The following is a 127262-nucleotide window of genomic DNA, read 5'->3' on the forward strand; positions in this document are numbered from 1 at the left end:
ATTTTCCCGATGGAGCCGGCTTTGTGCACGAGGGGGCGAACGCAAACTCAAAGTCTGAAAAGCACTGTTCCTAAAACGCCCCCAATATCCCTCCCATGGAATCGAGGGGCACCAAACCGTAGAAAGTCGTACAAATCGATCGATTTTTATACCTTTCTACGAATATCCCAGCTTGCACTGCGTGGACGATGCTCCTGAATCTCGGCTTCTCCTCGGGGCGGCGCTTGGCCACGCCCATCTCCTGGTGAAGGTGCATGCCAGCCAATCCCGCACCTCGCTGGGCACCGACTCTGCCTGCAGGTCGCTGAGCTCGTCCTCGGTGTCCAAAAGACGCCTGCAGGACAGAAGGGGACACGGTCGCACAGCTGGGACAGGGACGGGTGGGGGGGGGGGGGGGGGGGGGGATTATGACACAGTGCCTCAGTGCATCGGTCCTACTTGGTCTCGTCGGTGTAAACGGTGTCCAGCATGGCCGCAGCGAGCTCCAGGTTCCTGCGGAGTTCCTGCAGGTCCACGACGCCCCGGTCCATCTGCTCCAGGACCCCCTTCAGCCTGACGACGCAAACACACACAGGTCGCACAGAGCGCACTCACGTGCTCGCGTGAGCATGCACAAGGTGGATTACTCGTCACTCATCAGTTACCGAGGCACCAACATGTCTCCGCCGTTAGCGGTGTGGATTCATCTTTTTGGCGATCTGTGGATTGTCTCGTTGGATCTGGTTAAGGTCATATGCACTCTGTTCTCCGTGCTAAGCAAGTGTTGAAGAGGTCTTTTGACAGCAGGAGGTTAGATAAACTACGGCGAGGAGATTGCAGCGCGTCACAGAGACGAATGGAGGCCGCGGCTGAGGCCCAAATACGGCTCGGTGACTCCCTACGCCACCTCGCTGGAAGGTTATTTGGAGTAGCTACCGTGGCTGGCCACGTTCCCGGCCCCTCGTTATGCATACGAGAGCTATTCAGATCTGTGCTGCTGTAAATCTCATCCAGCTGGAGACACCTCTGCCCAAATTGGACCAGCAGGACATAATACAGTTCCAGTTGTCGTTTTTTTTCACCTTAGTCGTGACACTACGGAGCCCAACTCGCCCACCCAAAATGTACAAATTCCTGCCCACTTCAACTTAAGGCAGGCGGATTCGGAGACACTGTCTGATAAATAATATCAACACTCTCAAAAGCCTGCCACTCCACGTCTGACCTTCTAAAGCAGGAATCCGAGTGGGCACACCTTCTGAAGGTCGACCGGCTTGCTGTGCTGTGCTTTTTCTGCGACGTTACAAACACCTCGGCACCAGGAGCCCTGTCTGCAGACTGCACACACCGACCATTCATTCCCACACAGCTGCTGTCCAGTCCTGTCAATCAGGAGTCTCCCTCCAGGAGATGTTGCTACACACGGAGGACTTACTCAATGCAGAAGTTTCGTTATACTTTTGTCTGCATCAAAGATTTAGAGGTTGTAATAAGATCCTCACTTATACATATTAAATGTATATATTATCTTTTATCGCTTGCGGTGGTGTAATGATAAATTCCAGTCCTGGTATATAAACATGTGGGATATTTTGGGTCGTTGTTTTGATTTTGCTTCAAATGTTCACAACGGAGGAAGCTGACGACGGGGAGACATAAAGACTCTGCTGCGGCCAGGCATTGTGCCGTCGTCATGGTTACTAAAACACCTTCCTGTAAACTGGATGAAATCTGTTTCAGTTGCCACGGTTACAGCAGGAGTCAGACCAGGAGATGGGAGCGAGGGAAAAATAAAAGTTCAAGACTGCAGATGTATTTCATTTGGCTTTGCCTCCTTTGGCAGCAGTGAATTATTATTATTGTTATTTTTATTATTATTATTATCATCAGCAGTAGCAGCACAAAAAGCACCGCTACTCTCGAGCGCTCAAGGTGAGCAGAGATGTCAGAATCCCGAACAACGTCTGGTGTCAAGACATTTGATTATTGATCACTATAAACTGAGCTGATCATCGCTTGTACCCGAAGGAGCAGATCGTCGCCAGCTTTGCAAACACGCAGCGGAGGAAGGTGGCACAGCAGCCGCCTTGGCCGTAAACATGAGGCCGGACCGAGGCCGGGCCCTGGTGACGCAGCTGAGGAGCCAGATAGCAGCGAGCCAATCAATATCATTTCAAAGGCTAAGTTAAATTAGAATTAACCCCCTGTGCTGATGTATGTCTGTTTTGTGAATCAGGCTGGAAACAAAGTTCTGATCCACATTTGTTTTCAGTTTATGGACCTTTTTCTTTATTTGTGTTTTTTTGTGAATAATTGTATAATTCTGGCCTCAAACTTTTGTTTAAATGAAACCAATGTCTCTTTGCCTTTTCAGCTCTTAATCCGCCTCTTCAGTGTGTGTGTGTGTGTGTGTGTGTGTGTGTGTGTGTGTGTCTCTTACCTCTGCGATGCACTTTTATATTTCTGCCTGTAAACAACAACAACAAAAAACAGAATAGTGACTCGATTAAACAAACACGTTTCCTCATCGTTTATGTAAAGTGATTAAAACTGACGAGGTGGTCAGAGACGTGGTTACAGTCACATGATGAACCCAAACGCAACCAAGCTAGCAGGCTAGCAGGCTAGCAGCAGTGCTGACGGAGCTAACAGTCAATTTAATGCCCCGTATTTCTATTCTCATTGAAATGTGAAAGCCTGAAGCTTCTCTACACGCTGACTCTATATAAGATCCAGAGGGAATGGTAATCCGAAGGAATGCATGCGACTATTATCTTAACTCTTACATGTAGAGCTGGGGGCTGAGAGACAAACAGTGAGAGAGTAAAGCCAGCGTCCACAAAGCCCAACCCCCCCCCCCAGGTGAGTAAATATGTAAACCAGGAGTTGATAAGCTCCATTTGGTCTTAAGCCCCTGAGGCCGTGTCTCGGCTCTGAGGTCATCGAGTGTTGCTTCACGCCGGGCCTGCGTGGGCCCCGGGTCAACGGCGGGCCGAGCGGCGCCGGGGGCCGCGGGGCCGCACTCTGTTCTTGTTTGGAAAAGGCAAAGCGCCGGCGGTGGCAGGTGAGAGCAGAGATGGTTCCTGAAGGAATGAGTCACCGCTGTGCAGGCTGACGCCCTCCAGTGAGAGAATTTGCTTTGTTGTTTTATTTTCCCTCCATGAAAACGCACTTTCCTCCCTGCGTCCGTGAGCGTTAATAGCACTGAGCGTGTACAGAATATTTCTTTATCCTCAGCACCGCGGGGTGCATTTCACGCTCTTTTCTTTTCTTTTTCTTTTTTTTTAGTGGCAATGTCTGCACCGCCTACATCAAGACCAGGCGCCCTGGCCCGAAAGAAAAAAAGCTGAGCAGCCATTAAAATGCAGCAGTCTGTTAGTAAACCGACTGCACAACACACACACACACACACACACACACACACATGCACACGCACCTAAATGTACCTACATGGTTTCAGAGTCAGACCCGTTGCTGTATTTGCATGAGAATAGAAGCGGATCGGCCCGTTAATCACTGAATGGGACGGACTGGTTTAGTCTCAATCGTTTCAATCAATCAATCAATCAGCGTATTTGAATAAAGGCCTATTTTCTGTTTATTACCATTGAAGTCGCTGACTCGTATCAGCTGGTTTTCGGTTCTATTTCACGCCTCACCACAGAGTCTGATGAACTACCCTGTGATCATTTTCACACTCGCGAGTTTAGTTTTTATCCAATTCCGCCTCATTGCTTCATCCAACTCTGTATTAAACACAAATAAATACAGAGAGCAATATCCTTTTAGCCTTTTTGTCCTCAGCAAACCGTTTGCTGAAACAAGATGCTTAGTTACCACGGCAACTGGGGATGGGGGGGGGGGGGGGGCGGACGAAAAAAAAACAACAAAAAACTAAAGAAACTAATCTGGACTCTGAATCGCTCTCCCTCCAAAAAGCAGAGACCTCTAACAGCGATACGATGTGCATCCAGGGTTCGTGTCTATCAGAAGGATGCTTGATGCGACCAGCCGGGGGGTTTCAATGAATAAAGACACAAGGGGGCACTTAGGGCCCGTTTGTCATTCTAATGCGTCTCGGAGCGGGTTTGATGAGTCGCTTTGGTGGAAATTAGGGGACTTTGTTGCCCGAAAATAGCATTCTGAAGGTCTCTGCCGGATTTAAAGCTCGTGAAAAGTTGTAGCCGCCTCTGCCTGCCCGACGCGGCGAGTCCCTTCTTCGCCCGCAGGACGCCGTCAAGTGTCAACTACTTAAAGTGTGATTATTCCCGTCTGTGCGTCACACGTTGCTGATCTAAATCTGGAAACGTACCTAACGGTGGACTGAGTTTTATTTCAGAAAACGCTCCCTCAGCCCTTTGAACACTGATTGGCCGACTGTGAAATGAAAAGAAAACCTTAACTCCCCATATACTCCAGGACCCCGATATCTCTGCACTGGCCTGGGGACGCCTCCTCGGGACCCCCAGTCAGAGCTGATAAATGTTGCCCCCGCGACCCGACCCCTTATAAGCGGTTGACAATGAGATGAGATAATAATAATAATAATAATCATTTGGATTTGTTATTATGTGGGATGTTCAATAGTTTCTTGGCTTTCACTTCACCATCAATCTGACGAGTGCAGGTGGCTCCTTCTTGACTTAATCTGAGAAATTAAGAATGCTTTTTTTAATGATTTTGAATTGAATTTGCTTTTGTAGATTAATGTTCACCTCTTTTTAAAAATCGCCCGCCCACGATTGGAAGCTGATTCAGGGCGTGAGCTGAGTGCAATTTGAATTCTGCGGTTTCATTTCTGTCTGATTGAAACGCGGCTGACAGATGACACATCCGCTCGCCGATGTTTATCGCTGGATTTGGTAAAATGAAAGACTTTTCTTGGCCTCAACTTCCAATTACATGATGCTGTTAGGGTCAGGCACACAAGGGGCCTGAATTGATTGGTGTGGGGGGGGGGGGGGCGAGGGGGGGGGGGGGCGAGGGGGGGGACTTATTAGGATGTAAATGCATGAAAATATGTGATATTTTGTAGTAGAATAATGTACAAGACCAGAGAGTTGAAACATGTATGTTTTCATTCATCTGGTATTCAGAACAGACACATGAGGGGCTTCTGCTCTGAAGAGTCTGTGGAGCGATGAGTCACGGTTCGGCTGAGAGGATGAGGGCTCTCGTGTGGTCGAGGGCTTCACATTCTCCAAAGCTGTACCAGAGCCCCCCCCCCGCCCCTACCCCATAAAAGGGCGAGTGTCACAAGTCAAGCGCATGTGAAATGAATGTTCTCCCTTAAATGTTAGATTCATGATGTAAAATGTGAAGATACACCACGTGGAGATCAGACGGACCCCACAACGCTTCTGATTCTCGATCCAAAAACACAACGGGTCTTTGGCGTGCTGCTCTCCACAGCCTCCACTCTGCTGGATCCAGATGTTCAACCTGCTGCAGGTTACCCTTGTATCTTAATAATAAGAGGACAGATAACCTGAAACTCAACACCCTCATTGCGCTGGAGCTGCCTTATGAAAAGAAATACACTTTGATGTTTAAAACATTGCAGGTTTAGCTGTGATGGAGACCTATCTCCTGCTCCGATTGGGATCCATTTAAGACATTCACGTGGTGTGTGTCTGTTAATGACGTATGATTGGAATGTAAAAGAAAATCCACAAGACATTCAAGCAAAACACGACGCTGCTCAGTTGGTCTTTGTCTCTCTCTCTCTCTCTCTCTCTCTCGCGTTCACCTTCCCTCTCTCCCTCTTTCTCCTAATCGGTCCATCTCTGCACGAGATGTCCTGCTGCATCGCAACGCTCAGCCGTAACCATGGCAACCGCAGGGACCGAAATAAGGCAAGCTGTTTTGCGTCTGCCGCCTTGGCCCCGGAATTCAGACCGATGCTGGGGACGCAGTCCCCGCCGCGATGACGGCCACCACTGGACGGACAGGAGGACGAGAAGATGTGACCTCATCAAAAGCTCTCTCTCTCTCTCTCTCTCTCTCTCTCTCTCTATTGTGTGCAGTGATGTCGCACGCCCACAGCTCTACACTCGTTTTCTCTCTCATTCGTCCTCCCTCCTCCCTCGGGCCGTGCCGACATCACCACGGCAACCCGCCAGCTTCCCCGCGGCTGTCAGTCTGATTCCTTCACAGACCGAGCACCGGTCATCAATCGAGCCGTCACAGCCCCATTGACGTGACATCAGCGGTCAGCTGACGTCTACTCACATCTCTCTCAGCCGGATCAGGACCTGGTCGTTGTGGTTCTGCTCCGGAGTGTAGTCAAAGTCCTGCGCCTCCTCGACCTGCACCTCTTCAATCCGCGGCGGCTCTTCCTCTGTCTGCTGCTCCTGCTCAGGCTGATGCTGCTGCTCCTCTGTCTGCTGCTGCTGCTCCTCCTCCTCTGTCTGCTGCAGCTCCTCAATCTGTTGCTCCTCCTCCATCTGCTCCGGTTCAGTCAGCTGCACCTCCTCTTGAAGTATAAATCCACTCCGCTGCACCTCCTCTTGAAGTATAAACCCACTCCGCTGCACCTCCTCTTGCTGAATAAACTCACTCTGCTGCACCTCCTCTTGCTGAATAAACTCACTCTGCTGCACCTCCTCTTGCTGAATAAACTCACTCTGCTGCACCTCCTCTTGCTGTATCAACTCACTCTGCTGCACCTCCTCCTGCTGTATCAATTCACTCTGCTGCACCTCCTCCTGCTGTATCAATTCACTCTGCTGCACCTCCTCCTGCTGTATCAATTCACTCTGCTGCACCTCCTCCTGCTGTATCAATTCACTCTGCTGCACCCCCTCCTGCTCCTGTTGCATCTCCACAGTCTGCTGTGGCTGCTCAGCGCACACCTCCTCCTGCTCTTGCTGCACCTCTTCCTCATGTTGCTCCTCCTCTTTCTGCCGCACCTCTTCAGACTCTACCTCCTCCCTTTCTTGGTCCTGTTGGGGCTTCTGCTCTCCTTGCCCTTCCTCGCGTTGCTGCACTTCCGCCTCCTGCTCCTCAGCCTCCAACACCTCCTCGTTCATCTCGGCGTGGTGACGGAGGAGAGGGAGATGGAGGTTTCAATCAGTACAGGTGACTTTTGGTCTCCGTGAAGCGTCCGGACGTCTTTTCGGAGGAGTGAAAACTATCCACACAAATCACAGCCGGACGAGTTTGGGTTCGGTGGAACTTCATCCAACTTCCTTCGACCCGACGGGCTGGACAATCCGAAACGATGCTCTCTGATCTCTGAAAAGTCTGAGGTCACGGGACGAAGTGTAAAGTTGACGAGTAGGCAGGGACTGACGTCATCATTTAGTCAATAAAATTTCCAAACAAGAAAAAAAAAAAAAGGTGACTTCCTTCGCAGCTTCACAGCGGAGCTCCGCGCTCCGGCACGGCGACGGATAAGTGATCCGGTTCGGCTGTCCCGGAGCATCGCCGTGGCGACGCAAGGAGGAGGTGGACCAGCATTAAATGCAGGATGGAGAGAGAGGGAGAGAGAGAGAGAGAGAGAGAGAGGGAGCGACGGAGGGGGACAAAGGAGAAGCAGCGCGTTCCCGTGGTTACCTCAACAACGGTTGCTAAGAGTGATGGAATCCTGCAGCTGACAGAACTGCCTCCGACTCCTCCGCTGCTCCCCCCCCCCCCCCCACGCCCCCTCCCACATTCAGGGAGCAAGGGGAACTTTACCCCGCGCGCGTCTGCGAGGGAGAATGCGTGTGTGCGTGCGCGCGTGTGCAGACTCTGAGCTGTGTGTGTGTGTGTGTGTGTGTGTGTGTGTGTGTGTGTGTGTGTGTGTGTGTGTGTGTGTGTGGGTGGTATTTAAACGATGATGATGCAATGGTCGCGAAAAGAGAGTCACAAAACCTCAAAACCACAAAAACCTCCAGTTCAAGAGGCATCACCACGCAATCGGTCTGCGGTTCTCCTGGCGCCCCCTAGAGGCTGCCGCGGTCATTACAGCTTGGCTTGGTGCCACTCAGAAGGGTCGTGTGGTCAGGTTTAAAGGGTTGATCCTCTGGGGGAGTGCATAGAAACAGAACTATGTGTGAGAAGGGTGGGGCAGTTGCGAGGGATTTCAGGGATGATGTTTCATACCCTCGCTGCCTTGTTTTAAACCTGCCTCAAGTTCGTCATGCAGGCTTTCTGTCACATTTGTGGTTTTCCAAGCATGACCCCAAATAACCCCGGTGACTCCACCGTGACATCATCAGTCACAGTGGACAACTCGGAGCTGTTACCACAAGAAGAGTGTAGGACTATACGTACGTTATCTGATTTTAAAGTCTTTCATACCATTTCTTGGGGTTTCTCGCAGCACAGTTTTTGTTGGTACCGAGCACACACCTCCTGATGCTGCACCCTGTGCCGATCGTCAGTAGACTCAGGGCCTTGATCGGCTGTGGAGGGTCCCCTGATGGAGGAGGAGGAGGAAAGAAAGCGCTTTGAAAACGGAAGGAGGCGTACGGCGTGAGCTCTTTGCGTGATGGCGACGGTTCCGCGGGGTAGCTGAGCATTGCAGCCCATTCATTTGTGTGGATTAAGGTTTTAAGTGTGTTACAGTCCGTGTGTGTGTGTCCGTGTTGTTTAACAGAGCCGCTCTGGAGGGTGTAAACAAACCCTTTGGGACAACAGTGGACTCCCTGATGGTCAGCTGGCTAATTGACTGTTGGTTCTTCATAACCATCAGCGACACTGAAGAGACAATCAAAGTGGACCATGTGAGCGGCTGGAGAAGTGTGAGTCTGTGTGAGCGTCTATTTCAGTATTGTATTCAGGTCTTTGTTTGTCAAAAGGCTGTTGAGGCAACAATTAAAACAAAGTGTGCAGCCTGAGAGATTTATTTTGGGGCCTCAATCAGCCCGTAAACTGCAAAACACACTATTTTGTTTGTTCATTTTAACCTTGTTAACTTCATCTTAAAGGTCATTTTTTACACTGATAACATATGGACATCATTGAAAAATCATTTAAATAATTTTACAGCCCAATGCATGCACATGGGATACATGAATGTGTGAGAATGATGAATTTATGATCACAAGCAGGAATCTAAAGAGGAGGAAAGTGACCGACTGACCTGTCACAGTGAGAACCGGTGACTCGTCACGTGGCATCAACGTTACCACCGCCATCCGACTGTTGAGAGCGGAGCAGAAGGAGCCCATGGTCCGCAGGAGGGGAGAAGAGACTCCCTCCTGCTTTCACCTCACCCGCATGCTGCTCCCCCACGGCTCTCTCTCCCCTCTCCGTGCCAAGAGGTCTCTCTCCTTTTTGAGCGAGAGGACCAGACACAGGAAAGGAGGGTCAGTGTGTGTGTGTGTGTGTGTGTGAGAGCTGCAGCGGCACGATTTTGCACCACTTGCACCGGGGCTCATGTGCAATTTATAGATGGTAGATTTGCCAGGTGACGTCCACGGGTATTCGTTCCAGGTGGAATCAAAGCAGACTTTTCATTTATTTCGTAGTAAAATGTTTTAACCAGCTGAAAAACACATTTTTTTTATGAATGATGAGGAGTGACAGTAATCACCAAACGACCAGTTACACCAAACGATTTTACTTCTGTCAGCTTTTATTCATTTTCATGTCTAGAAATAAATAAAGAATCTGCAGTTTGTGGTTGCCCACTGCTCTGAAACATGTGAGACGGTTCAAATGCAGAGAAAGAATTTTGATTTAATATTGACACTGAAATATTCCAAGGCAAGGTTTTTGGGAAAACACTTGAAAGTGTTGAGTAACACCATGACATCATCAAAACACGCAGAACAAAACCACACAATCAGGAAGATGCATTTAGTCTCGATACAAATAAAACCACATCTAACAGGTACAGATCATTAAATGGATGGGATCGGATGAATCAGTTTCCAACATGTGGTATTTCAGGCCAAATCCGTTTTAAAGAGTTCAGGTGCTGTGCAGTAATTTAAATTTTCATTGTCTGATGACGAAATACAACCAGATCCGTCTCTTTTCAGACACACAAAACCCCCAAATGTGATTCGTTACAAGTCTTGGAATCACATGAAATATTTCTCATTAAAGTCAAAACGCATTTCTTCTTAAAACCCGTGGAAGCGCCTCGGGCATCTTCCCTTCCTCCGTCAGCGTTTGCATCCGTTCATCATCGGTGGTTTGCAGCTCCTCAGCTGTTCCATGAAGCCGGGGTTGGGGGACGAGGCGGGCCGGGCCGATTTGACCAACGAGAGGGCGGCGTCGAAGGACTGGCCCTCGCACGCCATCAGGTAGCCGGTGACCACGGCCGGCGCACGTGACACACCGGCGTTGCAGTGGACCAACACCGCGCCTTTCTGACGGAGAAACAGAAAGGAATTATTGATTTTCTTTTTCAGCTGAATCAATTTTAACCGCCAGAAAAACCCAAACATTTGATCTTTTACTCAACTCAACAGAAGGTCTCTGTACAGAAGGTAAAACAAACAGTAAAGAGACTTAAAAACATACAGCAGTGCTTTGTATTGGATTCTGTATCTTACGGGTAACCGATGCAGTTTAAATAACACCGGAGTCATGTGATCTCTCTTCTTAGTACCTGTTAAAAGTCTGGCAGCTGAGTTCTGAACGGGCTGTAAACGGGAGAGAGGAACCTGACCCACACCCAGATACAACACATTACAATAACCCAGACGTGACGACACAAAGGCGTGAACAACCTTCTCCATATTATTAAAACAAAGGATAGATTTCAATTTAGATATTGATCTAAGATGGAAGAAACTATTCTTAACAACAGTATTGATTTGCCGGTCAAATTTAAGCTCCATTTCCAAATGATTTCCAAATAAAATCATCTCGGTCTTATCCTCATTTAGTTGGAGAAACATTTTCTAATAAAGTATTTATGGCAAACACCTCGTCCAGATGACCCATATTGACCAGATCCCCCAGCTGGAGCAGTGTTTGTGTCCACCTTAATGAATGATCCAAAACGCTCTTTCTTTTAGCTCCGTTTTTGGTCTCCACCATTTACGAGGGGAATAATGTGTCTCTTTAGCTGCTCGTTGATGAACTGCAGGGACGCCGTCTGAACATTAGATGGCTCTAAAGACCAGCAGAACACAGCTGACCTCATCCTGTTGGAGCTTCACACCATCACCCGACGTGCTGCTTAGTTGATGGACAGCTTGTGTGTTTGCGTCCACTATCCTCTCCATTAAAGCCTCTATTTTTCTCCTCATGAAGGGTTTTTTTCCCTCACAGCTGCGTCCCAGTTTTCTCATCGGGGTCTACACCGCAGCCGAAACAAAGCCGGACCATCAACCTTCTCATGTGACCACCGGGTGAACGGGAAATCGTGAGCTGTATGTAAAAACCCAAATACTTTGGCGGTATAACGCTCCCGAAAGCCCAATTCCTCGGCTTCAAAGAACGCAAATATTTAGAAACATACTCGGGAAACATTTCTGACAAACATTTTGGACAAAATCAGCGTCATAATGCTGCAGAAAAACCTTTTAGCATACTCAACCACTTTATGTATGTCGGTCACATGACGCTGCCATTATCCTGGCAGCAACCATATGTGAGGGTCATTACCAACCAAATGGCCTTCTGGGTAATGTGAACCTGCATTTCCATGTAAAAGCATCAATATGATTATCAGGGCTGGAATTACTACATGCACACACTCAACAATGCAATAATGAAGCCACACACACATTGAGTAATAATACACCCCTAATGACCTCCTAATGACTGTGTGAGTGTGTGTGTGTGTGTGCGTGTGCGTGTGGTGTCATGTTGAGGTGAGCCGCAGGCTTTGCTGCTAAAAGCTTGTATGACAGTGAGATCTGATCTGTGGGCCGTTTAATAAATCATGAACAAAACTAAACATCTATTATTCACAGCAGGAGAGAGGAGAGGGGAGAAGATGTCGAAACATGTGTCCCACTCAACCCTCATTTTTACACCCTTATACTCCCAATAATCTCCACGTAACACGCTATGGGCCGTTGGGTTCAAGGGATCGATCAAGCAATCGACACTGAGTGAAGAGATGTAACCCGGGTTTTACCTCGCTGCGAGCCTTCTGGATGAAGTCACAGCACTCCTGGATGTGCAGCAGCACGTCGGCGTCGGGGTGATCCAGGATGCTGACGGTCTTGTAGATGAACAGGTCAGGAAACACGTTCTCCACCCCGAAGGCCACGTTCAGGATGTGAGACACCTGACGCGGGAGAGGAGGAGGAGGGAGGGAGGGAGGGAGGGAGGGACGACATCATCGTAATGTACAACCCTCAAACTAACGCTTTCACTTTGTGTTTGTCACCGCTGGGCTGGTGAATAACATCAGCTCCGCCGTGGCGTTTAAACTGAGTCAAAGAGGAAGTGGGAGGCAACTTAAGGTTGTTTTTATACACTGAAATACCAAGGAAAGGTTTTTGGGAAAACACTGGAAAGTGTCGATTTTTGGGGGTAAAACCAGGATTCCCATCATATTTTGTGTGATCGCACCTTGTGTTTTTTCAGAGTGCCAAAGTCATGTGCAGCATCTTGAGAACCTACACACACACACACACACACACACGCACACACACAGACAGAGACATACATACAACAATAAAGATTTAGAGATTAGTTTTAGTTTATGGAGCGTCTTTGTTCGCTGTCCAGGGTGCTGAACCCAGTTAACCTGGAAAGGGTTTAGTCTCTCCGGCAGGTCAAAGGGTCATTTATGTTCCACCTCACTACCCCCCCCGCCCCCCACCCCCACCCACCTAGGCTCCGGTTACCCTCTAATGTGAGCCGGGGAGGTTATCAGAGTTGATAGACGGGGCGAGGAGGGGGGGGGGGGGGGCGTCTTGTCTTGTTGTCTTGTTGTATGTTGTTACGCTGCTTTACAGATACATCCAGCCCGTAGTTGGAAGTAGGCGAGTCGACCATGACTGAGCCGGGCTCCGAATTGCAAACATACATTTAACTCTGCAAATGTATTTATTCCATCATCAAGCGCCTTCGCTAACAAGAACACGGAAGACAGATGCCCATAAAATGAAAATGATCATCTGCAAATCTGCACGCGGAAAACTCTCTTCTGCCCCACGAAGCCATTCTCGGGCTTGTTTCACCCCGGGTCAGTTTGTGTCGGCTTCACTCACCCAGCAGCAGGTAGGGCCTCACGATGCCCACCTGCAGGTCCCAGGAGGTATCGGGGACGTATCCCAGCATCTTCTCTGGGGGTGCGGGGTCTTCGACCACGGTGATGGTGGAGCCCTTCCAGGTCTCGATGATGCGACGGCCGCTCAGTGACGTCACGCGTGTGCACTGCTTCCTCAGCCGGGTCCGAGAGAAGCTCTTGATCTCCTCGGTCAGGGACTGCATGACTGGACCGGACCGGATCAGAACGGACTAAACTCCACCGGAGTAAACCTGGAAGATGAATGAAAGGTAGTTGGATAATATGTATAATGGATGAATGTTAGATCAGGATAGGTTGTGTAGAAAATGACAGAACAATATATCGACACTGTGGTAGAAACATGCTGACAGACCATCAATCAAACTTCATTTAACACAGTACGGCTACGGATGATGTGAATGAAGGTTTTCACGTCTCACGTGTGTGCAACACTGAGCATTAGTTAGCTGATATTAGCATGCTAACATACTATAAGCAGATAAATTAGTCTACAAGTGTGGTATGTTGTGCCTTCTATACAAAAAAGAAAAACCTGATGTTTCAGATGCTCGACGTTGGTCCGGTTCGCTTCAGAAAAGCACTGATTCACCTCCAGGTCCAGTTTAAACGCCAGAAAACAGAGCACAGCGGTGATCCAGTTCACTTTCAACAAAAGAAACACAGTGGTTCCCTCATCATTTTCTGCTCGAGAGAAGAAGAAGAAGAAGAAAACGGTACCACGTTTTGGTTCAGTAAAACCTCCAGTTCCTCCGGGTTTCTGATGGAGACTAAACCTGGTCCCCAGCAGACCAGGTCCAGGACAAAGGTGGTTGTGGTCGTCCTGCAGTGCGTCTGTCCCGGCTGAGTTAAACTGTGAACTGCATAGACGCTTCTGGAGGTGAGACTGAACCGCTGCTGTGCAACATGAAACCTGCTGCCTGTCACCAGTGACAGTGACACACCTACCAGGTAACGCAGCCAATTCAAAAGTTGAAAAGTTTAAATGTGTTAAGGGGAAAAGCATGTTTATACTGGTCTTATTTTAGGGGGGGGATGCTTATAAAAACAACAAACAAAACTGAAAAGATCACATGAAGATTTTGAATAATATGATGGTCTTATACACGTACATCCGGCTGAAAAAGTGAGTGATGTTGTTTCCAGTGTTCTCCACAAGAGGGAGCCGCATCCTCGCTTTCATCAGCCATAAGCAGTAATTGGTGTAAAATGTTCTTTTGATTAATTAAGAAGATTTAAAAAATGATTTAATGAAGACATTCTAAGAGTGTGTGTATTTGCATGGCACTTGCAGTCCTCCTGTGATCTAAAGATCTAAAAACTCAACACTTTTTGGGGGGATTTTTGTAGTAGTACATATAAGATATTAGCGAGAAATCACATAGAATTCTGCATTCTCAATTACAGCACAAACCAGATGTTGATGTAACCTCTGCAACAGCACTCCGTTTTAACTAAAGTCTCGCTGCCTTAACAGCAGATTCACAAGGGGAAAATCCTGATGCTTTGTTCTGTTCATGAGTCCCACAGCACTGCAGCTCGCACCCCCCCTCGCTGCTAAAATGACACACCTGAATCTATCAGCAGTGGAGTTGCATTGTGGGTAACGGATGGATCCCGTTCTGACAAGAAGAATGTGTGAAATGACTGTCCTTATTGAGTCCTACAGTGTTTGCAGTAATGCACCAGTGACCTCCAACCTGCTAATGTTTTAACAACAATTTCTAAGAGTAACGTAATTTGTGTGTGTGGGTGTGTGTGCGTGTGTGTGTGTGTGTGTGTGTGTGTGTATGGACAGCTGCAGTGTTATTTGTGTTGGAAAAGATTCAGGTAGTTTCCAAGTATATTTCCACATACAGAGGTAGATAGAAACAGTTTTCTGGCTGAAGAACAGCCACAACACACATACACACTTACACACATACACACACACACGCACACACATGCACACACACACAGGGAGGGAGGGAGGGACTGAGGCCGGGTCTCTGCAAAAGTTTGTTTTCGATCTCAGAAAGCGGAAAAGAGAGGTGAGGAAAGGAAACAAGGAGAAAAGAGAAAAGGAAATAAGTTAAAAGGAGAAGGTTTTTCGGTTGCATTGGAGTGTGTGTGTGTGTGTGCGTGTGTGCGTGTGTGTGTGTGCCCCTGTTTACGTGCTGGTGCTCCGCTAATAAGAATTTTCCTGCCAAACGTGAGCAGCACAGATGAATTCACGGGAATCGAGAGAGTAAAAAAAGGAGAGAAGGAAAGAAGGATGGCAGGCAGGGAAAGTGCTGACTCAGATCTCTGCATGTTGATCCATAAGTCAGAAAACCCAGAGACCTAGTGTGTGTGTGTGTGTGTGTGCGTGTGTGTGTGTGTGTGTGTGTGTGTGTGTTGGCTGTAACTTGACCCTAACATGGGAAGCTCCTTCAACATCTGACATCCATTAGTGCTATCACACACACACACACACACACACACACACACACACACACACACTGCAGTTTGCTCCGTCATGTTCGCCTTTAATGGGCCAATAACCGAGCTGTTAATGCAACAAGCCTGCTGGGGGTCAAAGGTCAGCACCAGTTGGCAATCCAACAGCAGCAACATTCAGATTCAGACCAACGACCCAGTGAGACTGAGACTGAAAAACATGATGGTTATCACGAGGTAAAATGATCTCCGTTTTAACATCATGGGTCTGGTTTCGGTGGGGGGCTGAAGGTCCTTCTGCTTTTACCTGAAATAACCTTTTGATTATGAAATAAACCAAACAATTCAGAGGAGTGCAGTTAGTGACAGCGAGGGCTCCACGGTGACGTAGCTCTCACAGCTCGAAGGAGGAGGGGAAAGGGGCGTGGCCTAGCGAAGGCTCAACCTAACCGGCTTTAATTAACATGACTTGTGTGTTTACAGTAAAACTGTTGAGCCACTTTATATGGTGGAACTTCAACTCAAAAGACACGTGAAAGATTGCTAGAGGCCCCAACTAAACACAGATTTTTTGGGGGGAGGTGGGCTTACAAACCCAAAATAAGAAAGTGTTAACATGAAATGTACAGACACACACATCTCTGCGCATTTAAACGGATTTACTGGTGTTGACTTTTCATCAAAAAGGAATCTATTTCCCTTACGCGGAGGATAAGAGAAGAGGTGGAGGAGCCGAGGAGGGGTAAAGAAAGCAGAAGAGGGGAGTTGCGTGTGTGTGTGTGTGTGTGTGTGTGTGTAGGGGTGGTGGGGGGGGGGGGAAGAGGAGGAGGAGGTGAAACTCTGAATAAGCAGCTCCTCCCGCGTCCTCGGGCTGCAGACCGGACAGCGGCGGCAGAAAACGCACCAATCAGCAGCAAAAAAAACAAACATACCCCCCCCCCCACCACCACCACCACCACCACCTCTAGGTCCATATTGGGATTTAACTCCCCGCGCAGTGAGCTCCGCGAGGCGCCTCCGGTGAAACATGCTCTCCCCGGGACTCTGCGTGTCCCTGCTGGCCGCGTCCTGCGCCCTGTGGCCGGCGGCGGCGGTCCGGGCGGCGTCCTGCGAGTCGGTGCGGATCCCGCTGTGCGCGTCCATGCCGTGGAACATGACCAAGATGCCCAACCACCTCCACCACAGCACGCAGGACAACGCGGTGCTGGCCATCGAGCAGTACGAGGGGCTGCTGGGTGAGGATGGACCTTCCTTAAGGCGCTTTCACAACTTTGTTTCATTAATTTGGTTTCAGTCTCTCAACAATTGCAAGTCTTGTTTCAATTTGAACATGTCAAGTTATGTCAAATGCTGCATACTTTGCAATTCTCGAACCTAATATTTGAGCAAATAAATAATAAAAGTAAGAATGAAGAAGAGGCAGGACACAAAGAGACGTAGGAAAGAACAGCAGAGACAGATGTGGTTTTTAATAAACATCTATGGGAATATTAGAGAAAACATTTTAAGTTTAAGTTTCTCCAAAGGACCACGGTAGCAGTGACCCAGTGATGTCACCACGTCTTTACATCCCTATGAGATGAGTGAAAACCAGACCAGTTACTCTGCTGAACCGCTCATGTTATCTATTCCACCGAGCTGTGACGTCACGTGCATCAGTCATTTCCAAGAGTTCCCCTGTTCTTCTTCTCCTCTTTAACGTCTGCAGGGGGAATAAAACAGTTGGCAGAGATCTGGCCTTAACTCTTCTGACTCAGCGATAGGAAACTTTAAACCCTTCAGATCATGGAAACTTTTTATTTGGGGGGGGGGGGGGAAGCAACGTTTCGATTAAGAAGAAGAAGAGACAAAAAATGTGGCTCTCGTAGCGGCAGTCAAGGACAAAGCAGATGTGTGCTGATGTGTTCTATATTCCTTTCATAAAAGGAAAACTGCTTAGATGTCATTGATAGTAATATGTATGAACAAACATTATTTTAAAATCGTTCTCCAGCAGGCATCAAGTCAGTAAATGTAGTAGATAGAGCGAGAGGTGATGTCATCAAATGTCTTACCTACTAAAACCTGAAGATCACAATCACTACGATGATGAGACATGTAAACGCAGGAAATGATCACACCCCTTAGCTTTGTTTGAAAAATACTGAAGTGATTAATCCTGTCAATCTCCTGTTGATTTACTAATCAATCAATCAATCAATCAACCGCTCAGTGAAGCTCTAATGTGCATCGTTTTCACTTTTCACAACGTCAAATGCACGTTGTTCTTTAAGTTTAATTGCGGCAGTTTTTTGATGAAACCTGAGCTACTCAACACGTCTTCAAAAATACCCATTTTTCATTTGGGATAAAACACAATACGTGTGGTCAAATTGGGTTTTATTGTGTCCTGGAAAATAAGAACATGGTTCACTGGCAGCAGTTTACATTCCAGCTGTTTGTGGCGTCGTGGTTACATCACAAATGACGTCACAGAAGCACTGATGACCTCACGCACACCCCCTCCCCCCTCCTCCTTTCTCAGGTCCATTCAACAACTAACTCCAATAAATCCTTACTTATGTCGTTTCTCTCACTGCCAATTAAATACAGAGTTAATACAATTTTTCTGTTAGCTCTTAGCACGCTAATGTTAGCTAAAACGGTATCGGAAAAAAAAAAACGGTATCGAACGTTCTCCACGTTCCACAAAAACCTAAAACTCGTGCAACATGCTTGACGCACACGTGACGTTTGGCTCACTGAGCGTTCCTCCTGCTGAAGCCCCGCCCCCCGGTGGCCTCCCCCCTTTTTTACTTTTTTTTAAAATTGGTGGCTTATAGAAACTTGGCTCGCAATGTGCTTTTATTCTCGTGTTGAGATGAGGTGGTTTTTACCGTCCTATCGGTGAAGGTCACGGAGGGTTCGCTCTGTCCAGCTGTGCCTTCGTTTTAAGGTTTACTTCAGTGCGACAGATAATAAATATAACTCGACTCGGCAAGCCCCCCAACAATGATAGTGGCATCTTACCTCAGGTTGGCTTTGCTGCCACAGTGTTTGTGTACAATGAAATGTTGGTGGAAATGAGCATATGGATCATTAGAAATGGATGTTGAGCCCTTAGTCACATTTCAACCCTTCAACTTCGACTTGAACTTGTGACTCTTTCCTCCTCTGCACACCAGCTGATACCCGATGTCACGACTCGTGTTTGCTTTTGATAAGTTGTTGACTTGTGTTGATAGTGTTTCTCTGCAAACCTGCACGTTAAGTACACACACCGTATCCATCTGTAAAACTGTGTGTTATTTACCAAGATTATATTTTGACCGTCAACAGTTTTATCTGAAGTTTCCCTTTCTTCATCTGGATGTCTGTCTCTGTCGGTTGTGTGTACGAATCCCCAAAGTCAAAAATGTGTGCGTTTCATCCAGATACAGAGAGGTTAACTCACGGGTTTGATCCCCTGCTGAGTGCTGAGCTTCGGGCTCCGTGGCAGCGACGACTTCATCGCGTGCCGTCGCGCTTCACGGTCCGTGCACATCTGCCTTCAATAAGCGCACGCGTGCATTGGTGGAAGTTCGAAATTCAGCTGAGGTCGGAAGAGTGGGGAGAGAAAGTTGGGAAGGCAATCGGCTTTTTAACCAGAAAAATGTCCTAATGAAAGACCTGCAGGCCCGAAACCAGGGAGCCGTTTGGGGGTCACAAGTTGAAAGTATTTCTGTGACTCCGTGCTGCCGAACCGCAGTCCTGTAATAAAAAACACACTGTCCACACCTTAGAAATACTGGCACCAACTGGTACCAGACAGGCTTATCGGGCCTGTCATTATAGGAGAACCCCTTTTGGTAGAACTATTCACAAAGGTTCGTTGGGAGGGTTCTACCTAGAACACACCACAAAGGTTCCAGGAGAAGCCTCCTCACGCATCGCCGGTGGTGACACGCCTGTCCGCCCCCCCCCCCCCCCCCCCCCCCCTCTGCCTGCAGGAACCGCTTGCAGTCCGGACTTGCTCTTCTTCCTGTGTGCCATGTACGCCCCCATCTGCACCATCGACTTCCAGCACGAGCCCATCAAGCCCTGCAAGGCGGTGTGCGAGCGGGCGAAGCAGGGCTGCGAGCCGGTGATGAAGCGCTACAACCACAGCTGGCCGGACAGCCTGGCCTGCAGCGAGCTGCCGCTGTACGACCGCGGCGTCTGCATATCGCCCGAGGCCATCGTGAAGGCCGAGGGACCAGGTACCAGAGCGCCGCCGCCGTGGCCACGGTTCATTTATTCGCAGGGAGCGAGAATTCAGTTGAGCTTATAACTGGAAACATGGAACTTGTACATCAAAGGTAGACAGAATATTAGATATTAACTTTTTTTGTTTATTTTATCCTTCAAACAACAATTCATTTATAGGAAAAATACATTCCTTTTGAGATGTGCGTTTGTTTGTTACATTAAATGATTAATAACTATATTATTAGTGGTTTTTCTTTTACTTGAACATTTCATTATGTTCATTGTATTCAAGTGGAAGGGCAACAGTTCTCCCTTTTCGCTAAAACAACCCCAGGACTATCAGGAAGCGTTATCGGTGTTTTCCACCGTGCTGCTCCGCTGGGCGGGTTTTCTTTCCGGAGCAGACAGTGGGAGTCATTTCCCCAGCGGCTCGGCTCCCACAGATTTCCTCAAAGAGCTCCTTGATGCAGGCGGCTCCCCCTCGTTTTACACTCAGTAGAACCTCCTCCGTCCTCCGCTGCTTTAAACAGTCCCTTCGACCAACTCATCTTAAATCCCCCTTTGACCTCCACAACAGCTACGCCCACGCGTCTCCGAGCGGCTCAGGGCGCGCCCGGCCCCCCCCCCCCCCCCTCCCCTCGGTGTATTTTGTTGGTTTTCCGAGGGTTCCGAGGCCAGCGTGGACGGCTCCAGTTGTTTTCTGCGGTTTTCAGTGGCCGGTTTCCAGTCCAAAAGATGCCACTAACAAGCCGTTCTCGGGTTGGAACAGAAATCAGTGGCAGAGCCACGGTTTGCCTTTTTGTTTCCGTCTCGCCCGTTTGCAAATCCGAAGGCGCTTTGGACGCATCATGAGCATTATTACGGCCACGCTGCCACCAAATCAAGCCTCAAGCAATCTTTCAACAGGTGGTGAGCAAACGAGACTTTGAGTCGGGGTATTTTGGTCGATTGTATCTACAATCTCGTTTTTTCGGGCCATGTCCTACAAGTCACAACAACAAGGAACCATTTCCAATAGTGTGTTGAATTCACCACTGTTTCTCCTTATCTGTACATTATTTCTGTCTTTAGATCAATATCACCAGGACCCAGCCAGGTGTAACCCAGGTGAGAGTGACCCTTGACCTTGTTCAAACCGCTTCCCCAGACGCCGGCTTGTTTGTGTCAGCAGGTTGAGGATTGGACACAGTGACTCAAATAGTATCACGCCAACTCAGAAGCTCCACAGAAGACGCTTCAGCTTCTGGAAATAATTGACGCGCAAACGTTCAGCTGAACACAAATCTCCCAAAGAGCTGATCTTGGTTTGATCCTCCCACAGAATCCAGTCCAGACTTTCCCATGGACTCCAACAACCTACACTGCAGAGGACCAAGCGGAGGTGACGGTCCTGTTCACCCTGTCCTCACGGAGTCACGGACCCTTTGAGTTGCAGTGCAGAGCAACAAATTCTGTGTGTGAACACATTTGTTTTGTTTTTGTGTGTCTGTAGATCGCTGCAAGTGTAAGACAGTCAAGATGGGTTTCAAAAACTACCAGAAGAACAACTACAACTATGGTGAGTCATTTCAGACTTCAATATGGTGGTTTTTCTTTATAGAAAAGAACACAAAAGAATATCCTTTGTGGACTGCCAAACCTTGAGTTTGGTATTTTGGCCGTTGGTACCAATTAACGGAGGTGACGAAAGCATTAAAATTCTAATTGGGACCATACTTATCTACAAAAGACTAGAGTTTGAGACCACAAACTCATGTTCTCAAGTGAGAAGTAAAGCACTTCTCTCTTAGACCTCCATAGAGCCGCCCTGCTGGTGGTGCTGTTTTCTCCTTCACGTCTGCTTCTTCCACCTCTTCTAGTTCCTTTGTTTTTGATGGTGTCTCCATTCTTGTTTGCACCAAAGTGCTTTTACAAAGACATAAATGTATATAGATGTGCGTACTCGTACCGGCATTGAAACATTTATGTGGACAGAAATCAATCAACTAAGACTTAAAAACACAAGCGTCCAATCCCAGCAGACTTTGACCATCTTAACGCCGTCACTGTCCTTGGAACCTGCTGTCTTTTCAGCACCAAGGACAGCGGCCAGTCTTCAGGGGGACTGATTACTGACGTGAGGGTTCAGGTATCGGTTGAATGGAAACTACACCGGAAGAAAGTGCCATTCGTTTTATTCACTTGTTTTCCTTAATTTTCCGGAGTCCAGAGGTTTGGAACAAGGCCTGGGCAAATTTTAATATCACTCAAGGTTTCATTCTTTTAACCAATAAGAAAGCCCTACGAGCTTCCGTGTGAGACTCCCACCCTGCGGTGTCCATGTATGCTGACGACTCCCTCCTTCAGTGATCAGAGCCAGGGTGAGGGAGGTGAGGAACCGCGGCCTGGAGCCCACAGCGGTGGTGGAGGTGAAGGAGGTGCTCAAGTCCTCCCTGGTCAACATTCCCAGGGAGACGCAGACGCTCTACTACTCCTCCTCCTGCTTGTGTCCTCCGCTGTCCCCCGGGGAGGAGTACCTCATCATGGGCTACGAGAACGGCGAGACGTCCAGGTACGAGCGCCGAGTCGGGACGGCGCGGTACGGACAAATGTCCAATTCAACCACAGTATATTTAAACTTCATTTCGAGGCTCCTCCAACTCAGTTGCCAATGCTAATTGCTAACGTTAGCGCCCTGTATTAGCAGTGTGATACTTTCCTTTGACGTGAGTCAGGGTTTCACCTCCGACTGTAAAGTCCCGCGAGTTGCTCTACGGAATGATCTCTGTGACTTGTGCCCGCAGGTTGCTCCTGATCGACAGCTCCATTGTCCAAAAGTGGAACGATAAAATGAGCAGGAAGATCAAGGTGCGATTCCAACGCCTGTTGTTTTACACGTGAACCCCCTTTCAGCGAGCTAACTATCTTAACTAAGGTTTGATGGGAAATGTTGGACACCACCTGCTACTTGCCGAGGGGTTTGTTTGTTGTGGTTTATTTTAGTTGCACAGTGTGACACTGCCAGTTGCGCCGTTTTTTACATCTGGTAACAGCTTGAAACCAAAATGTGCAACCAACTCCCACCGCTAGCAGAAAGCGGCCCTTTCCCTAAAGGGCCCCATTGTTTTCCCCGGAGCGCAAAGTTTAATGCACGTTAACGAATCGGGTGCGGAGGACTAGCGAACTGTCAAGCGCAGCTAGCGGGAATTCTTCGGGGTCACCATGGCAACAGAACCTGACTGTCAACTGTGCACGGATTAACGCGTCGTTGATTTCCCTCCTGTCTCCGTCTGCACAGAGATGGAATCAGACCCTGCTGGGGAAAGGCCGAGCAGCTCAGCGCCGGAGTCGCCACTGAGATCTGGCTGCGTGTTTGTCTGTTCGTCCGTGTGTGTGTGTGTGTGTGTTTGTGTGTTTGTGTGTGTGTGTGTTTGTGTGTTTGTGTGTGAGACTGCGCGTGTGTATGCGTGTGTAGACATTGCACTATCACAGGCTGTTGTAGCTGAATGTAGTTCATTTTCTTTTTGCACAAACATTAATTAGCGTGCGTTTAGCGTGTGAGTGTGTATACGTAAAGCACTCAAAAAGACAGGGGAAGGGGCGGAGCTGCAGTACTAAACCCTACGCTAAGCCATACATTATCTACATGACACTTTTTGTGGCGGTGATGTGGACTCCACTGCCCCTCCTTGGTCACAGTGTTTAGATGTTGGGGCGTGTTGCCGTGGCGATGTGACGGAGGACATTAAAAGCCATTTGGACTTGGCCTTTTTGGACTATGATGGACCTGTAGCCATGACCTTAACGTTAGCCAAGTATAATATTCAAACTTTGTTCAGACATCAACAAGAGCGACAGGAACCACGGCAACAAGGACCAACGGCAACCACGGCAACCGGGAGCAAGCAACACGGGCAACTTGTGTCACAAAAAAAAAAAAAATGTCTGCGTTTAAAATGTTGTTGGAGAGGAAATCTACACTCAGTGATCACTTTATTAGTTACACCCACACAATATAATGTAACTAAATGCAACAACTTCACACAACATCACCACTAACTATGAACTCAAAGCCAACACATGATTTAATATCCACACGATAGTATTAACAATAACGGAGCGACATAATAAAAGTACCTTTGTTCTTCGTAAAGTGGTCACTGAGTGCATTTACTGTAGGAAGAGTGTGTTCATTTTTTAAAAAGCACGTGTTTCTGTAGCTGGTCACTTAAAGGTGGTGCAGCGGCGTAGTTTCACCAAAGTAAGACACTCAAAGTTGATGAAATCTGTAAATGCAAAATGCAAAAGCTAAGTCAACTTTAGCTGAGCTAAATTTGGAAATAACTGTAAGGTTTGTTGTGGTTTGTTTTACGTGGGGTTGTGTGCATAAATGGGTTTGTTTTTGGTGTCTCGTGACTGAATAAAGCGATATAATGGCTTCATTTCCTCTTTGGAAAGTTCTGTGTGGCACAATGCTTTAATTTCATTAAAGTGATTAATGAAAAAGGAGGGAAACAAAATGTCATGTTATCTGAAAAATGAAAAATACATTTTGTAATTCCAAAATAAAACTCACTAATTAAAATATTTAAATTCCTTTTTTTTAAATCTTTGTGTTGTGCTCCATTAGTGGTTTGTTAAGCTCATCAGACGGTTTAGTTATAATAATACTCCCTTTGGCTCGGTCCGGTACATTCGGTGATGCGGGGCCATGTCAAACCATCACGATGTGATGTCATTGCTGCGGGGGGGGGGGAGAAGCATCGTACCTCCCACCCGGTGAATAGTTGCTCGGAATCCAAACCCTTTGAAATGGAACCGCGTGGAGACTTCACTTCTGGGTGCCCAGAGTTCACCGTCTTTGTTTGTTCGACCATCCGAGTAAAAACAGTGACACGCTGTGTATTCTGCCACCACAACACACACTAAACATTAAATTAATCAAAAGACTGATGCGACCGTAGCTCAACACGAGGATATGTATTTTTTTTTTTTACTGGCCTCATTTTTTCAGTAAACTCGGCTGGTGGTAAGAAAGCAGAATTCATATTAAAACACGTAAAAGACATCTTTGACATCTCATGGTAGTTGAGTTCAGCACTTTCTGCTGCCTGAACACAGCGTCTGAACAGAGCCCTTCTTGTCCTCCCACAGTACATTAACCCACTAACATTAAAACACGTCTCTTTTATCAGGAAACTATTATGATGAGATCTGTTTGAGGGTTTTTATTATCACAACCAAGCATCTTGATGTAAAGGTATTCACTACGTATACAAACTTGCCTTGAACACCAAATCTTCTACAAAAAAATAATCATTATTTTTACCTCACGGTACCATCGTACAGGAGGGGGCGGGACTTCTTCTGGACATGGTTGTGCATTGAGTTCAACCGGGTTAGTTCCTAGAGAATGTAATATTTTGGACGGAGCATTCATGTGTATATAATGTGTCTAAAATTGTCCTGAAATAAACATTCATAATGCAGAGAGAGAGCATCCAACGGGAAGAGGAAAGGAGTTGACCCTTTAGACCTCAGAGTTTGTTTAACAAAACAGAGCAGCAGCGTTAAACACAGCCAGTGTGTGTATTTTGGTATGTGCGTGCGTGTGTGCGTGTGTGTGTGTGTGTGTGTGTAGGCGTGCTTCCAGTGGTTCCTGCCTACTAATTTCCAGCACTGTTTTCTCAGCTGCAGTTTCCATGAAGAGGGAAGAGAAAATGTTTTCACGGATTTGCTGCCACTACGCCTCCTGGTCCTCCTCCACTCGTCTCCTCTCTCCTCTCTCCTCGTCTCCTCACGTGTTGACTTTTGACTTGGGGGCTGAAAACACACCTGGCGGTAGCATAAGGTGCAGTCTGTTCCTGCGCTGTGAGGGTCGCTCTGTTCGCTCGCACAGAGGGGGGGGGAGGACCCGAGGGTTCGCTTCCCGACCGCTAGAGGGCCCGAGAGTCCACGAGGACAAACAGCTGGAGGCCTGCAAGGCGCTGAGGAAGCTCTCCGGGGAGGGGGGGGCGGCCAACGCGTCAACACAACACAGAGCAAGGAACAGAGGGTTTGGGCCACAGTGGATTTGGCTCGTTGGGTCCAATGTTCTCCGGTGGGCCTTGTTTGCTGCAGTAAATACGGCGGTTCTGTCCTGCTTTCGGCTTATTTTTCACTGCCGCTTCGACCTCTTTAGGGTTCAATGTCGTGGATGAAGCCGCTCGGCTTCAGTTCGGCCTTCTGTGCTTTCGGCGTTTTTGCCATCGGTCCAAAGTAACGGGTGACGTAGCCCCGTTTGTGTCTAAAAACCGAAGCCTCCAACACACATCTGCTCAGTCTGACGCTGTCATCCAACACACACTGTGAAACCATGGTGGGTTCACACGATACCTCAGTGTTTGTCCAACTTGCTGCTCCGTCTCCCATCATGAAACAATAGAAGGCGCACATGTTAAGTGGTTCCAGTGGTTTTCCGGGGAGGGAGGGTGAAGAATACAGAAATGTCCTAGTCTAATACTCAGAAATGGAAAGTACTATGGTAGAATAAACATGAGTTGTTCTGAAAAGCTTTCTTTAGTTCTTGTGGATTTAAATAATGGCTCTGTTGTCGTTTCTGGACCCATCTGGTCCACGTGTGTCACCATGGGATGAGTCGCCCAGCAGCAAGCGCATCAGATGAAAAACAGTTGAGAGTCGAAGCGTCGCTGAACACAAGTAAGAGAACAGTTTGGTCTTGGACTGCCTTTGCTTAACACACACACACACACACATGCACGCACACACACACACACACACACGTTTTCCTCATTAGGAATTCGGTTTGAAATCGGCGTGCTGGTGTTTTAGGATCGAACCCGCTGCAGGTTCAAACTCTTTCAAACCCATCGAAACCCGTTGAGAGTCACCAGGCGACGCGAGCTCTGTTTGCAGGATCGTTGCCGGGGCAACCACAAGAACATGCAGAACCTCAGCCCTGAACCGGCCTGCAGGCGGGCAGGTTCTTCCTGTAGAAGCATCCGAGGAGGAACAGTGTCATCTGCTGGTTCCACCGGTGACGCACAACCAACAGAAAGCTCTATTTATAATATATAATATAATCATATAATATAAACGCTTTTTATATAACGTAGAAAGTGTTTGTCTGTGATTGTCTTTACGTTTTTTTTCTCTCACTTAAAAACCTGCGTTATCTTTTTTAACATTAACAATCTACAGCCCGACTCTTATTAAACTATTGATTAATCTTGTTCAGTCTGCACGCTTAACATGTTCTGGGTCACAGGTTCCCAGCATGCACCACGGCCAAGTTGTCAATCAATCGCTCTACAAGGCTTCCTCAACCCACAAAAATATAAAGCCATTGTACATTTTTGCTTTTAGGGGTGTCACGATATATTGTTTATCTCTAAAAATGCAATAATCTGTATTGATGTCATGTTAATAGTATACATCGTATATCCTAGAAATATTCCAGCCCTTCTTAAATAATTTTATTTTTTTACAGTTATGGTTACAAATTGAGTGCGAGTAATTTGCCAAAAAAAAAAGAAACAAAACCGACAATGAACAAAGTTTAAGAGGAATTTGATGGATGATTTCCAATTTTGTCGTGAAAACGTAACGTGTCGTAAAGATGTGATACCGTGACAGCCCTTTCAATGGACTCTCTACTGAGAAATACTTTCATTTATTACACAGAGTAGAGAAGCTCTTAATGTTTAAATATTTTTAACTGGAACACACTGTTTTATTCTGAAGGTCCTTCAGGTCTTACATGAACAATTAAATAGAACACTGTGTCCACGTCAGGCTCCGTGTGTGTGTGTGTGTGTGTGTGTGCGCGTGTCAGTAACATGTTCATCATCATCCAGTGTCTCACAATTTTACTTCATAGAGTAAATACAAAACAATGGAGACAAAATAAAAACAAATAAAAACAAGGCAGAAGTACATTGATCACAGAGGGTAGAGCGTCTGTCTGTCTGTCTCCGTGTTGGACTTCTCAAGGAGTGTTGACGGGTTGGTCGGTGAGCTCGACCAATCAGATTGCTGTTCCCTCCCGCGGCGCCCGCTCAGATCTTCAGAGTTCATCCTGCCGGAAGATAAACAACAACAACAAAAAAAACAAAAAAAGAAGACGTCAGCCAGACGCTGATTCTGTCAGGTTACCTCCTAAAACTTGAACTCCAAGGACCGTTACCTTCCGTTTGTTTTGTAACCGCGGCGACAGCCGCTGTAGTCGCTGTGTGACCACGTCAGCGATCACATTCGAGTCCCGGCTATTGACGGGTTCACCGCTGTGTTCATACTGACTCACACACACACACACACACACACACACACGATATGATTGTATGATCGGGTCAAACACTTTGTAGAACATTAACAAATACAGACCGTGAATGCCGTACTACTTTCTTTCATTGTCGAACAAAAAAAATAAATAAATAAATAATTGATTGAAAAATGTGATTTTGGGACACAGCTGTGGTGCGAGAGGGTCACATGTCCACTGCTGATCCGGGCTTTTCTATTGAAAAGCTGCGGCTTCGGGGTTGGGGGGGGGGGGGGGGGGAGCGTTCCTCACCCGTCTGGTTCCCAGGTAGGGGTAGAACCTGACGGTCGGGTACGCGGTGATTCCAGCCGACTGGCAGGTCTGGTGATGGGCCTGGCAGTCCACCTTCCCCGCTCGGACCTTCCCTTTGAGGACCTGTCGACCACACAGACCACATCCGCACGAGAGCCTCAACCCCATTTTAAGTGCCCCTCGGTGCTTCCTGCCACCGACAAGGGAACAGGTTTAAAGAGTCTGGAATGATCTAGAACCATCGGTGTCTCACCCGAGCCAGGACCTCGAACTCTGGGGCAAAGTGTTGACAGGGTCCACACCAAGGGGCGTAGAAATCCAGAATCCAGTGATCCTGACCCGACAGAACCAGGGACTTGAAGGACTCTGGAGTCAGGTCCACCGACGCTTTGGGCAAAGAGCTGCGCGCACACACACACACACACACGTTAACACCATGGTAGAGCTCCACATCAACACAGTAACTGATTTTGGACCAATAAGGACGATCTCACCTCAGTGCCCATGATCTCAGTGAATGGGCGTCTCTGTGCCAACCATTATAGCTCCTGAGGAGACACGATCCATAAGCAATACACTCCCAAGTGAGCGAATTTGTATGTGGGTCCACACAGAACATGTTCTGTGCTGGATGTGCAAGGAAGGAACACTTTAACGTACGTGTAGCGATCCGGCTGCCGGCTGTTGCCGGGATACAGGCGGATTTCAGGGTACGACCTCACGCTCTGACCCTGACAGAACGACTGGAACCGCTGACAGTCTACCGAGCCGACCAGAATCTGACCCGAGAGCAGCTGGCCGGTGAGACGGGAAGAAAGAGACACGTTACACACACACACACACACACACCTAGATCCAACCTTACGTTCAAGTTTAAATTAACCGGTTTATTATCAGCTGAATGCAGTGTAAACTTCAGCTATTTAGAAACAGTCTTCATTACAGTCATCAACCAGAACAAAAATGACAAGTTGAGCAATAAAATGCCGTTTTGTCATTTCGATGAATCAAGTGCAGCCTCGTTAAAAAGTGAAAGGAACTACGAACGAAATACTGGAAAGGTGAGTTTATACGAGACACTGGTCTGTTTTCACCTGATGTCATCAGCACCGGCCCTCTGCAGGATGTTTAACTGTGTGTGTGTGTGTGTGTGTGTGTGTGTGTGTGTGTGTGTGTGTGGTTGTACCCTGGCCATGCGTCTCCACTCTGGAATCAGAGCCTGACAGGGTCCACACCACGGAGCGTAGAAATCCACCGCCCAGATCTGACCCTCAGCCCGACCTGCAACCACGCGAGCAGAGCGTCGGACCGACAGAACGCGTGATGGGAGGAGGCTCAAGGCGTCGCTTGCGCCCCGCGGATCAACATCCCGTTTAAAAAAAAAAAAAGAACCGAGCCTCAGAAGGTCAGAAGCAAACGGGTGACTCTCTGTTGTTTTTTTTACCTTTAACCTTTTCACTGAAGCTGGAAGGGTCCAGGACCACCACCGACGGATCGACCAGATCCTGCAGAGACAGAGCGATGGAATCCCTTTTTATTCTTTTTGGGGGAAGTCAGGCGGACGTTAGAATCAGTCCAAGGGACGGCGGCGGCGTCGCATGACGTCACCGCGCCATCGCCCGAAGAGAAGCCGTACCTGAATGAACTCCAGGATGCCGTCGGCAGAGTGCTGTCCCTCGTACTCATGAACGGAGGAGCCGTTAAAGATCACCGTGGTGGGATAAGCCTGAATGTTATACTGAGAGGAACACAGAGGAAGACAAACAACGATCAACCTTGCCTGCGGCGTGCAACCCCCCCCTCCCCGTTTCTAACCGGCACCACGCGGCGCGCCCCCGGTGGTGCACGTGCTCACCGTGGTGCAGAGGCTGTGGTGGATGGTGCAGTCCAGAGTGCCGAACTTCATCCGTCCGGCCAGCTGGATCGAAGCCTTTCTCAGCTCGGGCAGCAGGGCGCGACACGGGGGGCACCACTGCGCCGCAATCACACATCGGTCAGAGCTCAGCGCGCATCACGAGCGCCCCCCCCCCCCCCCCCCCTCACTACGGGCCCGCGCGGCGCATTCACCGCTCCGTTTACACAAGCAGCCGTGTTTGTGTTGTAGGCGCAGCACCGTCGCCGGGCCCTGAAGGTAAACAGGCTGGGGGGGGGAGCGGCAAAGTGGGAAGTACAAAACTAACACCCCCGGTAAATGCGGCCTATCAGTAATGAGGTGGTGTTTTAGTCTCTAAAGTCCCTTCTAAAGACCCGCCTCTTTTTCACTTGCCCTTGGCGAGTGTCTCCATTTACGCCCCCGTGTTTTGTTTTAAATGTTCCTTTTACTGCATTTTCTTAACTTTTGTGCCTACCTTATTACACTTTGTTGTGAAGCACTTTGGTGTCTGTAAATGCGCTTTATAAATAAAATTGACATTGACGTTGCTATGGACGACACGCCTGTGATGGAGTGTCTTCCCCCCCGGTTACACACCGGAGCGAAGAAGTCGACCAGCCAGGGCTCCTTCCTGTCCGAGGGGAAGTTGTCGGGTCTCAGAGTCGTCACGTGAGCACGAACGCTGTCCCTCGCAAAGCCCACGATGTTGTACAGCACGTCTTTCCCTGCAGACAGGAGCCACAGGTCACAGGTCAGAGGTCAGAGGTCAGACAGACGGACGATTAATCTGCAGCTGTGTAGCTAATCATTGGAACCATTGTGGCATGCTTTAATGTTAAAGTGTACTTTAAATACACTTCTGTCCGAGATGTTCACACACAAGTATAGCCCTTGGACCCGCAATGAGGGACTTTTAACCCCCCCCCCCCCCTCCAAAAAAACCCACTTAGTATTTCGGAAATATATGAATATATGCTGTTTTGTCTATGATGGTTAAGTAAATATCTCTTTGACTTAACAGGAGGAACAAGATATTTAAAGATGTCCTTTTGGGCTTTCGGAAATGGAAATCCGTTACTTTCATCCATGTGGCCTAAAAGATCCGGGGTACCGACCGTGGTGGATCTCAAAGTCATGGATCCCAAGTCCTTTGAAGACAGCCACGCAGGGAGTGTGGATGTAGAGGGACTGACACAACTTTGAGTCTGCTGAGCAGTCGACTCTGCCAACCTGCAGGGACGGACAGACACGCACTTAGAGGGACACGGGAGGCACAGAGAGACATGCTGGGGGACGGACGGACACTCAGTGGGACACGGGAGGCACAGAGAGACATGCTGGGGGACGGACGGACACTCAGTGGGACACGGGAGGCACAGAGAGACATGCTGGGGGACGGACAGGCAGGCACCTGGATGTTGTCATTTCGGAGGAAGGCTTGCAGCTTCTTGTACTCGTTGGACGCAGCGTTTCCGTCCCCAAACGTAAAACTCACCAACCAGCGGTGATGGGCGAGCTTCCCCTGGGGGACAAGGACACACAAGGGGGGGGGGGGGGGGGGGAACATTTCAGTTGGTACTTTGCGCGGTGGATGTGTACCTGTGAGCTGTGGAGTGTTTGTGAGCACCTTGAAGTTGTCGCCGGTCAGCCGTTCCAGATCCGGCAGGTGGTTGATGACCTGGTTGTAAACCTCTCTGCCTTCCAGCGTCTGCAGCCACTGGAAGGCGTCACATGGGGTCAGTGCTGCAGTGCTGCAGTGCTACAGGCAGAAATGCTACAGGCGGTGACGGGGTTTGTGTGTCCTACCAGGATGCTGCCGGGTTGATCCAGAGAACTTCCAGGTGGGAACAAAGCGGTCACTCCAGTGGTCACCTGGAAATGAGCAGAAGGATTGGACACACATACTACCGCTGAGACATTAAAAACAAAAAAACACACACACACATATAATAGAAGTAGTACTGCATGAGTGTTGGCTCGTACCTGGAAACTGTCACAGAGGTTTCCCTGTGAGGTGCAGTCCATCCATCCCACCTTAACCAGACCCTCCTACACACACACACATTATTTTACTGATAAGAGAAACTATTGAGATTCATGTAAAATAAGCAGAGACACATAAAAAATAAACGTATTCTGAAATATTCAGCTATTTCCTGGGAACACTGAGAGCCCGACACAGTCCACCTGTGGACAATCACACCACATTTTAACAGGTTTAAATATGTTCATTAACTGGCACCTTAAACTTAATAAAACTCTCTCGGCTGAGGAGGGTCAAAAGATGGAGCTTTTCTTTGCGGGGTCCCGACCCCACTGTGCATGTGTGCGTGTGTGTGTGTGTGTGTGTGTTTCTCACCAACATCCCGGCCACCTTCTTCCTCGTTCTCGACTCCAGGCAATCTGAAACAAACAGAGACGGGAACGGGCAAATGACTCCACCACCGCTCAGCCGCGACCCCCAAATCACACGCGACGTGCAAAGAGGGACGTGTGCCCCCCTCCCCTCGCCCCCCCCCCGCAGCAGCCTACGTGTCCGTACCTCCGGTGTCGCAGCAGAAGGTGATGAGCCAGCCGAGGCCGGAGGCGTACGCGCTCTCGATCTCGCTGAACACGTTCCCTGAGAAAACATCAACGACCACGCAGTGAGAGGACTGGGGGGGGTGGGGGGAGGGGGGGGTCGGAGGGTTCCGGATACACATCGCGGGGGGGGGGCGCATTGCACATCACTCACCTTGCCAGAGCTCGGTGACGGCCGTGGTGATGAACTTCATGGAGAAGCGCACCAGGCTGTCCTTGGAGCGCTCCTCGGTAAACTTCTCCGGTCGCTGTGGGGGGCGGACAGAACATGAGAGGAGAGGGGGGGGGGGGGGTGGTTTAAATCAGATGATGCAGAGCTGGCAGAATCCAGCCAGAGCGAGAGGCGGCTGCAAACAGACCTGTCCCGCTCTGAATATGAACAGACTCGGGTAGCTGTTGATGCCTTTGCTCCGGCAGAGGTGGTTGTTGTCTCCGCAGTTCACCGCCCCGATGCGGATGACTCCATCCATCTCTTTGGCAAACTCCCTCCACTGAGAGGTGGATGTACGGCAATTCATACGCAAGTGTACATTTATTGGATAAAAAAAAATAAAAATAACAGGGCTATTTATTGTTATGTTACCGTTGGAGCCAGCTCGTGACAGTGAGAACATCGTGGGAAATAGAAGTTAATGAACCAGATTTCTCCAGAGTTCACTGCAGACTCTGAAACACACAAAACCCATCATTGCCATGTCACCCTATCATTTGACGCAGTGAAACAACGCAATCAAACTGCCGATAAGCCTTTACCGAAGTCTCCGCTGTCCAAAGTGATGATCTCCAGATCATCATCGTAGATACCTGCACAGGAGAACAGAAATACACGTACAACTGGATAAGATTGCAGAACTACTCACCAGCTCAATGAGTGCACGTTTCTATCATGGTGTCACTAAACATACAATACAATTTTAACCTATGTAGCATCACCATGGTTACACGTGACAGGTCAATGGTTACAAAGACTTACCAAAGTCATATCGGTAGAAGTTCCAGCTCTCGTAGCGTCCTCCCTGCTGCTGCTGCTCGTCCAATCCCTTTTCCCCGTATTTATCGTATTTCTTCCGGAGGTCCTCGTCCTTCAGGACCTCGTAGGCTCGATTCACCTGCACAAACCTGTCGTGGGCCGTGGCGTCGCCCTACGACACGCCGCTTGGGTTAGGGTTTCGGGGGCTCCTTAGTGTACAGCTTTCATCAGGCGGTCTATCTTTTCATTGGGATGTAACGGGTTGTGGTTTTTGACGGGGTGTACGGCGGGGCGGGGGGGGGGGGGGGGTGGGTGTCTGAGGGTGCATGGAGGAGGATGCGGTTTAGAAGGCCTCTCACCGGGTTTTTGTCGGGGTGCATGGTGAGCGCCAGCTTCTTGAAGGCCTGTCGGATCTCTCTGGTCGTGGCCTCCCGGTTGACTTTCAGCAGACTGTAGTAGTCTTCGCTTTCGGCCCGGACCGCCGCCGACAGGGCGACGAGGAGCAGGCCCCCGAGGACAAGCCTCCGCCCCATCACCAGTGCCCTCAGTGCCACCACAGTCCCCGGCAGGGCGCGAGCAGCTGGAACACACAGGCGTGTAACGTAACGTATTGCAATATTAGTCCTTCAATGCTTCCAGGTTTACTTTTTTGCAATGAAGTCAAGGCGGTTTGTGAGCGTGATGTGCAAACAAACCCGTGATCACAAATGTCCCGCCTCCATACGTGGCGAGAATGGATTGGCTTGTACCATAAGAGGGAAGGTGGGGTATCTGCCGATTGCCTGCCCCCCCCCAGACCTTGAATCTAGACTGTGAATCTCCGTTCAATCAGTCATCAGTGTGAAGTCCATTCCAACCTCGGTATCCGTCTTTATTTTTTCCTATTTTTGAAATCTAATTTCTTGTGGTGGAATAATGTCAAACTTAAGATATGTTTAATATTAACTTTGGCCTGCAAAAATAAAACATCCCGTTACACCGGCTGTAATCATTCCTTTAGTCCGTTTGACGGTGAGGAGACACTTTTCTATCAAACTATTCTGTATCAAATACATTCTGTATTTCAAGGTTGATGGTTAATATGCAACCTTCAGAGTTAGACAAAGCTTTCCATTAACTCCGATGCACATGCAGCTTGCAAAGAGCAAATCAAGAACTTATCCTTCGAGACACCTTTTGTCATGAAGAAGTCAACTGGGCTGCAGCTTTCTGGACTGATTTAAGCACTCATGATATTTATGTGATAGGTATTTTCTATTTTCCCCATAGAACAATGGAATGCAACACATCAACCGAACAATAACTTGTCAAAACATCTAAATTACAACTTTACATGTCATTTTAGTAGATTTGTCTCTGGCACCCATAAAAAACACCTTCAAAATAAAAGGATAGCAGGTAAAACTCTGAAGAGGCAACAGCTCTCCTGTTACATGATCAAAGCTCACTAATAACAGAAGGAAATGAATGAGTACAAAGACAGATGTCAGCACTTGGATAAAAAAAACAGATCTGAGAGTTTTTTTTGAGAAAAACTGGTAACTTTAGTTTGTACGTTTCAAATAAGAAGCAATTAAACACATCGTACTGCAGATAACAACAACATTTAAAAAGCACTGCAACATGAATTTGGAAAAAAAAGAGTCTTACACAAAAGGCAGAGTTGAAGAGAGACGTCCGGAGGTTCAAATTAAAATGTTCAGATTTTTGTCTCGAGTCGGCAGAAAACCTTTTATGAGAAAAAGATCTGCTACGCTAGCTAGCTGTGCGTCCTCAACACTTGCAACTATTCTAACTTGCTAGCTGATTAACGTTAGCTTATGAGCTTCAGCAGCCAGACGTTGAGGTGTCTGCAGCGAGTTGGCGAAGCGTTGGCTGATCTTAATATGTGGCTGGTCGTTTGTAAAAGCTTCGATCTGGTTCAAACAGCAGCTGCGTTGCTTTAGAGGCGTCTCAACTTTTAAAAAGCCTTCAGCGCTGAAGATCCGCATCAGCGTCCGGTTTGAAAACCGGCATCAATTTTCTAACATCAACACACCTCGCTTCCGCTTAAGTCATTTCACAGTAAAGAATGCATTAGATTACTTTTTTACCACAGTTTTAATGTGCTCAGATAACGGCAGTTTTCTCTTTTGAGACGAATTAGAAGGTTATACAAATAACCTATATGTAAACATACCTAATTACTTTTCAAACTTGCTTGCGCTATTATTTTGACGGCTGATAAGTTTCCTTCACCGGTAGATTTTCTGCTGCCTTCGGTCACTTGATCAAACCCGGGGGCCACAGGCCGCATTCCGATGACACACATTCGTTACGTTCAAGGCCACACGTTATATTGCAATATATCTAGAACATTCCCAAATGATACTTTTACTGTTTTAATTCGTAATTTCCCACATACAATATTCCAGTATTCTTCATGTGTAACTGGGTGTCATCATTCATTGTGTTTTTTATAGACTGCTACTGTTTACTTATGTAATAAGTATTTTTTCATAATTTTCCCTGAACGCATCTTTACTGTGACTCTGTCTAAATGCGCCAGGAGTTACGCAGGTCGGCTTCTGTACCGTAATTCCCAGTAAGCATCCACCAGTAGCTCTGAGCAACACAAAGGAACTGCCGCGGACTGAGTGTCCGATTGCAAAACCACTCGGCTTCATCTATTTAGAAGCTACACTTTTTGTATTCAGGTTCACTCGAGTAGACTCTTTCAATAGCAGTTACAGTGACAAGTCAGTTAGCCTCGCTAGCCACGTGAGCTAGCCGGCCATTCCCTTTTTCCTGGCGTCACTTCCTACTTTTGAAAATCGCGGCCAGAAAGTAACGAAGCAGAGATGGAGCTACAAGGTAAAGACCATGTTTTGTTAGGTCATGTTCTTCTGTTATTCGCTTGTTATAATGTTCCGCTTTAACGCTGACCTATATGTTTACGTATTATGTATTTGCTGTGGCTGCCTGTTCGCTCAGCGTCAGCTCGGTTCTTTCCTGACTTAATAACCCAGTTAACTGCTATTTCTCGTGCTCATCTATTCATCTATTGCCTCACATACATTTACTGCATTTATTCTACGTATTAGTTAAATCATTTAGCAAATTCTGAGCACCTCTACCAAAAATAGCCCATTTTATTGAATGTCATTTAACACTATATTTTTACTTTGGTACTTTTAAATCTCTTGGTCATTTTTAATTTTATTAATGCAATGAGCACGTCGAAGAAGCTCTACGGCTAAGCTATTCATTGCGATCTGCGATGCTCATCCTCAAAGACTCTTATGATACTTGCTTAGTAGTAAAAGAGTGCTGCATCAGTATGCCTCCTCTGTCCAGCTACTCTTTTTTTGGGGGGGGGATAAGGACATTCAGTCATAACTTGTTTAAAGAACCTCGTCTGTGTCCCCCGTCTAACAGTGGGGACTGAACCGATGGCCCTGGGCTCCCCCACCTCTCCAAAGTCCACCCCTGGTGCTCAGTTTCTGCCCGGCTTCCTGATGGGGGACCTGCCAGCTCCAGCCAGCCCCCAGCCCCGTCCCTTCAGCCTGGGCACGCCGCTTATGGAGAGCACAGGTACTCCCCGAGGTCAGCAGCAAGACGCCCATCTGCACATCAGCGGATTGTTGTCTATTCTGTAAACGTATTAGTGTGACCTGTCCCGGCGTTTTAGGAGGAGGAGGAGGAGGAGGAGGGGGGTCGGCCCCGCAGCCCGTGGTCCCCACCCCCAAAGATAAGAGCGGAGCCCCACCTGTTCGGAGCATTCACGACGAGCTGGTTACCATGACGACGCCCCTCAGCTCACACAGACAGGTTAGTGCAGACGGAGGCGCTCAGCCGTCTGGATGATGAAATGTGATTGGGGAGAAAGAAAGTCTGAACATTTTTTTTTTTTTAATGTTTCTCTCCTTCTCTCAAGTCTTTTCCAGTGATGCAGTCTCCTCTGTCGGCACGGGGGGCATCAACTCCAGGTACCTACCTGTTCTACTGCTGATATTAGATGAGAGTAACACATCAGTTGACACATAAACTCCAGCTGCTATGTATACAGTTCATTACATCAGGGAATAAAGGAATAAAGTCAGTCTTTCCTCTACTGCTTTGGGGAGATAGCTGCTCAACTCTGGAAGTATTGTTATTGCACAGGTGGTGATGCTAAATTCAAGACGCAGTAACAGGCATTTAAAGGAGAATTTGTTGTTCAGCTTTCCCAAATATTTGTGATTCTTTTTTGGACAAAAAAAAACGCCCATCAGAAATCTCCCCCGCCTGTATTCACCTGTCGCTGTGTCTCCCAGGTGTGCAGCAGCTGTGCATGTCTCCGGCTCAGGTGGATCCTTTTTACAGTCAGGGAGAGTCTCTGTCGTCTGAGGATCAGCTGGACCAGACTTGGGTCACTGTGTTTGGGTATTTACACTGCTTAAACACACTACTAACACAGCGTAATACTCTGAGAATACAAATATAGGAACTGTGCGTGTGTTTTTTGTTTGGTAGTTTTCCTCCAGCCTCAGCCTCGTACATCCTGCTGCAGTTTGCACAGTATGGGAACATCCTCAAACACACGGTGAGTGCCACATACAAGAGTCCAGTCTGGTGGACTGTGATGTTAGAAACTGGGCTTCACATTTGAATAACAACAAACATTTAAGAACTGAAGTAATACACTACTCCTATATCATAATATCATATCTATAACATTTAGCAGGTTACTGTGGACATGCTGCCAATTGATTGGAGTGGATAAAGTTTTATTTTCATCCCCAGCTGTGCTCAACCATTCACTAAAACAATGAGAAATAGGGATGTTGGAAGGCAAGTCTGTGCCAGAAAGAGCTCCAAAATGTTGCTGTGTAAATATGACCCTAAATCGACCATATTTGGATGCATAATCTCAACATGGGGTGGTGTCCTTGTGTGAAGAATCACTGTGTCCCGAAGAGTGAGCTTCTTGTCCATTGACCCGGTAAAGATCGATTTAATGTTATTTAGGCATGTATTGGTTTGAATTGATGATTTATTGACAGATGGCGTCTCCTGGTAACTGGATGCACCTTCAGTATCAGTCCAGACTTCAGGCCAGGAAAGCTCTGTCTAAAGATGGGAAAGTGTTTGGTGATGCCATCATGGTGGGAGTCAAACCCTGCATAGACAAGGTCAGTATCCTTTTTTTTTTTTTTTTTTTTGGTACTGTTGTATTTTGTTTTCAGCTACCTGATTGGTCGTCCAGCGTCAGGTGACAACCGTATGAAGCCTTTTTTCCTCCTCTTTCTCAGAGTGTGATGGACGGCTGCATAGGCGTCTCGTCGCCCCTCCGCTCCTCCTTCTCCACCTCTGTCCTCCCCTCCACCCCTCGATCCGCCATCAGACCCCTCAGCGCCGCATACAGGAGCTCCTGCAGCGACTACCAGGTGACCTCTGACCCCAGGATTAAATTCCTAGAAAATCCAAGCTGCACATTTGGTTGACCGTAGAGATACACCTGTGTGTCTGTCTTTAGGTGGTGGCCGACAGGCAGACACCAAGGAAGGACGACAGTTTGGTTTCCAAAGCGATGGAGTACATGTTCGGCTGGTGACATTACACAATGCATCATGGGATACCTGCAGCCTCGAAGGAGAACGTGTAATCAATGGAGCGATGGATGAACTGATTCACTACCCTGAGTGTGTGAGAGAGAGTGTGAAAGTGTGTCTGCAGGGGTTGAGAATCTTTTTGTCTTTTCTTTTTATAATCGGTGTTTTAAAAATGTTTTGTCTGAATAAAGTTTTTCTCTGGTTTGAAGTAAAGCAGAAGTTTCATTCAACAGCCACAAGGTGGCGCTGTTCAATTTTTAAGTGCAACCCTCAGTTTCTCGGTTCTTCCACACAGAGCTGGAAAAAACATTTTATTACGGAGCTGTCTCCATCGACGGAGACGTTATGTTGAAAAAGGAAAGGGACAAATGCAAACTGGTGTTGGAGAGAATACTGTTCTAAATATAGCTACATGCTGCAGTGAGATTTCCCCTCCTGCCTTTTATGAGCTATTGGAAACTATTGGCCTTTGATTGCACGTGTTGGCCACCACCCTTTAAACATATAAAACAAAAGGGACAGTGAATCTAGCACCCAAAATCTTGTGTATAATTTTGTGCACAAGTGACTACAGCTGGACATATTTGACATCAATCATCTAATAATTATTATAGGATCATTCCCTGATGGAAGCAGGATGACCTGCTGGTAATGGCCCTGAACATACTATATAAATATAGTATGTGTATGTGTATATATATATAATGTATATATATACTTTATTCCTGTTTTTCATTGTGAATAATATAGTGTCCCTGAGATGGAAATCTGGTGAATCTGTAGAAACTATTGCTGTTATCAGTGATGCTTCATTTTGGAATAGTATGTAGGGAACAGGGCTGAAAAGACCAAATATATATTTTTCTGGTATTAAGCAAACTTACTATGTCCAGCAGACGGGGCCACATCCTTCCACACATACTTTGAAAAATGTCTCTAGTGTTTAGTACGCACTTCAAAGTCCCCAATTCATTTTTATATATTTTGGAAATATTTGATAACTAGATTCAAAAACCCCAAAGAGTTTGTGTTCCCAAAAAAGGAGAGAGGCACTGAACACACAATTAGCATATATTCAGTTTAAGAACTTGATAACCCTAACAAATACTTTAATCAAGTTGGGCAACATTTTTCAGGTCCATGGACGCACCCTGGTGCGTAGTGCCACTGAATGAATAATAACTCTGGTGAATCAAGTTGAAACCTGAAGCAGAAAAGTGGAAATGTAATCAATGAGGTTCCTGCCTGCTAAAGAGGCTCGAACAAGTCTTACAAACTATTATCTCAAAAGTATCTAGAGAGAGTTTCCTTTCGCCGGCCTTCTGTACAGTGCTACATGGACTCATCTCAGTGTTCGATGCGCGTCATTTTCAGAAAACCCACCAGTGGATCTCTCCCTAAGTAGCCTATTACCTCTTGTCTACCTTAAGCCAGCAGCATATGGTCAACTCAGCCCCCACTCTGCTGGCACTGCATAAAGTCAAGGGATAAATGTCTGAAACAGGCCTCACAGCCTGCACTTTGTGCAGAGCACAGGGCCCAGTGGTAGAAGAAAGAATAGGGTGAGGGGCTTGTGCTTTCAAGACACTGGGTTATGATACCCTCCTTTTGTAACCGATCAAGGGAAACATAGTTTATGTTAAACACTATAGATATACATGATCAACGCTTCTCATGGCAGCAGTTGCAAGAGACTCAGCTACACTCCTTCTCCATCTTTATGAATAGTATTGTTGTGTTTCTTTTGAGTTATACTATTATAATGTTTGTCGCCTTCATCTCATTGTCTTTTTGGAAGAGTATTTGAATTTCTCATATATCCAAATCCATGTGCTTTATATTTGTTTGCACTTTATGTGCTTTAGATTGTCATTTGTGTTACCTTTGTTTAATCTCTTTGAATATGACATATGTAAATTGTCTTGTAAAAAGAAAATGTGAATGTAATAAAATCAGGATTTTAAAGTGTCGTACTAGTTTTAGAATTTGATTTACATATCGCACCACAGCTTCGATGATTGGTTTCGTGTCCCTACAAATAGCAGCTTTTTCTACACCAATACGAGATGAGGAGAACTCTCGCGATATTTGGCAAGCCTGAGGTTACGGAGGCGATATCTCGCGCTACCTGAGTACTCGGTGTCTCATTCCAACACGGTCAAGCCTGCCGGCAGAGTTCCTGTTCTACAGCTTCACTTTAATCATTTAATTTGGAAACTTGAAACGGAATTTACATTTGTATCAAACGTCGTTATATTTATTTAAAGTAAACTCAATCGTCTAGCTCACTTCACAGGTAACCGTTGGTTCAAGGTCGTAATTTTTGTACAGAAAAGGAATTTCACGTAACAGCATAGCCGGTCGTGCTAACAAAGAAAATCCTTTCTCTTCAGAAATAATCCCCCATTACTCTCTTTAGTTATGAGTCATGTGGTCGTTGATAATCCACACGGTCTAGAGCAGCAGGTGAGTACTTTTTTATTTTCCAAGTGGTCATTTGTGTCTCTAAAATACTGTGGTTATTTTTGTAGTTACGCCGACGTAGTTTCGACAGAAAGCGTTAGCTTCGTTAGCAAAGTCACTAGCTTCGCGCTAAGCTAGCGATGCGGCTGCTAAAATGGAGGTGATGTCGCTCTAGAGAGGATTGTGATGGCGGAGCGCGGCCCTACGTGCTGCCCGCTAACTAATTTTAACAAACGTGTTAGGCCGGCGTTTCACGTCTCTTTCGAGAGGTTAACACCGCCCGCACCCTTTCAATGTGCGATATGTAATCCACGTTGTGTGAAAATGTATTTTAATTAATTTTAAAGTTATTCGTTTAGCCAACGGTTATCATCCTGCCGGTGTCCTACGAAGTTAGCCCGGCTAATGTCGGGCCTTCTCAACCTGAAACGTGGCGCAGGAAAAAAAATGTTGATAGCGTTTTTTTTAAGCCACCATTAATGTTTCTGTTTACCGAGTAAATCCATTGTTTGGTTAGTAGCGTTGACGATGTATTTATATTAAAACCATTTCAGTTGTTCCGAAAGATTATAATAATATACTAACTTCAGTCCGTTTTAATTTTGTAAGCCTTTCGTCTTATTGTCACATGCTATGTGGGCCATGGCGGTTGGCTACATCACGCCGGTTTTAATAAGTAACGTTAGCAAAGGGCTTTTTAGTAGCCCAGTTTGTTTTGGCCCAACTCCGACACTCTGTAACTGGCCAAAAATGTCGAGCTTGATTGTTTTTCAGGATACCAAATGGAACAAGTTATTAAAAATAATCATCATCGTGTTGCGTACGTCCTATAGTACCGTTTGCAGTCATAGTAACTGCGCATTTGGAGTCCAACCAAAATGGTATTCTCATTTTTTTTTATTTTTTTTTTACAGCTTTCTGCCCTAGACTTAAACTCTGCTGACGGACAAGGCGGAGGAACCGGCAGTAAGTATTGAAGCACATTGTATTGAAATATGTCAATGCAAGTTAGTAATTTGCTGTTGTGGATAAATGTTTTTAAATCTCCTGCCTCTATCTTGCTAACTGCATTATCTGATGGCAACCACTGGTTTACTTTAGTAATGAGCCTTTTTTTAAATGTTAATTCCTGATAATTGTATATAAATTCCCAATCGTGGAACCTTATGCCATCCCGTCTCAAAGGTAACCAACATTATAGACATTACACCCTCGTTTGTCTTTATCTTTGACTACAGTCAACTATAAAACATTTTTTAGAGTATTATACCATCGGTTGTACTATTCTAAACATTTTTTCAGTATAATTGATAACTTGTTTTTTTTTTTTTCTACCTCCACCCAGGGCGTTACATTCCACCTCACTTGAGGAACAGAGATGCACCTAAAAACGGTAAGTTTAATCAAACACTTACTGACCCAAAGTCAGACCCTGGTCTGTCTTGTGGTGCTTTTATATTGTTAAAAGCCCATCAGAGCAAGGTGCAATCACAATTGTCATCTTTACCAATGAAGACAACGCTGTTATGGCGCAGTGTTTTTTCTGCTTCAGAAAGCGCAACAGAAGCCACATGGACTTGGTTTCATAACGTATCTTGGCACAAATAATGTAGGCCATGTGGTCCTGTACAAATTCTGTAGCCTGGGTTGGTTGTAATGATGTCTTTGTGGCTAGGATGATGTGGTTTTGTACCCTTTCCTGTTCTCGTTGGGCCTCTTAACGGTTGTCGAGACACATTCTCTGCATCATCATTCGCCAGATTATTTGATTTGAGTAAAACAAATCTTTGCATTCGGGAACTGTCATTGCACATGTGACGTTTTTGTCGTTTTTTACTGTTTTCTCATTCCACAGCAGGAAATGCTTATTCCGCTGGTAGACAGTACGGTTATTCAGTGGCCCCGGTAAATCTCTGTAAGTCCCTTCTGTCTGCTTTTGCTGAGGGCAACCTGCATTTCCAAATGCATGAGACATTTTACACACCAGCTAGGCTGGTGTGGGACATTTTGAACAGTACACTTTACAGTAAAGATTAATGATTGATAATTAATTAATTGGCTTCTCTCCTCGGATGCTTGCATTCAAATGAGAAATGTGTTCTAATGCAGGGGCAATTTTACATGCGCATTTGCTTGCTCCACATATGCTTTTGTTTACTATATTGAGTGGTTCTATTGAAGCAAATTGGTCTGGTTTTTCATAGTATAAATTCAAGCCCATATTTCACCTGCAAATGTCCCCAAGTTTCTTGCCACTCCCCATGGCAGGTAGTGTGAGCTCAGAATCACTGTACAGCAGGAGGGGATGGCTGTAAAACTGGTAACTATTAATGTAAAGTCAAGCCCAACACTCGTACTGCATGAGTCAGTAGGTATGGGCGAGTCTTTTTATAGCCTGCTTCACTACCTTTGCTCAGGTTACCAAAACGGTGTTGAAGCTTGCAGATGAAGTTGCTTACGATGCATGTGGGTGGTGCCTACAAGAGTGCACTGCATCACTACTGGCTGTCTTACTAACAATGAGCCCATGTCAGCAGTGGCAGTAGAGCTGGGCGATAAGGCTTATGAATAACATCTACATTTTTAGGCTTTGCCACAATATTTCTTAATTGCATAATATATAGTTATTAAATTTATAAATTCCTCACTGCAATTCAACACACATGTCCATAACATGTCGCATGTCAACTTGCTTTGACATTACTAATTTGTTTTATCCAAATCAATACTTCCCTCCATGAACCAAAACACACAGCTAATAGGGCCACCCTCAATGGATCGAGTATTTAACGGTTCAGTTACGTTAATGGAGTTAATTGAAGAAAGGGAGTGAAGAAAATATCTTTAGACTTAATATCTTTAAACTTTAGTTTACTTTTTGGTTAGCCACAGAAAACGAATGGGGAAACAACGTTTAGCCTTCAGTACCCATAGTTACAGATTAATGTGCTTTCACTGAATAAAGCAACTATCATTTTGTTTGCCATATTTGTTTTGATTTACTTTGTTTTAATGCGTCACAACTTTGTCTTTTACTTCCATCATTACATAAATATGATTACTCAAAGTTCAGTGATCAAATTGTAACTTGTGTTGGTTGGTTGAACGGTGAAATCACCTGCATTCCTGTCTCAGAGTTGTGCTTTCACAATGCGGTAGTTTGCTTTGCAGTTTTTTTGCAGATTCCACTTTGATGTTTTTGTTTCGGACACGTCGCAGTGACCAAATTCCCACACTAATTATGCCGCAGTTCTCTTGAGGTGTAATTAAGCTAAAGCTTAACACTTGCACTAACAAATGGAAACTGTCTGAATGGCACATCTGGAGCTGTAGCACCTGGCTACTGTGATTGCAATGCATTTCTTGCAGATGCTACTGTGGTAACAAAAAGCTGGACGTCCTCCACTATTTGGCACAGGTGAAGCACTAGGACGCTTCAGTCTGATAGTTTATTCGAGTCAACTATAGAGTTGCTTGCTTCCCACCCGCCGGTAAACTAAGGGGAAGAAAGTAGGTCAGTCTCCTGGAAAAGGGACTTTTGGCTGATAAGGACTCTTGAGTAGAGACAAATGAGTATTTGCTTTCTGACACAAATGTGCAGCATCACGCTCTTCCTCTCAAGCCTTTACATTTTTTTTGTCTTTCCACAAAGATGCTCCTGGCTGGGACGGTGGACGAAGCAATGGATTTGTGAATGGTTACCACGACAATCGCACAAATGGGGGCGTTGGCGGGCGGGGACCCCCTCGCAATGATAGAGGTGGGCTTGGCGCCTACCGTGGTAACAGGGGTGGAGGCCCGTTTTATCAACCGTTGCAAAATGCAGGTGGGAAAACCCTGTCATGCCTTAAAATGTCAAACTATCCCTGGTTGGTAGAGAAAGACGGTGTAGTTTTAAGAAGCAGAACTTTGCCCCCACCCCTGTTACATAGTTGAGAAAATAGCAGGTTGCTTCTCTGCATCGTGGAGTCGCAGTTTCCTATACAAAATTAGCTGTGCACTTGAAGGAATGCTCTTTGCGCCGCTTTTGGTAAGAAAGTGGCACCATCTGATGACCGTATTCGAGAACGGGGCGTGTCGCTGAGGGACTCTGTTCATTACAGGGTTTGGCGGTGAAGGCGGCGGCGGCGGCGGAGGCGGCAACTGGGCAGGAGCCCCAAGGGATGCTGCCTACAACAGCTTTGGTGGGCGTAACGATAGGTCAAAGTCTACCTTCTTCAATGACCGTGGCTCCAGCTCAAGGGGAAGGTGTGTAGAGTTGTTACATTTAACATTCTAGGCCTATATTTTAGTTTACGTATGCTATTAGAATTCAATGGCTTGTTTCTACTCTAAATAGCTTTTTAAAGCTGAAGAAGCAAAGAAGTTGGTGCAAGACATCCTGTCAAATCCGACATGGGTTTCTTTTGGCTCACCTCACTAACACGTTGGCCATGTTTGCAGATATGAGCGTGGGGGCTTCTCTGGTGGAGGAAACAACCGGTGGGGAGACGAATCCAGAGATGAGGATTGGTCCAAGCCCACTGCTCCCAACGATCGCCAGGAACAGTAAGAAAAATGTTTCTTAGGAATAACAAATGACTGAAATCCTGTATTTGGATTTGATCTGAACGTTTGAAACAATGTTTTCTAGAGAGCTGTTTGCTGCAAGCAACACTGGGATAAACTTTGAGAAATATGATGATATTCCAGTGGAGGCCACTGGAAGCAACTGCCCACCCCACATTGACAGCGTAAGTGCTTGTATATTTATGTCATTGATCTACAACTTGATTATAATTATTTGATTAATAGGACATTTGACTTTTTCTGACGTATCTACATTTTTCTTTTCTATAGTTCCACGATGTGGACATGGGGGAGATCATCATGGGCAACATCAACCTGACTCGCTACACGTGTCCCACCCCGGTTCAGAAGCACGCCATCCCCATCATCAAGTCCAAGAGAGATCTCATGGCTTGTGCCCAGACTGGTTGGTATTTCTATGTATTCTCAAAGCCTTTTTTGTTATTACACAATCATTGCCTTTTGGTTGTATAATGTGGCTTACACATTTTGGCCCCATGTGTTTACATTTTGTCTCGGGTGGTTGAACAAAGTGTTCCTGTTTGTCCTAGGCTCCGGAAAGACGGCTGCTTTCCTTCTGCCCGTGCTGAGTCAAATTTACAGCGACGGGCCAGGAGAAGCTGCGCAGGCCGCCAAGAACAATGGACAGGTTTGAGGAATAAAAAGCACAATAAAAGTACATATCCTGCCAATCCATTTTATTGTGGCTAAACAGCATTGTTTCTCTCATACAGGACAGTGGAAGGTATGGCCGCCGCAAGCAGTACCCGCTCTCCCTGGTTCTGGCTCCCACCAGAGAGCTGGCCCTCCAGATCTACGACGAAGCGAGAAAGGTGATCCGACTTGATCCTACGCCACAGCGCAAGCGTTCCGCCCGAACTTTGAACATGCGTCTCAAAGCCGATTTCTTTTCTCCGTGTGCGTTGTAGTTTGCCTATCGCTCCCGCCTGCGTCCCTGCGTGGTGTACGGCGGTGCAGACATTGGCCAGCAGATCAGGGAGCTGGAAAGAGGCTGTCACCTGCTGGTGGCCACACCTGGACGCCTGGTTGATATGATGGAGAGGGGCAAGATCGGTCTGGACTATTGCAAGTCAGTGGAATGGAATTCTCGTTCACATAGATGTCTTTCTTTTGAAGGGGGAGGGGGTGGTGTTGAAATCTGTCTCCGGTAATTGTTTCTGAGTTGACGGTGGAATGTGTCTCTGCAGCTACTTGATCCTGGATGAGGCTGACCGCATGTTGGACATGGGTTTTGAGCCACAGATCAGACGCATTGTGGAGCAGGATACGATGCCCCCTAAAGGCGTCCGCCAGACCATGATGTTCAGTGCCACCTTCCCCAAGGAGATCCAGGTAGGTCGGGTGGTCAACCAGTATAACATCTTGCTTGATGTGCTGAATATCCGCATACTTATCTCTTCAATTTGTTTGCACAGATCCTCGCTCGTGACTTCCTGGAGGACTACATCTTCCTGGCGGTGGGCCGTGTTGGTTCTACTTCAGAAAACATCACCCAAAAGGTGGTGTGGGTCGAAGATGGAGACAAGAGGTCCTTCCTCCTTGATCTGCTCAATGCCACAGGTGAGAAGAGCAGAGGTGATCATGGAACGCTTTGGGTTTTACACTCATGAAGGTCACCTAGGGCACAAGTCAAGCTAATATTTACGTCAAGCTAATATTTACATCATTACAGCCCTGCTAAAAAAAAAATGTTGTTCATTATAGCAAGAGCTTCGTTCAGACGTGAACAGTCACTGTTGAACTTGCCGTCTTTAGCGGGTTTGCTTCTCCATATCAATCAAGTTGTTATATTTGTGTACTGAGAAGCCTTACGTTTACTGGCCGGTTTGGTTTTATCTTAGTTATTCCCAGTGATGTTCAGGAAAATGTGACAGAGGCACCAGAGAAACCCGGTAAGTGTGAACATATTATCTCACTCTGACCCACAAGCCAGAGACATCACATCCCACAGTTCACCCTGTCCCTCCTCTCCCCAGCCGTTTCTTTTTTTATTTAATATTCATTTTTTCCTCTCTCCAATAAGGACCTCTAAGACCAACAATAGCAATTTCCTTGCACTCTAGACTGTGACGTCACTGATTCTTCCCCCACCCCCCACTTTAGAGGAGTCCATCCCAGCTGTATAGTTTTCAGCCGGCTCAGCAAGGGCACCGTGGCTGTTTGTCAGAAACGTCTTGGTTGCTATGAGACAGATGGCGGTGACAGATTTAACGAAACCAGTGTGTCACTTCAGTATGTTTCTCAGGGTCTAGTTTAGAGCATTTAACTGCCATGAGGTCAAGTAGTGATATGAGAACATCGTTTTCTTTTGACATCTTTCTACACACTGGTGTTACCGGGAAATGTGTAACTGGTCTTTACTTACTTTGCGAAAGAAGCAAAACAAGTAGCTTTTGTTCTTTCTGTGGTGACCTGTGCAGCTGCTGCTAAGGAAGGCAAGCGAATAAGCTTTTGTCAATTGCACAGCTATTATTCTGATTCAAATTATCTGAATTGAAATACATCTTAAAGTTAAACTAAGGATGTATCTGCATCAGGCATCAATTCATTTTTTTTTTTTTTGGGGGTCATGTTTCCATTTTTAAGTTGTCTTTTTTTTTTTTTTTTTGTCATCGCTGGCCTTTCTTTTTTTGTTTGTGCGCCCATCTTTTAGTTATAAAAATCCACCCGTACCAAGTTATCAATGACTTACATTTGTTTTCCCCCGCTGCTTTCATGCTGTTTATCCGGCTCTTCCCGTTTGTCTTGTCCTCTTCGTCTCTGGCTACACAGGCAAAGAATCGCTTACCTTGGTGTTTGTGGAAACCAAGAAAGGCGCAGATGCCCTGGAAGACTTCCTCTACCACGAGGGCTACGCCTGCACCAGCATCCACGGAGATCGATCCCAGAGAGACCGAGAGGAAGCTCTGCATCAGTTCCGGTCTGGACGCTGCCCCATCTTGGTGGCCACAGCTGTAAGTGATCGTGATGGTTTCCTAACTGACTTACTGTTGATTACTACATCTCTACATACTGCTTCCCCCTGGGGTTGTGTCTGGAAGCTTGTATATTATATGATGTATTTTATATTTATCTAACTAGTTTTATTTCACCTGGATCTCAATCTATTTTTAATTTGACTTCTTTGTCCAGGTGGCTGCCAGAGGGCTGGACATCAGCAATGTGAAGCACGTCATCAACTTTGACTTGCCCAGTGACATTGAGGAATACGTTCACCGTATTGGCCGTACGGGACGTGTGGGCAACCTGGGTACACACCTTTTTTTACATCCTCTTCTTTTCCCCATATCTGTTAGTTTCACTTGTATTTTAACCACGGGATCTTGTGATGTCTTTTGCAGGTCTGGCCACGTCGTTCTTTAACGACAAAAACAGCAACATAACCAAAGATCTGCTGGACATTTTGGTGGAGGCCAAGCAGGAGGTTCCCTCCTGGCTTGAGAGCCTGGCCTATGAGCACCAGCACAAGAGCACGACCCGCGGACGCTCCGGGAAGAGGTGACTGTCCCGAGCAGCAACCCACCGCGCACAAATGCCATGTCATGCTGTCCTGGCTTTAACGCCGTATGATATTTGCAAAGTAGCTTTGTGAAAATCGGTTCTATAATATCTAACAAACGCGTTCTTTTGCAGGTTCTCCGGTGGTTTCGGGGCGAGAGATTACCGCCAGACGCCCGGCGGCGGCCCTGGGAACTTCACCAGCAGCCGCGGCAGCGGGCGCAGCGCTGGGGGCCACGGGGGGAGCCGGGGCTTCGGCGGCGGTAGCGGCGGCGGAGGAGGAGGAGGAGGTAGGACACCATTTTTGTCCTGGAACACGGAACAAGTCGCTTGTACACTTTAGATCTGGATCAACAAAAGTTTTGATTTGAATAATGTACTGACCGCCGTTCCCCACATTGTCCTCCACAGGTGGCTTTGGCGGCAACTTCTACAGCAATGACGGCTACGGAGGAAATTACAGCCACTCTGGTAGTGTGGATTGGTGGGGCAACTAGTCGCCATAGGAGCCGGTTGCCATGCCAACCCAAGGGAAACCACATGTTAACTTAAGCCAGACCATAACAACCCTCCCTGTGTAGTTCAATGACACACAGTACATTACCAACCCTGGTTCTCTGCCATTCGCTTCTCTCAAAAAGGAAGTGCAGCACCACGCAAAGGAAAAGTCACCAGCACGTGCAACGCACCGGAGAACGCAGAGATACGCACACCTCAGAGCGAGCATGGATGCTGACATGCATTGTCCGATAGCAACTTCGGGCTTTCATTGTTAAAAGTATTTTCTGTTCTTTTTGTGGAAAAACCCCCCGATACAATCGAAATAACCTGAGGATCATTTGTATGTTAATGTACTGTGCCTTTGGAATTTAGACAGGAAATCTATGTTTTCATTTCACCAGATGAACATGGCCAAGAGCTCTAAATTTGATTTTACTATTTTGTTTGGTGAAAAATCTTAAAGGTAAAATATGCTTGGACTTAATCAAACCTTGGCAAACACTGGGGTATTGTGGCGCTGAGTCATGATTCCATTTGAACTTCAAATTTATCGCAGGAACATCATGTAGCCTTTTCTATAGACAAACAGCTAATGGAGCCATTACGATGTCCAACACCAACTGGGCCACTCCGTGAGGCAACCGTATTTTAATCCTAAGGGACGAAGTTACATTTGTTTTTTTCGCTCACTCTATCCTGGACGGGCTCCTTTTTATGGATATGATAGACTTTGAAATAGCCATTCCTATTGTAATCTTAAGAAAACACACAAGTCATTAAGCTCGGTGCCAACGATCGCTGAGGTTCAAACAAGAATAATCACTGCTAGAACTCGTTACTCCACTTTTAAATTGACTCGACAGTGTTTACGGCAGCTGGTACGTTAGCAAGTGCCGGCGCCGTTAAGCGGGCGGTGTTTTTTGTTTTCTTTTTACGCGAGACATTTTTCGTGCAGGTGTGTGCAGAATCGAAAAACTGAGTCAGTTTTTTGATTTTTTTGTTTTTGTTTCGTTTTCTTTTTGGGGGGGAAATAGTTTCTCTACAAATGTGTATCAAAACAAAAAATGCCTGCCATCTTGAAAGTGAAGTTCAAAATGGCTGCAGAAAAGGACCACAGCAATCGGGAGGGCACAGCGTGGTGTTAGTGTTTTTACCGAGTCGGCCCGGCCCACCACGAGGCCCGGATGGTATTCCACGCTTTGCAAGTGTTTTGTTTTTTGGTCAAGGAGGAAAGACGCGAACTGAGTCGCAGGCTTAACTTAATTACAGGCGTTTTCTCTTTTTCAAGCTGCGTTGGAGGCATTGTTCATCTTAAGAGAGACGGGCACGCGAGTTTAGAGCAGCACTTCCACCGGGGGGGAGGGGGGGGTGGTGATCAGGGCAGCCGGGGGTAGACGAGTCTTTTCAGTGCACCGTACCATTGTGACTGTGGATTGGGGGCAGGGGGTGGGGGGGGGGTTAGGGCGGAGGCCCGCCTCCTTTATGGAACATTTAAGTACTGTCAGGTTTTCTGAGAGTTTCTGCTCAGGCGTATAAATAAATAAATAAATCTGTGGCTTTCGCGAAGCCAGAGCGGGCTTCTCCTCTCAGAGGAGCAGCCATCGGGGGGAGGAGAGAGGGGGCGTTTCACCTCAAAATGCTCCCAGTTTTCTCATCGGGTGTGTTGTGCCTTGAAACCTTTTTTTTTTCTTCCCGTTTTTGTTCTTTTTTTAAAGAAACAGAGATTTAAGCGGATGCACTGACAGTGTTGAGAACTTGAGATTGAATGGTGCTACTTGATTTAAGTGTGTAGGCCCTTGTTCGTCGTGCCCATCGAGTTTTACTAAAGTTCTTTTATTGCACATCTAGAGTTTTATATAGATGTCTTGGATACGTGTCCTTAAGCTTCCAAATATTGTGTGTGAGGAGATTGTGAGAAACGCAGCTTGTTTACAAAGGTTCTAAACGTTTAAACCAGGATTTATTTGGGACCAGGGGATTTAGCAGTCGGGGGGGAATTTAGCCATTTGCACAGATTTCTAGATTCTACTTTTGCTGCTAGTTTTGTGTAATTTATTAAGCATTTTTGACAAATATTTATTTTTGTAAGCCTCAAAGTGATTCTTTGAAAGTTTCAGTAACTTGACCAAAAGACAGTACAAAAAACACTGGCACTTGAATGTTGAATGTCACCTGTTTGCGTGAAATTTATATATTTCGGGGTAGTGTGAGCTTTTTAATGTTTAAGATACATTGGACTCAGTAAATAATATCCACAGCTGTTTCAGGGCCTCCTCGTGGCCCAGCATCTCTATTAGATTCTATTAATTGGTCAACAAAATTTGAAATGGAATTGAACAAACATGCCAAGGTTTGGAATAAAGCTGTCAGAGCAAAAACAAAACAAAATAGCTTAAAGCATATCAGTGCTGAAGTGTTCAGATTCTCCAATTGTGTGCGTTATTGATTCTTTACTCTAATTTGACCTGATTTATTTTTCTCCAGTGAATGTCTGGCACATGGCAATCCTTAAAGAAACAAACATGTGGTTTATTCTCATTGTTGTATTTGCATATATGGACCCTCCGGCGCCCCCTCTGGAGGCGGGACGCGTCTGCAGTGGGCTGAGTTCTGTGCAGGTTGTTGCAGGCAGAACCCGAGACGCGTCCCACCTTCTCCAAAGGGAACCCGGGGCTCTTTAGACGTAGACTTTGCTTTCTGTATTAGCTTCCAGGCTCCTGCACCGCATGGGAAACACTCGGCTGTGCAAATGTATGATTTTACCAAAATAAAAAGTTTGAATGCAAAAGGAAAAAGTATCTGGATGAGTCCAGCGTGTTTGAAGACTTGTTTACTGTGGCGCAGAGGAGACTTGTAGCAGCGGCCTGGTGCCTCGTGTGGATTCCTGGTGGACGGGTGGCAAACGTTTGGTGTCCATGGGATGGGCTTCATTTCTTTTGAAAACAATATAAAGATTTCATTTGTAAATTGACCTTTGTGGCGTGTGATCATTTCCTACACTGGTGTCACGGCAACGTGTTCAAACCCGTTTCTGTTGTGACTTTACAGCCGTGAACATTAGCTTCAGTTTACTTAAAGATAAGAATCAATGTTTCTAAACCGATAAACTCTAAATTCAGGAGGATGAATGGGCAAAAAAAATAATTTTTCTTAAAGTTCACAAACGGTAAAGCAGGCTTACATTGATCTTCGTGTCATTGTCCCTCACTTTAGGACATAACTGCTTTCTGACAGACTTGATGGTTTAGTTCTTATTTTAGTTGGACTCACTGGGTATTTGTTTGTATTTAACTTTGTCATTAAGGTCGTATTTCATCTCTTCACGTTTTGATACCTTTTTGGGCCTGACGGTGACCTTTGACCTACCGGTGCTTGGTTTTGAGTGACTCCTCTACATGCCAAAGGGCCTTTGTGCGCATTTAAAAAAAAAAAAATGTAATATCTGTAGAAAGTTTTGCAGGGATTCCGACCAGCTGAGCTGCATCGCCCTGACGACCAAACCCGGTGAGACGTCGCCGGTCTGTCCCCCCCCCCCCTCGAAAGGCCTCACAGCCTCTGATGTGCCGGATGACCTTTGTTAACCTCCCACCCAGTGACATAACTGCCATTAAAGAGGTTACCTTGGGTGTCTGTTGACGATGGTTACCATGGTGATCTCACCCGGCGCATCGCATCGATCGCCTCGTCTGGGCCACGCGTCGCTGATCCGTATCCAACATCTGCATCTCGCACGACTCTCTCTCTCTCGTGCTGCAAGTGTGCGTCGGCCTAATCCACCCCCCCCCCCCCCCACCCCCCAACCCCCCCCCGAGCCTGGTTTCACTCCTTTTAATCCCACCAACCGCCTGTCTCCCTCCATCACTCCATCCAGGGGATTTGGCTGCCATTAAGAGATGGCTTTTTGCTGTGTGTGTGTGTGTGTGTGTGTGTTGCATCACCACACACACACACAGTCAAGTGTGGGGGGGGGGGTGGGGTGGACACAAAGGCGTAAATTCCCGCAACCAACCGCACACACTTCTTTCCGGAGCGCGGCGTCGGTCTGAAGCCTCCGTCATGCCGCCGGTGGAGCCCCGAGCAGAGCGGTACGGGGCGGCCCGGACGGGTGGGGTCGTGACCTTCAACGCGAGCGGGTGGAGCTGCTGCCTGGAAAGATCTACAGGTACGTCGCTTGCATCCCTGCAGCCTGCAGGTGTGACGCTGTGTGTAGAATCCTCGTGCTGGTGGTGCTGGTGGTGGGGGGGGGGGGGGGGGTCGTCGTGTAGTTAAAGAGGGAACTTGGGTTGAAAGAATGTTCTCCAAGATCACCTGCAGGCTTCCAACGTGACATTTATGTAACTCATCGGTTCATCGTTAAGTGCTGCTGTGTTTGTGTTACAGACGTCCGTTAATCCCGGAATGTCCCAGATGACTCCAGCGATGACTGTCATCACTTTCACCGGTCAGTTCTCCATCCCGTCTCTCCTTTCTGCCCCCCCCCCCCCCCCAGCTTAAGAAAATGCTCTCACGTTCTGTTCTGGTCCCGAGAGAGAATCCTCCTCAGAGAGTAAGCAGCCATCGGTGCTGGTTTTTCTCACTGTGTCCCTTATCGTTTACCCGGCACCTCGTAGAGGGACCGTTTGGGCCCCCGAGGCCCAAATCAAATTCACTGATGCTGATTTCACTTGGAGATTTTCTTTTGCAAAAAAAAAAAGATTTTTGCTGTGAGAACATCTGTCTGCATGTGGAGGAATACGTGTATTTGCATTGATGCAATGAGCAGGGGGGAGGAAATGTGGTTTTGAATGGGAGGTACAGCGCGAGGCTAACGGTTTCCACCCGCTTCCAGTCTTTGTGCTAAGCTAAGCTCGGCTTCAATGTGTAACTTATATATATAATTGCAACATTAGTCGGTGAATCAATTAAGCGCCATCGTTGTTGCATCATTACACCCCCCCCCCCCTTCTCTTCCAGTCTCCGTGCTCTGCCTGCTGCCCGCGGCGGCGCTCTCCCGCTGGGCGTGCGAGCGCGCGTGCCCGGCCTCGTGCGCGTGCACGGCGGAGAGGAGCTGCGGCGTGCTGTGCGACCGCTCCGGCTTGGCCGAGCTGCCCAAGGAGTTCCCCTGCGAGGCGTCCGCCATCAACCTGGACAAGAACAGCCTCCGCTTCCTGTCGGAGAGGGCGTTCGGCACGCTGCCCGCCCTCAGGTCGCTCTCCCTGGACCACAACAACATCTCCTTCATCACGCCCGGGGCCTTCAAGGTCGGCCGCGGCTAAACAGTGAAAACAGTGATTGTGGATTACTTGTGTTTTTATGGTTTTATTTTATTTGAGACCCGGCTTTTCGCTTGCTGAGAAATTTGCCGCTAAGAATGAGATTAAAATGATGGACGGCTCAAACCATCACAAAATTACTATTTTGTTCAGAGCTTTAAGCTGTAAATATGCAACCTTTCACCTTCAAACCTGAAAAAAACCAAACCGAGCTGCACGAAAATCCCCCCCCAAAAGAGATCTGCGTATTTGACTCTCTTTCCCCCCCCCCCCCCCCCCTCCCCGCAGGGCCTCGGCAACCTGGTGGAGCTGAAAATTGCGAACAACGACTACATCAGTTACCTCCACACGCGGACCTTCACGGGGCTGAAGAAGCTGGCGCGCCTCGACGTGTCCAACTGCAACCTCTTCAACATCCCCGACCGCGTCTTCCTGGAGCAGACGGCGCTGAAGGAGGTGCGCTGCTTCGAGAACAACTTCCGCCGGATCCCCGGGGCCTTCAGAGGGATGGAGAACCTGACCCACCTCTACCTGGAGAGGAACAAGATCGAGGCGGTGGCCTACAACTCGCTGCTCGGCCTCCGCGGCCTCAGGTACTCGTCGACGATTGGTCAAAACGTTCGTATCGCTCGGCCTGCTCTCCTCACAAAACGTCTCGCCCCCCCCCCCCCCCCCCTCCCCCGCGCCAGGTACCTGAACCTCCAGGAGAACCGCGTCAACGTGATCCACGACGGATCCTTCCAAGACCTCGTGCGGCTGGAGAACTTCTACCTCAACGACAACCTGCTGAGCGACCTGCCGCGCCACGCCTTCCGAGGCCTCGCCCGCCTCAGGATGCTCAACCTCGGCGGGAACCAGCTGACCAACGTGTCCCGCACGTGGTTCGGCGACCTGGTGGAGCTGGAGGTCCTGTACCTGGACAGGAACCAGCTGCTGACCATCGAGGAGGGCACGTTCCAGAACCTCAGCAGCCTGATCACGCTCCACCTGAACAGCAACAACCTCACCGCGCTCCCCTTCCCCGTCTTCCGGCCCGTCTACTTCCTGGCGCGCCTCTTCCTCTTCAGGAACCCGTGGGCGTGCGACTGCTCCCTGCAGTGGCTGAAGGACTGGATGGAGAGCTACAAGCTGGTGCGGGACGTCCCCTGCGCCTCGCCCTCCTCCGTGGCGGGCCTGGACCTCGGCCAGGTGGCCTTCGCCAAGGCGAACGGCACGTGCGAGGACCCCGGCGAGCTGGACCCGACGGCGGCCCCGGCACCGGCGGCCCCCGCCACCGAGGACCGCTTCCACAGCCTCGTCTCCAAGCTGCTGCAGCAGGAGGTCCGGGGGGAGCCGGGCAACGGCACGGAGGGCCTCCGCAACGGGACGCTGCCGCGGGCCGAGGACGGGCCGCTGGCCTCCTCCTCCTCCTCCGCCGAGGCGGGGGGGGTCGGAGGTCAGCGGGCCCCGGCCGCCCTGTGCGTCATGGCGGCGTGGCTCATCCGCGACGGGACTTACTGCCTCGCTTGCACATGAGCACAAGAAGGATTCTTAGAAGCTTCCTTCGGAGGGAGGCCTGCCGCATCGATGATGAAATATGCGACGCATCACCGGGGGGGGGGGTGTGCATTTGTGTGCGTTTGTGTGCGTGTAACGCTCGATTTGAACGAATGTTCCATAATGTTCGTTAACACACGTCCTTTCGTTCAGCTCCTCCATCTCTCCAACATGTTCATGTTCTCTGTGGCTAAAAACCTGTTATTTGAAGTCAAAATGCTCATTTGATGAATAAAATGTTGCTTCTGACCCGTCTCTGAACGAAGGATTAACCTCCATGCGGCGTCGGTTTCAGACTTTTCTCAAATGCATTAATTCAAAATAAATGTTCTGAGAAAGTTGCTGTGTTCATTTATACCTCGTAGAGGTTTGGAAGAACTGATAATCGTGTTTTCTTTCTGTGTTGTTAAATTCTGCATCTTTTCATTTCACCTGGTTTGCTTTTAATGATCCAGAATCAGTGGAAAAGAACAACAATCACTCCCAAGGTTCATTTTTCCAACACAAAAGGAAATGTATTTTAAAAAAACTGTTCGTACTGAACTTTTATCATCGCAGAGTCATATTCACGTGGACACTTTCTTTGCAGTTGTACAGTTGCAGAATAAAAATCAATGTATTTACTCGTCTAAACATTAATACTCTTGGACATCACATTTGCAAATGAAGAATTCATTTAAATCTTTCCTTTTTTGTACGACAAATCAAGACATCTTTTTTTTTTACAAACATCTCACTACATGGTCGATCTTTATTTTATAAATCTGCTTTAGAAACGTCACCTGAAATGCAAGGGATGTGCAGAGGTGTCACGCTGTGCTCGTGTCCCTTGGGTTCAGACTTCCAAACAGCTGGAATGTTTTGTTTTTATTTAATGTATTTACACACATATATTTGTCTTGTTTTGGTTCTTGAGGGACACTGACTGACAGCGTGGAAGCTTGCAAATGTCCACATGCATCATGAACCACATTTATTTAGAAGAGACAGTACCTGAAAGGTGATTATGGAACTGTACCAAAAGCAGAAATAGAATCATGACGATGCAAAAGGAGACAGAATAAATAAGGACGGATGCCGGTCCACAGCGGAGGGGACGTGTTTACTTCATTCTTTCTACAGATGGTTCAGGACTACGGGACACAGAAATGTCGCCTCCTAGCTAGTACAGACACGACGATATTCACTTTAGTTTAAACTCTGTTTTTATACATCGCTATGACGACGCAGGCCCTTTGTGCGTCCAGGAGGGTTTCCTGGTTCCATCCGTTACATTTTTCTGTTAAAAGTTCATTATTTATTCTTTCTTCAAGAGGGGGAACGGTGGGAGTTTGGGCGGGGAGGAGGAGGAGGTGTCCATTGGGGGGGGCAGGTCAGTAGACCCAGGACACGGGAACCCACTGGCTGGTGGTGCACACCAGATCGATGGCCTCCTCCAGGTGCCCGATGGTCTCGTCGATCTCGTTGTTGATGATGGTCTGGTCGAAGCAGTGGGCGTAGGTCTTCTGCAGGATCTCGGACTCCTTCTGCAGCCGCTGCAGCGACTCGTCCTGCAGGAGGAACGCAGTCAGACGCCGACGGGGGGAGGAGCACGCGTTGGACTGCTGAGGCCCTTACGCGCTGTGACGGAGCTACTCCACCCCCACCTCGGTCAAATCTTTGGTCCACAACACACACTCCATGAAATCACCACATTAGTCTCTTTTTCCCCCCCAGATGTGGCTGCTGCAGCACGGTGCGGAAGGGCCTCCCTCAGCAGAGGAGGAGGAGGAGAACCGGAGCACAAGGAAACAACCACACGTACTAGAAACTAGCACCGTCCCATCGGGCTTTACTTACTGGCAGCGTTCGACACCACCGCGGCATCTGAGCGGAGCGCCAAGAGGGACAAACGCATGCAGCATGCAGCATGCAGCATGCAGGGGTAGAAAGGTGCAGAGGGGACTGAGAAGGAGCTTCACGCAGGTTAAGACGTTAAGATTAGAGGGGAAATCGTGTGAAGCGAGAAGTCTAAAACAAACAATTTGCATAATCCACTCTTTTCAGAACGAAGGAGAAACTTCTCCTGGGATCGTGTGCACAACAATAATAACAACAACTGGTGCTGACTGAGAAGAAGACTTTCTCATGGACTCTTTGGGTCTCTCTCCTGCGCCCTACCTCGTTGATGCCCGGCGCGATCGTCGGTGCGGCGATGAAGACGACGTACGGGGCGAACTCTGCCGTGCGCAGGACCTTCAGGGCCTGATGGAGAACAGGTGTCAGTGGTCAACGTGTCCTAGCGTCTGAATGCACGCGCACACACACACACACACACACACACACACCTGGGGCTCCACGTCCAGTATAGCGATGTGCCCGTGCTGGTGGATCATCCGGATGGTCTCCAGCCGCGTCCCGTACATGGCGTCCTCGTGGCTGCCGTACTCCAGGTAGTCGTTGTTGCTGATGTCCTGCATCATCTGGTCGTGGGAGACAAAGTAGTAGTTCTTCCCGTCCTCCTCGTCCTTCTTTGGGGGTCTGGTTGTGTCTGCGGGACACCGGGGGGGGGGGGGGGGGGACACGGCAGAGACGTTTACAACCCACTCACAGAGCGTCCTGTGCAGGAGCTCAGAGGGCCGCCTTACGTGGGATGGGGTAGGCGAACCGGTCGGGGTGTTTGGTGATGAGTGTGTTCTTGATGTGTCTTCTGCCGACTCCATGGGCCCCTGAAACACACACACACACACACACACTCAGTGAGGTGAGACCTGGAGACAGGCGCCCCCCCGCTTCCCTCGGACAGGCAGAACTTACCCAACAGAACTAATGTTTTCCTCTTGAAAGCCGGCAGCTTGACGACCTCTTCGTACGTGACGAGGTCTAGTTGGTCGAACACTGGAGGCGAGAGAGGCACGGAGTGAGAGGGGGACAAGAAGCGCTAAAAAGGGGTCTGAAACACATGGGGACACTAGGTGGGGACGAGAGGAGGAAGTTGGGTGACTTAATGAAACGAAGCAGAACTGAGATGTTCAGTGAGGTGACGATGACTCCTCTAAAAAAAACTAGGAACGCTGCTCTGACAGGAGATGAATGACCGGGATGAGTTCAGATGGTGTGAGAAGAACATGACACCATAATCAAAGTGTTGCGCAATAGCTTCTCATCTTCAAGGGCACAAAATAGCTCCAATTCTGTCTCCTTACGTGATTATGTCACGGCTCATATATGCTGTAATATGCTTTAAACACAGGAGGGGCGGGTACCGGATGACGTCTGCAACCAGCACACAATATCGGACCAACTAAGCTGCGTGGTGTCAGCGTCTAAACTCAAAAGTGAAAGGCTGGCAGTGACAGCTGGAAGGTGGGGGGGGGGGGGGGGGGGGGGGGTGAGAGTTGGTTGCCGTCACTGGTTGTTACTTACGTGCAGCGAGGCCGTTCAGTAGGAGAGAGCGAGAGAGATGGAGAGCAGTCACAACGCGGCAGAACAACAAGAAACGTCACACAAAAAACAGCAGGAAGGAGGAGCCGCTCGCCGCAATGAAGGTTTATTCTCTGAGTCCAGATGTTACATGGCTCACAGAGAGAGATCACTGCAGATGTTTGCCATTTAAAATGTCCTAGGCCGCTGCCATGTCAAACCTGAACACTATAAAAATAGTGTGAGTATTGTTATAGTGTTGTAACAATGTTAGTTTGGCGAATATAAAGACAAAAATATATTCATTTATTCTTTGCCACAGTGCAGAATCAGCATGTGAAAGGTTTCTCATTTGTTGGGGTCGGTTGGGAGAACGCGTCTCTGTCCTCACAATAGTTTTCTTTATGTAAACACACACAAACAAAAACATGCAAAACAATGCACGGTTCCCGCTGCTGCTGCTGCTTCTCCAAGCAGAAAGACACAAAGACACTGTGATAAAATGCCCACCAGACCTTTAAAGAGGTCACTGGGCCATGGATCCGTGACAATGAAAAGGTTTACGAAAAAAAGTCAAAAGTCCATGCTTTCATCAACTGTTATGTTACGAGCGTCATGCCATGGAACCGTGTCCACGGGATCTTCTCATCCAACAAACCACAGGCACAGAGTGAGTGACAAGTGACCGGATGGGAAACCACTACAGAAAATCCACTCAACTGGTTCTACTTCTCACCGGCCGAGAGCACGCATGCACGGGGAGGCGTGCACATGCACGTGACTGTGTGTGTGTGTGTGTGTGTGTGCGTGGCTTACCCGCGTTGTGCTTTGCCAAATACTTGTCTTTGTACTGCTTCTTCTTCTTGCCAAACCAGGTGCAGCTGGCCTGCTGCTCCTGCTTGGTCTTCTCCATGGCGATGCACGCCACCCGCCTAACGCCAACGCACAGACGCAGCGTCAGCAGATGCATCCCTGTGTGTGTGTGTGTGTGTGTGTGTGTGGTTCCCCTCTCACCACTCCTGCAGCTCGGGCGACGGGATGAGGCCCGCCGTGCCGTTCTTGGTGTTCTCCAGCTTGCCCTGCCACCAGTTGTGGTCGTCCTTGGAGATGATCTGGATGATGTCGCCCACCTGGAAGCGGATGCCGGCCTCCTTGCAGGGGATGAGCTCGTCTTTGGAGGGGTCGTACTCAAACTGGGCCCTCACGTAGATCTGTGGCCAAGGAGAGAGCGAGCAGGCGTTAGAAGGGTGAGCTACCTGAGGGGCGAGGGTGGAGGCGGGGGGGCCGGGGGGTCAAGAAAGAAAGGGGAAAAAGTTGAAAGGAATATAAAAGAGGCGAGATGGCTTGTTTTTGCACATGGTGGATGGGCGGCGGCGGGGGGGGAGGGGGGGGGTGTTGTTGTTGCCGGGTTGGAAACTGGTTCCCGAGGAGATGAAGCCAGACACTGAAGGGCTAATGAGCCTCTCAACGCGCAGGTAGTCACGGCACAGGCATCGCTCACCTGCAAAACAACAGCCTCCCACTCGGGGCTCTGTTGTCCACACGGTGCGTGAAAGGGAGCTTCCGGAAGGGTCTGAGACTAAAGTCTACAGGTGTTCTCTCTGCTTTTTTGGAGATGGAGGGTGGAGTGTGGGGAAGGGGGGGGGGGGGGGGGGGGTGGGAGGGGGGGTAGCAGAGGCCGTCTCTTACCTTAACAGACATTTTGTCCTTGATTGGAGGTCTGGATACAATCTAGGGTTTGAAAGCATCACACACGTCATGCAGAAAAACGTCTGTGCAATGTCGTAACAGCAGAATGGAGGCCGAGGCTGATGGAGGGGAGGGATGGGGGGGGGGGGGGGGGGGGGGGGCCCTTCACATTGTAGGCAACAAGGACTTGTGGTGGACTCTGCTGCCCTCTGCTGCCGCTAGAACCACAAGGTCCACAATGAAAGTAGGGACTGATCCACACACACACACACACACACACACCCAAGGATGCCGACACTTTTGGTTGCCTCGTGGTGGGCTGTTGTCTGACTGGGGGCGGGGGGTCAGTGCTTAGCGGGGCTCTCTGGGCTCTGCAGGGTTTAACAATGCCTGTGCCAATACTACCACAAACAGGAAATGAACGATCAACTATTTAAATAATCAAAGCATACTGTCTTAAGCTTCTTAAATGAGAGTTGCTGCTTTTCTCTGTTTTAAATCATCGCTAATTAAATATCTTCAAGTTGATATTGTGAGGCAGACATGACCTCAGAATTCTGCACTATTATCTCATATTTTTGTAAACCAAACTTGAAATGAGCCCGTTTTGGCTCATGTGAACTGGTTCTGTGGCTTTTAACAAAGTACTGTCTGCTCCTATGTCAACAGCTGCAGCTCATATTTTTACATTGTAGAGCAGGCTCAGAATCCCATGTTTCTTCATTCAGAGGTCCGACTTGGACCGTGTGCGTGATGACTGACTGCGTGCACAGCGCAGGGGGGCTACACGGAGGAGGCGTTTGGGTTTGCGGGTGAAGTGAGACTCGCACGCAGGGAAAGGGATGCAAGCGTCGTGTACAGAGCGAGCGAGTGAGTGAGTGAGTGAGTGAGCGAGTGAGTGAGTGAGTGAGTGGCTTCTATTCACCTGTCGACCTTTGGGCTGGATGGTGGACGGCAGGTCCTGCGGGAGGAGGCCGCCGATGACACAGAGAGAGAGAGAGAGAGACGTGGTTAGGAGCAACACACACACTGCCTTTAGAAACCGCGCATGCGTGAGACCAGAGAGACCGAGCCAGCGCAGAGCAAGCCAAGCAGCGCCCATCTGCACAGCCGGGTTTGGACCTGTGGCGCAGCACACTTCACGAGGCACACCAATTTGTTAACTGAGATATCGGACACAAGTGGGGTGGGGGGGGGGGGGGGGGGGGTGGGGGTGGGCGCCCCGATGACCACAAGGTTGCATGACTCCTGCTAATTCTGCTACAGATATAAACTCGCACAAAACGGATTGAGACGCCTAGAAATACCACGACACGACAACGTGACAGGCATGACAGGCACCTGGGGAGGGGGGGGCTGTGGGTCTATAGGTGGGGGTTGGAATCCTTACCAAGATAGAACTGTTAATGCTGGAGTGGCCATTGGCAGGGGACTGCCTGGAGGTGTTGGGGGACTCTTTCTGAAATAAGACACACAGGTCAGCACACTAGCACACACACACACACACACACACACACACACACACACACACAAACTCACACTTACACTCACACACTAACACACACGGGATGGGAGGGTGAATTAGAGCACACAATGAGGCGTTGGAGACGCCATCGCCGGCCTGCAGGTCCTCACGTCCCCACAGGGGGGCGCCACACATTAGATTCTCACTTCAGGGACCATTAGGTCATTTATTAAATAAATATGTGCGGGCCGGAGGAGCAAAGGAGCTGAAATTAGAACTAAATAAATGTTTAATGATTGAGAATGATTTAAGAGGTAATCTCATTCATGAAGACTATTCTTTCTACAGTTTGAATGTGAACTGGAACAGTTCTGCATGAAATTAGAGACGCACTTTTCAATTGAAATCAAACTGAGATTAATGAGTAAAGGGAGTTTCCAAACAAATACAATAATTAACATTCTGGTATGGATTAATATTTCATTATGATCCCATGGAGTTGTGCTTGGATGTCCTTTCTCCGTCGTCAGCAGAAAGAGAGCCGCGGTTTGCCTGTGTAACCTTCCAAAATAAAGGTTTTGTTGTGGCAGAGCCGTCACCGAGTTTGAGCCTAAATAAAGAAAAACCACAAAATAACTTTAAACTGGTTTTCCAGATGCCGTTTGAAAAAACCCAACTAATTACACACGAGGCCCGACGGGGTTTGGTTCCAGATGACATCAGTGAATTTCCCCTCTGTCCTGAGACGCCCCGCGGGGCCTCCTACCTGCAGCGGAGTCACAAGCTACTGTTATTCTGCCCAAAGTGTAGGACTGTACAGGACTGTACGGAGAGATGTGGCTCATCCTGGGAGAGGGGGGGGGGGGGGTCGGGGGGGGGGGGGGGTGGGTTCCGGTATCTTGGTTGGGAAATTGGTGTGCTGGTTAATGCGAAACACAGCAACACACACACACACACACACACACCCCTGGCACGCTACATGTGTGTGACACGCTCAGTAACCAGGCGAGCAGTTAGTAACCAGATCAGCAGAAGGGAGGGGCGCGAGAGGAAGAGGAAGAGGAAGAGGAGATGATACCTCACACGAGGAGCCCTGCGTCCGGTAACTTGGCACTATTTTGAAGGTGATGCTGCCTCGCATCTCCCTCTGTGAACACACACACACACACACACAGCGTTTATTCTTATCTTGTGTTGCTTTTTGCTGATTGTTAACAGTAAGACACTGAAGCCGTGAGCACACGCACACACTCACCAGCATCTTCTGCAGCTGCTCGACCGTCTGGTTGGCCACGCTGATGCTGTTGATCTCGCGGATCTCGTCCCCTATGTGCAGCGTTCCTGAAAGGACAGAAAGGGGAGTCAAACGTATGTCTTTGGCCTCCCGTTGCTCTTCCTCTCGCACGCCAGCAGGCAGCAGAATCCTTCGCAAGAGAAGTGGGCTTCAACCAGGGATTCATTATCAGAACGCCTTCCAAGACGAGAGGCAAGCCAGCTGTTGAGATGTGTGCGTGTGCACGCTGTTTGGTTATAAGAACCGTTACTCAAGTACTGAATCTTCCGTCAGGCTGCATGAAGCATTTTAGAAAAACGTACCTTGTCTGTGGATCATTCCCCCGTGCATTATCCTGGCAACGATGCAGTGGTTCAACTCGTTCATCTTCAGCGTGATGCCCTGCACAGACGAACACACACACACACACACACACGTGGGTCCAGCGGAGCAGATGACGGAAAGCGCCGGCGCGAGTGCAGGGGTTAGGGTTAGAGCGCGTACCATGGGCTCGTCCGTGTTCTTCTGGAACTGCACTAGGCGGACCCGGGTGACGTTCTCCAGGTCCATGTCGCCGTTGGTGCTCTCCGGGGACTCGCCGTTCAGGTAGGGCGAGGTGGGTGGGGGGGTGACCCTCAGAGCATCGTCACTGTACACCTCGTGGGCCACGACGTCGTGGGCCTGCAGCAGAGCCTGCACACACACACACACACACACACCGGGCTTCAGAAAAGACAACAGAGAACCAGGCAGCGTGTCACGGAGACAGTGATCCAATCAGAGGTTCTTATGGACGCCAACGTCTCCAGAGTGGAGTGTTTATTCTGTTGAAGCCTCCGGCTGCAAAATGAATCACATTTTTCCACCACAATCAAATGAACGCGATCAACTACAACATTGTCATTTAAAATGTGAGTGCCGCTCAGAGGAATCTCTGCTGAATATTAAATGGAGAAGCCTGCCACCGGGGGGCGATGGAGGGGACCTGGCTCCACTTTCATGCCTCTTCAAGGGGATCCCTGCAGAAAGCTTCCTAAAGGTCGGCCTCAGCAAGTTAAAAGGAATGCAGCTCAACTATTGAGAGCAGTGCTTTGTTTATTCACATGTAAAAGTGCAATATTTTTTTTTTTAAATCATTGAATAATTTTGCAAATAAAGTAACAAAATAATGTTTTCCTCTAGACGAGTGTTGATGTATGTTTTTAGAGTGAAATTAAAACTCACCTGGAAGAAAACAACGTCATACAGAAATAAAAATGTCCCACTTGTAAACCAAGGGGAGAATTATTTTAAAAAAGGACTTTGTTTCACTCACTTGCCTCTCAGACACTCTCCCACATGTCTAGAATCACTACAGACATTCAGATTAACTGACCCGCTTCGTCAAATGTTACTCGATTATCTATGATTTAAACCCATCTACCGGCCATTCCCTCAATGGTGTATTTGGTTCTGAAGAGCGACGGCTGCGCTGCTGATCCTCTCACTGGGTGGGCGGAGTCCGTCTGAGACGTCCTCTCTCAGCGCGATGCTTCAGATGCATTTAAACGTCACACCGACGGCGTGTTGGAACAAGCCTCCCGCCTGAGCTCCGTGTGACTCGGAGTGCCAGGAGATCCCCACCAAGGCACCGCGGCAGGGAGGGAGGGACTCACACCAGCACCTCGGTCTGACTCCCCCCCCCCCCCCCTCCCCCTGCTGTGCCGCCTCTGAGTGGCACTTTCTCAAACTGGTCTGAACTTCAGAAGACAGCAAGCCATCACCATCGCAGAGGCAGAGACGTGAAGGCAGTGGCAGCGTGTCCAAACTCCATCACGTACACACAAAGGAACGTTGTGTTCCGAGGCACAGGAAGTTCAGCTTGTGTGTCTGTGCGTGTGACTTCGCCCTAATGAGGACGGGGTTATGGGGTCAACACGTCGACCCCCGCGCTGTGCGAGTGTGTGCATGAGCGAGTGTGAGAAAGCGAGAGATCTCTAGAGAGAAGAAAATAACGCAGATTTCAACATTCCTCTTGACGTCGGAAAGTTAACGAGATGACGTCAATCACAAAATCACGTGTGTTAAGAGGTCCCAAAAGTTGTTGTACAGTAGAAAAGTGATAGATTGACTTTTCACTGCAAGGGTTAGATGAGAAGATTGAAGCTGCACGTTTAGCAGGAGATTAGCTTAGCTTAGCTTAGCATTACAACTGGAAGAAGAGGGAAACATATCGGCAAAGATCCACCTCCAAGTGCTTCTGAATCCTGAAACTGTTTTCTTGGGCAAACTGACGGGGCTCAGTGACATCCCTGACTCTCGTTGTCACGGCGACCTTTCTGGGAAACCGGCGCCTGATGTAACTCACAGTAAGTAACTGGTCTCAATAACACAAATGATTATTTCTCAGGTAGACAAAAGGGATGTATGCTGCTCATTTGTGAGCTCCAGAGGTGCTGGAGGTGCACATCTCATTTCATCTCAGAAGGTAAGCTAATAATTGCATTTCCCAAAATGTTGAACTAGTGAAAACTTGAATGGGGGGCGGGGGGGGGGTTATAACCCAAATCTCCTCACAAGGCTCGTGTGCACTTCGCTCTCACTTGAACTCGTTGGAATGTCCAGCTCCCGTCCTCCCTCCCTCCCTCTGTCAGCGGACGCTTTCACAGCGCTGCGGGGGAGCCGGGCCTCCGACCCGACACAGCACATCGCATCAGGCTACACCTTATTGACCCCCCCACCCCCACCTCCTCTCGCAGCCCGGACCCCCTTCTTCCTTTTTTCTTCACAACGGATCTTTTTCCGCACACCTTATCGCTTCATTTTGATACATTTTTGGTTCCATGACCCCCCCCCCCTCCCTCTCTCTCCCCCTCCCTCCCCGGGTCTGTCGGTCCGATATGAAGCAGACCCCTGATCAGAGGCATTAATGTGATGGGATTAGCCGGGGCGGATGAGGGCAGCTCTGCAGCGGCCCTCCTGGATTAACCCTTGATGCTCAGACAAAGACTCCAGCTCTGGGCTCTTTGAAGTGAGAAACACACATAGATTCATATTCATTTGGGTTAAGCTGCAACTACTCTGTGTCTCCGGTTATCGCCTTTTAAGCTTACGAGTGACGAGGCAAAATACACCCTGCAGGAAGTGAGTGGAGCCTCCTGAACGCGTCCGGGAGGTGTGATGGAGCGCGTTCTTCTTTCGGACTCACCATGAAGTGAGGCTGCGTCAGGATCCGTCTCAGTTCCTTGGCTTCGTGGTTCTCTGGGTAGCAGGAGATCTCTTCCAGCACCTGAGGTTGTACAAAGAAGGCAAAGCATCACAACAGCGCAGAAGTTCCGTCTGGCTCCAAACCGTACTCACTCATACCTGCCGCACCTCACACGGACGCACGGAGAGCAACCCGACAAACCCCCCCCTCTCCCTACCGCCCCGAAAAAAATAAATAAAAAAAAAACCTGGCCCCGAGACCGCCTCCGACATGTGACTCCAACTCTGGACGGCGCTCAGGGAGCCAGGGAAGCTGGTCAAGGCGGCGCCCCTCCTCCTGCCCTTCAGACGGGACCTGACGTCCGCTCCAGTTATGTTGCGCCTGACTGGTGAATGTGGCTTTGTGGAGGTGAGGCCTCCCAGGGGGTGTGTGTGTGTGTGTGTGTGTGTACCACTGAAACCTGCATTGACTTACACGCTCTTCCTTTACTATGCCTGTCAATCAGTGCCTCTAAACTATAATACGGATATTTACTGGTTCACACACCCTCATAATATGTGGACAGAAGTCACACTTTTGATCTTTAGCTTGTGTGTCCAATGGTCCTCTAATGAGGTGACAATTAGTCAACACAGCTGTATCTTTTGGGGTCACTCGTTAGTATTGTTGGTCCGTGTTGCTTGTTAATGTTCATCGTCAACGCTCTTCGTTGCTCAACACCAGGACGACCTTCGCGGACGTCGCACACCCGCTGCTCTACTCGTTAGTACCGCGGCGGTGTGTCGAGGGCTTACATCTTCCAGGTGTCTCAAAGCGCCACTTGCTTCGTCTTGGGAGGAACTCTTTGGTGGAGGGAGACACAGGGATACGGTTACACAGGCTGCGGATGGTCTAGAGGGAGCTCACCCGTGACGACAGAGGTCAGGGGAAAGAGAGACTCCACCCTTGCCTTTAATCAAAGACAGACAGTTCTTGAGCGGGCTGGGAATTTGTGAGATTAGTATCTACAGCCAAAGCAGTTGACTTCACTCCCGGGAAAAGATTAGCTCTCACGCTTAAGCGAACGCATTGAGCTGACAAGTTCGACGGCAGAGGGGAGCATTAGTGCAGTCGGAAGAAGAAGAAGATGAAGAAGAAGGCTTTGTTGAAGTTTGAGGCACCTTATTGCTGCTCTGCCGGGTCGCGAACCCACAACGGTCCACGGGAAGCCGCAGTGTGATTGGTTCAGTGTCAGTGCCAGAATGAATCAACAGAGACAGGAGTAAAGCAGAGGAGGAGGAGGAGGAGGAGGTCGTCGCCGCTGAAGGCACAACCAAGGTTAGATGATGAGTTGATCTGAGGTGAAACGGTGTGGAAGCAGTCCTGGGCAAGCAGCAGCAAGTGAGCATACTGAGAGGAACCGTCGTAGTTCGCTGCAGGTGGTGCAGGTGGTGCAGGTGGTCCATTGTCACATGTGATTAAACAACGGGGTTCACTACATCCATCATCTATCCCCGGTCTCTGTACCTGAGAGACATAGTGTTACGTGAGCTGTATGACACCAACAAAAGGTTCAGATAGAGCTCCTTATATCAGGGGTGGTCCTCGATCAGGTTGATTTCATGATCTATGACATTTATTCCCGCGCTCCATACGGGGCAACAAGAGATCCAGAAGTCACCGTGTTCTGTGCCAAAACGTATCCAAACATTCACCTGACGTTCATGTCCACCTTGAGTTACAGACTTTTCAGTTCTTTCCTGTTTCCATGTTGAGCGGAAGATAAGTAGTGAGTTTTTTAACATTAACGTCAGATAAGCGTGTCCACTGGAACAGGAGAGTGGATTTCATTGCTGCAGTATTTCCTTTTGGCCACTAAAGCAGAAACTGGAAAACTGGGTTGACTCGAGAGGTGAAGACAAACTTGAGTTCTCCTAAATCCTGGAGCCGATATTATTACATTCCTTTTTTATTGCGTCTACTCTCAAATGCTTGAGAGCCGCAGTGAGTGCGGTTTATGAGCCGAGTTCGGTGCGTTTGTAGTGCCCCGAAGTGCCTTGTAGAGAAATCACAACAACCTAATAAAAGATTTTATTCAAAGTCACAAGATTACCAAAGAGTCTGTCACTCCATCACCCCCACAAAAAAACGGCGCCGAGTCCGCTGCGGCTCCGCCCACAAACCTCCACCCACCTCGGCTGATTCAAGCAGGAAAACGTGCACTGTGTGTGCAGACGTTTAATTAGCCAGGTCTCTTTGACATGAGCCGCGGCCACGTGAGGCCCAGCTTTGCTCCCCTAACACAGTGGATGGGCGTGGGCGTGCGTCACATGCAGCAGCATCTCTGGTGAGGGAGGCGGGTCATGAACAAATAAACCTCAGGAGGTCACCGAGCACCAGGTAACGCAACGTAAATAATTCAGTAACTCAATCTCGCGCCCGTTTTTGAGTCAACATAATTAAAGCCGAGCTGGAAATCAAAGCGCAGAAAGGACGGGAAAGTTCGCGTTGACTTTGACTTCAATGGAAAACTAAAACTCTCTGGCTATAAGATCAATATTTTATATTTAGGTATTATATATATCTATATATTTCAGAGTGAGGAGTGTGCACGCTGTCCTACAGGCTGTCAGGGAGCGCTGCAGCTTAATACAGGCCGGGATTCTGTTACATTCAAATATCAGGCAAAAGGCTTCCACAGATTTAGATTGTTCCAATCCTTTCCAGACGTATTTAAATAAAGATAACCTCTTAAGCCCCCCCCTCCCCCCGAGAGCAGCTTCTTGCCATGAACAGAGCAGGTGAGCAGTGGTGAGGAGTTAGAACTTAAGTGAGGGATTAGTGCACATGTGTGAGCTTAGAGGGGAAAGCCGGCGAGTAGCGAGTCCATCATCTGTACAGCTGTGCGAGCGTCGGCTCACCTCTTTGGCCCTCTGCACCGCATCGCTGGGGGGGTTCCTGATCTGCGGGGACGACTTGGTGTTGATCTTATCGTAGAGCTGGAACAAAAGATAAGAGGCGGTCGGGTGAGTCGGCGAAGTCAACGTGATCAATGGCGTCTCGTTTAACAGCTGGCTGGCCCGACGGATCGGTGATATCGAGGTGATCGATGGTGTCGAGCTTCTGTGAAATCTACAATTATGTGTCAGAACAGCAAATGGCCTCAATAAACAATCTGATCCCAGAACATCAGCGTACTTTCTCAAGCAGATGTGTCATACAGATGTGAAGTAATGTAAGGCGATGCTGAAGCAACACAGAGATAATAAACTCTTTTTTTTTTCAGGTCAAAACTTTGCAGCTCTATCCGGCATGAAGAGTAGAAAATATTGACTTCCCAATCCGGTGAAAGCAGAGAGCCTTCAAAGCCTAATCTAAATGAAAAGTGAAACATAAAAATAGTCTGCTCTCTTTGGGTGGGGAGTAAAAAACTTTGTATTGTTAAATAATTTGCTTTCTTACTTCAGACATTCCTTAATGAGCAGCTCAGTTGCGTCTTCTGTCTGTTTCCTTTGGTCAGAGGAAGTTTAGAGGAAGTGGTTGTTTACGATAAACAGCGTGTTATGTGGACGGAACCACAGCTATCTGGGGGCCTGGAGATGTCATTTGATTAAAAGTTACTTATATTTCAAGTGAAATTGGTTAAAAACAAAGCATTCATTTGATTTATTCATCCCATTTATCCTCAGCTATGTCTCTCTATTTGGTTTAGTTTGAATTCAGAGAGTTTTTGTTCCTTTTTGTTCTCGACATCCAACTGTTAACAAGCAGGCCCTGTTTTCTCATCTCTGAGGGAAGGACGACACACACAAGCACGTCGTTTCTAAAGCTAATAAACCGCACTGAGCAGAGCGGAGTGAGAAGCAGCGTGGGTTTATTTAGGAGATGTTCATGTTTGTACACTAAATGGACAAAAACTGTTGGCTGTCTGCACCAATCAAAGCGGGGTGGCGGGGGACGGGGGCGTCATTTCAATCTGCTGCGAAACGCACACACAAGCAAGGCTTTTGTACCCGACAGTTCTTCTGTTCCTCCTCTCACAACCGCAGCTGCAGCACTGGACACGCGACCACTGCAGAGATAAACCAACTGCATCCAGCCACACGGTGCTGTCACGATGTGCAGTGTGTGCAGTGCGTGCAGTGCAGGCAGTGTGTGCAGTGTGTGCAGTGCGTGCAGTGTGTGTGCTGCAATCAACAGCCGGGCTCAAACACTCGGTCGTGACAGTAACTGGTTACACAAAGCCCGACATCATACGCGGCGGCGCACACTTTCCAGGACTGGCAACCATTTTGCTTCTCTGTGAAATGGTTTTTGACATGAAAAATATTTTCTAATAAAACGTCAAAAATGTTCAAAGAACTAAATCTGGGTTATTTTGGACTAAATGTTTTAAACAGGGAGCTGATGCGGTTTCCCTCACAGTGGAAAAAGGCTTGAGAACATCCGCCGGTGCCGTGGGACATTACAGCCCCTCCAGATGTTCCATTACACAGAGAAATAAATGGGATTGTGGCTTTGCACGTAAATTGAAAACGTGTGTATTTGTATGAGAGGGGGGTGAGGGGGGGGGGGGGGGAGGGGCGGGATGCTCCCTCTGAAGATCTGACTCCACCAGAACAACAAAAGGTGGTCCTCCTGGGAATGACGACAGTAGTCTCCAGTGCGCATCTGCATCCCTCCCTACATGAAAGACCAACACAACACCCTCCTCAGAAAATCCATCTGAGACGTCCACAATGAACGCTGCTTTCAGCAGGAGGGCAGTCAACTGACGCTTTTATCCAAAGCGACTTACATTGCATCATAACCCACGCGTTCACACCACTCACTCATTGTGCGGGCCACACCTCTGTGGCAGCGTCGCCCCGTCGCCCACGACCTCTTACTTTGAAAAACAGGGTTCTATAAAGTTCTTATTAGTCACGAGTGAACTCGACATTTCCGTAATTAAAACGCACTCGACCTAAAGCGCCTCATTAGACAGATAAACACACGTGGGAACACCAGACGGAAAATGACTGAAGGCGTCAGGAGGAGGAAAAACCACTCACCCCGGCGACGGTGCAACCTAGTGATGTGAACCAGGAGCCTGCAGCATGTCTGCTTCCCTCCCAGCGGCTACTCCCAGCCCCGTGCTCGCTGCGAATGGACCGAAAGGGCCCGACAGTAGGAGCCATTGTTCCTTCTCCTACACCACCCCCCCACACACCCACCCTCCCTCACATTGGGGCTGGGGTGTGAAACCGAAGCTGAAAAGGAGACATCTGCAGCCCCGGCCACCCGCTGACACTGCTGCAAACACACACACACACACGCGCACACACACACACACACGCGCACGCACGCACGCACACTTGGCAGATCCACCAGTCTCCTGGAACCCACTTTCAACTTAGTCAGCCTCCAGCAACAGGGAGAGCCTTTAAAACAACACACACACCCGGCGATTGAAGCACATCTTTTAGTTTCAGTCTGTTGAACCAGTTTGCTTCTCGAAATCTGGTGAAAGAAGAAAAACATTTCTTTAAGAGGCCTCGTCTTTGCAAAACGTCTGCAGCGGCTCATGGACAGAGACGCGAGCTGATGCCTGCGAGGCCACGAGTCCTGATCACAAAAAGGTGTGCCCCCACCCCCGCCCCCCCCCCCCCCCCCCTCATCCGAATATCCATCAGCTCCACAGCCCTGATGTCTGTGTTCAGGGGGTCAGATCGTTGCTACTAGCATGAAAAATATCAAGTGACTTTGTATCAATTAAAATCATTAGTATTAAAGCTTGGCATAACCGCTGGTTTCCAAGCGCCCCCCGACCCGTTTAATGCTCAGTACAAATATTCCGGTGTTAAAACCGTAAACGCTTTTCTAGCATAAAACGTGTGTTCGTCGACATGAACACTTTCCTGTCTGCTGTAAGAGGACATGGTTCTCTGCTGGAGGAGGAAAGCGCGAGTAGCTCAGCTTTGAAGTGGGCACGGGGAAATGCACTGGTATATATATATATATATATTTTTTTATATCCGCCAAATGTCGGACGCGTCCCAGGAGACGAACGTATGGTCGGCGGGAACCCAAATCGTTGTGAGCTCGGAAGGAATTTGGCTCAAGCGGGATATAGAAAAAGGAGGAATTCAGTGATTGCTGGTTCCATAAAACGTGTAAACAGCAGACAATGAGATGTCTGAACACGCGGGGCCGTCTGACAAGTCTATATAAGGAAACCCCTTATTCCCCGTTTTCTGCGCGTAGCCGCACGTCGCTACACAACGACCCGTTTGATACGCACGCAACCACTGCTATGTGCAGTCGCTGCTGCTGTTGTTGTAGGTCCAATAATATTAGTACGACGCGTAGACCTGATGTTGGACCCCCACAGATTCCCAAAGGGTCAAGCTACGGTTAGTTTTTAGGCCGAGACGGTAGATAACAGTATTGTTCTCCCCATTTTTGCTTGTGTTGCTTCCTTTCACTGTTCACTTCCAGGGATTCTGCAGTTGCTGCTACGAAAAAGATGAAACACACCAGATACTACTGCCAGGCACTTAAACTTTAAGCTTTTATGAAGGTTAGGACTAATGAATGATTCATTCTGTTCCATTAGTCACCAATAAAGGAGAAAAGACATCCCAATAAAATAATGAATGAATGGCTCCTAAAAAGCGGTTTCATTCCATGGCGCTTCAGTAGGACACTTACATCGAGCAGTGTGTGTAGATGCTGGTCCTGGAAAACACTGTGAAGGAAATCTAGATCCTTTTCACTGCAGTCTGTCAGCGCGTGGATCTCCTCTAAACTGTCCAACACCTGAGAGACAGCGCCTGCAGAACACACACACACACACACACACACACACACACACATTAAAGCAATGGCAACGGCTCTCTGGGTGCATTCACTGTGAGCAGGCTCGTGCACTTTTAGGTTCACATAGACACACAGAGAGCAAGCGGGTACCTACGTTCTGCTGCTAGCAGTCCTAGCAGGTGGGAAGCATTAATGGAAACAACAAACACACAGATGGACACTTTTACAAATAAAGAATATCAATGTTAAAAACGGTTAATACTGTTGGACAGTAGAAGTGCGGATGTCTGTTTCATGTCTTCGGTGGTTATTTGCTTTGTACCCAACAGAGTGCACAAGGTCTATTATTTACTCAATGTGTGAAAAAGCTCACTTTCATTTTTGTTCAAAATAAACGCTCTGATCGGCCCCTTCCGTGGCTCGCCGGAAACAAGTGAGTCATAGATTGCTTTCATCCGATGTGTGACCCTGAGGTTATCGGGAGGAGCCAATGTGCGAATAGCGTTCTCTCTGCACCGAAACGGGGCTTTAGTGTGCCGCTGCACTTGCAGTAATGAGATGAAACGTCAAACGGGAGAGAAGCTCCCGTCTCTGTCTGAAGCATTTAATCACAGCCGGACAAAAAGTCAGCTGGAGGTGAGATCCTTCCTCTGCAGGGCCCCACAGAGAAAAGGCTTCCACCAGAGAATAAATAAGAGGAAGGAAGTGCGTCGAAGATGGGATCAGCGTGAACGTGTTTGTTTTGCCGCAGTGGTGTACCTGAGGAGGTCGGGTCCTCGGAGAAGTCGTGCAGCTCCTCGGGGGGGTCTCCATAGAAGGAATTAAACTTGTGACTGGACACTGCCGCCAGAACAGCCCCCTGAAACACAACCACATGTGTCATGTGACCATTTCTGTGTGTGTGTGTGTGTGTGTGCGTGTGCGTGTGGGGGGATGCAAACCTTTAGCTTCCTCCTAGAGTTGAACTTTCTCAGCTGTTCCACAGTCTCTGGCAGGTGGATTTTGTAGGCATATCTGTCCCTCTCCTTGGAAATATAACACAGAAATGCACATTGCTTACACACGTGAAGGCTCAAACAGGAGGACAAATGAACTCTATTTGCTCTTTTTTGGTCTGCAGCTTTCTAACCAGACTTCCCAGCTGTTTGGTATTGTGATATAAGTGGTGCTGCAGAGTCATAGTCAGAGTCATGGCGTCACCGACAGATGCCTCGACTGAACCTCGCAAGCAGGAGGTGGAACGGTCCAAGCCGTAGCCTTCTACAGTTGAGTAACTGACTTTGTGTAACTGGTTTGCGTCAGGCATTTTGCGCGGGCCTCGGCCCGATTGTCATCTTAAGTGCCCCCTCCATCACCGTCCGCACAAGACGACCCAATGAGAGCTTCCGCTGACAGCCCATGACGGCTCTGTGCTGCCGCTCGCTGTCATCGAGCCGTGGCTCCCAAAGCGACTGATCACGACGTGGCGGCTTTCTTTCACCGAGGTCCAAAACTAACTCATGAGATGTTAACCCAACATGGTGAATAGTGATATCAATCATAACCCAGTTGAGATTAAACTAAAGGGCCCCTGCGACCGGTGCATGCAGGTTCTTGTGGTGTCAAACTGCCCTAAACCCGAGCGTTACCTTCAGCCAGGGGTGGTTCAGGGCCTCGTAGACGGTGATCCTCTCGGCGGGGTCCAGCATCAGCATGCGCCTCACCAGATCCTTGGCGCTCTCTGAGATCTGGGCCCACTGGCGAGGATTCATCTGCACACAACGGGTAGAGACTGACATTTCATTTTCTCTTACAATTAATCTGGACAGATGTGTTTTTTTTTTTTTAAACGAATGTTCTCGTGTTCTCCGATGTCAGCAGTTCCCCGTGAGAGCATCTCGCCCCCCCCCCATCGGAGCTATGTATGGGCCAAAACCACCCGTCAATGACCTTGTATTTGCCCCTGCAGATGGCTTCAAACAGACGCTCCTTGGTGCCGTAGAAAGGCAGGCAGCCCGACAGGAGGATGAAGAGGATGACGCCGCAGCCCCACACGTCCACGGGTTTACCGTAGGGCTCCCTCTTCACCACCTCGGGGGCCATGAAGTGGGGAGTTCCTACCCGACCTGTGAGGAGAGCGGAGTCAGGTCACGCAAGAGACACTAAACAGCACTTCATTATTACTCATTTCTGTTTTTATATTCTTTCGGAAGTAGAAAAAAAAAAGGGAAGTGCTTTTGTGCAATTTATGGTGTATTTCTCACTTGGATTGCACGGTGTGAAACAAACCTCACTGTTGGTTTGTCTCTTATTTCGACACAACAGCTAATTTTTACCATCTAGTAGTAGCCCAGAATGCCAATTTTCCCCCTTTGTAGTGCTCTCTGCTCGTCATTAGGTGACCTGCCAGAGCGGGGGGGGGGGGGGGGGGGGCTCAGGACTACCTGCAGCCCACCGTTTCATGCAGAGCCCCGTGGCCCCGTTGGCTCTTGCCCCGGTCTGTCGTGTTTGCAGTACCTCCGGCCACCAGCCCCGACTCGCCGAGCTGGATGGCAACTCCGAACCCCCCCAGCTTCACCGGAGCGGAGTTCTCTTTGGACGCCAGCAGCACACAGTGAGGCTGAGGACCAGAAGAGGGGGGAGAGAGAGAGAGAGAGAGAGAGAGAGAGACACACTCGTCATTCAGTCAATTCAAAGAGAGGCAAAAGAAGAGTGTTTTGGTTGCTGTGGAGTCCTTTTCCATGCGCATGCCAGACTCCCCTGACCCTCTGCCTACACATTTAGCGGGCGCATAGCAATTTAAACCTGCCACTGCTTTAATTATTGTGAGGGCACACGGTGGTATTTTGGGAGCTTTCTGCCTTCACAGTTGGCTGCACTCAGCGGGTACCTCCACATTACAGACGAGGCCCAAACCCGACAGCGTATTGTGTACATACAATTGGAGCTGGCTCTGTGATCCCCACTGCTCGCACTCGTGTGTGTAACCACAAAACCCCGCCCCCAAGTCCCCGCCCCCCCCCCTCTCTCTCTCTATCTCCACTCAGAGTTCTGCTAAGTGGTGACAAAGAAAGAGGGGGTGGGGGGTGGGCGGCTCAAAAGTTTCTGCTCCGTACAACGTCGACACATTTAGCAGTTTGATGTGCACACTTTCGACAGCGCAGTTCTCTGGAGTACAGACAGCAGCTGGGGGTGGACTCTACACAATGACAGGAGGGAGGCAGCGGGAACTACTTGACTTAATGGACTTAAATGACGAGGTACCGACTATTTCACTAGCTGATCTTTTCACATGAATTGAGTTACAGAGTTGAGTTGCTGTTGATTCTTTCTTGTGTTTTTGAGGGCCAGACTAATTTAGATTTAGACTAATTTAGAGTTAATCCATACCGCATCCAACACCAATCCAATCCAAACATATTACACATTTTTTGTCCTGTTTTGCAGGACCGAGGATCCCAAAAAGCACCATGATCCGAAACATCTCCACCGCCACATTCCAGACTCCGGACGGCTCCGCGGAGACGAACTTCACCGCGACCCAACACCCGTGCGTGGACCACGGGGCGCTGCAGAGCCTGCTGGCGGTGCTCTACACCGTCATCTTCGTCCTGGGGCTGGTCGGGAACCTGCTGGCTCTGCTGGTCTTCTTCGGCGTTCACGCCAAGAAGAACTCGGTGCGGGTGTTCCTCATAAACATCGCGTTTGCCGACCTGCTGCTGGTGGTGTGTCTGCCCTTCAGGGTACTCTACCACAGCCGGGGCAACAACTGGACCCTGGGTCCCACCTTGTGCAAAGTGGTGGGCAACCTCTTCTACATGAACATGTATATCAGCGTCACGCTGCTGGGCTTCATCAGCGTGGACCGCTACCTGAAGATCCACCGGGGCGCCGGGGCGCAGCACAGGCTGCGCTCCACCAGGTGGAGCAATGCCATCTGTGCGCTGGTCTGGGCCGTGGCCTTCGCTCTGACTTCGGTGCTGCTGATGTCCAAGAACCACGCGCAGGAGGACAGGTCGGTGCCCCGTCGCAGACTAAATCACCTTCTTTTTTTTTGTCCTCGTCGACTCAGATGTCATTAGTCTATTCGGCATCTCTTTTCATGCCGATCGTTATTATGAGTATGACACGACGTGCTGCCGTTTTCCAGGTGTTTCCACTACAAGGTGCTCCAGAAAGCAAAGTGGAAGGCCTACATCAACGTGTCCTTGCTGGTGGTCTTCTGGCTCGTCTTCATCGCTCTGGTGGCGTCTTACGGGAAGATCGCGCTCAAGCTTCAGAGGACGTCCCGGCAGAGGCCGGACCTGCCCAACGCCTCGCGCTACAGCCGCACCGCCCGCAAGTCCTTCTTCATCCTCTTCCTCTTCACCGTCTGCTTCGTCCCGTACCACGTGGTCAGGGTGTTCTACATAAGGACCCAGATCACGGACACGTCCTGTTTCTGGCGGGGCGTGGCCGACAAAGCCAACGAGGTGGCCCTGCTGTTTTCAGCCCTCAACAGCTGCCTGGACCCCGTCATGTACTTCCTGCTGTCCTCCTCGATGAGGAAGGAGGTGCTGCGCTTGGCCGGCGGCATGCTCTGCGTGCGAGACGTGGGCGCGGTCAGCGGGAGCACCTCCAGCGTGGAGCCGGACGGGAGGGGCGGGAGGTCGGACAGGGGGGAGGCGAGCGTCAGCTTGAGGGAGAAGACGAGCAGCGAGTACAGGGCGGCTCCGAGTCAGTGAGCAAGCTGCCGAGGGAGCAGCCTCGTCCGCGGTGAACTTTAGAGCAGGTGGATGAGGGCCATCCGTCGTGGGCGCAGGCGGAAAACATCAGCACGGCCGGTGCTTGTCGCGCTGCCGCTGCAGTTTTTTAAATTGTATTATGCTTTAGTAGCGATGTAGGTGGCAGAAAGCGCTTTGGATTCATTGGCTCCAGAATTTTGATTTGCACATGAATGCAGACTTCACCTCTGGAGTACACATCTGGTTTTATAAGAGGAAAAACATGTGTTTCAATGACATTTCTTGTCAAAATCTTCAAATTCCTCTTTTGTCAATGAACAAAAATGTCAAACAGCCGCCATCATTTGGCACCAGAGAATGTTCATTATGTTTTATCTTGATAAAAGACCAGTGAATCTTTGGGGACATTTTGTTTTCTAAGGAGTTCATTACCACGTTTGCTTCGTATTAATGGAGCGTTACCAGATTCAGGTTTTAAAAAGGGACACATTTTCGCACTGCATATAGAACGTACTCAAAGCATGTATCACTGTGGTTAGTCATGTCCGTCAATAAATAGCTCAATAAGATCGATAAATATAGATTCTACTGTGTGTCGAGAGGGTAAACTCCCTTCTTCCTTCCCAGCTAGAACTAGAGCAGCAGTGCCCCCACAAGGCAGAATCAAACCACCGCCAGTGCATTAAAAAACAAAAACAAATTCAATGCTATACCTAATGTATGCATTAAAAAAGGGACAAATTCAATGCTATACCTAATGTAAAAATGAAGTATCAAACCTAGAAGAACTGCTTCCTTAATAATAAACATTTGATAGAGCATCGTGCGTGCACTTTACACACACTACATACGTGTCAGCATCATGTAGCGAGGAAGTAGAAAATAAATATAGGCACCGAACTCTCACCCAAACATTCACGCAACACTTTCTGATAAACTTCTGTTTATTTTAAAAAGCAGGAAGTAACAGAAAGGCATTGCCCCTCATCTCGGATTCTGGAGAGTTGACTTGAGTTTCTCAAACGGTTTGCTGATGTCTTTGAATGACAGCTACGGCTGGGCGGTAAGTTCTGACGCCAACGGCATCGGGATGCTACGACGCGGCCTCTCATTTGCCGATTGCTTATAATAACATCAAGAAACTAAACTAAATGGATCGTTATTCTCACATTTGAGGTTCATTGTGTTGCTTGAGGAGGTTCTACGAATTATTCATGTAAATCTGCTTTACCAACTGTGCTTAGTTGAGTAAAAACTATGTTGAGTCTTATTTCTGCTCGTTTGTGCAGACTTGCACAAACACATTTTTAGACAATGACCGTGGTGGTATTTTGAAATAAATGTACGAGCCATTTGTGTCACAACCCGTTGTGTAAATCTATCGCGATCCAATCAAACTTAGAGAAAATGACCTGCTGACCTTTCACATCAGTTTCTCCTCGCTCTTAGTCATCTTCTTCAGGTCAAATGGAGAACACGCTGCACACTCCTCCACCGGATAACGCTTCCCTCCCCTCCCGGGCCCTCTCCCTCTGCCCCACCGCCGTCACCCTCGTCTTCCTCCCCTCCGCCTACGCCCTCCTCTTCCTCACCGCCCTGCCGGGCAACGCGCTGTCTCTGTGGGTGTTCCAGCGGCGCATCGCCACCGCGTCCCCCATCCACGTCTACCTGTCCCACCTGAGCGTCTCCAACCTGATGCTGGCCCTCACCGCGCCCTTCCACGCGGCCTACTTCGCCCGGAGCCCGGCCTGGGCGCTGGGGGGCCCCGAGTGTCAGCTGGTTTTGCACGCCGTCAATCCGGTGTTTCACGTCAACGTCGGCATGGCGATCCTCACTTGGTTGGCGCTCAGCCGCTTCGCCGCGCTCGTCCAGCACACCCACGCCTCCCGGCGGAGCGCCTGCGCCGCCCTGCTGCCGCGCGGCTTCTTCGCCCGCCTCACGAGGGCCTCCTTCGCCGGCAGGGTGTGCGCCGGCGTGTGGGCGGCGGCGGTCGCGGGCACGGTGCCGGCGGCGGTCTACTACTCGGTGAGGGCGGGCGTGAGGGGCGGCCCCCCCACCGGGCGGATGCGTGGAGCTGTGCTACAGCCCGGAGGTGGAGATCGGGGGCGCTCAGTCGGCGCGGGTGGCCGTGGCCGCCATGACGCTGTTCTTCGTCTTCTACCTGCTGGTGCTGCTGTCCTACATGGGCGTGCTGAAGCACATCGGGCGCTCTCGCCGCAGCGCGAGGTGCAAGACCTCCCAGCGCCTGCTGGGCCGGGTGCTGCGCAACATCGTGATCCTCCAGGTGGGTTGTAAAACAATACGTCTGTCGCATTCATCGCCAAAACTAACGCCGCTCGGGTCACACACAGGTCGTCCTCTCAGTCTGTTTGCTGCCGTACCACGTCTTCAAAGCGGTCTTGATTTCTTGGGCGATCAACGAGCGGCAGCAGACGTATCCGTCGGGCCCCGACACCTGCGACCGCTGCCATCCGCTGGCCACCTTCATCGAGGTCACTAGACATCACCCTCAATGCAAATGCTCTTCGTCACTTCCTTACCGGGTCGCAGGGCCTGCTGACGGGTTTCTCTCTCCTCTTCCTGCAGCTGAAGAACTGCCTGCTGCTTCTGGTCGCGTTGAGATGCTCGACCGACCCCGTGATGTACTTCCTGTTGGACGAGACCTTCCGTCATCAGAGCCTCAGACTCCTGAGGTGCAAGCCGAACGGCGCCGATGGCAGACCGGCGGATTCGACGAGGGGAAGTGACGACCAGAGGGTCAGACACTTGGAACTGGAGGACGGAACTGTGGATTCAACTCAAAGAACTGTCCTCTAGCCAGCAGATCTTTCTTGGAAATGAAGCCTGACTAGATAACAGATAATGTGAGCTCAAATGTCACAAAAAAAAAAAAATCATGAAAAAAGTCATTTTCAGATGTACAAGGAAATGTTTGTAGAGCAGCCGCCATGTGCAACAAGCTATAAATATTTAATATCCATATGTGTGCTCAGCCTTGCTCAGTAATTGTGTACAAATTATTGAGGGAGTACAGAATGTGTTTGTTTTCATACGGCACCGTCGTGTGAAGTGAGGCCCGGGAGAACCGGCATGCCGCCACGCGACTCCATATACATGAATGCACAAAGGCCAGATGAAAAACCCAGCACGCTTTAAAGGAAGAGACGAGAATAATGGAGTGATGTGCGTGCGGCGCTGCTTGTGAAAACACTGAAGCTGGAGGGATTCCATTCTAGAAAAGGCCTTATTTCTGTGACAGAAGGAGGTGGTTAGTAAAAAGTCTCCCATAATACGTTTTTTTTAAATCTGTACCCAGAAGTTTTAACACCGAACAACACAGAACTGGAGGGTCAACGTCACGTCAAATTCTCTCACCCATCCGTCGACAAACTTTTAGCAACATTTTTAGCTAATTTGCTGAAGCCAATTCTTTTTCTGAAAGACTGGGACTATTATTAAAATAATTCCCCCTGATCGCTTGGCTTCATTAGATACCAGCGGCCCGCATCAAAGACAGCGTGTGTGTGTGTGTGTGTGTGTGTGTGTCTGGGTGCATTCTTGCATTCATTTGTTGTTGTGAGAAAGGTCTCCCCAGAGACGGCATTAGTTCCACTGGTTGTCCACTGCGCGCACACACTGAGGATTGTTTTTGTGTGTGTGTGTGTGTGTGTGTGTGTGTGTGTGTGTGTGTGTTCAGGCAGGACCCGAGCGATCACTCTGAGGAGGTGTGAGGCTGTGCATCTAAAAGTCACCCGTCCATCTATTAAAAAAAAACCAGTGAAGGAACCCGTCTCTATCTCGTCATGCAGAGTTGTTGTTTTTTTTTTCTCTCTCAACCACACACACACACACACACACACACACACACACACACACACACACACACACACACACACACACACACACACACACACACACACACACACACACACACACACACACACACACACACACACACACACTGTACGCTGACCTACGTCTTATCCATGTAAAATGATTATTCTCAAAAGGGCAGAACCCACAAATGTTAAAAAGAGATTAATTGGAAATCTCCCGAAAAACTCTATTTGAGATTGGAGACGACGCACCGCGTCCGTCTTTGTCTCTTTTGAAAATTAGACAACTGCAATTATGCTAATTGCAAACAACACAAAACAACGTGGATGAGTCGAGCTGGTACGCCGGCATCAAACCTGGACGTCTGAGACACATGTCAAACCAGCCGGATGTGGATGAATGGAATGCGGATATTTCCGCATTCACCCCGCATGTGAGTCACGCGTCATGTCATAAATTCGTGGTCGACATTGTAAATCGAATGAATCCCATTAAATTGGCCATCAGCTCCTCCATGCAGCCGCACATCATCACACAAACAACGCAGCTGTGAGTCCTCCAAGTGCCTCACAAAGAGGGCCAGAGGGCCACTTTATCTTGTAAGAACAGCTGACATGCCAGTATTCAGAGGGGAAGTGAGCCTTTGGTGCATCAGATCTATTCATATGTAGAACGTGGCATTTGCAGTGCAGACCGACTCAACAACCCCCCCCCCGTAGGTGATGATCAGGCTTCAGTTTGGCCTACAGCTCATAAGATCTGATGGCTTGTATGTGTTTGTTTACACGTGCCGACCATCAATCATCGCGTGATGAACAGATGGTTCTACGGTCCTCATTTCAGAGCATATTTATGATCAAAGCAATTTCTAATTTCAAATGCACACACGCTCACAATGCCCGACACTTCAACCCTTGACAGGAACATTCCACTACCAGTCACATTGATAATCGACCTGTAAGACGAGGCGCTAATTGGTCGACACGTGGCTGTGACTCTTAACAAAAAGGCCGCTTTATATTCACGGGGGGAAAAGCTCCTTCAACATCTCCGTTATTCCTCCTTCAACCATCACGCCGTGTGTCATTGGAGAAGCCTGCAGGCTTTTTCCTTCAGTGAGGAGGACTTCGAGATGTATCCAGATGTTGGAAAGATACCGAAATGTTAGTTACGCGCTGAATGGATTCATGCTTTTCCCTTTCAGACGCTGCACTCATTATGTGGCAATTTACTGTTTTCGGTTCAATGGACTCTTGTGATTGTCGATGTTAATGACTTCTTCCCCCTCCCTTCATGTCCGAGGGACGCCTCTGCCTGCCGGGGTTTACATTAGGGAATCACGGTTTTAATTAAAAAGGCCACAATTTCACCACCGAACAATCATCATTGTGCGAACGTGATTTGCTTTCATTTTCAGTAGTGTTCGGAGAACACGTGTTTGGAGGGAGGAGGCCAGAAAACACCTTTAGAATGAAGCGCTGCAGTGGGTATCAAATAAGAGCAGCTCAGCTCACAGCTGGGGAGGGACTTCTGTGTTCTTCGCGCTGCACGTTTGTGAAGGAGGGGACGGCGCTTTGAACGCAGAGCTTTATTTGACTTTTCTCGCTTTCTTCCAGTCGGGGCAGCCGCATAGCGACATGCAATCACACACAGCTGCATAGAAGCAGCATAACGAAGTGTCACGCGTGACATGCGCTTCCTTTGCATAGGAACGACACCTGGAGTAACTTCTGGAGGCAGAAGGCTGTGGGATCAGATCCACGTGGATACAACGGGAGACACGGCGCTGCTCGGAGACACCTTCTCTCTCTTTGAACAGCTGCCGTTTTCCGTTTGTGGATTTAATTAAAACAAGCTCCCAGGCGGTTCTCCTGGGCACATGCAGCAAAGACAACACCACGTTTTATCCATCCATCACCCAAACATAATAAAAAAAAAATAGCTGTAGACTTCTATTTATAAACATTTAAACCACCAGAGTCTCATTTCCCCAGTCAGAACTCTACAGTACTAGTAAACACGGTTCTTCAAGTACTCGCTGTACCTCTTCCTATTTCTTCCTTCAACTGACTGACTGCAGCAGACAGTGTTATAGCTCACGGAGGTTCTTGACACTGGCTGTGTGGCCGTGGTTGCTAGAGGCTAGAAGTCAGAAGATGAACAAGTACCTTGACGTCTCGGTGGATGACGTTGTTGTCGTGGCAGTAGCGAAGCGCCTCGAGGATCTGCCTCATGTAGTGACTGAGGGGAGAGACGTGGTACAGTTATCGCCGTGATCACAAGCACCAGCGTCTGAAAAAAAATCCCACGGCGGGGGTCCCCACCTGGCCACGGCCTCGCTGTAGACGAAGCCAGCGTCCGCCCTCTTGACAATCTCAAAACACAGGTCTGCTCCGTCCATGCTGACAGAGGGAGACAGAGAGAGACAGGATGAAGGAGTGTCATGGATCCAGCAGCAAAGGAAAGGTCAGGCTTATTAAATAAAATAAAAATAAAATTGTGATACAGAAACCAGAGGAGTGTTGACGACATCTGAGGGCTCCGGGGGGGTTTTAACGGGTAAGAGAGGCTACTTTTGTGTATCCAGCTTTTTAAGTCTCCATACTAAAATCCAGAGGTCAAGCCCATAATGACCACCGGGTGAATATGAAAGGTGTCCCATACATACTCCACCAGAGGGAGCTTATTTTGTTACATGTGAATTTAAAATAATGCAAATCTACATATTTTAAATGAACTGTTGTTAGGTGGTGCTCTCTAAACACAAATGTGTCCGTTACCAAATACTAAATGAGGAATTTAGCAGTCAGCTTAGGATTTGTTTGTAAAAATATACACAGCGAAATGTCTGCATCGCTTTTAAAGTTGCGGCGCATGCTGGCTCGCACACGCATGCACACGCATGCACACGCATGCACACACACTTTCACCCGGTAATTTAGCTTCCGTCGATTTTGTCCCTCATAATTGCTCTGTTCCCATTCTTCCCCAAAAACTGCACCCTGCGCTCTTTATTGTCACTAAGCCGCTCCACCAATTACACGCTGGCAGGGTCCACATCACCCCCCCCCCCGTATACTCGTGATAGAGGCTGCTTGATTAGCCGGGTAGAGGGGGGGGGGGTGGGCCTGGAAGAGCGGTTGCAGCCCTCAAAAACCCACCTGCGCCCGCGCCCCCCCCCCCCGTGTCTCTACAGCGCCGGGCCGCGTGACAACGGCGCGTGCGGAACCAGAGCTCCTCAGCGCCTGCTCAGCGATAACGGAATCAAACGGTAGAGGAATTAGTTCTGGAAGAGGAGGCGAGATGGAGATACGGAGCTCGGGCTCAGAGAGAGGCTGGAGGTAGCGAATCTTAATCTTTCCCCCCCCCCATATTCCCTTTTTCTTACACAACCCCCATCCTCAGCTAACCAGCTCTCCCATCATCATCATCAGAGCTGGTTATATAAACCCACCGCGGGGTTTCTCTCTCTGTCCCCCCCACCATTGCTGCTCCCCACTGTGACATCCTCCACTAACCTCTAACCAGAGCATCCCATTTCTTCTCTTCCTCCCTTCCTTCCTTTCTTTTTTTTGTGACCCGTGTGTGCAGCCAGGTGGAGACTTACTACTCGAAAACCATGTAGAGCATCCCGTCCGAGCTGTACGTCTCCAGCAGCTCCACAATGTGGGGGTGCTTCAGCATGTGGCAGATGCTGGCCTCCCTCTTCAGATCTGAAAGCACGGAGAGGGAAAAGAAAACGAGGGAGAGGGATGAGCGTGAGCTTCATGATCACATACGGAACATTCCACGAGTCTGAGATTTGATAACTGGGGACAGAATGTGTGTGTAATCATTGGAGGGCAGTTCGTCTAACGCCATACATTTATTACATATGCTGAACCAGAAACACATTCTATTCCTTTTTCTAAAATAATACAGAACTCCCCGACCAATCACAGGGAGTCTCGCTGGGAGCACCCAATTAGCAGAACTTGAGCCTGGCACCACCGGCAATGCGCTAAATGTTTTAATCAGTATAGTGGAGCACTGCACTTCATATATACGGACCGCATCACATCTCCTCTTCCTCTCCTCTCCCTCCTCCTCCTTCATCCTCATCAGCATTGCCACCAGCCGGCTCTCTTCATTAATCACAGAGTTTAAATCCAACCCCCCCCCGTCTCCCCCCTGACGGTGCGTCTCCCCTCGGCTGACGACTCCATCTATATTCTGACTGGCAGCCCGAATGAGACTTGAAATATTTGTTTCCCGAAGAGCCGAGGACATCCAAACGGTGAGTCTCAGTCGCATTCACAGGTCTGATATGAGATGCACGTGACGCCTCGGGGGAAAAGCCTCACTGGAGATGGATGCGCGGGGGGGGGGGGGTTTCTGCACAGTCGAGCGAGTTGTATGTGAACGCCACACGGGACGCAAATTCAACACCTGCCTCGCAATCCTAGTCACGTCAACGTATGAAAAGCACGATGGAGAGTAATGATTCGTTGGTGGAGTTGAATTTTTGGATTGATTTGCCTGTTCTAAAGCTCCCTAGCAGCAGACGGTGTGGCTGCATGTCTGATGGTGCGGACTGAACGCCTCCCCCCCCCCCCGAAAAAAGGATTCAACAGCCTCCTGCTGACTTGCAGGAGTTGGTACATTTATTCATAAAGGCCCACGATACAGAGATAGAGTCATAGGCAAGACCTTCCATTCAAGACATTTTAATACTCTCCATGTCCTCTGGAGGACGCTATTCAAGGCTTTTCAAGTTATAAAACGGGCATGAAGAGAAAGGACCACTGACGAACCCCACCAGGAGGAGAATGTGGAGCACAAATCTGACCGTTTTTTTTACTTCAACCGTCCAGAGAGTGAATCCTGCGGATTGGATTTGATAGACAAAGGGGATTTGCCTTCACTGTGAACATCTAAAACATAGCCCATCACAGCCATCCTCGCTTTCATCCGTCCATTCGATCTCTCCATCCTTTGATCCATCCATTCATACTTTTCCCCCGAAGCAGATCCTTCCTCCTTCACCTCCTGGCAGCTGCTGCTCAGAGGCCACAGAAATAATCACTGCAAAGGCAACCTTTCTTCCCGGAGCCCAGTCTCATCTCATCGGGCTGAAAACGCGTCAACAAGGGCACTTAAGTGTATTAACTTTGATTGTCCGTCAACGTGTGCACACTCAGCATCCACGGTAAATATTAACACCCTCCCAGGGGGGTATTCCCCGGGTGGATGGGTGGAAACACTGAACGGGAGAAAGACGGGACTGAATAGAAGCGATGAAACAGCACGCAGTTAGACACAGGCACACGTGGACTATAACAAAAGAGTCGACTGTATTCGGTTCTTCTACGTACGCAGTGACATTTAATTAAGTTGCTAGCTGACGCTAGGATAAGTGGCTACCTTAAAGGGCCCAGCGGCGCGCCACGTTTAATGTCATTCGTGTTTGCGATTGGTGCTGGAGATTAGCAGAGGAGCTTCATCAAAGGGGAAGCAAGCCCACTGTGTTGAGAGAGCAAAAACTGCAGAAGGGAAGCTGCTTCCATTGATTCAGAGTGTGTGTGTGTGTGTGTGTGTGTGTGCAAGAGAGAATACAGAGTAAGCAGCAGGGAATGAAAAGCCAAAAATGATGACTGAGAAAGATGGAGGAAGAAGAGACTGATAACAATGACGGGATGCAAGTTGCACACAGACTGGAGAAGTGATGGTTATGCTGTTCTACTTATCACCACTTACTCACATTCTGAACTAACAAGTACTAAATGGAACACCTGCCTTAAAGCTTCTCCCTGAGGTACACACCCATACCAATCAATTTGAGTAAGCACCACGCGGGCTTTAAGGCCGATTGGACGAGGGACATTAGATATTATTATTTATTTGTGATTTAAGAAAGAAGAGGCTCATTTGGTCACAATCTTCACATCTACTGTACTCAATGTGTTCATTTTGAGTCACTGGTTGGAGGTTGGTGGATTTTATGTATTTGTGTTTGGAAATAATATTTAAAAAAAATCAGCTACTTTGCAAGCGGAGGAATCTGTCAGTATCCATGGCGACGGAAGATTCCTGCATACATGTTTATTGATTCTGTCAGGCTTTAAAGGCAGTGCTCTCCTCAAAGTGACTTCATGCAGAGAAACTGGACGCCTGTGTGTGTGTGTGTGTGTGTGTGTGTGTAAGACGCTACTGTATGTTTCAGACCTGACAAGATTTCTAAAAACACACAGGTGTGCCGATGTGATTTTAGGACCGGAGGAAGGAGAGACACAGAAGGAAAGGAGAGAGTGAAGGAATCGGGGAGGCCGAGGACACAGAGGAGGTGATGGCACATGATGCATTTTACTCATTCTCTGGCTGGATTTTTCACTCTCATCCCCTAAGAGGTCTGACCTATTCGTCACTCAGGCCTCCGGACGGGCTGGAGAGGAACATGCTGGTGTGTGTGTGTCAGGCCTCCACTGGCCAATCCAATGCCAAGACACAAACCATTTGACCCACTTCCCCTGTCTGCGTCCGTGTGTGTGTGTGTGTGTGTGTGTGTGTGTGTGTGTGTGTGTGTGTGTGTGTGTGTGTGTGTTGATTTGAGGACTGCAGTGTTGTGTTTCAGCTGCCCGCTCAAGTGAAGCTGCTCCGCTTTCAAAAGGCAACGTCGAGGAGGGGAAATAAAAGCAAATCAACTGTGAGTACAGCGGCCTGGCTTTGGAGAGGGTCGGGCGAGGGGGGGGGATGATTGGATATAAATGACTGGGTGCTGACCACACACACACACACACAACGAAGACTAATGTTACGGTCGCACTGTTACAATGAAAAACGTTCATTTGGGAGTTTGCAGCCATCCATCACTGGCAGAGGGAACAATCCCTCACCAGCAGAAAGCCAAGGTGTGCTGAAGAAAATGGGTCGAGCCAACAGGAGAGAGACCAGCTTGGAGGGGGAGGGTGTGGGGGGGGGGGCAAGGCGACAACGAGACCTGAGGTCCAGTGATGGACCCGTTTCCATCTGTTATTGTAGACGGTGAACGTTGCATTTAAGAAGCGGAGGAGTTTACAGTGATGATATTTCCTCTTTGCGTCTGCCTTGTGGAGGCTTAAGTAAACCGAGGAGCGGGCCCCGTCATGGCGGATGGCGCTCTCTCTCTCTCTCTCTCTCTCCATCAGCGAGGGGGAATTACAGAAGTTAAAGAAGGCGGCTGTGTAATGTGGCAGCTAAAGCTCCTCAGAGAAACATGAATTACCCTGAAATCACCACATCAACACAAGAGACCTCACAGGGCGGAGGTACAGCATTGGATAACGGAGACGTGGGACACGCTTGTTGGAAACAAATAGAAGTGAATGTGAGGGGGTGAACGCCATCACATCTTCAGGTTTATTTATTACGCATTTTTTAGCTGTCTCGTGTGAGAAAATTGCCACAAAATAAAGTAGAATGTAGGTAAACATTGACGGCGGGTTTGAGGAGGGATCAGGAGGTCCTCTTCCTCTCTCCTGTGTGCGTCGCTGATGCAATTCGTGTGTCTATTGTTCCATTTGAACGAGCGAAACCAAATCCCCTCACACAGCACAGCGGGAGGCTGGGCTTACGCTGTGCTGCCGCGTACGCGCGTCTATTCATCGCTTTCTAAAAATACCTGCTCGACACACTGCCAGCAGTAACGCTGCGTCACAGCTGACCGCCAGGCCTCCTCCTCCTCCTCCTCCGCCTCCTTCTTCTTCTTCTTGTTCTATTAGAGAACCGCGTTCCTTGAAATCTCTATTCAGACGTCTCAGTTCCTTTCCAGCTGAAGAAAATCAAAATATGTATCTTTAATTCAATCTCTCCTCCTCTCCTCTCCATCCCTCCCTCCACCGTCTCCAGGCAGGGGCAGATATCTGATGAGACGTCCTCACTCGGCATGTGCAACAACATCCACTTGGTTGAACTGTGTTTTTAAGCGAGCGTCTGACCTCTCCGTGTGTGTGTGTGTGTGTGTGTGTGTGTGTGTCTGGACACGGAGGCGATCCCTTACCCTCCGTGCTGAGCCCGGGGCTGGAGGTGAACTGGGCCACGTCCACGATCTTCACCGCAAACTGCTGGCCCGTCTCTCTGTTGATGCATCTCCTCACCACGCTGAAGGGACCCCTGCACAACGCACAGGAAGGAAGGGAGAAAGAAAGGAGACGCTTAGTGTGATGAAGGATGGCAGCACGCCTCCGATCCACTGGCTGATTGTAGAGTCACGTTTCAGGCTATGAATAACAGTGAGACATTATTAATATAAAGATATGATTACAGCGCTTTTAATATCATCGGTTGTGTTGCGTCTCTCATGCAAGAGCACAAAGAAGCACCAAAAGACCCCAAATGACATTAAAACAAACAAAGCCCATCGTTGCAGAAGGTAGTTAAATGGGTTGGGAGGAGGCTTCAGAGTTTGGTGTGACTAAAGTCATAATTTAGGTGACTCATTGTGTTAAGTTTTTAAAATCTTGTGATCACTATTTAATAAGTGGGTCTAATTGTAGAGCGACATTGTGTGAGGCATCACACATTTTGTGTGAGAAATGAGAGAAAAAAAAGCGAACAGGCAAAACCTGCTGGAAGCAACAAACGAATAATCCAATCCATCAAGTTTCTACACCTGCCTATGGCTGAAACCTATCCCAGCATGCACTGGGGGAAAGGCAAGGCAAAGTTCCTGTGCACGAGCTGTAATGTGAGGTGTTTGTGTGAGCACTGTGAAGCTGCAGTTTTTTGTGGAGGCTGATGATGAGGTTTAATGATCTGGATCACAACATAAAGTGTACGAAGTGTACACAGACTTGTTTCGCTTCAAATGCCAAAAGCTCCAGACACAAGTCAGCTGTCTGTTACCTTGGTGACAGCGTTTCAAACTCCAGCTCTGATGATCGCATGAATCAAGATGACCCAGATGAAAGTATGACCGGAGGTAGAAAACAGCACGGTGATGTGTGTGTGTCTGTGTGTGTGTGTGGATACATTAGGTCTGTCTCTGTCTCTCCAACAATTCCCAGAAAAAGAGCTCAGCAACATTCACAACCCAACTCATCATTTTGAACTTGTCTGTTATAAAAGGTTGTAAAATAAAGATGACTCATAACACTGAAATCCTAAAGTAACGGTCACTCGTTTACCCGGCCTCTCAAGTGGAGACAATCAAAATGCATTTCTTTATTACCGCACATCGTCCAAAGAGAACTCACAATTAGCCGGGCTTACCAACGGAGCAGCATTTAGCACACACACAAACACACACGCACACACACACGCACACACACAAACACACACGCACACGCACACGCACACACACACACCTGCAGTGATCCCACTGCAAATCCCACTCAGCAGCACAACCGCAGCTCTGATGAGAAAGCAGCCGTTTCACAACCACACAAAACATCAACACTGTTTGGACACAAGCGGCGCTGCTTAAGTGTGTGTGTGTGTGTGTGTGAGAGAGACAGTCCTTGTGCAATGACTGGTTGAACAGATGGTGATCAAGCTAAAGCTGCTTAGCGTCAGAAGGGTGAGGTAAGACGGCACAGTGCCCAAGCAGGCAGCACATGCACACACACACACACACACACGCACACACACACACACACACGGCTCAAACTCATACAGAGAAACAATATGGGAAGCGCCAATAAAACCAAAAGTTGCAATGCTTCTCTGCTTTATGCAGCCCTCTCCAACTCTCTCACAGACACGTTCAGAGAGCAGGAAGATTCCACGCCGTCCCCACTTCACCACCCCGTGACAGGCATTTATTTCACAGGCTGCTCCTGTCTGTGTGCATTTCACTGAGAGAGAAACACACACACACACACACACAGTAAATTCCACATAAAACCACTAGATTCATTGGTTTGCAGGGCTCCACGGTGGGGGGCGTGGTGCTCGTGTGGCAAATCAAAAGGTACTGCTAGAATAAACACATTCCCCAAAGGTGCTGCATTAGTGGTTGTTAAATATTGCTGGTTGTTTGTGTGTTTACTTGTGTGCACGAAGCCTTCCGTTTGTCCAAATTGATTCAAATGACAAAAGAATCCGATGACGCTGATTAACAGAGAAAGTATCTCTGTGCCTTTAGACGGAAGATGGTCCTGTAGAGCATTTATAGCGCACATTAATGTCACCATTTAAACCTGATTCTTTTAGGTAATCAGACCACACACACAGCCATCAAATCAATCGAAGCCACTGAGACTTATTAAGGAGGCCATGTGCTGACTAGCAGCGCTGGATGCTAACGTGCACATTGCAACTCTCTGCTGGCAGCTCCTGCTCCGCCTCTCTGAAGCCTCTTGGACTGTGAAGAGCTCCCCGAGGAAATCTACCATTCCGACGGAAAGATAACACCGGCTTGCAAACAAAGAATTCGGCAATTTTCAGGAAGTTGGCAAAAAAGTCGGCAAAAAAGAAGAAGTGTCTATTTGAAATCAAACTCCAGCGGGGACACGCGTCGGTCCGACGGTTAGTGTGAGCGCGTCCACCGGGTCAGAGGGCGCTCATTAGTGATGCAGCGGCGCTCTCCTCTGCTGCGTTATCTGCCTCCACGCCTCAGTCTAGTCGCTTCACCTCTCCACCCCCCACCCCTCCCCTCCCCTCCCCTCCAAACCGCCGCTCCAGCTCTGCAAATGTCAGGCCTCGCTCCGGGCAGCGCTCCGTACAGCGAGGAACAAGAGGCCCGGGAGGAGGCCGGGACAAATAGAAGAGGGCCGAGGGGAGAGGAAGAGAGGGGGGAGGGCAAGAGAGACTTGAATGAATATCACAGCTCAAATAAAAGACGATAAATGTAAGATGAAGATAAGGTTCACACTAAAAAGCAGGACAAACCAGACCGCTCACTGAAAAAAAAAAAAAAGAACTCGAATGTTACAAATTCTTTAAGGAGTTGTGTCTCGGTCACATCCCAATGTGTGTGTGTGTCCTCCGCACACATCACGAGACAACGATTAGCTTGAGAAATATGTAGGGAGGGGGGGTGCAGGGCGGCTTTGAAGCGCGGCTCAAGAGGAGGAACTGGGCGCCTTGGAAGAAATGAAGGGCTCATGCAGGAGCCATTCCGGCTCAGCTGCTCACAGCGTCAGCCATTAAAGCCCTGAAGAGGTGTCAGCTGCACACGGGCTGTTCTGATGATTCCTGCACTTTAGCCACCCTCACTAAAATAACAGGAAGCGGGCGGGGAGGAGACACATGGCCGGGAAGAGCGAGCGAAGGCAGAGGAGAGCCCTTTTGTGCAGAAAGGCCTCTGCAATTCTCCCTATCCAAGATTCCACTCCAGTATTTCATAGTTTTTATGGATTTATTAACGACATCATGAGGTACTTGGAGGTGAATTATGGAGGAGGGGGGGGGGGGGGGGGGGCTGATCAAGGTTACTTTAAATTCGGTTCATTTGCTCATTATATCAAGATGTTGACTCAAACCCCTCTTATTTTTGACTTATGATCTCGTCATCGCCTGGTAATTACACTAAATGGGATTCTGAAGGTCTCGAGTTCATAATCCATCGTCGGCGCCGTCTGTCGCACAGACGCGTTGATCGTTGCCATCGTTCGTGGAGGCTGTAATATTCGACTGAACCCGATACGCATGTGGGGCTTAGCAGCCGCTAAATCATCTCTGCGCATGACCTCCAGTCCCCTTGATGAGCCCCCCTCGCCATCTCGTGACCTTTGCCCTCTCCTCCTTGGGCCCAGTTAGCGAGGTCAACGCGGCGGCTGTACTCCGTGTGTGTGTGTGTGTGTGTTCGGCGTCTGGCGGTAACTGATGGGGGAGTTTACGGCCTCGTCAAAATGACGGGTCGCCCTGCACCGCACGCCGTCCAACCGCGTGTTGACGTAGTAAAAAAAAAGGTGATTTGCAGGCCACGCACCTTCCCAACCGGGTGGCCAATCAATCAGTGTCATTCTCTAAATGTCAGCGGATTTTACGACAAACACGGGGGGCCATGCGGGCTCCTCCTCCTCTTCCTCACATAGATTTGGAGGGGCGAGTCGGGCAATTTATGTAGTGAAAAAAAAAAAAAATCACAGAGCCAGTCGAAGCAGAGAGGAAAAATAAAACAAAGATACCCGAGGGAAAAAAGATACAAAGGCAAACACAGTGGAGAAAGTGAGAGGACGTCAACGGCCCGACTGCGTTTAATGGGGTTTAATTATACGTAACGGGGCAGAGGCTGTCAAGGATGCAGCGCCATGCTGCTTGTATATAGTTTAAATCAGTCTTATAAAGGGGTCTCTCTCTGCTGCTCTAAGGGTCAAAGCCTGCCCTCTATGAGGTCGCTCCGGCTCCCCCCCCCGTGCCTGTGCACACACACCACAGCGCTCCTTCTCTAACGTGATCATCAGCACAACGGAAATAAAGTCATGACCTTGTGTCACCATAATTGCTTAAGCCTTTTTTCCCCGGGAGAGACAATAGGAATTGAGCAAATGTTTGATGTGCTTTAGTTCAGTAGTTAAAGCGCTTTCTGTCGTACTGAAAGCGATAAACCCTCTTAAAAAAAAAAGAGTATTCCCCTTTTTTCCTCTCAAACCATCACCTGATCCGGATCACTTCCTGCGCTGCTGATTGGCTGCCGTGGGAAGCCAGTGAGGGATCGACTTTCTTTTTTCCTCTTTGCTGCACTGGTGATTCTTGTTGGGGGCCCCGAAGCACAAAAGTAAACTGTCGTTTTACCCGCATTGTCCTCATTTTATGATGTGGAAATCACAGATTTGTCAGAAGTTTAATCACACTGACTTTTACTGTGACCCGGGTCGGATCAAGTTGTGCACACAGTGATCAAATCCTGGTTTTACAAAACTAGATACTGTTCACGTGTATATGGGAGTGGATGAATATGTTCGATTTAAACATTCTCTACAGATCAACGTGCATGTAAATAGGCTGAAAGGGTTGGGGAACTTTTTGCATCCCATTGTGACTTTATTTCATGCTCTAAAAGGACTACATGGAGACAGTGGAACAGCATTGATGGTGGTGATCTTTTAAAGTTAAATGCAAAGCAGACTTTCTGCTAGGCGGAGCAGCCGAGTGAGACAAGAAGCCTAATGAATCTCAACGTGTATTCACACACACACACACACACACACACACTTTCTGATCGTAGCAGGGTCTCCATGCGCTTGTATGGCCGCCTGTGCCGCACGCTGCCAATGACAGCTTTAAGGAGACTCGATTAGATGTCTGACATTTCCCAGCAGCCCCGGCCCGCCGCGGGGCTTTGGCGTCCAGCCGGACGCAGAGGAACCACCGGCTGAGGAACACCAGTTTGAACAAAACACGGAAGACTGATTACTAAATGTTTCAGGCGAAAAAAACCAACAGCACCTTTCACTAACCTCCACTGTACTTCGCCCCCTCCCACCTCTTTATTCTCAAACACCTCCATCAGTGGTCTCCTCTTCCCCCCCCCCCCATGTCTGTCTCCATGGCGTCATCTCTCAGGCAGAGTGCTTATGTAAGGAGGCAGAGCAGCTTATTTACGCTCCCATGGGGATCAGGCAGAGGCATGGACACGCAGGCACCTGCACCACCCACACACACACACACACACACACACACACACACACACACACACACACACACACACACACACACACACACACACACACACACACACACACACACACGTTGACAGGCTTTCCCAAACACAAAAAGTGTGGCCCAGAAGCTGGTTGGAGCGTGAGGTGTGCCTGTCCTTTGATGTAGGGCGCCTGCTGTGTGCCACTAGTAGGCTTACGCCGATGAACCGGGCGTTTAGACGTGTACGTTATACGATCAAAGACGGCTTTAATATTTGGAGCCCATATCAGCGTTAATGCTGTCGGTGGGCGCACGGTATGATTATCTCCCCCCCGGTGTCTGCAGGTTGGGGCGCTCCAGCTGTTTCTGGTGTGTAAACAGTGTTTCCACACACGGACGGGGGTCAGTGTTCACAGATTAGGGAAAGATTTGGTGGTGAAGTAAGCACTCCTGAACTGCATGGCTAATGGCGAGGATGGGTAACGCTACATAACCACGGCAGGAAATCACACCCGAACCCGCGTGGGAAAATGATTAATTATCAGCGAGCTAGAGGAAAAAAAAACTGGAACAACATACAGAAACTTGTTTCCCTACAACCGTTTTATCCATTGGAAAAAAATACAATTCAATGATTCCTTTTCACCTCTGATTTACATGCTCCTCTCACCCCCTCCCGGTACCCTCGGAGTCGTTGTGCCTTTCTACAATAAAATATAGGAGCGGCCCATGTTTGACGTAGCGGATGTTCTCCGATCATTTCAGATACAAAGAGGTTAGGTGCGAGCGGGGGAGTAAACACAGACGCTGGAGGATTGTGGGAATACGGTGTTCTTTTAGGAACACAACAGAAGCAGACAAGTTGAGATGTCCAACGAGAAACAAGTGCATCCAAAGATACGTAGGCCTATAGGGTTTATGGCCCTGAGCCTTTGAGGGAAACTGCTTCAGCTTGATCGCTGAAGGCCAAACGCTGCTTCAATCCTCTATGCACCAGAGCCGCTACATCCTGCACCGCCTCCCGGGGAACACACCCGAAATCTGCATATTGCTTCGAGGAGCTTTTCAAAGCAGCTGTCGTCACCGGCGGCCAATCAAAGACCAGAGTTAATCTTCATTCGTTGTCATTAACCTCGGTGCGGGTCGGGAAGGAGGAGTTCATGGAAGCGCTCGGCTCTGATGTGCTAATGTGGGATCACAGAGCGCAGCAGGTGTAATAAAGGGGGGGGGGGGGGAATCGCATGCGTTTCGGTCTGAGTCACTCACACACAGCACGGAATGCAGGAGCTCTGGAAAGACATGTTCTGCTCTTAACGTATTTCTATCCGCAGGAGGTTTGAGGGAAGGGGGTTCGGTCCAGTCGCTCGAGAGAGAGAGAGAGATAGAAGGGGGGGGGAAGGTCCCACTGCTCCCAGCTTCCTCCCCACCCGGCTGCTCCGCCAGCGACCCTCAGGTGAGGGGTGGAACAACGGGGCCCGCTCTGCAGCCACTTTGTACGTCATTCATTCCCCGACCACATGACGGAAGATGGAACAATACGTAAAAGTTCACGCGGCGTCGTAAAAACCTTCTGACTTAAAAGACAGGGGGACCCCCCTCCTGCAGGAAGGTGAGGGGTCTTCTAACAAATGAGCTCTTTCGGTCCACAGGGGGCGCCAGAATCAACACAAAGATACTCCGATGCTTTGGGTGAATTTGGCTTCATTTTCTCTCCCGACGAAAAACCGACGGACCGACGAGTCATTTCATGACTCATAAATCCCACCCAGACACACATGGGGGGGCCTCAATATCCCGCCCCGGTTATGGCCAATTTTCTGTTCTGTTGCTGATGGGTTATCTATATGCCCCCCCCGCCCAATGAATAGTGAAAGCCATTTGTCCCAACATGACATTAATATTACACAGGCAACGGGCCTGTGAGAGGGACAGGAAGTGATGACCCGGTCTCTGGTGAGGGGGACGAGCGTCCGTGGGCTCGGGACATTTACGGTTGTCATCTTCTGACGGCGGAGGAGCCGTACAGTGACAGCTCCGAGGGGGGGTGGGGGGGCTTTTCCTGCCTCCGCCCACGCAGCGGTGGGATGAGTGAGTAATGGGCGGCTTCCCGTGAGGCCGAGCGAGAGGAGACGAGCCTCCATCATCCGCCCCGCTCTCTGACGCCCGAGTGGGATTTGACAAGACACCCATCCTGTCATGTATTCCTTTTTTTAATCTGCCTATGATAAAACCTACAAAAAAAAACAAAAAAAAAAGGGAAAAGTCCGAAGAAAGAGCATCATCCTGCCCGCCCGCCCCCCCCCCCCCCCCAAGTGTTTTGTGTCTTGAGCCAAGCGTGAGATTTGCTGCCGGATGCCGTTTGGGGGACGGAGACGAGGCTCTTTCTGGATTAACTGGCTGATTTGTGGCCTAAATTTAACTAAAGTACTCCTCAGATCAGTGAGTAATGCCCTTTTTTTTTTTTTACAGAGTGCATTGAGCGTAACTAATGTCAGATCTACCATCGTTCCCCATCGCTTTCATTAATTACAAACCGAAAGGCCAAATGATTCCTTAAATTGGCCTATCAACTCAATTTAACCAGCAATCAGTGGACCACAGTTTTCATATAATATTTGCAGACAATTTTGAAGGGAATCCTTGCTTGACAAATTAAAGAAATTACAGTTTAGCACCAGATGAAAAATTACAGACGATCTCCAAAAACGATTACAATCCACATGATGATAAAAAGTTAAACCATCTGCTGCCTTTCGTCGTGATGGCAGTGTGTGTTTGTGTTTGTGTCAGGGATCTGCTGCAACATTAATGGGGCGGATGGACCATTAGGTCGATGACATCACCCCACAGGCTAAATCATTGATGAGCTGCGCCAGAAAAGGGGGGGGGGGAGCGGCGCAGGAGAAGATCCCATGTATGTGTGGAGACCCCGAAGCGCGGCCCGGGATCAGGAGACGAGGCTGCAGGAGGAGGAGGAGGAGGAGGAAAGTCACGGATGATCCATCTGTAGCCTCGTGATGGATTACAGCTCTGACCCAGGTGGCGGGAGAGCACCTTCTGATGGAGGGGGTCAGAGGTCAGGAGCCCGCGGTGAGTAATCTGTGTGTCAGCCCTTCTCCAACAATTAAATAACAGGCGCGGTGAAAAAAGATGGAATACACCAAGAGTCGTGCTTTTCTAAGTGAGGTTCTACTCGGGCCAGAGGGCATCATGGGAGAATTAGGCGCTAATCCTCTCAGTTTGGACTCAATGTTTCAACTCCGGTCTTGTACCAAACAGATGAGCACACGCACCCTTATTCCAGCAAGAAGAAGAGACACTGTAATATTTACAGTCTTTAGTGCGAAATGGAAAAGCTGTATTTGAAGTAGTCTTAATAAGAGCTGTTGTCTTTACTTTGTTCTCATTTATTTATGGTAATCACACAAATTAGCACTGATCAAAATAGTCACACATAACGTGGTTTAAAACGGTTACACGAATCACTTTTAAGAGCAAAGAATTCAAATGATCCCATTAATTTTGTAATCGTCTGTGCTGAAGCACTGAAGGATTCTCGCATTATTAAAGCGCTGTGAAATTATAAACAGAAGGCCTGATTATCAGCCCGGCCTTTTTTCACCCCGTCTAATTTGGGAGCTCTCAGGCTGGATCCCCAGAGCAGGCTGGTTTTGCATCGGAAGCGAAAGGGGTGGGGAAGAATAAATTACGCCGATAATAAACAGCTCGAGAGGCCAATGAAGCCGTCATCGCGGTTCAAATCACAGCCATCGTCGAGAAGATTATACATCCGCTCTCTGTGTGGCGAGGCCTCCGGGAGCGGCGCACATTTTAGGACAGCGTTGGACAACGCGTCCCGGGCCGGACCGGACAGACAGAGAGAGAGAGAATGCGTGTGCGTGTGCACGTTGTGTCCGCTCTCTGTGCACAGTGGTCAGCACATTGGCTCGCCCCGTTGCCTCCTCGCTCGGGCTGCAGTCCATAAAAGTTAACGAGCCCGCCGAGGCCGAGATCTGGCCCTCGGAAAGAGGAAAGAACCCACGACGCAGCCGTGCACGCGCACATGCACACCCGCCTACGTGCGTGTGGGTGTGTGTGATTATAGAGACATTTAAATGAGCACACATGGGCCATCGGACCATAAAAATGGCTCGGAGGAGCAGGGGAGGGGCCCAAGGTTTCCAGTCCGACTCCTCCAGTTTCACACACACACACACACACACACCAGTAGTAAGCAGCCTTATATAACACTGCCCCTGAGTCTCCACTGTGCCAGCAGAGGTGTGTGTGTGAGTGTGTGTGTGTGAGTGTGTGTGTGTGTGTGATTCATCACTGGGACCCTCTCACTGGTCAGTAAGCAGGGTTCTAAGCGATGCCCCAAAAGACAAAATAAGGAGACACAAAAGGACAGAATGGGAATGAATGGCCTCAAAAGTACACTGTGAACACACACACCTCCCTCACAACGTTTAGCGGTCTTACATCTAGAGGAAATGTTTTGTAATCGGACCCCGTTATTTATTTATTTTAACATTCAATTCAAAAAATCTGACCTCCCTTAAAGAGATAAAAGTGTATTGCTCTTTGAAAGGGTGAACTTATCAAATGATCCTAATGTTTGGGCATTAAATGACATAACAAGTGTTGTAATCATTCCATGTGACAGCAGGTGAGTGTTAACGAAACACCAGGAAAAAAGAAGGAAGCTTCCGTTTGTGCGCCGCGTGGAAGAGAAAAACAGCAGCGCCGCCAACAGAGGTCACGCTACGGGGTCACGTCGACATTGACGAGGCCGAGGAGAGGCGATAGCCTTTTTATTCTGCTCTGCACATGTGGTCCCTGGCGGCCTCCTAATTAGCTCCCTTCAAAGCCTCCTTCTGTTGCTTTCCAAGTCTCCTTAAAAGCTCTCCTGCCGTCGCGTTCTCATTGTTGCTCGACATTCTTCTGCTGCCTTCCATCAGGTTTCCTTCTGCCAGTGCGAAGCGTTTGCGAGACGCCCGCTGCCTACAGAGAGCGGCCTTGGGGGGGGGGGGGATGAAAGGGCTACGAGCACAACGCGCACTCGTCTGCAGCGGAGCATCGCCATGGCGACCCAGTGTTCACATCCACCCTAAATGTTGTGTTCCTTCAAAATAGATGTTTACTTTATAGCTAAAAAAAAGATCATATATATTGACAGAGAAATAAGGAGTTTGAGACAGATGTGTGAACAATAGATACTTTTAAAAAGACTCATCAGGAGATTTGTACTCATTATAGTACTAGAATCTACATTGTTCAGTATGAGTGTCCGGCTGGTGTTATTAAAAAGGTCACAGAAGATGTTGATGAAATGCCGGTTCAGCTCCGGCGATTGATTGGTTCTGTAATATTAATGAAGGACAACGTGTTAACCTTTGAAGTTATTTATCGAACCAAACCAGCAAACACTTGCCGGTTGAAACGTCACAATGTGATGAATTGCTTTTTGTGAGGCCGCTTCGCTCTGCAAATGAATAACGTTTGGATTTCCTGACTGTTGGTCGTAAAGAGTCACTTTCTGCTCTGCTCACTCGTAAAGAGCCTTTTGAGATTGTGTCTGACTTTCAATCCAAACAACTCATTGAAACCAATTCAATTAATTGAAAAAAAAAAAGTCACATTATTAATCAGTAAGGAACATTTGCTGGGAGATATGAGATATTATTCTTTAAATAAATATACAGTATAATCATGACCAGGCAGTTCACGTGTGATCTTACTTAGGTACTTGGGGGCCGTTGGCATCAGCTGAGCTAACGGCCACGTCCTCCTCCGAGTGCCAGACCCATCCAGCAGAACTTCCACTGAACTCGGAGCCACAGACATGGCGCGGCCCGAGCTCTCCCACTGACAGCGTTTAGTGGGATGGAAACACTGAGAGAATCAAAGCAGTGACTCTTTAGAACACTCTGCTCGCCCGTAACCTAAATAATGGGCTTCGGCATATCATGAAAACGAAACGCTTTGGCTACACTTTGGGTTCCAGCACCAGTTATCCCGATTATGATTACACCCACAGCGGCATTGGCTGGCTGGCTGGCTGGCCTCCCCCCCCCACCACCACCCCAAGGCACAGCCTCCTGCCAGCTCGGCGAGTTCTCCGGGACTCAGGGGCCAAGCCGAGGAGCGAGGAGCCAGCCGGGCCGGCTTCTGCCAAGTCCTCAAGACAGACTTCAAAAGAAGGAACCTGAGCCCCCGGTTCTGCACCAAAGTGAAGAAGTAAACAGGCCTCACGGGGGGGGGGAGAAGACCCAAGTGGAAATAAAAAGTAAACAACGACGGGTGACAGTCCAATGAGGAGAATATTTCTCACCCTGAGAGGAAAATGGCATCGTGGGTAAACGGGTGCTTTTGTGTCTGCAGACCGAAGCTCACGGGGAGAAGGGTCCGCTCAAACAAAGACGTGGGGGGGGCTGAAAGCCGTTCTCTCCGACCATGTGAAGGTTCCTGAGCACAGGTGGGTTTCATCAGCCCCACCGAGCTGCACATTAACAGAGGCACACGCATGAAGGGAACGCCGATGGCGTGGGAGGGGGGACGTGGCTTTGGTTCCGTTACAGTTTCAACACCATCTTTCTACCTTGAACTGTCAATTTAGCATTTTGTAATTCTGGCAGAAGCTCCACTTGTTGTTGGATGCGAGTGTGAACCCGCCATCTGTCCTTTTTTTTGTGCGTTAAAGCCCGTCTGTCGGCGCTCATTTGAAACCAGCGATTGTCCTTCCACAGAGGGTCCTTCAGAAAGCATTTGTTTGTGGACACCGTCTTTTGTTGCCACTGTGTCATCACCAAGTAAACCATGCCACAGACGAGTCTCAACTAAACTGGACATGATTTTGCAATGGAGGTGGATATATATTATTATACATTTCTTTTTACATATTTCTATTTCAATTCATCCAAATGTTCTAGTCACAGTTGTACCCATGAAAAAGGAGTTGATCACATTAAACCATCGTTGAAGACGGCTTTTTAAAATCTTCACTTAACCAAAAAACTAACTGTTATATTCTAAACAAACACGTGAGGGATGAGAGTAGGAATGTGACGGAAACCATGAATAAAGCTTCTAATACAAGTCACATGAAACCCTCCATCCGACAACAAGCTGCTGTAGAAATACGTTTATTCCACAAGTACAAAGATATTCGTGGAGCTGTCGATTCGTCAAAGTTTTTCTCTACTTCAGCTCCTTCTCGGGGCGCCGTGACACTCGCCATGTGCTTCTGCCTCTTAATCCTCAGCGTTGGCCAAAGCCAGCGCTAAAGCTAAGATTAGCCCACATACACACCAAGGGGTCGCACACACACACACACACACACACACACACACACACACACACACACACACACACACACACACACACACACACACACACACACACACACACACACACACACACACAGCTATAAACTGAGAGATCACACACGCCTCGCATGACCGGGGCGACACCGATTTAGACACACGCGTGACTACAAACACAAGCGCTTTCTGTCTTCTGTTGAGCTACCGGCGGAGGGAGGGAGGGATGGATGGATGGATGGATGGAGAGAGGGAGGGATGGAGGGAGAGAGGCCGGCGTCCTACGGCGTTGACACTTAGTCGGAGGCACGTGGGCGCTCATTTGGATGGCTGGTGGCAACACACACACACACACACACTAAATTAATCAGCTCTGTCTCACATCGAGCTGCACAAGTCTGCTCCTCCGTTTGGGCCTCTTTCGTCCACAAGTCAGTAGAAACTGATGATCCTACTACATGGAAACAATTCAAATTAGTTTCAATTATTTATCATAAGCGGCTTAGAGCTAAGGAGTCAAACGGAACAGAATGACTTCTCTAATATCTATTTCATAATCCTGTGTAAACATCGCCTTCAAACAACTGTATTTAGTTTGGCTTCCCAGTGGATGCATAATAGGAAATATGTACATTTGTAGTGTGGGAATCGAACCCTCACGACTGCGCCCCCCCCCCTGCGGGGATCACACATGCAGGTGTGTTGTTGATATCCAGCGAGCATTTAGACCTTTTACATTTGCCCCCTTACAGATGTGTTTGCGGCCCCTGGATGTTTTGCTGGATGGTTCTCTGTTCGGAGCACAGTGAAGACGAGAGGGAGTGTGTGTGGGTGTGGAGGAGTCCCTTCGGCTCTCCGGCCTCTGGGTTACTTCACGAGTTCAAGACGAACCCTCTTTGATCTCCGGCTGCCCGATCCACTGCCCGAGGTTCTCCGTTTCTCCGGCTGCATCATCATTACATCATTGGATGTGGGGTTCATCATAAGGGAGGGGGGCGGTGTGGATTCTACGGATGATTGTGCGCCCCTGCAGGTTTCATTTGCGTCAATTATTGTTCCACAGCGTGTGCGCTGGTGTGGAAATGTGAGGCGCCTTCTTTTGTTTTTGAAGGTGCATAATTACACAGAACCCTAAAAGGTCAGTCACCACGAGAGCGTGGGCCTGACCGTCGGTTTGGAGCCTACGGCGTCAACACGTTAATCCAGAAATTAGAATACAGTTGAACGCTATTAAGACACAATTACTTCTGTTGTATAAACGCTATCGCACAGGTGCATGGCGGGGGACAAGCTTTAGCCCCAGATATCAGCCGACCGACACACAAACACACACATATGGCAGCAAGGCGTCACCGAGAGCTGAACAAAACACCATGGTGCTGTCTGGGCAACCATATGGAGGCTGTGTGTGTGTGTTTGTGTGAGAAAGGGAGACAGTGCTCAGCAATGTGTGTGTGTTTACCAAACGGAGGGGTTGTGACTGTGTGTTTAAATAACCTGTCTCACAGCCACTGTATGTTTACCTGACCCCAGTGAGGGGTCGGACAGCTTGTTCATGTGTGTGTGAGTGTACATGCTGGCTCGGTCAGGCGCTTTGGCAGAGGTGAACGCAGACATAAAAGCCCAGAAAGCTGCTGAGAGGTGCTAATATTGTGTGTGTGTGTGTGTGTGTGTGTGTGTGTGTGTGTGTGTGTGTGTGTGTCACAGTTGAGTCCAGCACATTTCAGCGCTCCTTTCTCCTCACTAAGCCTCAGCCCAGGTTTCCTCGCTGTCCTCAATAACAGCCTCCAGGTGAATAAAACACTTTTAAGTGATTCTCCATCCACAACTATTTCTCTTAAACACTCGCTGCCTGTGCATTTGGAAAAAAGGGAATCGATTTCAACCCCCCGTGGCTACAGTACAGTTTTTGTTTTCGCTGCACCTGCTGTGAGGAGCCAACGAAAGGAAGCAGATTAGCACACACACATGTGCCACTATTATGACGGCTCACATTCAGCTGCATCCGTCTGCTGGAAGACGGACTACAATTGCATTGATCTGTCCTCCTTAATGAAATGCTGAGTCACGGGATTATTTCCCTGACACGCAGGCCCACTTCTCCAGAGGTCATGTACTGACTGAACGGAGGGCTGTGTGTGTGTTAAGTAGGATCGGTGTGAAAAGGTGTCCATTGTAAACATGTCTTTATGGTCTCAGTGGCAAGGTTCAAGTCTTCTTGGTGTCTTTAATCATTTTCCCCTGGAGTAAAATAGATTTTAAAGCAGGGTATGCTTTAGGGCGGGGCTACCTTGTGACTGACAGGCCGCTCCCATGGAGCACGGCAGTCTGGGAGCGTTGTCCCCCCCCCCCCCGAGGACTTTAACCCCTTTCAACACGTGTTCTATGTTGGTGAGCGCACTTTGGTTGCCTGAAAATGTCTTATTCAGCATTCGGTTTGACTCTTGTGTCCCCTTCTTCTTGCAAAAGAACCAAGACGGCCAAAAGGCCACAAACGGCCCGCGAGGACAGCGCGGGGGACCATGTCCAATGCTTGCTTACGGGGAGCCGAGGCGCTCGCATCTCTGGAGGCAACTAGATTACATAAAAGACATAAGTATAGTATTTGACAAAAAACACACAATAAAGACAGCGGCTGAGACTCCTCTTACAGGGTATGTTCTCACAGTCTGGCAGGTGAATCAAAAAGACTTACAAGCCACCCCCCCGACCCCCCCCTTCCTCCTTCCATCAGGGAGACATTCTTAAAAGGGTTTCCCCCGATGTCAAGTCATCCGGCGAACACCTGGGAGTTGAATCCACAGATTGGAAGAGTAAATATTTGGGAGGGGGTGTACGTGTGTGTGTGTGTGTGTGAGAATACAGCCACTCCAGATCCATATCGACAGCAGTACTTCCAGTCGTTCACACACTGTAGTCCTTCGTGAGACTCCTCCGGCAGAACAAACGGAGCCGTGCCGGCTTCATTTAAGCTACCGACAGACGGAATAAAAGAGGCGAGCGGAGACATTGCACAAGTGGGAGAGAGAGAGAGAGAGAGAGTCCGTTCAGACTGACATTTCAAGCCAGAGTTGGAGGAGAGCAAAGTGAAGGGGGGGGGGGGGGGCAGGAGGAGCAGTGGAAAAAGTGCATTGTACTGTGAGATTGCGGCAGCTCGGAGCGAGTCGCGTGCCCCTTCCCCCCCTTTACGATGGAGCCGGGACGCGCAGCTGTCTGACAACGCGTCAGCACAGCCACAACGCCCCGCCGCATCGACGCCTCCTCCAGGCGGTCACCGCTTCCCGACAACGTCTCCTCGGCGGCTTGGATGAATACCTTCAAATGTATGAGTCATTAAACACGCCTTCAATGTCGCGGTCAGATCCCAGCCGCCGTCGATGATTTAAAGTTGTAAGCCACAGCAAGGCCGCAGACGTCGACATAAATGATGTAATATTGCTCCTTAATGTCCGATTCTGTCAGAATATACGTGGGCCTATTTTGTAAGTGTATTTGACCCATTACACATCTGTGCGGGCACCATGAAATCATCACAAATCAAACTCAAGGACGAAAGGGACAGACAATCTGATGGTTGGCTGGACAAATGCGTGTGTGTGTGTGTGTGTGTGTGTGTGTGTGTCTCTCTCTGATCAATAGGAAGCATTGTTTAGGGGTCAGGATGTGATTATTACTGCTACGTGATACTTCCTGTCTTATTAGAACCATTCCAGGAATATAAAAGTATGCTAAACACTAACAGAACAACACAAGATGATTGAAATGCATCTATTCCAGTGGTCACCCGGGGGCCAACACATCACAATACATCAGACTCGTGTGAATGCACACGCAGCACATCGGCCCTGGATGCTGGGGGTTTGACTCAGACTGTGACGCCGTGATGATGCAACTTTTTACGTCAAAATCGTCAAGCGTCACAGTTATGGATCACACACACACACACACACTTTTATAGGTTGGACTAACTAGCTGGCAGACTGATAGACAGAAACAGGAGTCAACACCACTCAACAGGTGTGGTGCACTCCAACGTATCGGCCTTATCGTTTTATTTTAGTGTTGACAAAAGGGGTTTTACTTGAGTGAAGGGATTAAAGATCCTTAAAAAAAGTGGGTTTCTGCAGGCTCCAAGTCTGATTCTGTGTTAATTATTCAGGACACATGAAGTACACTTTACATTCAAATACAATGAAATGCCTCCGGCCGTGATCCGTCATCACTTAAAAGCAGCATGTCTACAAGCAAGAAGATAATCACAATGAGCACTACAAACAGAGAGAAGTTCAACATGGAGTTGTCCCTAATTCACCCGCCTCATTATCATGGGAGGTCAATTACTTTTTCTGTGCATGACACTGAGCATGTAGGGGCATAATGGGTTGATCTGTCCTCACTGGAGGATAATAACAGCGCTCTATGGAGACGCCTTTAGAAAGCGAGCTGAAGGGAGCGATAAAATGATCATCTATTGCGGCGGAACACACGCAGACCAGCAGGGCTGCCGTCATCACCGCGCTTCTAATAATGTGTGGTTCGAAATGAAATGTTCTTGGCGCTTTTCTATTCACGTTATAGAACTCAATCTGCATAACAATAAAAGTTAACGTCCATTAATGGTGCTCGTGCTGGATCGGATTATTGTCCTCTGCACCACTTATATTTGCCATCCATCCATTACTCACTATAGTCATTTATGGCCTACTAATCCGAAAATGCCCGAAGCTTTGCAAGAACAATCCTTCTATAAACTGTAGCTACTATAATTAAGCACATTTCAATGATGAGGTAAAGCTGCATAAACATCTGCAGTACTGAGCTCAGCCGGATTTGAAGTTTCTCCCTGGACCTCGTTGAACAAAGACCTGGATTTACTTCACGGTCCTCTGATGCCTTTCGATCACCGACCCTTCCTCGGCACTCATGAGCTCCACATCCGGCGAGCGTTAACGCCGCGGTGTGAGAATGCACTTTGACCTTAACTCGAGCCGATTGGCCCCGCAGCTCCTGAGCCGCGAGCTGAAGCGTGACCCGGGTTCACGCGGCGTGGAAGGTGTAGCAGCGCAGTGAAAAAACCACCGGGGACAACCCTTCGCTTCGGTCCTCCCCCCCTGTACCTCGACAGGTCAGCCTGTCGAAGGGAGCGCGTGTGGATCCTCTCACTGACAGAGGCTGGGCCACTGTGGGCGTATTGAGTCACTTGTGGAGCCGCGTGTGGGTCGACAGGAATGTCCTCTAGAATCATACTGCTGTGAAAGACACACACAAAAGCCCTTTTGTAACGTTTGAAAGGGAAATGTCTTTTCCCCGTGTGTCGCATGGCGGGTGTTGTTTTCTCCAAGGCCCCAGCTGTTACCCAGGTGACACTGTATGCTTTGGCATGCAGCATGGAAATTGGTTTAGATTAAAAAGGGCCTCAATTGTATGAAAGCAAGACACAGAAAATAAACTGGAACAGAGGCAAAGGAGTCAAAAAGCCCTAAAATGTCAGTGGAGACCCCGACTAACGTTTGGTACCTTAATCCAGAAAAAAACAGAGAAAGGCGCATTAAAAAAAAATGTAAAAATAAATACAGCGAATTCCGGTCGGCAGTGATATATTTATTCATAGACAGCAAGGCAACTAGCATTTAAACGTGTTACTGAGGGGGTTGAGTGGATGCTGCAGAGGACTTCAAAGAGATCTCCATCACCTTTCTAACTGTGATTAATTAACCTACAGTTAAGTGTCATTAGACACACACACACACACACACAACATCTGTGTGGGAGAACACTCAACACACACACACACACACACACACGCTGTGATCACAGTCAGATATCATAGGAACCATCTGGCCGCTCAGGACAGGTACAAACATCCTGTGTCCCTCAATAGTGTTGCCTCCGGTTTCAGTTTTCGATCAACAGAACATCTTTTTATTACAACCATTTAGAAATGTTCCTGTTTAACTGACATAACTCAAAAGGTTGACATTTCCATAGTCTTGACTGACAGTAAATAACCACGTTACTCAATAAATACCGACTGCAGTCCGAAGCCTTCGGCGATTCTAAACTCAGACGCCGTCTTTCTTTCTCAAGCTCTATGCAGCCGAGCAAATTAATGAACTGTAGGCAGCAAATTCAGCGCCGCGATGAAGAAAATGTTCAGACTGCCGATCCAGTGGCCTTTATCTGGCAGAAACTGAATAGAACAGCCCCGCCAGATTGCAGCCGTATCAAAGGCAAGAGCGAAGCAGCGTAATGGGTGACGAGGCGCTGAGGGTCGGCGTCCTTGAAGAGGCTGCTGCTGCAGCAGAAGGCTGAAATACCCAGCATGCTCAGTCCACGAGACAGGTTACGTCCAACAGGCCCGCCTCCTCCGCATCATCCGGAGAACATTTCTCCATTTGCAAAAAGGTCAGGCGCTGCATATGCTTCTCCTCCCCCCCCCCACCCGAGTGGAAATGCAGAAAGCAAGAAGAGAAACCCCGGAACACCGCTCCGAGTACGCTGCTCTTCCTGCAACTCTGCCAAGCAAGAACCGCCTCAGGAGGTGAAGAAAACACATCCATGCTCGGGTTTCAAATGAACCAGTGACTGGCAGTCTCTATAAATATCTTACGCCTTGTGTGTCTGGTGGAGAGGCTGCAGACCGCTAAAGGCACCGGGTATCAAGTGTGTAGACTGATCAGTAAGATCTAATATAGGGGTAGACAATATCAAAATAAACGCAGTAAGTACAGTCGTGTTGAATTTCTAACCAATCAACGGACAGGGCGGTCATCATGAAAGAACAGTTCCCTCAGGAGGTGGAGACCAAAACCAGTGCTAACAGAGTGAAACATACACTCAATAATCACATAACAAAAAAAACAAAACACTGAATGAATTATCTGTAACAGATGATCCCGCTGAGTAATGAGTAAATAAGCAACTGTTTCCTCACAAGGTCGCCATATCAGCCCGAACCAGAGGCGTTTAAAAGACGTGTCGCTGTAGAATCAATTCACAGGCATCATCATCTATTGTCAGAGGTCGCTTTTTTTTTCTACCGTCTGTCCGCCGCTCATGGAGGGCTGCTGCGGGGTGTTTTCTTCAAGCCTTATGAGGATGGATTTAAAATGTTAGCGGTCGAGTGCAGGATCTCTCTGCTGTATCATCTATGTGTAATTGTGCATGCAGGAAACAGCCTTTCAGCGGATTCTCGCCCTCCAAACCCCCGACGGAGAGGCGAAGCTCACATAACACAAGCTGCTTGCACATAATTATATACATAGAATAGGCGAAGGGCCCCCCCCCCCCCGGAAGCGCTCGAATCCCTCGAGGCCACCGGGACCCAATTCAGTCATGGCCACGGGCAAAAGACGGGCACTTTTTAATGGCTGTGTTGTTTGCCTACTTCCGGGAGCATCTATCCTTTTGGATGGCGCTGAAGACGACGTGTGAGAGAAGGCCCGTCCCGGCCGCCCCCCCGCCACACGGACATCTCCACCCCCGGAATCCCATCCTGCTAGAAGGCGCGATTCAAACTGTATTCTTCTTTTTTTATCAGGGAGAATTAAACACAGCTGGCATTAATTCCGGTGCAGGGTAGACCGCCTTTTACAAAACGCACGCGCACACACACACACACACACACACACACACACACACACACACACACACACACACACACACACACACACACACACACACACACACACACACACACACACACACACACACACACACACACACACACACACACACACACGAGAATGACAATGCAAACAAAGCAGAGTTTAGCCTACTGGCCCACAGCCCACGGGTCTGCCGGGTGGGTTATGTGAGGAGCATCTCCAGCCAAAGTGGTGCTGAGCGTCACGCTAGCCTCACAGATCACCGTTCAACAACCCAAGCCCCGCAGCCAACTCCTGCCAGGGGCCCGGGGGAGCAGTGGAGCAGCCTGTTCCGATGTAGGTCAGTGTTTCACACATTTTTACCAACAACTGGCAGGAAATTAAAAAACCCGCAAAACCTGAGCTTTTAAAAATACACTTAACTAATCCGGCGGGTCGCACCTCGGCACCATAGAAAACACCTACAAGCCTTCCTCGTTGACACCGCAATTTTAACCCCCCCCCCCCCCCCCCAGCAAGAGAAAATAGAGAGCGGAGAAACGGTGACGGGGCGACTGTTGATTCGGCGTGGGTTACAGGGTGATGTCACTTCACTGCAGCAGGTGACAGGGGGGGGGGGACGCACGCACCGGAGATGCAGCCATGCTTGTATTCCATGTCACCCTTCGGAAAGAGGACACAACGGACCACACACACACACACACACACACACACACACACACACACACACACACACACACACACACACACACACACACACACACACACACACACACACACACACCAACTGAGAGGTGATACCCGCTGTGAAACAGGTAGGAGAGCCTGCGGTTCGCTGTGTGCGGTGACCGTGGCGTCAACGTGGTTCACATTAGCGACCTTTACAGGCGCACTAATACTCCACAGTCATTTCGCAACACAACAATATTCACAACTTCAAAACAATAGGCCTCTTGTCTGGTTCCAAACTGCACACCTTTCCGCTTGGATTGACTACTTTTAAACCGCATCACAAATATCCCGAAGCAGACCTTTTTAGCAAAAGGTGGTGAAAGGAATGAAAGCGCGAGGCGGCGCATTCACGGCTGCATGTGAGCGGGAATACCGGTGGAATATTCTCCTTTCACCAGGGAAGTTCACGGCTTAGTAGGAACATTGCCTTATTTGGAATAAGTCTGAATAACTGCGACACTTTGTGCATGTTACTGTGCAGACTGCGTTCTGATGTTGTTTAACCAAACCTGGGATTGCCGTCCACTGAAATCAGCATCTGCGGTTGTCCACGCGCATTAACTGCAGCGCGGTTCAGAGCTGCAAGGAATAAACGAAAAGGAGAACAACGTCTCTCTCGCCGTCCATGTCTTCGTGCACAGCGCTGCGTTGCGTCCCCTACCGTGAGAAACACATGCACAACTTGGATGAACTAGAAGAGAGCGTGACCCGAGGGCACGGGGTGTCTCTTGAAGTGCGAGTCAAACGAAAGGACTGCTTCTCTTCTACTGCACCCTTGACCTCTCTTGTTCCCTCAGTCATCCTCAATCCCACATTTACTCTCCTCATTCACGTCTCCTTTGTCCTAACATTTCTATTTACTTTTTTTCCTCCCACCCTCAGCCCTGTCCTCTTGTGTTGTGCGCCTCTGGGACGCGGCAGCGCAACGGGCAGGATCAATCTGACAGATGTACACAAGACGGGGGGGGGGGGATAAGTCTTTGTGCACACTCGGCTGTCGCATGCACATAAACATGGACACGGGTACAGGGTGGATCCGGTTCTCCTTGGGGCCTAAATCCTGGGGACATGCACGGAGCAGGGATCCCAGCAATCCATATATAGGTCTGCATTTGCAACTGCATGGGTCCAACGATGCAGAACACACACACACACACACACACACACACACACACACGCGCACACGCTTGTGACTGTGCACGCCGCTGGCCTTTTAGAGTAGGTCTTTCCAGGCCCGTTGTCGTTTGGTTGGCTCTGCGTCTAGTTAATCCAGTCTCTTTCTGCATCAAAAACCCACTGCCGGTGCTTCGGTGGAGTCTTAAAAAGAAGCTGAGGAGCAGCCGGTCGGCTGAGAAAGGGCCGCTCTCGCCTCCTGCAGAGCGTAAATCACAGACAGTCCGTCCGATGAGTAACGCCGTGATTCAGAAAACCACTGTTAGTGGCATGCCGACTTGAAAAGAGCATTTGGCGCTCAAAAGCGCTCCTTCTGGCCCACAACAACCTTCGCCGAACCCACGCCGACTATAGTACGTTTACATTCAAGATGAAGGAGCGCGGCTAATGGGTGCGTTCAAGAGAATGAACAAACAGCCTTTGACCGTGTGGCAAAAGAGAGAGAAAAAAAAAACACCCTTTTTTTTAATTAACTTGTCCAAACACGAACTGCACAGCGCAGGTCTCGTCACCCTGTCAAACAGTCAACCAGCTCCGTGACACTCCATAACCAGTCCGCCTGCCTCCTGGTTCCCATGGAGCCTCCGCTCGGGACTCCCAGTCCAAACAGAAACGGGTCACCCTCCAACGGGTGTCTCCGATGTACTGCCTCTCTTGTCACTCTATCCAGGTCGCCACAAAGTCGGGGAGGTCCCAGGTGTGGCGCGTGGGGGCAGGACAGAGCCTTTCTAGTACCTTGAGCTTCACGCATCTGTACAAGCGGGCCCGAGGTGTATGGACACATCCTGCTGCATTAGTCATCATGGGAAGATATTACTTTCACACACTAAAGGACTGTCACAACATTCTACCTGTCTGCAATGGATTATAATTACAGGGCTGAAATGTAATAATACACCAGGCTTGTTTCTCCCTTACTACTAAGAGGAGGGCAACTGTAGCAACCAAAGTAGAAATTACCTGTCTCATGTGTTTATGGTGGTCTGACGGAATACTATAGATTTTATAATATTGCAGCTATAGCGATCTAGCTAGATAATTCTATTTGTTATGTGTGTTCTTACCCTTACAGGGGGGTGAACACAACTCGTGCAGCGGTTCTCAGAAGCCACCGGTGTCCCTAACCCTGCACCCCACCAGGGGGGGGAGGGAGCACCGGTCACTAACCGTGACCAGATGTGCAGCGTGCATGACTCACGGTGGTCTGGTGCCCTGCCCTCTCATCTCTGCAGCGAGTTGCCAACTGCCACCGGGTCAAAGCACACAAGGTACCCCGCAGAGTACCGGATGTCCGAGTGAAGCAGAGCACGAAAACCAATACAACCGGGAATGCAACAACTGTAATCACGTCCACGGCGACCATAAAGGAAAATGCAATAAAAGTAGAGAATATATATATATAGTTGCCGAGGGGTCGGGGGGGTCATGTGGCATTAAGGTTACTATCAATTATGATGACCATTGATTCAGACACAAATGTGCCCACGTTTTGCTTGAGCGTGCACGTGTGCGGTTGAGCGTGAATCACGAGGGCGTTTCCGACCCCTCACGGTGTTACGAGGAGCTAATTGGAAGAAGAAAAGAAAAAAAAACAGCAATGCAACACTTACTTTCCAATGACCTCGCAGAGCTCGTACACATCTTCAAAGAGGATGTCGTCGTCCGCCATGGTCCGACCCCGGCTGGGGGGGGAAATATCCCTAAAATATGTGTCCTAAACCCGAAGGTGCTCCTAAAAAAAAAGAGGAGAAAATCAAGTGACCGTTTGTCGGAAACAGCGCTCGCGGTGCGCTCGGTAAAGAGTTCCCAAAGAAAAAGGCTTTTCTAAAATTCCAGTTGTTGCCTCCTCCTTCGACCCCCCGGGGGCCCGCTCACCCCCAGAAATATATGCTGCGTCGCTGTGGGTTATTCGGCACAGGGGGAGAAAGAGGGGGGGGGTGTCAGTAATCCAGTCTGGGAGTCCGCCGGTTCGGCCCCGCCTTTCCCCCGCGGCTTCCCGGTAACGTCCTCCCGTCTCAAAGAGCAAAACCACACGGCGGTTGTCAAACAAACATCGCTCCGCCGGGGCCGGTGCGCTCCCGAATAAACGGCTCCGGTGTGTTCGATGTCGTACTCACACGGGGGAGGGAAAACGCCCGGACGGACCCGGTTGGACGGTGTGCATCAGGCTCGGGTTACAGCACCGGATCCAGGTGGGTCGCTGTGATCTTCACTTCCCGAGCAGCCACGGGTCACTCTTTCGGGAACACGCGCGCGCGCACAGGCGCACACACACACGGTTCTCCTGTCTATATATAATATGTATATATTTTTATATATATATATATATATATATATATATATATATATATATATATATATATAACTGCCGGGCGCGTTCGAGTCGTCCGACGTGCGTGAGCTGCTCCACTCTCCGTCTCCACCCTCGGTCTCCTCGCTCCGTCTCCCCGGCTCGGCAAACACTTTCCAGCCGTTGGTTTGTGTTTTTTTTTCTTCTTCTTTTTTTCCCCCTGCGCTGCTGTGTGCTTGAACGCTCCGCGGAGCTTAGAGCTCCTCCCACACGAGGGAGGGGGCGGAGGGGGGGGGGGGGCGTTGAGAAACAGTTCTGCCGTCCTCCATTTTGGCGCCAAGCCCATGACCCGGATGCCCCACCGGAGCCTGTGTGCCTTGAGCCAATATGGCGGCGGAGCGGCGCCATGAAGGCTTTTCTAAAACCGCAGTTTCCTCGGGACTTTTTTCAATGGATACCTTGAAAAAAATGAATGAAGCGTGTCCGCAAATATTAACTAGAGTTTTGAAATTGTCTTTTTGTCTTTCCGTCAGCGCCAAACACTGCTGGGATTCAGAATTGTAGATAAGCGTAGTGGTGAACTTTCCAAATGGTTGATCAAAACAAATGTTATGCGCAAACCTTTTTGATAGTTAATCAATCAGCAAGCTCATTTTTCAAGCAACAACAAATAGAGGCAGTAACAGGATTTGGGATTCTGCATATCTTTTGGTGCTGACATTTGGAAATGTCACCAAGGGCTCTGAATGTATTTGAATAGGATTGTGGTCTGTATAACCCCAAAGTTAAGCGCACGCAATAGTCAGTTAAAGTTGCCTGGGGCCTGCAGCAGAGATGAACAAAGGGCCACGTGGGTCACCCAGATTGATTGAAATCCTAAAATCTTTTGGAACCCCAATGTGACTGAAGTGACATCACGGGGAGGACGCTTCTTATCAGAGTTGACACAGGAATTCACAAAATGCTTCATCCGACTTTCTTCAAAACCTGCAACATGGCCTTAAAAGTTGCGCTTTGCTTTGTACTTTCGTTTTAACCTGTGGAGAGATTTTTAAAAAAAAAATGAAGAAATGCTGGAGCCAGCTATCCAGTGCTGTAAAATATCCCATCATAGTCGGATAAACCACGAATGTGTTGTATTATATGTATTCATGGTTGTCTGCAGGGTCAACATTCACACTGTTCAACATTCCTAACATAGTGACATGCGAGTACAACACATCCAGACAGGTGTTTGTCTATTCATATTTAATGGGCCCCCGGTGGGATAAATGCATTGCCAGCTGATTGCCTAATTAATGCTGTGAGAATAATTAAGCAGAGTCGGTAAGCCCAGGATGATGAGCTTGTTCCTTTTATTTATAATTTTTTTTAACAAAAAAAGGATGGTGTAGTGATTAAATAAGCCCCCAATACAGCGACTGTAGGTGTATTTCCCCCTGCTTATGCAGCATAAGAAAATCTTCTATTTGGGCCATTTATTAAATGTGAACACGTCGGGTTGTGTGCGTGTGAGAAGACGCTGTGAGGTGACAAGTGGGGGGGGGGGGGGGGGGGGCACTTTCACTTAGGAATAAGAAGAAAAAAAATCAGGACATCAGAGAAAATCTTATCTTCATCCAACACACCCTTCTAGACTCAGCCGGCGGGGTGGGGGGGGGCAGAAGTATGTGTGTGTACACAAATATACTGATGTACTACAGATAGTTTGTTTGTTGGATCGGCCCTGCAGCACTACACACACACACACACACACACACACACACACACACACACACACACAGAGCTGTGTCTTGCTGTTGTCTTTTTACAGCGTAGCAATAAAACTCTCAGAGCTGGTTGTATTATACGAGGTAGAGTAACAAACTTCAACCTCCGTATTGAAGCACATTAACAACTTTGTGGGCTTGTCAAAGTCATCCATTAAAGTGCTCCTGCAGCTATTAAGCGTTGTAGTTTCCTACTATGGGGACGTGTGAGGGACTCTAACGGCTTAAACCTTTTTTAGGTCAGGCTCCAAATATGCTTGTGCATAAACGAGTCAATTGTGTATTCCAATCTACATTTTGCCTCAAGCTCCACATTTGAAGTCGACATGTCGAGTCCAGATGACCCGTTCATTTTTGGGTTTTCTCCCCTGAAAAGTATAAGAGGTTACACATAATTCACCTGGAACCTTTTTGTTTTCCCCCAAATATGATGCGATGGGAAATGACCTCAAACCTCCATTTGAGAACCGACACCCGAGAGGGGGGCTTGCATCCTAAGTCCTCCGTCCTAGATCTTTGGGGTTAAAAGTTTTTGCAACATTGTGGCTTCACTCATCCAGGTCGCTGTCGGGGGGGGGACAACGTCCCTACGGCGTCCGACGGCGACGCCCAACCCGTCCGGACCTGATCCGGAACGGCAACGCCTCGGGGCGGCAGGGAATGTTCCAGGGCCGATTAGGACCGTGTGCTTCTGACATTACCCCCCCCCCCCCCCCCCGCCCCCCCACGCTGCGATCCAAGTGGAGACGCCCTAAGCCCTCGCCATGGGCTCCCCCCGGCGCCCTCCAGCGAGGAAGGTGTTGCTTTCTCCTGCAATCACAGACACGCGGCGTGTTATTCCCCCACGGCGAGCTGCTGACGTGAGTTGGATGGGAGTGGGGAGGGGGGGGGGGGGGGGGGGGGGGGCGAGGCCACGCCGTTTGCTCTGTGGAATGTGCCCCTGAGGCAGTGTACCTGTTGGATGTTGAATTGTCGTCACCTCGCTCACATCACTGTAGGCCCGCGAAAGAGGAAATTGCAGCGACCTTAGCGGCATTTTCAGGAGAGGAAATGACCTTTCGCGGGGAAACGCCGATGCAAAACTAAAGTCACGGCGCGAGGAACCTGTTATTCAAAAGGAATCACTTTTTATCTCTCTTTAGGTCAAATTATCTGGAATGGATTCTGTACTTTGGGGTGATGCAAGCAATCATATACTGTATATATAACGTAACCTCATGAATGTTCACGTTGAACCTTTCACACAACAGTAGCGGTTGAGCGCGCCGCGCACGCCTCCTTAAACCGGGGGGGGGGGGGGGGGGGCATGGCCTCCTGGATGTGGCCCCTTCCTCCTGTCCGGCCTGAAGAAGCACGCAACGTCCTCCGCTGCCTTTGGTCTGGTCTGGAAGCGCCGAATCTCGCCCCCGGAGGCAGACACCGGAAACTTCTTCCATTTTCTTTTTCTTTTCCCCGAGAGCAGAATAAACTGAATTTCCTCACTAGGAGGCTTTAGGAGAAGCATTGCGATCCTTTTAGCAGCTGCTTGTAAGAAAATACTTACATTTTCAGGGGTCTTAGTTGTGTGTGTGTGTGTGTTTTTTTTTTTTTGTGTGCATCATCACAAACTGCACGTGCTGCATGGAAAATGTCAACAATCAGTCATCCGTGCGCCGAACCAACAGCCCGTCGGCGTGTTTGGCGACTCAATTTTCCTCTTTCTAATTCTGTTCCACCTCGTCTCGGGGGCCAAACCGTTAGAATCCCGTTCAGAGAGCGGCCCTCGCGCTGACTAGCTGCTCGTCTGATGCTATTAACAAAGCAGGAATCGATGGCGCTTAACGCGAGCCGGATCGATGCACTTCGCGGCCCACGGGAACCGCGGGTCACTTGGTCAGATGACCCTCTTTAATTTAAGTCCCCCCCCTATTTAGAATTCATATCAGTATATAAGCATTTAGTGCATGCTTTGCGTTTCAGTTATATTTCCCATGCGTGGATGAAAAAAAACCAATAACTAAATAATATACGTGTCATTGATAATATTAAGCATTTGTATGAAGAGCAACAGGGTGTAGCTTAGTGTTAATGAAAAAGTCACACACCTATTTTTATGCTTAGTTGAGTTATTCATTTCTCTGGCTTCCTTTTGGCGTGGGTGCTTATCTCTGCCGTTATACAGAGACACTCTTATGAAGTACGCCCCGATAAAATGTACGATTGGGAAACAAAACTGTACATTAAAATGACACGTCCCAATATCTCCTCGTTGCTGCATTTTAGCGGGTGAATTGATGTGCGCGAGGGAGAAAGACAAAGAGGAAGCTGGTATAACTGGCTGGCTGCAGAGTCTGCAGAGCGCTTATCAGGGACACGATGAGCAGGGAGGAGGAGGAGGAGGAGGCGAGGTGAGGTGAGGAGACGGGGTGAGGAGGAGGAGGCGAGGTGAGGTGAGGAGACGGGGTGAGGAGGAGGAGGAATGAGATAAATGGAAAATGGTGTGTTTAGTCTTTGGGATGAAATCACAGAAAGTTGAACGCTGGAGAGAAACCTATTCACCCCCCCCCCCCCTGCCCCCACCCCCTCCCCCTCACCTGCCCTCCCATGACTGATGATGCTCTCACATTGAAAGCCACATGAAGGCTGCTGTTTTTGTGGAACGTATTGGAGCTTAAAAAACATTGTGTTTTTTTTTAAACAATTTTTTTAAACTCCCAAAACGGGGGGGGGGGGGTTCTTCTGAGTGGATAAACTAACCCCCGGTGGAAGAGGTGCAGCGCAGCCCTCTCCAAATGAATATTTGTCTCTTTCGGGTGTGTTGGCTCAGTTTCCTCGGCCCCGTGGCGCTCAGGTGAGGAACGTCATGGACACATTTCTAATGGATCGTTGCTCCGCAGTGGAGAGGGAGGGAGGGGAAAACCCAATTACTCACTCTGTCTGTTTCTCCGTGTGAGGAGCAGTTAGGAGAATATTAAGCAGCTCGGACGTGCACTTTGTCATCCTATTGATTTTGTAGTTGTTGTTATTTTAATAAGAACAAGAGTGTCGTTAATGTTCATGTTGGTGTTGATTCATGCAATCCACCAGAAGACAAATGAGGTCGTCGTTGTCGTCCTTCACGTCAATCAGTCACAAAGATGCAGCTTTTCTAAAGGTCACATTTTACAGTTGAAAAGCTAAAAACCATTTCAGCTTCACAATTGGACAAAAAATACGGTTTGTACGGTTAGTTTTCTTTAATGAACAAATCAGATGACAACAAGCAAATGTGTCTTCCTCAAGACCTCTGACACGTTTGAACCTTAAAAAAGAGCGTTGCATCCACTCACGACTTCACTTGCAGGCCGACTATATCGTTTCCTTCACCCGTCGCCCTCCTCTTCGCCGCGGAGGGAGGCACCTGCAGGCGTGCGCCCCCAATCTCTGGAAATGCGAGATGCGAAATTGTGCCACGTCGCCATGGTAACGCTGGCCCTGCAGTCGAGGTCGAGGTATTTATTTTTTATTATTTTATTTTGTTTATTTTGTTCCATTCACCATTAAGGGGGATCAATTCAAATGTGGCATTTCACAAAGTATTGTTTTGTTAGAGAGAGCGTACATTAATTGACTCGAATGTGCATTAGATGGCGTCGGGGTTCCAAATCTAGAAGAAGGTCTTTGCACAACTAAAAAAAGACGTCATGTTACTTCTTTCTCAGACAGACTGACCGTGGCTGCCATGAAGCAGACATCATTTTTTGTTCGTTTTTGTATCTTCCAACTTTTATGTATACAATTGAGAGCAATTCTCCATCCCCGAGCCCTCTTGCAGTAGCAGTCCACGATGGCAGGGAGCACAAAAGGAAGACGACAGTCGTCTTTTTGTTATTTTTTGTTATTTTTTTTATCCCTTCTGCCACTTCAGATTTAATCCACTGAACAAACTGACAAAATGTACACGGAGCCTTCAGCGGGATTGACAAGCCGTCGAGGCGGCGCTGCCTCTCGGGCCTCTCGTGTCAGGTTTTCGGGAGGCCTGGACAGCGGATCGCTATCCGCCCCTCGAGGAAGTAATTGGTGCGAGCTTCTAGCTGCTTAGCGCGTTCATTCCAATTCTCTGGAACACAATGCGTAAACATCCCAGGTCTAATTTAATGTCAGATCTGAAACCTAGCCTTTATCTCTCTCTCTCTCTCTCTCTCTCTCTCTCTCTATATATATATATATATATATATATATATATGAGAATTCGCCTTTTCAAAACTTGTCCAAGGAGAGGTGAAGACAATCTTTTTTTTCAGATCAGATCCTGAGAGAAGGACAACATGCAACCTTGTGCTGAAAGGTTTCTTAATATGAGCCTATTATCCTGTTTCCTGGCAACACGAGCCATCCCAATCAAAGTCTGCACGTTAGTCACCCACATCGTGTCAGCCCCCAGTATGCAGTGAAAAGCATGATTAACGCGATGGATATCCGTCATTCGTTGTGTGGAGAATAACAATAATTCGGATAAAACCCAGTGGCTTTCACTTTCAATCTTTTAAAAAACCCGAGGTCGGGTCACGACAGCCTCAAACGTGACCCGACAATGTGACGTACTAAATTACCTGTGCACCATGTGACCGACGCAAATTTATTCACCTGCAGAAACTTTTTTGTTTTTTCCCTTTTCTGGGATTTCAAAGCAACATGGTTTTCACCCGTTACTGCTGCAGCAGCCACACTTTAACGTTTTTTTATACACTTTGGCGTCATAGAAGTACACAAAACCGATGGCTATTCACTTCAGCTAAAATCTACAGCGACCCAGAGGCCTTTAAACGTAACGCAACATCCAAATAGAACTCGACTGACGCAAAGAGGAGAAAACATCCTGAGGCAAAAAAAAAAAAAAACAACAACAACCAAAAAAAGCAGAGATAAAACAACACAGGAATCATGTGCAGCACAACAAAATGTGCTGCGAACACACACACGGGGACGCAGTGAAGCCGCCGCCTGTCAGCGCGGCTGGAAGAGGAACAAACGACGTATTTTGATTCATGTGGTTGCCCGAGGAGGACGTCAGACGGCGGCGTGCCCTCGTTGCATCTCTGGGAGGGACCCCCCCCCCCCCCCAGTGAAATGGTAACGCGCCTCTGGGATCACATTCATCATCAGATGTAAAGTAATGAAGCATTTTTGAGCGCGTGTCGCTGGATTCCAACGCGGCGGCAGCTTCCTCCGTTTCTCTCTGAAAGCGTCCAGTCTTCAGAGGGGGGGGGGGGGGGGGGGGGTGCGGGCCTCTCCGTGTCTCTCGGAGGACTGCCTCCCTGCTGCAGCCTTCCTGCTTTTGATGTATCCCCAAAGACACGTTTCACATGACGTGAGTTAACTGGTTAGTCACTCATTGGCCAGTCGGGTGGGCGCCAACCACGCCATGTGTTATCTTTGGAAAGCAGACGTGTATTTTGAAAAGACGGAAACTGAAGGCCCCCCCCCCCCAACGCAGGACCCCGAGGAGGCTGCTTCATCGCTTTCACCCCTCCGTGTTCTCTTCGTAGGGTCTGCCGCAGCCGTCCAGCCTCTCCTTCCTCGTCCTCTTCCTCCCTCCACACTCCGCACGCCTTCGTTCAGCTCGACAGATCCCAGTTCTGCTGCTCTGCGAATGCTAAAGAGTGAGCTTCAGGAGCTTCAATACAACGTTTATTTGTACTCAGAGGGCACAACGCCGGTCCCACAGAAACAACAGTCCAGCAAACCTGATCCAGACGGGATTTTCCGACATCTGGAGAAGATGCAGTGACGCGGGGTACAGGAGCGAAGGAGTGAAGGACGATCTCGGGTGGAAGCTTCAGGCTGCAGTCGTCAGGTCCGCTCAGTTCAACCAGCCAGGAGGCGCTTACGTCACCACTGGCTTCCCGTTGCTGTCCCCTCACTACCAGTTTACACCCGACAGCGTCACCTGGCTCGATCTGAGAGTATAAATACACAACCGAAATGTTCCCGCCCTTCAGGACACACACGGTGATCCGTCACATAACACACTTAAGCTTGCACACACACACACATGTGCAAATTTTGCATATTGGTCAATCACAGAGCGGCGAACATAAACAACTGGGGATTCGGGTCACCGGTGTGAGAGCAGAGGAGCTGAGGAGATTCCCCACACTGGAATATTCCAACAGCTTCTTCAAAGGGGAGGACGGCGCTGCGTGAGGGTTGCATTCAGCGTGCTGAGTGCTTCATCTGCCAAGGCAACCGGGCTCTCTACCCCCCTCCGAAGGGAATCAGGCTATTAAAAACTGCACACATGCATGCGCACACCGGAGTGGACTCATGCACAGACACACACACACACACACACACACACGCAAACGCAATTCTGAAACTGTGGAGAGACCGCAGCAGGTTTAGAGCGAGCTCGCTGGGTCTAACATACCTTCCTGGGGGAGATCCACAGGGGCCCCCCACCGCCATTAACTCCCAATCAATACAAACGGACCCTCGGCGGGAAGAAAGAGGGGCCGAAATACACCGGTTTGTCATTATTCTCACCACGCAGCTGATTACACGTGGCTTCATGCGCGACAGGGGGGGGGGGGTCTTTCTGTGGAAGAGGCTCGTTCAGGGACAGAGGAGGCTTCACGGGGCCTACCGGAGATCAGGCCGGAGAGAGCAGTAATTAAACCACAAGCAACCTCTCCATCTCTGTCTCTCCCCCCCCCCCGCCTTTCTCTCTGCTCCCACCGTGTCCCCCACTCACGTTAACGGCAGGTTACTATGGAAACTCCCTCCCTCCCTCCTTGGTCTGTCTCTTGCATCCTGGCGCCCCTCCGGCTCGCCGCATCCATCCGTCCATCCGCTTCTTCATCATCTCTCCATTAACACTTGTCACCTTTCCTTATGGCCTCTCTTCGTAGTAGCGCTGCCCCCCCCCTCCTCGCCCCCTCCTGTTTCCCGCCGCCTTCATCTGTGCTGATCATCTGGGCAAATGTGCCATGGTGGAGAGAGAGAGAGACATTAAAAATGTTTTAGCTTCATTCAGAAGATGAACGATGGAGGAAAAGGTGTCAGGAGGTGTCCATCTTTGTGATAATCGTCACCAGCAGAGGATTTTTAAGAGTCGTTCCTCGAGAGTTCCCTTTCCCCGTGACTAGTGTCACTGCATTATTTCATCTGGTGGAATGTGAGAGATCTTCACGAGGCATTTATCACAACAAAATGTGTCCTTGACCTTCTAATTTCACAATGAATTATCTGCTGATGCAAAGACATTTTGAAAACAGTCAAGATTTTAAAAAAACAAATCCAAAAGAGAATATGTGATTAAAAAAACGTTGCGTGGGTTTGATACAGACGTCAGACGGGCTCTGAGATCAAAGTCCCCCCGCCCCTCCCCTCTATTTCATCACAGCAATAACTGCCACTTCTTCAAGCACATTTCGGAATTTACATTTCGCTTTCATGTCAGAAGTGTTAATAATTCCTAAACAGTGATGTTATGCAAGCGACCCCGTTCCTGAAGAAGTGAGGTTCCCCCCCCCCCCCCCACTCTCCCCCTCCCCGCCCCCCCCCTCGGCCTCCCTTCACGTTCATCATGTCACGTTTTTCTGGTTTCCAACTCTCGCGGGTGCAGCGTCTCACGGGCGCTTGTGTGACCGGGGACAACCTGATTTGGGCATTTTGGAGGTCACAGGTCGAGGTCACCGTGAGTCCGTCCCCGATCCCGTGAAGGAAGAACGTTGTCGTGCCAATTGTTACAATCTCCCACAAACGTCGGACCGGGTGGGCCGACAGCGATGGCGTTTCTTTTGGACCCAGTGGAATGAACGTGTAGAGCAGAGGTCATGTGCTGCAGAGGTGGGACGAGACGCTCCGACAGACATGCCAGGGGTTTGAATGAGATATTTCAAGGCCACCAAAACATCACAATCTGACAAACACCGACCTGTCAATCACGAGGCACCCCCCCCCCCCCCGCTTAAGAACACCCTGTACCTTATGCTCTATAAAAAAATGATAAACTACTAAGAGACTCATGTTTAAAATGTCCACTAATGTAACAAATCAAGGGGATACGTGTGGTCATTTTCAATCCAATTTATTCCCCCCCCCCAACTGTGTGTGTGTGTGTGTGTGTACATGTGATGGTTGATTTCATCACCGATCTGTTATTTCTGTCCTTTTCTTGTAGTTTCTGTGTGATTTTGATGTCACAAAACCAACAAGCGTGAACTCTCTTTCTCATTTTGCGCTTTGAAGCAGTCATTTGCGTCTGTGTGTGACGTCTTGTTTACAGGGTCCGAAATCACATATCTGCCTCAAGGGGTTTTATAACGGTGGTCCCTGAAACGTCCCTCTGTGGGGATCAAACAGTCGAGCTGCATTCGACACACAAAATTGAACAGTATGTATTTTTGTGATCTGTTTAAAAAAAATGAAGACAAAAGGTTTTTTTTGGTTTGGATGCTTGCAGAAAAACACCCCATAACACCAGCTTTTTGATTTGATATTTATGCAACACCTGTGTGTCAGAGATGGAGGTGAGGCGAGGTGTTTTCATTGTCAGCGGGAGACGAGGCTCCGGCATAACTCAGTGAGCTGTGACATCATCGCCAGCGACCCCCCCCCCCCCCCCCCCCACACACACACACACTTTACTCAGAATGTAAATAGAGGGCTCTCATCATCTGGTTAAATAGACGTTGATGAAGCGTTTTCTCCTTCGTTCACTTAACTGCTTTTTCCACCGCTCGGATTCAATTAACAGGAGAGCGGAGGCCTTCCCCCCCCCCCCCACCTCCTCAGTACTGACGTTAAAAAAACAAAAAAACAATTGAATTTTAGAATCGAGTGGGTGAAGCATTTACTAACGTTTTTCCCCCCACTCGAGCCATCATGACGTCGTTTCCACTCCCCTCCTCCCAGAACCATCACCATCATCCCAGGTGTTCACTGGGATTTTCTTTGAATTAATTCATGTGAATTTTTTTTCACCCGAGCATCGGGTTCGATCTTTTTCATTTGTCCAGCATATTTGGTTTTTCGGGAGAAAGGCCTGCAGAACTAATGCTCGGTGCTAATTAACACGTGTTAGCACGTCAACACGCCCGCTGAACGTTAGCATGTTATGATGTGTGTGTGTGTGTGTGTGTGTGCGTCGGCATGCTAATTTTAGCATTCAACAACACTTCATATTTTAGCGACAGCGAGCCTGACGCGCCCCCCCCCCCCCGCGTTGCAGTCAAATTACCTCAGAGAGGAGCACGACACTCATGTTCTGATGTCATATGTATAGAGTTAAAATGACCCAAGTAGCCTGTGTATTACTTTTATTAAATGCAGGTAAATTCATTTTCTTTTTCCCTGTATTTGTTGATTCAAACGATCCCTTTTGCG

At 48.7% G+C, this 127262-nt stretch overlaps 9 protein-coding genes across 36 annotated transcripts in view; 5 read left to right on the forward strand and 4 right to left on the reverse strand.

Annotated features, from left to right (window-relative positions):
* The window catches only part of pde1a (phosphodiesterase 1A, calmodulin-dependent), a 12935-nt gene extending 5382 nt beyond the window's left edge, over positions 1-7553 (reverse strand). Inside the window, 5 exon segments of the mRNA XM_062564963.1 lie at positions 1-240; positions 243-334; positions 439-552; positions 2420-2446; positions 6211-7553. Of these exon segments, the coding sequence (XP_062420947.1) occupies positions 1-240; positions 243-334; positions 439-552; positions 2420-2446; positions 6211-7010 (1273 nt within the window). The 5' untranslated portion in view covers positions 7011-7553.
* Positions 7554-9671: 2118 nt separating this feature from the next.
* On the reverse strand, positions 9672-13337 carry dusp19a (dual specificity phosphatase 19a). Of its 2 annotated transcripts, XM_037489028.2 has the most exons (4): positions 13095-13337; positions 12451-12497; positions 12011-12163; positions 9672-10286 (listed from the first exon to the last, which is right to left on the reverse strand). In XM_037489028.2, the coding sequence occupies exons 1-4, from the start codon at positions 13315-13317 to the stop codon at positions 10080-10082; spliced, it is 630 nt and encodes a 209-aa protein (XP_037344925.1). In that variant the 5' UTR covers positions 13318-13337; the 3' UTR covers positions 9672-10079. The 2 variants fall into 2 exon arrangements, with proteins under 2 accessions (XP_037344925.1, XP_062421172.1); XM_062565188.1 differs by lacking the exon at positions 12011-12163.
* A 3165-nt stretch (positions 13338-16502) lies between these two features.
* On the forward strand, positions 16503-24322 carry frzb (frizzled related protein). Of its 2 annotated transcripts, XR_009957009.1 has the most exons (9): positions 16503-16785; positions 19519-19767; positions 20828-20863; positions 21078-21137; positions 21249-21314; positions 22103-22307; positions 22540-22603; positions 23034-23969; positions 24012-24322. XR_009957009.1 is itself a non-coding variant. In XM_037489189.2 (8 exons), the coding sequence occupies exons 1-8, from the start codon at positions 16578-16580 to the stop codon at positions 23091-23093; spliced, it is 948 nt and encodes a 315-aa protein (XP_037345086.1). In that variant the 5' UTR covers positions 16503-16577; the 3' UTR covers positions 23094-24322. The 2 variants fall into 2 exon arrangements, 1 of the variants encoding a protein (XP_037345086.1); XM_037489189.2 differs by having other exon boundaries at positions 23034-24322.
* Positions 24323-27172: 2850 nt separating this feature from the next.
* Positions 27173-35755, reverse strand: dnajc10 (DnaJ (Hsp40) homolog, subfamily C, member 10). Its single transcript, XM_037489385.2, has 25 exons — positions 35381-35755; positions 34090-34310; positions 33734-33902; positions 33514-33564; positions 33344-33426; positions 33120-33251; positions 32915-33008; positions 32723-32800; positions 32540-32583; positions 32164-32229; positions 31987-32052; positions 31808-31897; positions 31592-31702; positions 31296-31410; positions 30778-30905; positions 30163-30279; positions 29944-30045; positions 29752-29812; positions 29494-29588; positions 28968-29101; positions 28802-28855; positions 28561-28708; positions 28308-28430; positions 27921-28028; positions 27173-27812 (listed from the first exon to the last, which is right to left on the reverse strand). The coding sequence occupies exons 2-25, from the start codon at positions 34261-34263 to the stop codon at positions 27801-27803; spliced, it is 2355 nt and encodes a 784-aa protein (XP_037345282.2). The 5' UTR covers positions 34264-34310; positions 35381-35755; the 3' UTR covers positions 27173-27800.
* A 525-nt stretch (positions 35756-36280) lies between these two features.
* nup35 (nucleoporin 35) lies at positions 36281-39669 on the forward strand. Of its 4 annotated transcripts, none has more exons than XM_037488215.2 (9): positions 36281-36583; positions 37148-37315; positions 37404-37540; positions 37647-37698; positions 38026-38134; positions 38225-38294; positions 38755-38883; positions 39004-39138; positions 39228-39669. In XM_037488215.2, the coding sequence occupies exons 1-9, from the start codon at positions 36571-36573 to the stop codon at positions 39303-39305; spliced, it is 891 nt and encodes a 296-aa protein (XP_037344112.1). In that variant the 5' UTR covers positions 36281-36570; the 3' UTR covers positions 39306-39669. The 4 variants fall into 4 exon arrangements, with proteins under 4 accessions (XP_037344112.1, XP_037344113.1, XP_062421191.1 ...); XM_037488216.2 differs by having other exon boundaries at positions 37148-37303; XM_062565207.1 differs by having other exon boundaries at positions 37401-37540; positions 39228-39668.
* Positions 39670-41426: 1757 nt separating this feature from the next.
* On the forward strand, positions 41427-53326 carry LOC119228526 (ATP-dependent RNA helicase DDX3X). 7 transcript variants are annotated; one of them, XM_037488204.2, is made up of 21 exons: positions 41428-41599; positions 41697-41769; positions 42681-42732; positions 43112-43159; positions 43622-43681; positions 45419-45592; positions 45870-46014; positions 46210-46314; positions 46400-46499; positions 46606-46741; positions 46887-46984; positions 47070-47168; positions 47265-47425; positions 47544-47688; positions 47772-47916; positions 48198-48248; positions 49129-49310; positions 49489-49606; positions 49698-49854; positions 49990-50144; positions 50266-53326. In XM_037488204.2, exons 2-21 carry the CDS (start codon positions 41725-41727, stop codon positions 50349-50351), a joined length of 2262 nt encoding a protein of 753 aa, XP_037344101.2. In that variant the 5' UTR covers positions 41428-41599; positions 41697-41724; the 3' UTR covers positions 50352-53326. The 7 variants fall into 7 exon arrangements, with proteins under 7 accessions (XP_062421193.1, XP_037344101.2, XP_062421195.1 ...); XM_062565211.1 differs by having other exon boundaries at positions 45419-45526; XM_062565209.1 differs by lacking the exon at positions 48198-48248 and having other exon boundaries at positions 41427-41599.
* Positions 53327-54753: 1427 nt separating this feature from the next.
* On the forward strand, positions 54754-57493 carry nyx (nyctalopin). The gene is made up of 4 exons (XM_037488213.2): positions 54754-54796; positions 55309-55595; positions 55896-56200; positions 56297-57493. Exons 1-4 carry the CDS (start codon positions 54754-54756, stop codon positions 57120-57122), a joined length of 1461 nt encoding a protein of 486 aa, XP_037344110.2. The 3' UTR covers positions 57123-57493.
* Positions 57494-57632: 139 nt separating this feature from the next.
* On the reverse strand, positions 57633-116358 carry caska (calcium/calmodulin-dependent serine protein kinase a). Of its 15 annotated transcripts, none has more exons than XM_037488188.2 (30): positions 115973-116358; positions 115466-115587; positions 91494-91606; positions 87087-87192; positions 85804-85881; positions 85648-85720; positions 77436-77538; positions 76869-77044; positions 76568-76690; positions 75881-75964; positions 75699-75798; positions 75094-75111; positions 74832-74953; positions 71060-71137; positions 68954-69001; positions 68160-68240; positions 65477-65665; positions 65296-65374; positions 64955-65040; positions 64778-64846; positions 63625-63693; positions 63160-63195; positions 62235-62276; positions 61560-61756; positions 61362-61477; positions 59940-60020; positions 59771-59851; positions 59471-59673; positions 59304-59387; positions 57633-58693 (listed from the first exon to the last, which is right to left on the reverse strand). In XM_037488188.2, the coding sequence occupies exons 2-30, from the start codon at positions 115522-115524 to the stop codon at positions 58517-58519; spliced, it is 2871 nt and encodes a 956-aa protein (XP_037344085.1). In that variant the 5' UTR covers positions 115525-115587; positions 115973-116358; the 3' UTR covers positions 57633-58516. The 15 variants fall into 15 exon arrangements, with proteins under 15 accessions (XP_037344085.1, XP_037344084.1, XP_037344086.1 ...); XM_037488187.2 differs by having other exon boundaries at positions 115731-116358; XM_037488189.2 differs by having other exon boundaries at positions 59940-60005; positions 115466-116358.
* LOC119228530 (probable G-protein coupled receptor 34) lies at positions 78172-83434 on the forward strand. Of its 3 annotated transcripts, XR_009957033.1 has the most exons (4): positions 78172-78933; positions 79069-81926; positions 81994-82134; positions 82229-83434. XR_009957033.1 is itself a non-coding variant. In XM_062565219.1 (2 exons), the coding sequence occupies exons 1-2, from the start codon at positions 78389-78391 to the stop codon at positions 79640-79642; spliced, it is 1119 nt and encodes a 372-aa protein (XP_062421203.1). In that variant the 5' UTR covers positions 78172-78388; the 3' UTR covers positions 79643-82242. The 3 variants fall into 3 exon arrangements, 1 of the variants encoding a protein (XP_062421203.1); XR_009957032.1 differs by having other exon boundaries at positions 79069-82134; XM_062565219.1 differs by having other exon boundaries at positions 79069-82242.
* Positions 116359-127262: the final 10904 nt, after the last annotated feature.

This window comes from Pungitius pungitius, chromosome 10 (genome assembly GCF_949316345.1).
Source record: "Pungitius pungitius chromosome 10, fPunPun2.1, whole genome shotgun sequence".
NCBI classification, from domain to species: Eukaryota; Metazoa; Chordata; class Actinopteri; order Perciformes; family Gasterosteidae; genus Pungitius; species Pungitius pungitius.

Excerpts from the sequence above, each read along its gene's own strand:
- dusp19a (XM_037489028.2), bottom strand. The coding sequence starts at position 13,317 with ATGCAGTCCCTGACCGAGGAGATCAAGAGCTTCTCTCGGACCCGGCTG. Across the intron at positions 12,498-13,094 it reads GAGGCCCTACCTGCTGCTGG|GTTCTCAAGATGCTGCACAT; the intron begins GTGAGTGAAGCC and ends GTGTGTGTGTAG. Across the intron at positions 12,164-12,450 it reads GCACTCTGAAAAAACACAAG|GTGTCTCACATCCTGAACGT; the intron begins GTGCGATCACAC and ends CTCCCGCGTCAG.
- caska (XM_037488188.2), bottom strand. The coding sequence starts at position 115,524 with ATGGCGGACGACGACATCCTCTTTGAAGATGTGTACGAGCTCTGCGAG. Across the intron at positions 69,002-71,059 it reads CGGTGCAGAGGGCCAAAGAG|AGTTCCTCCCAAGACGAAGC; the intron begins GTGAGCCGACGC and ends CCTCCACCAAAG. Across the intron at positions 60,021-61,361 it reads TTTGGCAAAGCACAACGCGG|TGTTCGACCAACTAGACCTC; the intron begins GTAAGCCACGCA and ends TCTCGCCTCCAG.
- frzb (XM_037489189.2), top strand. The coding sequence starts at position 16,578 with ATGCTCTCCCCGGGACTCTGCGTGTCCCTGCTGGCCGCGTCCTGCGCC. Across the intron at positions 16,786-19,518 it reads GCAGTACGAGGGGCTGCTGG|GAACCGCTTGCAGTCCGGAC; the intron begins GTGAGGATGGAC and ends CTCTGCCTGCAG. Across the intron at positions 22,604-23,033 it reads AAATGAGCAGGAAGATCAAG|AGATGGAATCAGACCCTGCT; the intron begins GTGCGATTCCAA and ends CCGTCTGCACAG.
- LOC119228526 (XM_037488204.2), top strand. The coding sequence starts at position 41,725 with ATGAGTCATGTGGTCGTTGATAATCCACACGGTCTAGAGCAGCAG. Across the intron at positions 46,985-47,069 it reads CCGCCAAGAACAATGGACAG|GACAGTGGAAGGTATGGCCG; the intron begins GTTTGAGGAATA and ends TCTCTCATACAG. Across the intron at positions 47,426-47,543 it reads ATCGGTCTGGACTATTGCAA|CTACTTGATCCTGGATGAGG; the intron begins GTCAGTGGAATG and ends GTGTCTCTGCAG.
- dnajc10 (XM_037489385.2), bottom strand. The coding sequence starts at position 34,263 with ATGGGGCGGAGGCTTGTCCTCGGGGGCCTGCTCCTCGTCGCCCTGTCG. Across the intron at positions 29,589-29,751 it reads CTTCAGTGAAAAGGTTAAAG|GTCGGGCTGAGGGTCAGATC; the intron begins GTAAAAAAAACA and ends GCGTGGTTGCAG. Across the intron at positions 29,102-29,493 it reads AGTGGAGACGCATGGCCAGG|CTGCTCTCGGGTCAGATTCT; the intron begins GTACAACCACAC and ends CTCACCGGCCAG.
- nyx (XM_037488213.2), top strand. The coding sequence starts at position 54,754 with ATGTCCCAGATGACTCCAGCGATGACTGTCATCACTTTCACCG. Across the intron at positions 54,797-55,308 it reads GACTGTCATCACTTTCACCG|TCTCCGTGCTCTGCCTGCTG; the intron begins GTCAGTTCTCCA and ends CTTCTCTTCCAG. Across the intron at positions 55,596-55,895 it reads TCACGCCCGGGGCCTTCAAG|GGCCTCGGCAACCTGGTGGA; the intron begins GTCGGCCGCGGC and ends CCCTCCCCGCAG.
- nup35 (XM_062565207.1), top strand. Across the intron at positions 38,295-38,754 it reads GGAACATCCTCAAACACACG|ATGGCGTCTCCTGGTAACTG; the intron begins GTGAGTGCCACA and ends ATTTATTGACAG. Across the intron at positions 39,139-39,227 it reads GCTCCTGCAGCGACTACCAG|GTGGTGGCCGACAGGCAGAC; the intron begins GTGACCTCTGAC and ends GTCTGTCTTTAG.
- LOC119228530 (XM_062565219.1), top strand. The coding sequence starts at position 78,389 with ATGATCCGAAACATCTCCACCGCCACATTCCAGACTCCGGACGGCTCC. Across the intron at positions 78,934-79,068 it reads AACCACGCGCAGGAGGACAG|GTGTTTCCACTACAAGGTGC; the intron begins GTCGGTGCCCCG and ends GCCGTTTTCCAG.